This window comes from Carassius auratus, unplaced genomic scaffold (assembly GCF_003368295.1).
Source record: "Carassius auratus strain Wakin unplaced genomic scaffold, ASM336829v1 scaf_tig00026110, whole genome shotgun sequence".
Lineage (NCBI taxonomy): Eukaryota > Metazoa > Chordata > Actinopteri > Cypriniformes > Cyprinidae > Carassius > Carassius auratus.
In genome coordinates this window covers 1-116,053 of record NW_020525488.1, presented here as the reverse complement: position 1 = coordinate 116,053, position 116,053 = coordinate 1, and the positions used below count along the sequence as shown (strand labels likewise).

General features: G+C 37.8%; 7 protein-coding genes across 9 annotated transcripts; 6 read left to right on the top strand and 1 right to left on the bottom strand.

Annotated features, from left to right (window-relative positions):
• Positions 1–3,427: 3,427 nt before the first annotated feature.
• Positions 3,428–9,846, top strand: LOC113078618 (transmembrane gamma-carboxyglutamic acid protein 4-like). The gene is made up of 7 exons (XM_026250941.1): positions 3,428–3,621; positions 4,044–4,150; positions 4,439–4,602; positions 4,883–4,910; positions 5,513–5,651; positions 5,753–5,938; positions 9,059–9,846. The coding sequence occupies exons 2-7, from the start codon at positions 4,054–4,056 to the stop codon at positions 9,084–9,086; spliced, it is 642 nt and encodes a 213-aa protein (XP_026106726.1). The 5' UTR covers positions 3,428–3,621; positions 4,044–4,053; the 3' UTR covers positions 9,087–9,846.
• Positions 9,847–11,500: 1,654 nt separating this feature from the next.
• Positions 11,501–26,534, top strand: LOC113078617 (glutamine and serine-rich protein 1-like). Its single transcript, XM_026250940.1, has 13 exons — positions 11,501–11,925; positions 14,090–14,193; positions 14,277–14,432; positions 15,243–18,725; positions 18,933–19,189; positions 20,940–21,056; positions 21,162–21,295; positions 22,085–22,305; positions 22,856–22,993; positions 23,094–23,191; positions 24,098–24,244; positions 24,388–24,483; positions 25,547–26,534. The coding sequence occupies exons 1-13, from the start codon at positions 11,840–11,842 to the stop codon at positions 25,685–25,687; spliced, it is 5,178 nt and encodes a 1,725-aa protein (XP_026106725.1). The 5' UTR covers positions 11,501–11,839; the 3' UTR covers positions 25,688–26,534.
• A 5,304-nt stretch (positions 26,535–31,838) lies between these two features.
• On the top strand, positions 31,839–44,490 carry LOC113078613 (DEP domain-containing protein 7-like). Of its 2 annotated transcripts, none has more exons than XM_026250934.1 (9): positions 31,839–32,152; positions 38,063–38,456; positions 39,350–39,480; positions 39,620–39,812; positions 40,746–40,966; positions 42,278–42,420; positions 42,810–42,935; positions 43,420–43,498; positions 43,613–44,490. In XM_026250934.1, the coding sequence occupies exons 2-9, from the start codon at positions 38,071–38,073 to the stop codon at positions 43,825–43,827; spliced, it is 1,494 nt and encodes a 497-aa protein (XP_026106719.1). In that variant the 5' UTR covers positions 31,839–32,152; positions 38,063–38,070; the 3' UTR covers positions 43,828–44,490. The 2 variants fall into 2 exon arrangements, with proteins under 2 accessions (XP_026106719.1, XP_026106718.1); XM_026250933.1 differs by lacking the exon at positions 31,839–32,152 and adding an exon at positions 34,334–34,451.
• Positions 44,491–45,440: 950 nt separating this feature from the next.
• On the bottom strand, positions 45,441–63,500 carry LOC113078612 (cleavage stimulation factor subunit 3-like). The gene is made up of 21 exons (XM_026250932.1): positions 63,297–63,500; positions 62,475–62,576; positions 62,220–62,315; positions 55,544–55,576; positions 54,854–54,951; positions 54,410–54,476; positions 54,301–54,335; positions 54,091–54,217; positions 53,884–53,961; positions 53,624–53,786; positions 53,172–53,281; positions 52,922–53,038; positions 52,191–52,265; positions 51,839–51,982; positions 51,631–51,733; positions 51,225–51,294; positions 49,506–49,701; positions 49,125–49,275; positions 46,771–46,865; positions 46,576–46,636; positions 45,441–45,958 (listed from the first exon to the last, which is right to left on the bottom strand). Exons 1-21 carry the CDS (start codon positions 63,321–63,323, stop codon positions 45,756–45,758), a joined length of 2,151 nt encoding a protein of 716 aa, XP_026106717.1. The 5' UTR covers positions 63,324–63,500; the 3' UTR covers positions 45,441–45,755.
• A 702-nt stretch (positions 63,501–64,202) lies between these two features.
• On the top strand, positions 64,203–67,177 carry LOC113078614 (uncharacterized). Its single transcript, XM_026250936.1, has 5 exons — positions 64,203–64,368; positions 64,699–64,735; positions 65,542–66,837; positions 66,921–67,042; positions 67,114–67,177. Exons 1-5 carry the CDS (start codon positions 64,223–64,225, stop codon positions 67,175–67,177), a joined length of 1,665 nt encoding a protein of 554 aa, XP_026106721.1. The 5' UTR covers positions 64,203–64,222.
• A 1,321-nt stretch (positions 67,178–68,498) lies between these two features.
• Positions 68,499–70,781, top strand: LOC113078615 (60S ribosomal protein L35a-like). Its single transcript, XM_026250937.1, has 5 exons — positions 68,499–68,610; positions 69,041–69,079; positions 69,497–69,649; positions 70,003–70,147; positions 70,731–70,781. The coding sequence occupies exons 2-5, from the start codon at positions 69,069–69,071 to the stop codon at positions 70,752–70,754; spliced, it is 333 nt and encodes a 110-aa protein (XP_026106722.1). The 5' UTR covers positions 68,499–68,610; positions 69,041–69,068; the 3' UTR covers positions 70,755–70,781.
• A 1,244-nt stretch (positions 70,782–72,025) lies between these two features.
• Positions 72,026–111,016, top strand: LOC113078616 (multidrug resistance-associated protein 5-like). Of its 2 annotated transcripts, XM_026250938.1 has the most exons (29): positions 72,026–72,140; positions 74,004–74,198; positions 81,230–81,378; positions 82,338–82,493; positions 82,680–82,824; positions 86,431–86,664; positions 86,875–87,048; positions 87,124–87,271; positions 87,939–88,087; positions 88,180–88,287; positions 92,975–93,328; positions 93,418–93,489; positions 93,614–93,738; positions 95,258–95,330; positions 96,159–96,362; positions 96,454–96,597; positions 97,152–97,245; positions 97,342–97,526; positions 98,705–98,851; positions 98,952–99,081; positions 100,015–100,297; positions 100,387–100,573; positions 103,161–103,250; positions 103,384–103,573; positions 107,568–107,727; positions 108,211–108,289; positions 108,506–108,619; positions 108,714–108,878; positions 110,411–111,016. In XM_026250938.1, exons 2-29 carry the CDS (start codon positions 74,079–74,081, stop codon positions 110,510–110,512), a joined length of 4,281 nt encoding a protein of 1,426 aa, XP_026106723.1. In that variant the 5' UTR covers positions 72,026–72,140; positions 74,004–74,078; the 3' UTR covers positions 110,513–111,016. The 2 variants fall into 2 exon arrangements, with proteins under 2 accessions (XP_026106723.1, XP_026106724.1); XM_026250939.1 differs by lacking the exons at positions 72,026–72,140; positions 74,004–74,198; positions 81,230–81,378; positions 82,338–82,493; positions 82,680–82,824 and adding an exon at positions 84,980–86,142.
• Positions 111,017–116,053: the final 5,037 nt, after the last annotated feature.

Here is a 116,053-nt window from a genome sequence, read left to right as displayed (position 1 = left end):
TTTGAGGGAGGTTCCATACCTAAAATATATATTTACAGTTACTGTTATGCATATTGATCATAAACACAATAGGATGCAGACATCCTTGTTGATCTTGGAACAACATTCCAATCAACCAATCAGAATCAAGGGATAACTTTTCAGCAAATTTCAGTTTTAGGCTTATTTTAGGTCAGGGTTGGGTGCTTCTATACTCTTGTTAATCAGATATCATTTCCCACTGATTTTAGGAATAAATTATGGGGACGGTTAGGTTTAGGGGTAGGGATTGGGTTAAGTCTGAATTTTGGACATTAATGTTGATGCAGGAGCAACAAAAGATATGGATCCAGGAACATGTCTTACTTGGAAAAAATCACCCGGACCCCGCCTGGGACCAGTATGGGTTTGGGTGTTTTAAATGGTCAGTCGGGTCCCGGTCTGTTTAACATTGTGTGTACCCGAGTCAATCAGAGAACACCGCACCTGCCATTGATCAGTGTCAGTCAGCACTTTGCATATGTTTTATACTGTTTTCTTTTACTGAAGAAGAGACGCACCTGTTATTGAACACCCACACAGTAAAGTGTAACGCACTTCTGTTCTGTGCGCTTTTTGTTAAAAATTATTGTTCCTAGTCGTTTATTATGACCAACAAAAAGTATTGTTATTGTAGTTCAAAAGGGTAAATGCAACAGTAAGTTGATGGAAATGGGAGGGCAAGGGGGGTTATCAATGACAACAGTGTATAAGTAGCCATTTTCCATGGGGAAAAAAAGCAGGCTTGACAACCCTGCATCCAACACTAACTGCTGGAGTCAACTTTGACTGTTCATGGGTGGAGAGTAAGGAGAGGTGAAGAACATTTTGAGTGATTTGGAATTTGCATTTTATAAGTCCAAAAAGAGGAAATGTCTTGGAAAAAAGTGGAATTTATGGTCACCCTGATTTATTTCTTAAAATGTATAGAATCTATTCTCATGCTACTAGTAAGCCCACTCATTTTTAGCCACTAGCATTGAAGAAGTCATACTGGAACATTAAAAATCTGATAGATAGATAGCTTCACAAGAGTCTCTTCAACTACACAATATTATAATCTATCACTCATTCATATTATCACAGAAATACTGGGATGAAAGTCAGATATAAACATTGACGTCTATGGTTGCGATCAAAATAGAGCAAATCGCCTTTTGAAAGTAACTGGCACTTCAAATAATGTTTGATTTTGTCGATTACATCGTTTCTCCAGTATGTGAAGACAAGTGACTGTTAAAAAATGTATTTGTCACTGAATCATTTATTCAAGAGATTCATTTTGTTGATTTTGTCTGTAATTGATAGAACAGTAGTTAGACAGAAAGTGAAGTTGGATAGCTTTAAAATAGATACTAGTAGGTTTCGGATTAAATGTTAAAACAGCTTGCCATAGTTATGCTGCTGCAACAGAGTCCAGACCCCTGCTGAAATAATGCAGTCTATTACTGTTCAATTAGCACCAGTCTCCAGGAGGAGCAAAAATACATCACTGCTGTTAAACTGGGGACTTTCCTGGCTGGAGATCATCTGGGTGAGGCAGAGGAGGAGTTGCTTTCCCCAGAAAGCATAGATATGAGGCAATCAGGTTATAAAGTGATGAGGTTTGTCTGTGCTGTTTGATATGTTCAAGATTTTTATACAAATGTAATTATTTTTTGCGGTCTCCATGGAGCATAAAGTAATCTTATCAGCTGCATGGTAATGCACTGAGAGCCTTGTTAATGTTTCATAGATGACATGAACATACATGTGGTTCTGGTAGATGTTTTTTTATATATAGTTAAAGACGTGCTTCTGTACATTTAACAATGCTCTTGGGAATTGTCTGGACCAGAAATAACTGAGGTTAATTACAAGCATGCAGTCTGTAATCATACACTGGACTCCTCAAGGGTCAGAGACAGTGCTTTAGTCTCCAGTTTACAGTCTGAATTTTAAATGTCTGAAGACTGGAAATTGTTATTTTTCTCAGTGTACATAAGTTTTTTATTTTTGTGCTAGTGGTGTTCTCTACTGGTGTTGACTGTAAATAAATGCATACATACATACGTACATATTTATTTATGTAATTGAGCTAGTTGAAAAATAATAACATAGCCAAACTAAACTAAAATAACTACAAATAACTCAAATTGACAAAATTAGTAAAACGTCAAATTAAAATGAAAACCAAAAATACATTAAAAAACAATCATTTAAAAGTTGGTCAAAAGTTGTTTTCAGGAAATGATTAATGGTTAAAATGTTGCTTATCACATTTTTTTAAAATATATTTTGTGTTACTATTTCCATTTCGTTTTAGAGAATGTTTTGATTCACATGATTATGAAAATTAAATTTAACATTTGCTCATTTGCTGTGGACAGCAAGTTTTCATTGCCATCTAGTGGTTCCTGAAAGTGACATCCACCTGTGGCTGGATAAAAAAGAAACAATAAAAAACCAATATAAGAAATAAAAAGATAAGGAAAAAAAAAGAAAATTATTTACTCAGACTCAAGCTATTCCAATCCTGTATGAATTTATTTCTTCCACAGAACACAAAATAATATATATTTATAATTGTATTGTTCCTTAATTGCAAATATGAAATTTGGTTAACAAACTAAAAGGTTAATGTGCCGGAGATCCTTGTCTCTTCTGCTTTTATAAAATATAGGCTAATGATGTCTTCATAGTGGTGGAAACATATTTACTAAAGTTAAAATAAAAATTGCATTTACATTTAGATTTGGTCATTAAACATTCGCTTTTATCCAAAGTGACTTACAAATGAGAACAATGGAAGCAATCACAAACAACAAAAGTGCAATGATACACAAGTGCTATAACCAGTCTCAGTTAGCTTAACAGTTAACACAGTACACGTAGCAAGGGCTTTTAAATAATATAATAAATAAAAAGAAAACAGATAGAATAGAAAAAAATAGAGCTAAAGTTAGAGGGTCAAATAAAGATGAAAATTAAAATAAAGAAAATCAAGAAAATAAAATTAAAATCAAAACTTCAGCATTACAAAAATGACAAACATCACGAATGTAAGCTTGTTTAGCACTGACAGGATAGATGTGAAATGTTAAAGTAAACCTCATTTACCTCTGTAATAGAGTATATATGAAAGCAACCATGCAGTTTCTTGTGGGAATAAATTAAGAATCATACGAATGATAATATTCTTTGACGTGTTATGAGAACATACAGTGACGTGTTTTTTTTTTTTTTCAGTTACATAAATGTGAAAATTTTGAGAATTCGCTGACAACGTCTGAGCCAGTAGGCGTTCTGCGCGAACGTCATGTAACGTAATAAATATTCATGAGCTAATCCTTCGCCATAGTATGTGTCGGTGAACTCGGGATTTGTTCTCGATTGATTACTCAGGTCTGAGCAGGTGTTTCCCAGTTCAGCCTTTTTTTTTTTTTTTTTTGTCCTTTTCTGTGTGTGTGTTCGTGTGTTGCAAACGGAAACTGTAACGTTAATTTCCTGAAACACAACGAGTTACATTTCGTCCAAACCATGAATGTCTTCAGGTGCTCATTGGAAATGTATTAAAGTCGAACGCTTGCTTTATTCTCTGGAAATATAAACTAACGCTGAAAGGTAAGTAGTTACTTTTATAACTTCCTTCACATTCTTTCGATTTCGACCATTAAAGCTGAGGCCTTTTTCATATTCAGATCCAACTGGAATTTCAGCTTCTGAACTAACACAATATGGGTGTGTGTGTTTCCCTTACGAAAATTAACCATGTTGTTTTATTATAGTAAAACTGTAGTAAACTTTTTTTTTTTTTTTTTTTTTTTTTTTTTTTGGGCATATTGAATAAGTTTGTATAACCACAGTTTTACTTCAAATGCCATGGTTAAACTATGATTACCGCTGCAAAACCAGTCAATATTTGTAAACTATAGTAACCAGTGTTTTTATTAAAAAAAAATTGTATTTTTTTGTAGTAATACCATGGTTAATTTTCCTAAGCTTTGTAGTATTAAGTCCCGATTTTTGTCTTTTTTTCCCTGCAGTTGACCAGAAATGCTGATATTTGTCCTCCTGCTGTGTCACTTCACTTTATGTGGACACTGTGTGTGTGTTAGAAAAACCCTACAAACACCAGATCAAGACAGTAAAGGTGTGCAATGCTTTTAAACATTACCATTTAGTTTTTCAACAAAATAATGATCGCATATACTCTAATTAAAATCCTAGCATGATCTAAGATAGGATAAGATATGATATGTTTAGGTTTATGAGACTAAGCCTATTATAAAGTGACGATAATGATATCCATAACTTCATTTCAGTATATTTTTCTGCATAAGTTCAGATTAACTTTATATCTCTATCAAAGTTTCAATATATGTAACATTACTTTTGATTATTGCATGACACTGTGTTTTATTTGACACATTCTGTGTAGTGTTTGTTGTGGACCAGGAGGCCAACACATTTTTAGGACGTCGCCTGTTGTTGAACCGCTTCGACTTTGAGATCCTGACCCCAGGTAATCTAGAACGAGAGTGCTACGAGGAGGTGTGCAGTTACGAGGAGGCTCGGGAAGTCTTTGAGAATATCCCTGATACAGCTGAGTAATCCCACTATTGTTATTCTTGGCTAATTAATTTTATTCATTACACATGCTGTGACAAGCACTCCTAGTTAAACGACATTGTCATGTGTACGTGCCCATGGGTTGGATTTGGGCAGACAGCTCATTTTTAGGCAGTACAAATAAAGATGATGATTAAAACGTGATGCCAGAGTGTGTTTGGAGTGACACACTCCCTTCACATTAACAAACACCCATTTGTTATTTTCATACCGGACATGATTTTTAATTTGCATTAAATTTTTGATTTGACAGGATGACTTTTGGAAGAAATATAAAAAGGGTGAGTTTTTGTCATGCATACACCCCTTAACAGAAATTGCAAAAATCGAAACACTGAAATCTTTTCATCTTCTCAGTCAAGTGTTTATCTTTTCTGAAAGAAACCAGTTCATCCAGAGTTCTTTGCATGTTATTTTAATTTTCCCAGTTCACTAAAGTTCCACTTCTTTTTAAACCACTTCTTCATTCATTCTTCATTGCTTTCCGTATATGTGCAATCCTTCACATGTACGCTGCCAGTAAAATGTTTGGAATTATTAAGATTATTTGAATGTTTCTAAAAAGAAGACTCTGAAGCTTAAACCAAGATTGCATTGTATTTGCATGTATTTAATCAAAAATACAGTAAGAATAGGTATATTGTGAAACATTATATAAAACGACTTTATATTTTGTAACTTATTCATGTAATGCTAAGCTAAATTTACATTACTCCAGTCTTCAGCGTCACAGGATCCTTTTGACCAGTAGTGTATGTAATAACTTCCATTATTTCAAAGAATTCATGCACAAAGCACTGTCATATATAAACAATAATGTCATCAAATAAAATCTGCATTTTATTATTAGATTTTTGATAGCTATGTCCACCTGTATTTGTAGATCAGGGTGAATCCCAATCAAAAGTTGATGTGACGGCACTGCTGGTGGGCATCATCACAGCTGGAGTCTTTATTGTTATAGTTGGCCTCCTGACCTGGTACTTCTGCCAGGGGAGGAATAAAGACTATGGCTTCCGAGGGTAAGGCTTTACAATAACACATTGTCTGTGTTGAGAATTATGCTAAGAGTTTGTCATTATCTGTAGAGACTGATTGCAATGTTTTTGCCTTTTAAATTAAGTTCATTCCGACGTCGATCCAACCGAAGCAATGCCTCGGTGATCATCCGGAGACTGGAGGAGGTCTCTCTGCACCCTATTCCTCACACAGACACCGATGCCAGCCCAGATGCTCACGGTTTACCTTCTTATGAACAAGCCATCGCCATCAATGGACCACATGATGCCCCGCCTCCGCCGTATCCTGGGTACACACACACCTTTTCAATTATTCTATACCTGAAGTCTTTTTCAGTTTATTATTATGTCATTTAGTTGCATATGACCAACAATTTGACGTTTCTTCACAGTTATCTGTTTCTAAATGCTAAAGGAAAAAAAAAATCTAATTTACTGAGACTTTGCTCATCCTCAGGCCACCCAAGATGCAGATGAGTTTGATTCTTGATTTGGAGAAGTGTAGCTTTATGTCACTCCCTCACCTATGGATCCTCTGCAGTGAATGGGTGCCGTCAGAGTGAGAGACCAAACAGCTGATTAAAATCATCACAAGTAGTGGAGGATGTCCATCCATTGTTGTTCTTTTCCACCAAAATCTACCAACATATTTGTTTAGAACTATTTTGGACTGTAAACAGTTCTTGATCAGTGCAGATTTCTCTCTTGATCCAGAAGAGGTACTTTTTGACTGGAGAAAGCAATATTATGGATAGAGGATTTGTATTTTTTGAAGTTTAAATCTTAAGACATTAACTGATGGACTGGAGTGGTGTAAACTACTTGTGATGATTTTAATAAACTGTTTGGATTCCCATTCTGACGGCACCCATTCACTGCAGAACATCCATTGGTGAGCAAGTAATTGAAAGCTACACTACTACAAATCTGATGAAGAAACAAACTCCTCTGCATCTTGGATGGACTGAGAGAGAGTAAAAGTTAAAAAAACTGATGAATGTTGCTGCCTGTTTTTAAATATGTGACCCTGGAGAACAAAATCAGTCTTAAGTCACTGGGGTACATTTGTAGCAATAGCCAAAAATACACTGTATGTGTCAAAATTACAGATTTTTATTTCATGCCAAAAATCATTAGGATTAGGGGTGCTCCAATCACGATCGGCCGATGCGCATTAACGATCGGCCGATCGTGATCGGAGCACCTCTAATTAGGATGTTAAAGGGTTGGTTCACCCAAAAATGAAAATTATGTCATTAATAACTCACCCTCATGTCGTTCCAAACCAGTAAGAACTCTGTTCATCTTTGGAAAACCGTTTAAGATATTTTAGATTTAGTCCGAGAGCTCTAAGTCCCTCCATTGAAGCTGTGTGTACGGTATACTGTCCATGTCCAGAAAGGTAAGAAAAACATCATCAAAGTAGTCCATGTGACATCAGAGGGTCAGTTAGAATATTTTGAAGAATTGAAAATACATTTTGGTCCAAAAATGGCAAAAACTACGACTTTATTCAGCATTGTCTTCTCTTCCATGTCTGTTGTGAGAGAGAGTTCAAATCAAAGCAGTTTGTCATATCCGGTTCACGAACGAATCATTCGATGTAACGTAGGGGTGTAACGGTACATGTATTGGTACCGGACCGTTCGGTACGGGCTTTCGGTACGGTGCACGTGTGTACCGAATGACCGAATGCAATATTTTGTGTGCGGAACATAGGTACATTTTTGTGTTTCCACACGAACATATTAAGTGGCAGAAGTCTCCGCGTTCATTGGTAATCCCGCCCTGCAGCTGATTCTAAGGCTGGTGACACACTGGCTGCATGGCGTTTCTGCTGCGTGTCAGTTGCGAGATGGCTGCTTCGCATTTTCTGTGTCTTTACACATCAGAATCGTGCCTGACGCGGCGCTGGCACACTGCTGCTCCTGTTGGTGACATAGAGGGAGACCGCCGACAGACCAGGATCTTGTCTTCACGACAACAATATCTATATTTCATGTTGAGCATAAATATAAAGCCTACTGATAAAGGACACCGTCAACAGTATTGATGGCAAATGTCAGGTGCAATATGCCAGTGTGTCACCGGCCTAATATTTTCAAAAGGCATCACGCGAATGTGAACATCACTACAACTAGGAAAAAAACGATTGTAATTCAAACACAGCTCCCGTCGGCATTTAAACAGACCTTTGCTCTTAATTCCGATCGTTCCAACGCAATAACGAAATCTGAGCAGGTCTGAAAACTGAAACTGTTGATGCTGCTCTTTACACTTTGGAAAAGTTATATATATATATTTTTTTAAATAAGAGCAGGCCTACAAGCTGGGATTGGTAATGCTGCATTGTAATCATAGTTATTTATTTATATTTTATTATATGATATTGGTTTTTGAGACTGAGAGTATTTTATTTAGTGGAGAACTTTGCAGCAGTATTTTATTTCTTATTCTTTTTATTTTATATATATTTTATTAAAAAGTATTTTTAAAAAGTGTAAACAAATTGTTAAAAAAGTTTATAGTAATAAACAACCTGCAGTTTAAGGTTTGCATTTCTTTCCCTTACTGTACCGAAAATGAACCAAACCGTGACTTTAAAACCGAGGTACGTACCGAACCGTGATTTTTTGCGTACCGTTACACCCCTAATGTAACCGGATCTTTTTGAACCAGTTCACCAAATCGAACTGAATCGTTTTAAACTGTTCGTGTCTCCAATACGCATTAATCCACAAATGACTTAAGCTGTGAACTTCTTTTTTAATGTGGCTGACACTTCCTCTAAGTTCAAACAAACCAATATCCCGGAGTAATTCATGTACTCACACAGTACACTGACTGAACTGCTGTGGAGAGAGAACTGAAGATGAACACCAAGCCGAGCCAGATAATGACTCGTTCACACTCGTTACTAAATCTAAAATATCTTAAACTCTGTTCTGAAGATAAATGGAGGTCTTACTGGTTTGGAACGACATGACGGTGAATTTTTAATAACATAATCATGATTTTGGGGTGAACTATCCCTTTAAGTAAAGATCATGTTCCATGAAGATATTTTGTAAATCTCCTACCGTAGATGCACCAAAACTTACTTTTTGGTTAGTAATATGCATTGCTAAGAACTTCATCTGGACAACTTTAAAGGTGATTTTCTCAATATTTAGATATTTTTGCACTCTCAGATTCCAGATTTTCAAATAGTTGCATCTCTGCCAAATATTGTCCTCATAACAAACCAGACATCAATGGAAAGCTCATTTATTCAGATGATGTATAAATCTCTATTTCGACTGGTTTTATGGTCCAGGGTCACATATATTATACACAACCAACGATCTATTGTGTAATTCTTGTTATAATGGTTACATATCTAATTCCTCACGTCTAATATCTGTCCACAGTTCCAGGCCAGGCAGCATCCGACGATAACCATATCATCATTTTCCGAAATGAATCCGGATGGACTAAACCACTTTTTCTTGACTATGAACTGAAAATGTGTTAAACCAAAGGCATTTGGATTTATTACACTGGAATAAACCACTAATATTAAGCTGCATTGCAGCGTTTGGTCTTATTAGGAAATAATTATAATCACTGAACATTTCTAGATAGTGTAGATCGTTAGAGCTACCTAGAAAGATAACCTTTAAACCTAATCGCCATTTTTATTCTTTCAAGTGTTTATTTAAAACTATAACCAGTTTTATATTAATAACTGTTACAATAAAAGACAGATCATAGTGTTTTATATAATATGGTGGGCTTTTATGAAGGGCAAATCATTTTATCCTTTTTCAGTATGCTATAGTCCATTGTAACGATCTAGTAGGGTGTGACTTAGATTTGTGTAGTTACTGGATCAGTATTTGGTGTACATTCTGTGATCAGCTCACCAAAAACCAGATTACCTCCTCTAACGTCATGACACTTCTGTCAGGCTGTGTTGTTTGCACTTTACCTTCTGCATGTAGATAAACCAATTCTGTTACTTTCGTCTTCTTTAGGGATTTCAGTTCATTCTACTGGCATGAACATCAGCTTTAAAGTGTTTTTTCCCAAGCGGCTGGAACTGTACAGGTTTCTGAAGCATCTCTTTGATGCCTTTTAAATGATAATGGCTGGGCTCTAGTGTTATCATCATAGGGTTATTAATAGACTTTATAATAAACTTTCTAATTTGTCTGAATATTTTTGTATATTAGTGTTGTCTTGTTACATTTTGGTGGATGATGAGAATGCTTGGCGTAATTATCTCTAAAGCCGTTACACCGACATAACTTTTAGGTTCAATGATGATACAATTTCAAGTTGTATGGAGAGTCAGATATTGTTTATTAATGTTAAGCAGGTTAATGTGTGTAGGAAAGTTTTGGTTAACTTACATTTTACATTTTAGAATAAGGAGCACTTATTCAGTATTAACTATGACTTTTCCTTGAGTAAATTCCTAATGTGCTTCTTATTAATAATAAGTAAAGTAGTGGTTAAATTTAGGTTTTCGGGTAGAATTAAGGATGTAGAATAAGGTTGTGTAGAATGAGGTATTAATATCTGCTTAATTACTACTAATAAATGGCTAATATTCTAGTAATATGCATGCTAGTTAGTTAGTTAAGATAGACTAAAATAAAGTATTACTCTTACATAAGTCATACTTAAAATCCCAAACAAGTACAGTAGTTTTCAATCTTGATATGTTTCAAGATTCTTTGATGCATTTATTTAAAATATGAATGTTTTGAAATATTACAGTCACTTTTGATCAAGCAGGCATGCTTACTACATGTAAGTACTAATTTCTTTCTCTTTTTTTTTATACATTTTACCCAAAACTTTTGAATGGTAGAGTATCAGTTTCACAAAAATATTAAAACGCAACATCTTCGACCTTCATGTTTCTTGAGCAGCTAATCAGCATATTAGAATGATTTCTGAAGGATCGTGTGACTGTAGACTTGAGTAATTATGCTAAAAATACAGCTCTGATATCATAGAAACATAATACATTTTGCAATATATTCAGATCTAAAATAGTTACTTTAAAGTTGTAATCATTACAGTTTTTCATCAAGTAAATGATGAGCATAAGACTCTTTAGCCACACTTAAAAATATGAATGTCAATTACACAAATTTTCAAACATTTATTTTACAGGAGATATAGCACAAGTGTACTTTTCAAGCATGACAAAGATGTTTAGTTTTGAAATGACTAGATGATGCACTTAACCAGGTACAGTCAAAAATATTGTGACAGTTTGTGGTTGTCTGTGGTTCTCAGACTTTGTCAGATTGTAGACCACTTCAATATTGAACAAAAACTGTGGACCACATCAAACCATCAGTCATCAGTCTCAGAAAATAAATAAAAAACAATCATACTATTGTTTATACCCTACCCTCATAAGCTTGTTTATGCATCCTGTGAATAGATGTTTCATGTACAACTAAATGCTGCATTATATAGTTTTTACTGTATTTGCTAATCCGCATGAAACCCACTGTATTAGAAAACCTGTCTGAACTTGAAGGAAACTGTCTTAAAAGTTAGTTCTAAGACACAAATATAAAATTAATTTGATATTTTATTAGCTAATTCCATGGCATTAAGATGTGTGCGTGCATGTCTGAGGTTCACAGTTCTCTACATCTCAGAAGAATAAGAAAGTTAATATATTGGCCAAGAAATAATATAAGAACGAATGGAGAAGTCTTTCATAATAATAACGGGTTATGATTACAATGTAAAAGTGTATTTTGGATTAAGACTATGGAGAGGGAGATGGTATAATAACAGTATTAATTTAGTAAAAGTCTTCACAGGGATGCATGCTGCGCGCGCGCACGTTTGTGTGAAGAGAGAGAGAAAGCAAACGAGTAAGAGACAGAGGAGGGGGGGAGAAAAGCAAAAAAAAACTTTTGCACATCTAAAGTTTGTCGGAAGTGAATGTTAGGGAGAAAACGCCAATATGGGGACTTGAGGCAGCAGCGCTTCTGTCTCTGTGTGATTCTGTTTGGGGGCCACGAGCAGCTAGTATCGCCCTGCGCTTAAACCACAGCACAAATCATCCGTCTGGAGCACTGCAGGACACACGGCGTTTGAGGAATATGTGATTTTCTCACGCTCGGTTGAATGTGTAGCTGTATCGGGGGACGCGCGTCATTCCCGATCCAAGGCGGATGATGGAGAGGAATTACCCGAGCCCCAGCTTCACAGAGACGGGCAGCGCGGCGGCGCAGAGCGCGGGCTGGGCCTACAAACCCAGGTACGAGAGGGCGGGTCGCCTCCCGAAGAAAACTCCGGTGATGGAGGCCTAGCGAAAAACACACACATACACACACACCTAAAAGTGTCAAGACGCATGCAAAGCTAGTTTTAAAGGAGTTAATGCGTTTATAGCTGCAGTCTCTCGCGTAGTTACACACCGTGATGATGTTTGCTCATCTACTCAAATCACTGATCACCTTTAAAACCGCACTGCACTTAAACATTAATGCATTCTTATTCATGTAGGTGTATGTGTTGCCTATGAATCATCCAAAAGTGCTGGATAAGGACTGTGTCAGCTTGTTGGCGCATATATAAACTTGTTCAGCAGTCAGAGTGTCTTTGCGGACATCGAGGAGGTTTGTAAACAATTGATCGATCAGTGTTGCAGAAGGGCCACGTGTCTGCAACTTTACACAAAGTGTCTCATTTAGTTAAGTCTTTCACTGGTTTTCCTTAAAGGTCCACACTTGTGGCATTAGTGCATCGTGTTTAAATGCATAAATTGCCAGTTTTTTAGCATGCAGCGATGTCAAATGTAGTAATTTAGAATTATTTATTCAGTAGAGCATATTAACATTGCATTTAAGTGCAACAGCTTTTAAGACAGTGCATGTGTCTGATTGTGGACAGGTAACAGACTTCTGGTAGACACGTTATAACTGACCCACTTGGATAGCTGGGCAACATTATTTTAGGAAATTCCCATGAAGTGTGCACTGCATAGGGCCTTTCACAAGTCCTAATAATGCACATTGTGGTCATCTGTATTTTTGCCTGAATCTTTCTAATACGTCATAACGCATAACATGACACTGCAGCCTGGAAACTATTAAAGATTAAAATGTAGTGTATTGTAACTATTGTTGTGATTATGATGTCTTATTAGCTGTGTTATAATGCATTAGGAATGCATTTATAATGCAGCTCGTTATGATGTTGTATGATAAACCTGCTAGTATTGTGTGTTTTAAGCACCAGGTGGTTTGCCGGTCCGAACAAGGGATGGTTAGTTTATTACACTGTATTAGTATGCAAATAATTGCACAGGTAGTTCTGTTCACTCATTTGCAAAAATCAGAGTTCCCATATTTTAGCTTAGGGTTTTTGAATGCTTTGGTTGAAATTTACATTGACACCAAATTGAAGAAATCAGTCGTGTTAATTTACTTTTATAGCTAGGGAGCAGGAATGAGAATTTGCAATGTACAAAAAAAAGAATATATATATATATATATATATATATATATATATATATATAAGAAGGAATAAACAAAGAATGTATAACACCGTAACAAATGGACACACATTTAAGTTCCAGTAGGTTGAGGTTCATTAGGTTGTTCAGCATTCATAGTGGGACTTTTAGTCTGTTTTGTACTGGTAGTTGCAATTAGGCTGCGTTTAAAAAAAAAAAATAATAATAATTTTATTAAAATGATCACTGTCACTAAAAGTTTAATAATTTGTTGGCTCTGCTACTAACTGAAATAGAGCAGCTACTAGCTGATGGATATTCACTCTGTTAGTTTATACAATATGCATCCACACTGAAACCATCAAAAACAGCCAGGAAACAAACCCAAAGGAATCTCCCCAGCTGTGACATTTACTTACACAGATGTTTATTTGGAAAAAATATATAGTGCAGACTTCCTCTATTTAGCAGGAGATGTGGCATTGCTAAAATCATAACAGACAAACTAACCAACTAAAATAGTTTCCATATGTTTCCTCTGACATCTGTCTATTGTCTTTGTAGTTCATTTTTCTCATTGGCTATGAAGTATAGCCTACATATTACATTTAAAATGTTGATATGTTATGACAGAAAACTTGTATAAATATGCACATACAACTAACCAATCTATGCAAATATTACTAGCCTATTACATACACTTCTACTACCAAACAAGTCTGCATCACAGGGAACTTGTGTAATATCTGCTATGTCATGTCTGAAATAGTTTGTTTTTGTTATACAAAATAGTTTAGAGTTATGCAAATGTTTGGCGTAAACACTTCTAGAATGTTATGTGCGAAGATACTGTATGAAAATTTAATCCTAACTGAATGTTAAGGATCTTTGCGTGAGCTCAAGTTTGTGTTGGATTTTTAAAAGTACAAAAAATATCTAAAGGTGACTTTTTTTTGCTTTATAGTTCTAGTTATGGTTCTACACAGTTGGACACTGAGCTCCTCCAACGGCAGACCTTTGCCTCTAGTCACCAGCCTACGTTTACCACCACCACCCACCATCCCACAGGTGAGCAACAGATTCAGGCTGGAACGAGGTAAAGCTAGTGCTTAAAGTCATTGACAGTCTGTTGTCTGATATCTCTCTGCTAGGAGTGTTTGACTCAAATCAGCACAGCACAGCCAGTAGCAACACTACTGAATCATCGGTCATGAATTTCCTCTCCGGTATTGAATCTAGAAGCCTTCAGGCTGGACCTGCTGGCTCGACTCTTCTCCCTTCATTTAGAAGTCCATCCTGGCAAACTGGTAAATATACATTAGGTCTGTTATTTAGAGAAACCACTGATGTTTTTGCTGCACCATCTTATCAGCGATAATTGGACTCACAGTTTCTCAGTTGCCAGTTGCCAGGGTTATATGAAATAAACTAGCTGATGGAAGGAAAAAAATTAAATCTGGTTTTGTTTCCCCTATATCCCATGTATTAATAGATCATCATTTAGTATTTAATGAACATTTTCCACCCTCCTTTGTTTTTTAAGGCTCTTTCATAAACTCCTTCATTGCATGTTAAATTAATTAAGCACATTGCTGCATTATCACATAGGTTGCAGTTTTGTTGTTGTGTCCATTGTAGTTTGCACTGTTTCATCCTCTAATAACAAACTTTGCATTACAGCGTGACAAGTTCACAAATCCATTCTGACTGAAATGCATCACTAAAACTGTTATAGTCCGATAGAAAGAATCGGGTTTGTTATTTTCTCTAACTCTTTGCATTAGATCTTCAGGTGTTTAATAATAATATCATCAATCCTGTGTTCTCATTTTCATCTCACTGTAATTCGCCATGTTTCCAAACACTGAAACAGCTGAATGAATAGGTACAGAATGAGACATTTTTGGAGCTTTAGAATTTCAATAGATGGATTGTTTGGGTTTAAATGGGAAAGTTATGGTTTAAATGGCACAATTAACTTTTCCGCATTATATGAGCCCCTTAATTGTTGTGGCATCAGAAAGTGACATTTTAATGCAATAGAAAATTGGTTTCGAGATGACGTGCAATTTAAATGCCACTTGCAGTATGTCAAACCTAAATTTTTTCTGCTGTAGGTGCAAACTCTTCAACAGAACTATATCTCACCGGAGCCCTGCATCCTTCAGGAACGTTCCCGACGCCTTCTGCGCTCACATCCTACCAGCACCCTAGTGCCTTTCCTAGCAGAAGTTTCACCACTACATCAGCATCTGCAGTTCAGGACAGCACTTTCAGCTCTTCAAATGGTCTGCTATCCCCTAACGACCCTCTGCTGCAGCTCAAATCCCCCCAGTACACTGTGCCAACTGCACTTGCTTTTGGTGGTACGTCTCTAGGGGCTGGCTTGCCACCCCAGTCCTCCACCTATCGCTCAGCACAAGAGTCAGCCCCTCACCTCCTCCAGCCTCAGTTCAGCCTGCTGTCCGCATCCTTGGGCAGCTCCCAGCAAGCCCCTCAGCCTTACGGTGGCCCGATTTTCTCAGGCTCCATTGAACGAGCACTTCAGCGTGAATGTAGTGTGATCAAGCACCACCAGCGGCCTTCTAGCACCCAGCCAGTTCAGGAGCAGCTGGCTAGCGGTGATCAGCACTCCTTACAGGGTTACCTGCATGACGAGAGTGATGTTTCATATCAACAGGACCCTTCCCCGCACACACCCTTACCCTGCAGTCCTGTGGGCGACCCTTCGCCCCTAAACAGCACCACACAACAGAAGACAGCTTCTCAGGCAGCACTGCAGCAAACTCAGGCCTACGTTTCTTCGGCCCCCTCCCCTGGGTTTTGCAGCTCATCTGGAGTAAAGGTTAAAGACGGTTCTTCCAAAATAGTTCAACATCCCAGTGAGAACACAGACACTCAAGCCCAGGCAAGCTCTCCAGGCATGCAGCCGCAGAGCTACTCCTCCCCAGCCCAGAAACAAAGCTCAGTGATCGCTAGCCAGTCACAACCGTACACATCCACGCAGCTTCCAGGCCTGGTCTCCGTTAGTGCCTCGCACTCTTATATCACATGTCAAAGCCTGTTGAGCAACCTCAGCCAAACACGAGCCTTCTCGTCTAGCTTGCCTGAGAAGCTTCCTTCAATTTACAAGACTTTCCCATCATTTGCTAGTCAATCTGAAGCTGAGACATCTGTGAGCCAGTCTCTTATTTATTCCTCGAGTCAGCCACAGGATTTGCCGCCTGCAGGTAACAGGGAAGGGTATGAGACACAGGTGCAAACTCTTTGCATGGGAAGTCCTTCTCAAAGTTATTCTTCCAGCCACCCTCAGGGCCTGCCAACCATTAGTTTCTATACCCAGGGGCTGGTATCTGCAAGCATACCTTCGCAGAACTATGTGTCAAGTCAATCCCTAACCCCCATCCCTTCCTTCTCACCCAGTCGTGCCAGAAGTTTATCATCCACTAACCCAGGACAGGACTATATCTTAATGCAGTCTCCACCTGGTTTCAAGACAGACAGCGCTCTTTTACAGCAGAAGTACTTGTCATCTGTCCAGTCATCAAGCTCCTCCCCTGCCACTCACACCCAAGCCTTACCAAACAGCCAGCCCTCAGTCGAGTTAAAACCACATCAGCAAGATGAACGAATGTTTCTTTCCTCGAAAGAGGGCTCTGAAGAGCTTCCTCTTGAGGATGTGCAGGCGTTACAGAAAGGCTCTATGTTGACCTCCTCTCAAACCCTTTCAGCCAATGAAGTCGGAGCACAGAACAGCACAAAAGATGATGTTTATGTAGTTTCGAAAATGGAAGACAGGCACAACACCCAAAGTGTAATTCGTAGTAACTCCAGAACAGAGGAGCAGATCCTTACACATTTGGAAACCTCGAAGGAGCTCACTAACAGTGCCAATACTCCCTCCGACGCCAAGAGTAACCCTTTGTTGATGCACTCCACCCATGCACCCTTGAGTGCAGACCAGCTGAAACAGCATACTCTACTTCTGAAAGGCTCCAGTTCTCAGCAGCAGAACCTTCAGGGTCAGATTATCAGAGTTCAACCGACAGATCCCAGACACCTGTCTGAGGACCAAACACAGTTCATTAGAGTTCCCAGTGCCCAATTTCTCCTTGATCCCGCTCACATGATTGTTCTGCAACAGCCTGTACTCACCTCAGGCCAGAATCAGACCAAGCAGACTATGTACATGCAGTCCGTACCAGTCCAGTATCTCCAAATGAACAGCGACACTGTTAATTTGACAGTTAATGGGCGTCAGAACCAGCAAGTTGTCTCTCACCAAGTGCCCAACTCAACAGAGTCCACTAAACAGGACCCAACACAAAAAGACAACTTCAACCAGTTAAATCCTCATGACGCAAAGCAGAACTTTACTCTCAGTTCTGTATGCTTTCCTGACTCGATGCTGTTGGCAGATGAGAGGAACATCCTGTCAAATGTGGATGACATCCTTGCTGCTACCGCAGCCGCCTGTGGCGTCACACCACAGGACTTTGTCAAATCCACGTCATCTGATGCCAACTTGTCATTGGTAGCCAACCCTGTAGTTTCCAAGTGCAATTTTCAATCAGCTGAGAACAGACTCGATAGTTTCCCATCTCAGCATATGATAATCACTAATTCGCAAGCCATGACTATAATTGGTGCTCAAACGACATACTCCAAAGATGAAACGGAGGGACACCAAGTGTTTACGCTCTCAAACTCTAATAACCAACATGACATGAGAAACAACTCTGCACAAGAAATATCTGACAAAGTAGCAAACATTAATGAGAAAAATAATGTCTCACCCAAAGGACATTTTGTAAACTCTAGCCATGGCTCTGTTTTGAATGCTAATGGACAAGTTATTAGTAATACGACCTCCTCTGACTTTCAGTTGTCTGGCCAGGAGCAAAGTCAGCCAGGAAATCAAAATACTGAAAAGACATCAAATAATATAAGCCAGACGAAGGGATTGAACAGCTTTAAAACCGATGATAATCCAAGTGGACATCCTACAGATGGCCTTCCAAAAAAACGACCCAGATCAAAGGGTTCTTCAAAGCAATCTGTTGAAGATGAAAATGGTCAACCCAAATCTCAGAAGAAAAGCACACAAGTTAAGCGTCAGAATTCACGCACCAGTGAGGCAAGTTCAACTTCCACCTCGGACGTCTCAAATGAAAGCTACCAGCAGCAGGAGAGAATGCGTCAGAAGTTACGAGAGGTTGAAGAAAAACAGCCAGAGGTTAAAACTGGATTCTTGGGCTCCTTCCTGGACTTTCTTAAATCTGGATCCAGACAAAACCTATCATCTCCACCGATACGGTCGCCCAATCGCACCAGAAAGCCTTCAGCCTCCAAGAGACCTCCTAATCCATTACTTATTCCTTTTAAACCTCCCCCTCCTTCAACCCCATTGATATCTCCAGATCCTCAAAGTGTCATTTCTACAAAACGACTTGATGAAGAGCTCCAGAGGAACCTGGAAACACTGCCGTCATTTTCCTCCGATGAAGACGATTCAGTGGGGAAAAACCAAGATCTTCAAAAGAGCATCACCTCTGCACTGTCATCTTTAGACGAGCCCTCAGACAAAAAGCAGAAGTTGGGTATGGAAGCTCCCTTTATGTAGACCTTTTCTTTCATGATTCATTATGAACATGTCTAAATCATAATATTATAATATGTAGAAAGGCTTCAAGAACTGTAAAAACTGGTAAAGGCATGTTGCTTAATATTTGATTTTGTAAATCAATGAAATTTTGGTATTATGATAACCCTAGTTCATCTTCTCCTGTTTCAACATAAAACATCAGGTGACAATACAAAGCAACTTCAGACCTCCAGCACACAGCCTACTGATGCCAAGCCACAGGACCAACAGGCGGTTGTACAGAAGATGTCTGCGGAGGAGTTACTAAAGGATGTGCCTCCAGACAAGCTAGCTGTTCAACTGAACTCAGTTGCTATCGAGGGCCTGATGGATGAGGAGCTGTCAGATAGTGGAGCGGAGGGCATGTACCGGGAGCGTGACGAGTTTGTCGTAAGGAATGAGGATATTGAAAGGCTGGAGGTAGGCTGGGACTTTTATTAACCTGTTTAAGGCAACATTTCAAGTCAACAACATGCATTTTTAACAATTCTGATATGGAACAACCACTTGGATGATCCAGTTTAATTAAATATGCCATCTAGTTACGCTTTTTAGCGTGTATATATGACTAGCACATTGACTGTTTATTAGTATTTATAAAGCACATATTAATGCCTTGTTCTGCATAACCATATTTTATATGCCTTAATCACACCTTATATGTAAGGGATAACCCCTGACAGGCTGATCCGGAGCGGAGGAGTCTTGTGTCATCCTGAAGTAGGGGTGCACGATAAAAATTGGCCGATAATTTATGCGCATCTCGTCAGTAAAGCCGGTTCTCTAATCAGCGGTAAATTCCATCCGGTACGTGATTTCAAATAGTGCAGCTGTTACTACACAGAGCCGTTGTTAAATCCACGTTTATTATCAGCATTATCGGCTGACGAGATGCGCATGAATTATCGGCCGATATTTATCGTGCACCCCTACCCTGAAGGGGGGTATTCTGCAATAACAACCGGCTGGATGTACATTATCCCACTTATTAGATGGCTACTTGCCACATAAGTAAATAATTAGACAGAAAATATTAATTTGAGTTGAAATATCTGAACGAAAGCTTCCACGAAGATAGCAGTTGTGAGCAAGAGGCAAGTTCAAACTAGACGGTAATTTAAGGGGAAACAGTGTAGGCAAACCACGTATTATACATTTCCCCACATACATATTTAAGGAAATAAAATATTTAATACAAAAATCTTACCAGTTTGTTGAAAATCTAATAATCCATTACAGCATACAAAAAAATTGTAGCAAAATGGCAGGGCCTGCATTTGTATGAAACGAGAGCTAGTCCGCGATACCAGGACGACATTATAAATTATTGTACAACATTTTTAATCAAATATTTTATTAGCTAAACAAACACATAGCTTCCACCAAGAAAAAATAGTTCAAGCAAGAGTACAGCGCCAACTGCTGTTACCTGGATGAGCCTGTGTTATTAGCTTTTACCGGTTGTTATCCAGGGATAACATACCTCAGAATGTCACGACTGACCAATCAGAATCAAGTATTCCACAGAGCCGTGTAATTACTCAACTTAACATCTATTTACATCTTATTGACTATTAATGAACAGCAAATTAGGCATTTATTGAGGCAAGAGTTGTAGTCAATAGTGAATTGGTCCCCAAAATAAAGTGTGACCCATAATTCATAAAATGGATTCATGTTGAGTCTCAATTGTTGAAATTACATTATGTGACCATGGATCATTGTTATGCTATCATTTGTGGCTGAGCGGGTATTGACGTTTTTCACCTCCTGTCAGTTATACGAGACATAGGGAAGACTGTCTGTCTGTGTTTAAATAAACCCTTTGTCTCTTTAAACTAGTGCTGTCAAAAGATTAATCACGATTAATCACTTCCAAAATAACAGTCTTTGTTTACATAATATATCTGTGTACTGTGTACATTTATTATGTATACATAAATACACACACATGCATTTTATATTTTTAAAATATTTGCATGTGTAAATTAATATATATTTTTTAATTATATATTAATATATTTAAAATATAACACATTTTTCTTAAATATATACATAATATGCACAGTGCACACACAAACAAAAACTTTTATTTTGGATGCGATTAATTGCGATTAATCGTTTTACAGCACTGGCTTAAATCTTTGATGTGTTGTGTTTTTGTGTGTAGATCACATTGAAGGCAGGGGTCGAACCACCAGCCATCTGGAAGGTGCAGAAAGCCCTGCTACAGAAGTTCGTACCGGAGCTCAGGGACAGGAAGCGAGTCTTCTTTGCCACCAACAGTGTAAGTGCCAATACATAACAGTAGTTAATGTGACATGATAGTGTGTTTCCAGTGGATATCTTAAAACGCCATGAACAACAGGCAGTGTCTTATTCTCTTTTACAGTATTTGGGGTACTTTGGTGATGCTAAGTCCATGTACAGGAGAGTACATGTCAAATTTCTCGACACTGTCAACAAGCGGGAGTATGTTCGAGTCTGCAGCAGGAAACCACGATGCAAGCCCATGCATTCAGTGAGGTACAGACCGTATGTGTCTTACTATATTAGTATTCATTTAGCTAATGAAGAAAATGCTTGTACTTGCAGTGAAATGTCATTACCAATATGGCTTAAAGTCACCCTGAGATGAAAATCCACCTCAACTGTTTTCTAAATGTGCATTACAGATCTTACTTTCAATAGTTCATCCATGCACTTTCATTTTTAACATTTCTTGTCCTTGTAATGTGTAATGAAAATGTAATTACTGGATCTGAGAAAACGTCAGACTTCTCTCTGGTGATATATGCAGGTTTTTTCCAATCATTTAGTCACTTAAGCTCCTCCCCTGCAAGAACGCATTCAGTCCGTTCACACGCACTCTCTTAATGCGATCATAATGAGACTTTGGCAATTTTGCGATTAAACTTTACCTGATGTAACCACAATACTTCAATCTAAATAATGCGCTCAAGTTCATAATCGCAGCAACATACTCGTATGAGGTGGTGTTCACCTAAATGTAAAACTGAACCACATGCAGATGAGTTTTTGCTATTCTTTACTAAAATGTCAAGCTGAGCCACAGCCCTCTATTGTGCAATCCCACCCAGCCAAATATTTTTCCATGGAACATCAATCTCCTGCCAGTGTGTTTGAAATCTTCAACATCAGACTGATCCCACACATTACTCTGCTCCAAACAGCTAGCACGAACTTCACAGTATTTCACTTTCCATCAGAACCGCTCCCTTGTTGACTACGCTATTGATGATCTACATGTTATACTCCATAAATAACATTCATTTATTTATTTGTTGTTCCCAGAGGATCTCAGGCCAAAGCTCTTCTGGCCCAACGATTCACTGCGGCGTCTGTGTCGGACTCTCCCACGCCGAAAACATCACAACAGAGAGCTCTGTCCAAACCCAGACACAAGCAGCCCAAAGCCAAGGCTGAACCGCCGCCTAAAAAGAGAAAGAAATGGAAAGAGGAGTTCACGACATCTCCCTCCGACTCCTCACCGGAGGCTGTGAGCGAGGATGACGGTGAGACACGTGACAGCAGGGGAAGTATGACCTTGTTGTGTTCAAATGTGGATCTGTGAACATCAGTGAATATTTTCTTATTCCATATTTTCGAATGTCTATCTGGTTCAGGGTTATCATTAGCTAAAACTATTAAAACATTTTTATTAATTAATATAAAAGTTTAGAAGTTTTATACACTCATTTGTGCTTCAACTACATTTTTCCATCTAATATATATATATATATATATATATATATATATATATATATATATATATATATATATATATATATATATTAGATGAAAAATGTAGTTGATGCACAAATTAAAAGAAAAAGAAAAGATAAATATGAATAAATTAAACCTAAATAATAATTGACAAAAACTAATAAAGACTAAAGCACATAACAAATTGACAAAAAAATTAACTAAAAATGAAAACTGAAAGTACAGTAGTATATAAATAATACTGAATAACACTTGTCTGGTTGCACCATCATTTCTCATGAGTGTGTTGCTATTGTTCTACACTCATCCTTTGTCCAATCCCATAAATCCTTATCTTAGAGTTTACGCCTCCGGTTCCGTTCGCCTCACGTTTCCTGAACACCAGAACGATGAAGGAGACCTTTAAGAGCTTCGTAGAGCTGCTGATCAGCTTAGCCCTGGACGCGGACGTCATGAACGCACTAGAGCGAGAGAACGGTGAGAAGTCAGGGATCAAACGGTCTGATTTGTAACGGGAGTGTTAATGAGTGGCTGGTGGTGAAGCTGACCGGTGTGTCTGCTCTGCTCCTGCGTTCAGACGAGCTGCTGCTGCCTCACATGAAGAGGGTGGAGGGAATGATCACAGACAACAGGCGCAGGCTGCTGCCCAAACTGCGCATGGGTCAGATCTTCAAAGTGAGTCACGAGGCACCATTTTCCATTTCGCCATCACTATATCACAGTCCTGCTTCTGTTCACAATAATAATCACATTTAACACGCTGACTAATAGCTCAGTCAGAATAAAACTTTTGTATTGTTCGGGTTGAATTAAAGGAAAATATTAACTTAACCTCAGTCCATCCGAGATGTACATGAGTTTGTTTCTTCATCGGAACAGATTTTCTGAATTTCAGCATTACATCACTTGTTCATCAACGGATGCTCTGCAGTGAATGGGTGCCGTCAGAATAAGAGTCCAACAGCTGATAAAAGCATCACAATAATCCACAAGTAATCCACACCACTCCAATCCATCAGTTAATGATTGTAAACTGTTTGTAAGAAGCAAATACATCAAGACGTTTTAACTTAAAACTGTTGCTTTCACCTTAAATATTGTCCTCAATCCATAATGCTATGTTCTCCCGTTCATACATTTTTATCAGAAGCAACAGTTCAAAGTTAAAATGATGGATTTGTCTCATACAAACATGCAGCTTTTCATTTCACAAGACTGTTAATTGATAGACTGGAATCTTGTGGATTATTGAGATGTTTTGATCAGCTTTGAGGACTCTCTTTCTGACGGCACCCATTCACTGCAGGGCATCCATTGGTGAGTAAATGATGCAATGCAGAATGTCTCCAAATCTGATGAAGAAACAAACTCTTCTGCTTCTTGGATGGCCTGAGAGGGTGTACATTTTCAGCAGATTTTCATTTTTAGGTAAACCAACTAGCTGACGAGTAATTAAGACCAACAAGCTGTTGGTTTTGAAAATATGTACTTTTAAACTTGATGAAAACAAGACTGTGCATGTAAACACAGTCACTGTTGATTTCAGGAAGTGTTTTTAATGCACGTTATTTTGTCCGTCAGAATGCATTAGACAGTTTCCCTGAGCTGTCCGTGGTGACCGAGCTGAAAACAGACTGTGAGACTCCCGTTTTTAAAGTGAGGTTAAGTGGGAGGGCTTACAACAGGAAAACCATGAAGCCCTCGAAATCACCCTGCAAACTTCCTCTGGTGAGTACTGCAGTGTTTCTAACACCAGATATCAGATAGTTCAATTGTTTGACCACTAGGAGGTATACCATACTAGCTTTTAGGTCGCTGTACTCTAGATATACAGTTAAAGTCTTTATTTATTCATTTTCCACTCTTATCAGGAATACACAGTGGATCAGCAGAAAACAAAGTGGTTTTCCCTGTATCACTCTCTACAACACTACAAGTACCACACATATCTGATGTGTATGGAGGAGGTGAGGCATTAGTGTGCGTGTGTGTGTGTGTGTGTGAATGAGCTTTTGGATGGATAACCAATCTACTAGTCCTTGAAGACGAGCTCTAGGAATCTTTGAAAGCATCTTGTTTTGACTAGCATTGCTCATATCAGTGTCAGCTCTGACGTGTCTGGTTTTATCCTCAGTGGTAAAATCCTCCACCTCGCGCTGTTTGCGTAGTCGAGATAAGACCCAAGCATTTGCCTAGTGCATGAAATAATGACTTGAAGCACTCCCTGAGATATTAAATTAATATTTCACAAAAAAAACAACACATTTGCATATTCACTGTTCTCTGATGTTTAATGGTCCAATGGTAAACAGATTAAATGTATTTTATTTTATTATTTCTTCAATCTTTCATATTATTTTGCAATTAGTTTGTCATGTGAACATTTCATCTCATATTGCTTCTGCTGAAAACAACAAAACAGAAGACCTCTTTTAGGGTCTTCATTAGTTTTATTATTACTTAGTTTTAACTGTAATTTAAAATAAAGACAAATTAAAGACAAATATAGTCCTGGTTTTAATTACAGTTGTACTGCAAATAAAAAAAATAGTAAAAAATTATAACCTTCAGCACTTGAGCTGTTATCATTTTTAAATTTTCAAACTTTTATTTTTGCCGAATGTTGGTGAAATTTTTCTGTCCACGGAAATGTTTGAAATTATTTAAATGGAAGTGAACCCAACACTTATATACAATAATATATTACTCTTAATTCGTTTTTGATTTTATAATCGCACTAAAGTTTACTGCATTTTCTGAATCGTATCAATTAATTGTGCTGCCCAATTAATTTATTTGTAATTTTACATTTGAATTAATTAATTATAAGCCTTTCATCAACTAACGTTCCTTCACGTCCAGCTGTGGTGCTCATATGGGAGATTCGGGTTTGAATCTGATTGCTACTATCGAATAACAAACACAGGACACCCTAGAAAGTTCATTTCTCTCATTAGAAAATGTAAAAATGTAGTTTGTGTTTACAGTACGGTTGTACTATGTTTCGTCAGTGTGTTTCTCGCTCATCAGATTCGGTTGTTGAAGTCGCGAGGTAAAGATCTGGGGCAGGAGGAGACGGTTCAGACATGCATGGGCAACAGGACATGGGTCGAGGGCCTGTTCGATCGCTTCGGGGAGCTTCTGACACAGGTGCAGCAGGCCTGCCTTTGAACAGAAGCCTAGATTCTGCTGATAGATGAGCATATATGAGAATGAGCGTGCATAAACCTGATGAACCTGCACTGTTGAGGACAGACTTCAGTACCAAGAGACAAATGGAAATAAATAGACCAAACGGCTGCCTTTTTCTGTCATGCACAGAGACAGTGGACTGTGGTTTTACATGAAAGCCGCTTTAGCTGTAGTTGAGTGTTGTCTGTACCCAGTCAAGGTCTGCGTTCTTTCCTCTTATCAATAAGGACCAGGATTGATCTGTTATGTGATACATGTGTCTTGCTGAGAACCAGAACCTTTGGTTCAAGAGAATAATATCAGTCTGTGATTATGGTTTGGAGGGCTAGGTGATTATAAAAATAAAATTACACATTGATATACATGTAAAACATCTGAATGCCAAATTTATATAGGTTATGTTTTGTTTGTCAGAGGAATCTCATGATGTAATCTAGAACACTTAGCCGATGTGCTTTTCAAACTCTGTTGGTTAAAACAGAGTTGGTGCAATTCTAATAACGCTTTTCTGATATTATGTTGTAATAAAAAGCATTTTTTCCTGAGGTAAAAATCTCTTTATACTCTTGTCTCTTTTTTTTTTTTTTTTGCTCAAAACATTTATTTTATCTCACAGATAGATGTATTTTTCACAGAAGGAAATATTGTGCTCATATGTCATATGCACATCGTGTACAACCTAAAGGAAGTTCCTTATTTGGTGACTGTGCGAGTTCACAACGAATACTGTGCCGACAGCATTGGATTCGTTTTCCGCTTTTCAGGTGTAGCTGTGTTACACACTACTATGTTTTTGCTGACATGTGAAAATAAATTTCCTATTAAATGAGAATTTTGAGTGAGTACTTCATTTATTAATGATCATCTTTTGGTGTCTGAAAACTGGTTTCATTTTAAAGCTCTTTAGTACATTTTCATAGCAGTTTTGTCACATAATGGTTTATAAAATGAATACGATCCCTTTTCTCATTAGTGTGCGTTACATCATTACACCTTTAGGTGGCGACGTGGGGGAGTGAGTCATTAAAGGGGTCATATGATGTTGCTAAAAAGAACATTATTTGGTGTAATGCAGTGTGTTTAAACGGTTTAAGGTTCAAAAAACAGAACATGGTCATGACGAGACAAAACCAATAAAACCCATTACAAACAAGGCATTGGTTGCATCCAGTGGGGACATATTTACTGATTATAATGACTTATACTGTCTTTTTACAAGGTGCGTTGTGTATTGCATTTGTGATCAGAGAAACGACAAACAAGCGCTGCTCTACACTGCTCAAACTCACGTTTCAATCATCGGTGGCACATTCTTTAAATATGTAAACGTACTTACCGGCTGTGAGTCAGAAGCACCAGACCAAAGTTTGAACCGCCCCACTTTATAGAAACAGTCTTTGTGCCGCAGAAGGCACAAAGTGTTTGCAACTTTACAGATCTTCATTATGCACCAAGAGCCTGTAGCACTCCAAAGAGAAAAGAAAAATGGAAATCGAATCACATGACACCTTGAAATGTTCACACATGAAGAAAGGGGCTTAATGAAACAGTCATTAGTCATTAGCCCCTTTCACACTGCCATTCCGGCAAATACAGGGGTAAAGTGTTCCTGTAATTGTTCCCTGGTTGCTAGATTTGGCACTTTCACACTGCCAGTGATGACCCGGTATATGTGCGTACTTTCACACACAGCCCTTGAAGATCCCGTAACTAGGGATGCTCATTTCGATTAATTTTCCCAACCGACAACCGCCGCTCGTTAATCGATTATTAACCGTTAACTGATAAGATTATAATATTGAATTGGCATTAAATACAAATAAAATTAACGCGTATCTGTGACCCTTTAAAAAAATACAAACAATTTTTTTTTTCCATCAAAGGGTTTATTTTAACGTGCAAAGTGCAAACAGCAGCATACAGAACAGATCAACAACAGAACCTGGATTCCGTTTAAATTTCCACGCACCTGCAGCATTTCTGACAGTGAGAGAAAAATAGAATAAAATAATACAAATTAAATACAAACTAGGCCTAGACTAAATCTATATATTTTTAACTTAAATAATTAACAAATTAAGATGACAAAAAGAAAACACTGAATCCGTTTGAACGAAGCTTTCAAACCGGATTTTTTCCCGTTAGATTAAGATTTTTCGTTAAATAAAAATAGCAGCCCTACCTCAAAACCTTGTCCAATTTTTATGTAAAAAAGCAACATATCAACGTGATGTGGGGTCAGTCTGGAGCGCAACCTGTTGACAGTTAGACCCGCGGCAGAAAACACCCTCTACAATGGGACAGATGTTTCGGGAATACACAGGTAACGTCTCGCTAGAGTGGCCAGCTTCGGGAAGCGCCTTTATTTGCTTTCCACCAGTCAAGAGGATTAATATCCAGAGAAGGAGGATCGTCTCTCATGTAGATGTCAACATCTGCTTCTGGATAATCAGTGCGTCATCTCCTGAGATCGCCGTGCATCGCATCTTCTCCCTGATAACATGGAGGGCAGAGTTTGTTGCCCTTCATCACTCGAAGCTTGTGGGTGTTTGCTTCGTAAATGTTACTGCATCGTACTTGTGCTACTGCTGTATTTTAATACGGCGCCGCATAATTTACAGGTAACTTCGTCGCCCTTTCTGTTAAAATAATCCCACAAAGTGCTTCTTTTCGCTCGCTTCATTTTGCTTCCCTTGCTCAGAAAAAAAAAAATCTGCAGGCATGTGTCACGGGTGTGGTTGAGCGTGCCGACGCGCTCCGTGAGTTAATAAATAAGCTATATAGTAGCCTAGGCTATTTTATTTTCGAAACCATGCAGCAAACTAAACAAAAATTACCTTAAAAAAAAACGTCAAACCGTTTAACTGATAGTATTAATCGGTCAAAATTTTTACTTTCGGTTAACGGTTAAACGGTCAATATGAGCATCCCTACCCGTAACGACACATGACATCAGCGCGTGACGTGTAATGTACGAGTCGACAAAGCTTGGCACGTTATTCTTTAACTGAAGCAAGCAAACGATATCTGCGTCAGTGCGGAAAGTGAGGAACTAACTGATCTCTGCTTCATTACAGTTTGCACATATGTTTTCGTCGCGAATGTTGATCTTCCTTCAAAACAACCGGTAAAAAAGTCACGCGATAACTTGCATCATCACTTCGATACCGAATTAGATCTGGCTTTTGTTCACACAGCGCTCGTTCCGGATCGATTACCGCAATGTTACTATGTCCCCGACCCGGGTTCGATTCGGTAATCAATTCCGGGACGTGGTTGCTTTCACACAGAAGGCGACCAGGCAATGTTACGGGAATATTGCGGGTCCGACGTGCAGTGTGAAAGGGGCTATTGAGTCATTCACTAAACCAATTTTGTTTATAAATGTGTATCATTCTTGAAAGAACCACTGTTAGAGTGTCTTGCTGCTCTTCTGCTTTCATTTAAAATCAAACTGATTTCATTGCGGGACCAAAAAAGGGGGAAAAGGTTACTCACAGAATTGTATCTAAAATGTTAGAAATAACTTATTTATTAATTGTTGTGTAGGCCTATAAGCAGTTATTCGACAATGGTTTGAGACACAGCAATGCATTGGGGAAAATAACTGTTCGTGTTTAGGTGATGTAAACTGCATTCACCATTTCAATGTTCAAATGGACACAGACGTTTTTATCTTGAATGTGCTTCCGGTTAATTTAACTGTTCAAAACCCATCCGTTACGCTGCTTGATACTGCAAACTAGTATTTATTATCATTTTTAATTTAATTTATTATCACAATCGTAAATGCACAGGTTTATAGTGCAAATTCAGGCTTATAAATATTACATGACTAAAATCTCTACATCTATCATTTTAACCTTGAGGTCATATGTGATAGTCCAAAATCACTTGAAGTGTGCTTAAAGTTTTGAAACAGCTGTGTTGATTTAAATAGGAGGAGGAATCTCGGTGGAAGAGAAATTGTTTCTGCCACGAGTCTCAAACCCGGAGTCAAGTCTTTTTTGTCTTGTCTGTTGTCCTTGTTCCTCTTCCTGCAGTGATGGACAGTAAGCTGTGACCGGTGATTTATCTCTTAGCACACTGACATAGCTCCACTGGGAGAGGCTGGTTGATCTTTAGCCTGGTTTTACACAGCTTTACAAGATGACGTGCATTGTCTGTGTGCTCTGGGAATTTAGAGCAACCAAATCAAGAACATCACTTATAAAATCTGCAGTACTGATTTCTGATGAATGTATTAAGAAATAATGCTGACTTTTTTTCTAGATATTTTGCCTCATTACAAAAGAGGATGGTTATATATAGTCAGCAAAATTATATTTAACTCAAACTAGATTCAAATCAAATGAAGCTTTGTGTCCAAAATCAGATTAATTATAAAAGTAATTAAATAAAATATGTGTTCCTCTTGTGCTCTACAAGAGTATAATCTCTTCTCTATACTCTTTAGCAAATAATATAATTTAAAATAATGTACATAAGTGTGAACTGGATGTAATGTTTTGGAACGAATGCATGTTATTCACAAGTAAAAATGTATTATTGTTCAAATTTAAATTACATGCAATTGTCTGAACTTAAGTTGTCTTTTGAAATATGGATAAAGTGTACTGCCTAATGTACTGACAAGCATTTATGGCGACCTAAAATATGACATAACATAATTTCTATCGAAACTTTAACATTTGTAATGCAATTGAATACATTTAAAATACATGTGCTTTAGTATGATAGTCAACATCAAAATAAGTGCACTTCTTCAAAGCACTATGAAATTATTAATATGATTTAATATATATTTTGAAATAAAACTTATTTTTTGACATTATTAAAGTGCACTTTTTAAAAGTGTACTTAAGTGTGTTAAGAAACTCATGAAAGTGTCCTTTTAAGTGGCCTTTTACTTCAATAATATTATATTGTAAGAATAAATTTTTAAGTATACTCAAGATTTTAAGTGCACATTCTACTTTTTTCACGAGGGTGTCCTTGCTGCTCTGTAGTTGTCTCATGGAATAACTATTCAGTCGTGTGTCTAAAACTGTGTTACTTCAGTACGGCTGCTGAATCAAATATGATTGTCGCAAGCCACAATGCAGCAATCTCAAACATCTCTGTGGCTGGAAACAAAGACCTCAGTATCCACGAGTGGCCCGTCATGAAGGAAGCCACTGTCCAGTTCAGTCTAGTGAGGGGTGTTGGTAGATTCCAGGCTGGATATTGCAGAACTGGATGTTTGTCCAGTCCCAAACGTCTCGGACACATGAGTATGGATAGGATGGTGCTGCTGGGGCCGTGTGGGACTCTGACACACGGTCAACTCATTGTTCTGGTTTCACTGAGACTGGAATTCACTTATGGGGACAATCGATGGGCAATTGATACAATCCACCCACTAACCATCCATCCTGGAGATACTCGGTGCATCAGACAGGAGCTTCAAGACCCCAACTGGCTTCATTTTTACAAGATTAGATTTTACTAAGTCAGAATTCAAAAGTACATTGAAAGTCTGCATATCTGCCTGTTATTTCTATCACATCTCATATATATATATATATATATATATATATATATGTGTGTGTGTGTGTGTGTGTGTGTGTGTGTGTGTGTGTGTGTGTGTGTGTGTGTGTGTGTGTGTGTGTGTGTGAATGTGTGAATATTTAATTGTGAAGTATGAAATATTTTAGATAAGATAACATTTTTCGTTTTATACCAGTAGCCTAAGGACAAAATGATTTATTTTTTATGAATTAATTTATTTTTGTGCATGGCAGTAAGAAGAGTTGGGGGGAGGGGCTCATAAAAAAAAGTGAAAAAATGTCACAAAGCATGTCATAGTGCAAACACTTCCTCACAAAAAGACTTCATTGTCGAGTGCCATTGACTTCTTCGAATATTTCGATTTTATGGGAAATGTGAGCTGGTTGGTTCTTCAAGGGATTCAAACATTCCTCGAGACATTTCATACGTGTCCTGTGATGTCAAACATGACCAGACCAATGAACGTGACAACGAGTGTAACACCCTGGTCATCAGTAATCACTTATCCCACCCTGTGTTCCCATAATGCCCAGGTGATAACGCACCCAACATAAAGAGCTCAGATGGGCAGTGTAGGGGAAGGGCAGGCGGCTCTGGGTTCTTGATAAGAAAAGCAGAACAACAGCCAGGTATTCTGACCTTGCTAACAGGTTCTTCAGCATGATTTAACCCTGAGCTGTAGGAATGTGTTGACTCAAGAGTAAAAAGAAAATGCTTTAACCTGTGACACAGGACGCAGAAACGTACAGAACTAGTTCTGATGACACGCATGCGTTTTTAGTGCTTGGAAGCCTAACTTTTACCAAGAGCTTATTTTGTTTTATAGATTTTTAATTCAATGTATTTTGCATGAGGTCAACTCTGGAACTTTTCATCGTCTGTTGTTCTGAGTGGGTAAGTAAACACTTTTTATAGTATCTCTAACCTCTCAGACAAACCTGAAGAGTTTGTTATCTATGTCCTTTAAAAGTTTTTATGGACTAGTTTTCAAGACAAAATATTAGTGTTAAATCGAGGAATGTGGAAGATTGTGGATGTTCGACTGACACATGCTGTTTAAATCAGTGTTTGTGTGTATTGAAATCAAGCAAAAGGACAGTTAAAGGGATAATGACTTGGGGAAAATGAGTGAAAGAGACCCCCTGGAGAGTGTGAAAGCTAGCATTGAGAGGCAAAATCTGTCTAACAATCGTTTGGCCTGAAAACTCAGACAAAGCATCATGAGGAAGAGCCGTAGAAAATGACTTTCTAGATAAATCCCATCCCTCCCCCGTCGAACTGGTTTCTTTACCACGTTTAGCTACTATCTCAACACTGACACTTATACACTAAAAACATAGTCCAGACTGACTCTTCCTTTGGTGCTTAGGACTAGGTTTTGCTTTGCTGCTGAGCTCAGGATTTTCAAAATCTCTTATTTTGAATGTTGTACCAAAATAACACATTCTCACTTTTTTTAGCAATCTTATACGTTTCTCAAGTTGTTGTTTCCGAATTCTCCTTCTATTCTCATTATTCCACTAAAATTTTCACAAGATGGCCATAACATCCATCTGAAGGTTTTTATGGGGATGCCATTGGCAATGATTTACAAGGCGGGTGAAGTAGGACCTGCAAATGCACGCTATTAAAAATGACCTGTGGGTTTCTCATAACAGAGGCCAGTCTATGCAGCGATGCATTAAATATGCATATCAAATTACAGTTTTCTCAGCCCCTATTATCCACAGTCTGTTAATATTTCTGAGTAAATCATGGTCAGGCTAAATTCCTTGAACTAGTCATGTTTTCTAAGAACTGAATTGTCATTTAAAACCACACACCATGCTGTGAAAGCTGTCTGTTTATTTCCCGGTTATCAGACTTCTTCTTGTTCAACCAGTTGAGATTGAGATGCTGAAACAAATTATTTGTAATTGTTTATGATCTTGATAAGCATCAACATTATCTCAGGTGACACAAGACTTTCACAGAGTCTCATTTGACCTCCAGAGGCAAATATTGCACCTATACTTGCAGAACAGTTGATGATTATTATTTTTTATTTTAATTAACTTAAATATTTCATAATTTTAATAATTTTTTGACTAGCCTAATACATTTCAAGTGTTCCTGGTCAGACTGGTAGAAATAATAATAATAATAATAATAAAACATATGGAATCTCATCAAATCTAAATGTTGTTTTGTTTAAAATGAAAGATAAATTTTGGAAGAAAATGAAAGTACTTTAGCATATATCTAACACTTATGGAAAAAGCAGTTTTTTAATAATACATTTAACTAAACTGAACATGATTTTGGACACTTAATTGCATATCATTTACAATTACATTAAAATATATTTAAAATATATACACTTTTTAAAAATATATTTGTACAGTGATAATGAATTTGATGCAATTTAAAATAGATCAACTTTAAATGAAATATCATTAACGCTAAATTTGAATTTATAATCAGGTATTTTACATGTGCTTTTGTTAGTCAAATCAAATTAAATGCAGTAATAAAATGTAATGATTGAAAATGTACAGTTAAACTTTCAGTTTAGCACTATTACAAAGTGTTCTTTTTAAAAGTGTGTTAAGAAAGTCATAAAAGTATATTTTTATTTCATTATCTATCTATCTATCTATCTATCTATCTATCTATCTATCTATCTATCTATCTATCTATCTATCTATCTATCTATGTATATAAGATTTGAATACCATACAAGTGTACAGTTAATAAAATGAAACACTTCTTTTTAACAAGGGTTGCCACTATATAGAATATAGAAATGCCAATATATCTGTGGTATTTTGGGGGGAACCATGGTTAATTTCTTGTTTAGGCCTTAAATATCGATATCTCAAAAAACCATGAAAGGCCAAGATAAGTTTTTTGCTGTCTTTATAACGGAAATATTTATATTTAGTGGTGCTTGTTTAGCATTCGCAAGTTTCAGTTACTGTTTGAGTGTTAATGAACTCATTATTATGCTAATAAGCTCACGACTGCCCTCGTGACGTCACGGCGAGGGTGTGGAGAGCGCGCGGGTTCTTGGCTGTAGATGAGTTCAGTCTCAGAGCGCGCGAGTGTGAACATCAGCTACTTACAGCACGAGACCAAAGGAGATGGTTCACTTCGATACAGCAGCGGCGCGACGCAACCGGCTTTAACCCCAACTACATGCACGGACCTCCAGGTAGATCTCTGCGTGTACGACTGACTGTTTTGATTTTATTTCGTGTTTGCACCTATGAAATATGAATGCATAAGCTACTTCGTTTTTAACTAAAATGTAAATGCTAAATAGCTTAAATAAAATAAAAATATGCATATTACTGCATTTTTATGTCGGAAAGGATGTTTTTTGGTCCTTACATATAAGATTTGTCTTGTAATTGTTGTCTGTAATTGGTAAAATAATAAAAAATAAATAATGCATTTCTGATGTGTATTCTATATATATATATATATACACATACATATATATATAGAGAGAGAGAGAGAGATACATTCATACATTTTCATTCAGACGCGGTTTTGCATTTACAGTAGCCAGAGGGTAAAAGCATTTGGCGTGTCTGTGCATGACAAACTAGAGAGCTCTTAGTTCTCATAACTCTTATACACTTAGGACAAATTAGCAGAGTTTGTCCTAAGTTGTTTTCAACATGATTCTGTGTTATAACAATAGCCTGGTGTATTTGTGTCATCATGAGGTGCTCTCCCTCTGCGGTTATTTATCTGAGTGTTGGGCAAACACATCAATGTGTGCTGGCCATCAGGAGAGGAGTGATTGCAGCAGATGCTCTCTGTCCATGGGGACAAACACCATAGGTATTCTGCAGATACTGGATTCACATTTGATTGTTACACCGGTATTATTCATGCACACTAACAAATCAACAACAAAAATGTCAACAAAAATTTTTTTTTTCAGACATTTTTCATGATGCAGGCTTGTACCCACAGCTGTGGCAGGCAGCTGTGGCCTAATGGTTAGAGAGCTGGTCTAGTCACCAGAAGGTCGTTGGTTTGAGTCTTGGTGCTGGCAGGAGTTGTAGGTGAGGGGGAGTTAATGAACAGCGCTCTCTTCCACTCTGAATACCCAGGGCTCAAGTGCCTTTGAGCAAGGCACTGCACCCCCAGTTGCTCCCAGGGTGCTGGATATAGCTGCCCACTGCTCCAGGTGTGTGTTCACAGTGTGTTCACTTTTCACTGCTGTGTGTGTGCACTTGAATGGGTTAAATGCAGAGCACCAAGTCTGAGTATGGGCTACCATACTCGACAAATGTCACAACTTTTGTCTTTCATAATTCTGTTGGGGCATCATATTTTAATTTTAACTACGTCATTCCATTCCTGTAGTACACTAGCATCATACTTGTTTGTAAGGTTCAGTTACTTTTATATGAAATAAATTATTTCAAATAGTTAACACTTAACACCAAAATCTCAGCAAGTAGGCTACTAATACAGTTTTTCAACCAGTGGTATGCAAATGAACTAAAGCCTACATGATGTGAACATAACAAGGACGTTTTCCTTATCAACTAGTTATCAGATGGAGGCATGAATCTGACGAGTCTAGTCAAATCTAGCCATTTGGAAAGAAACTAAATTTATTTTTGTTTTTTAGTTTCTGCCTTGATAAATAAAGCTTTTCCAGATTTGCTCATTTGTAAAAACAGTGATTAAATATAAATTTTTTATAACATCTAACGCACTTTGTAAAAAAGTGCTTTGTAATAGTCAAAATAATTTTTTTCTCTAAGTACATTTTAAAGCAATCTTTTGTCGTGGTTTAAATGCACTAAATTTGATGTTATCTAAAGCGTAAAGCCTAATTGATATTTCTTTAAATACAGATAAAATTTTTATCTGATGTTACTTTAGTGGTTGACCGATATATCGGCCGATATTTGGCATTTTTCAAATATCTGCATCTGCCGAAAAGTTTTTCTGCTTGGCCGATGTGTTCGAGGTGGGACTTTTATTTTGGCACACAGTGCTCAAACTCTCTCTTGTTCATCGTCGTCGTTAACAGTTCCGTCTAATACGAATTGAAGTCTGTCTAATAATCAGATAAAACAGTTAAACAAAGGAATTAATGTATACAAAAAATATTATAACGATTGCTTTTATATTACTAGTAATAGAAAGGCAAAAATTATAATACTTTCTTGTTTGCCATCAGAATTAAGTAAATACGCATTTATATTATTTAAACAAATCTTTGAATGACTAATGAACATTTAATCTGTGATATCTTGTGAAGTGTGCCTTTTTATCCAGCATGATTGCGTGTTCTCTGTGTGATGGTCAGCCTGTGCTTTAAACTTTAAACGTGATTTCAAATTATGCTGCACTTTATGCATTCGCCCACTGTCATATTCATGTAATTGTCTCTATGCTGTATGTAAAATAAGTGTTATCATGGCTTTATTTGAAAACGATTTCCAATGCACACAAACTTCCCAGAATACTGAGTGCCCTGTTGGGTACAGCAGTTACTTCCTTTTTAATGATATTTGTATAAAATGTATTTGTGAAAATACTTGTCAGCTAAAGTATCAGTATGTTTATTTTACACATTTATTTTTTAATCCATTGTAAAATGATTTCAAATATCTTAAAAATATATATTTTTTAAATGATATCGGCTTTATATCGGCCTCTGCTTTTCAATATATCGACATCGGCTGTCAAAAAACAATATCGGTCGACCACTAGTTACTTTTAAAGTTAATATATTTGAAATGTACTAAATCACAAATTATTATAAATATGTTTAAAAAACATGTGGCATACAAGTTTCAATAGAAATTACATTAAAGTATGTTTTAGTTTTTCATAAATAGTTGCCGGTACATTCTGCAAAAAAATTTATCAGTACAAGAAATTATGAAATGACATATTAAGATGTACATACGTTCTATTTAAGTGGCTCAAACGCTTATGTTAAACAAATTCAATTCAACTTTAAACTATAATACATTTCATTTAATTGCAAATTACTTATATTCTAGTCTATTTCTGTAATTACAAGAACTCTTTTCAAAAACATGCTAAAAAGTACTTGTTTTTTAGAGGGGCAAACAATGACTATATTGTATATTCACACAGCTAGCATTAATCTACTGTTCGCTGCATCTCAGATTTCCCAGAAAAACTCTTGAACCACAGTCTAGAGAGAATCTTTTGTATTGAAGCCAGCTGTTGTCCACTTGACGCAGAGCCTTCATATTGAAGACTAGGGGTGCGTCTCTATGACATCACAACATTCATAGCCACCCCTAGTAAATATCCTGATCCCTGATGGGTCATAATCATTACTTCAGAGCTGCACATAAAATTCAGCAGGAAACACTTCTTTCGAGAAATGATCAGAGAGTGTCTTTTATAAGGCTTATGAGGTACAGTATTGTTCTTGGAAGCGGATGCTCTTTGTGTTGGAAGTAGGATCTGTAAAAGCTTTCTTTAGTCCAGCGTTACAGCCATGAGAGCAAAACATGGGAAACTTCATGTTCTAGAAACTGTCAAGATGATGATAATGATAAAGAGCTGAAATTAAATAGCTGAAACCTCTTGGTCCAGTTTCAGAAGTCTGAAGAAGCTTCATTTTGTAGACTCGTTCCAGTATTAATAACAGAAAGTGCCAAATTCAATTTCTTTTTAAAGCCTGACTAAACGTATTAAATGCATCTCCTTTCAGTCAAAAGCTATCGATTTATTGAATGTGTGGGAAACACATGAATGCAGGCTGAGATCATTATTCTGGCGTTTCTCATCCAGTCCATCTCTCGACAGAGACAGGGATGGCTGGGAAACCATTCCGAGCCACGTACATCTGGACGAACATCATCAACAACCTTCAGACGCAGGTGGAGGTGAAGAGGAGACGCCACAATCTGAAGATCTACCATGACTGCTTTCTGGGCTCCGAGGCCGTGGATGTGGTTCTGGCTCACATCATTCAGAGCAAGATCTGCGGAGACGAGGAGGTGCCTCGTTCCAAAGCGGTCCGCCTCTGCCAGGCCCTCATGGAGGCCAGAGTCTTCGAGGCGGTGGACACGAAGGTGTTTGGGAAAGAAAAGAGGCAAGCCAAGTTTGAGGACAGCAGCTGTAGTCTGTACAGGTTTCTAAACAGGCCGACCCCAAGCGCATCAAGCTCAGAGAATATAGATAGTGAATGTGACAAAAGGTAGGTCAAATCACCTTCGTTCAGTGAATCTGTATTCTGTATAATCAGAAAATATAAGAAACTTGTAGAGGTTGTAGACCTTCCTCCTAATGCTTTCTCTAAAAGACTGTGGCCTGAAATGAATCAATGTCATTCCAGACCTGTAGGACCTTTTTTTATCTGTGAAACATAAAAGGAGAAATTTTGAAGACTGTGCTGGCTGCTCTTTTCCATGCTATTACAGTGAATGGGGAATGAGGATTTCAAGCTTCTAAAAGGAGGCAAAAACACAATAAAAGTGGTCCATATACAATTCCAAGTGTTTTTTAAAGTTATATTTTAAAATCGAAGTCATTTGTGTGAGGAATCAAAAATGAAAAGTCGTTATTCATTGATAATAAATCAGCCAAATCAAATCAGTCGGGTTTGTGTTAGAATCACTCATGAACGTGATAATTTGAATTCATGATAAGATTTGACATATAATGATTGTGCATCATTACTTCTCTCATTATAACTGAATGTTCATTTTTGGGAGAAAAAGCAGTGGCAGATAACAAAATGTGTGGAAAACATGCAGAAAAGTTCATTGTGTTTCCATTTACAGTAGATACAAGTGCTGGTAAAACCTTTTAGTTGCACAGAGATCTCACAGAATGCTTGGTATTTTCTCTGAATTGTTTTTTCTTTGAGATTTTATTTTTTGAAATGGGTCAACTCGACTGAGGTTGCTATTAAAAGCCAATCCTCAATAAATGCCCATGAAATGTCAACATCACAGTGAACCATGGACTTAAAATCCTTATTTGGTGATTCCTATGAGAATGCATGAAACTCGTTCAGCTTGATCCTTCATTGGAAACTGTTTTAGACATATGACATACTCACGACTATTGTCTGATTATTATCTTCAGGAAAGAAGATTCTGAGTATTCAAACAACTCGCCTGTCAAGACGGAAAAGTCTCTAGAGGATGTTTTGGGAAATCTGAACATGAACACAACCATCACACCACAGATGATGAATCTGGGGTTATCACAGGAGTGTATGTTTTCTTTGGAAATATATGCATGCTTTGTATAATGTCATGAAACATGATGTTTTTTGACTGTTTGACAAAATTGTCATAAAATCTGTCCTAAAAGTTTTAAAGCTGACATGTGTCATGACTGTGTCTGTATCAGTGATGGATGAAATATGGCGACAGCAGACGATACTGAGGCTCCTGAAGCTGATTGAGCTGCCTCTTCTGGAGAACCTGTTGGAGGGCAACGAGAGCCCTCGCCCGCCCCTCCACAGCATGGACAGCGACCCAGACCTCCTCTACACCAGCAGCTACCTCGACCGTGAGATCCTCAAGGCCTTCAGTGAGGCTCAGTATGCTGATCATTTCCATATCATGCTCCTTCTCTGTTTGTTTAACTCTCTTTTTGGTTCTGGGGTGTTTTAGAGTTGCGCTGACAAAAGCTAGAGTTTTACATTTTGTTCAAGAAATATATTACACAATGCAAAAGTGCTGAGATAAAAAACATCCTTGTGTTATAATCTTATACTTGCATTGACTCAACGCAAAATATAAAGTATTTAAGTCTCTGTAATAGTCACACTATGTAACTTATAGCCCCCTAGCGGTTAAAAAACAAAACGTGGAAGAGTATTTTTTTTTTTTGGTTAATGAGTAATGATAATCTTTACATTTCGTCATTTCATCATTTCATAAAACAGGTTTACCAAATAAGCCAGGTTTATTTAAGTTATGTCTGACTTATTGTGAGTTGATTTGGTAATCAAATAAGTAAGACTAACTGAAATAAGCCTGGTTTATATGGAAACACGCCGCTGGAGTTTCTTTGATGTGACACACACTTTCTGCGAAATCCGTCTAGACAAAAATGTAAATTATTATAATAGATTTTGTTTGATGTGTTTGGGTAAAAACATTTATTATTATTATTATTATTATTATTATTATTATTATTATTATTATTATTATTATTATTATTATTATTATTATTTGAAATGCACGGTAATCTGCACTAAATGTGTTCAGTCCAGTGTCAGCTGGTCATTATGTAATAGATCTGTATGAATCCAAACCGTGGAGCATGTTGGTTTCTCCCACTCATGTACAAGAAACTCCCTATTTGTCCACATACATTCTGGTGAAGGAAATCTCTTAGTAAACTTGCATCTTCTCATTCATTGATTCTGTCCTTGCATTTTAAGTGTTGTGTATTTTTAGATGGCTGTGCTTTTAATCGATTCTGTTATCTTTGCATCATTTTCTTTCCTTTTCCGTCTCATTAACAGAGCAGACAGCTGGTTGTCGGCGGCTGTGGACTGTCTGGAGTTTCTTCCTGATCAGCTGGTGGTGGAGGTGAGCCGAGGACTGGCCAGGTGTGCGGAGGAGACGTCCCAGTACAAGCAGCTCCTCTACGGGACCCTCGTCCAGCACTACGGCCAGCCGGACTACCCACCGCTGCTCAGCAACCACGTCTTTGACATCCACTCAGGCGTCTGCGAGCTGCTTGGTGAGAGATCACGCCAATATATGTTAGCTTGACCTGACTTTTATAGAAAATTAAACTTATTAGCTTATTAGCCGCCCCTGTTAAGATGAAGTACTTGTTATTATGTAATAATTTACATTAAAAGAATATATTTGCATGAACTGAATGTAATGTTTTTGGACACTTAGTTGCAATAACTAAATGCAACTAATTTATATTAAATGCAATTAGCAGTTAGTAGAACATAAGAGTGCAACATTAGCCGGCCTGACCGTAGCTTTGTGGAATTATATTGCATGAAATCTGCATGAAATAAAAACAAGCAGACGTGCTGAGTGAGAACGCATGTTCACACACTGACAGCAGGTGGCGCTTATGAAGCAGCAGTGAAACAGCGTTTCATTTACTACTGCTGTAAACATTAATATGCATTATAAGGAGGTGAGAAAAAAGAAAATAAAGTTCATACAGTTCATATACTGTCATTCCTCACCCCCAATTCAGTTTATTCCCCCAATATTTTGTGTATCATAAACAGTGAGTTTGCTCTGCCTGCTACAGTATTTCCTCCTCTTTGTGTTCGTCTTCAGTGTCTCCGACTGAAGTTTTAGTTGTGTGTTATTAATCCTACTATAACCATTAGTCAGAAGTGTATGCAGTTAACAAGTATCTCCTCTCTATTCATGGCTGTTTACGTTGCTTAGCCAGTTGTACCAGTATATCAGTTTCTTTTTTTAGAAATCATACCGTGTGCATAATTCAAACCTGTTTATTAACATCACCCACCATTATTAACAACCATTCAAAACATCCTAGCAATGTTCTACAGGCGGTGTTGGGAAGGTTACTTGGTTATAGATTACAAGTTACTCTATTTAAAATGTAACAAGTAGTGTCCACACACAGCCGCCACAAAATCAGACTTTAGCTTCGTGTTTTACTTTGAGATCGTTCAGAGGTTAAATACTGATTTAAAATCAAATCTTTGCAGCTCTGACAGGAAACACTGATATCTAGCAAAACAAAGTTAATCTAAAAAAATTAAGAATATACACAAACCTAAATAGGAACTAAAAGAGTTATCAAATAAGCATGTGTCTGTGTGCTAAACTCCTGAAACACTGGTGTCTCATGTTTCGTCTGTTTGTGTGTGAAAATATTTTTTAACTGTGGTAACTGTAATTTAATGACACATTTTTTGCAGTAACTGTAACAGATTACATGTAACCGTCACATGTAACTAGTGACTGTCCAACACTGAGTATACAGGCCACTGGAATGCTGTTTCAGATTGCTCAGAGATGAATGTATTATATTGTTCTGTGTGTGCAGTGAACGGGAAGCAGGAGCAGGCTCTGGAGTCTCTTCAGCTCTGTCTGAAGCTGCAGGATTCACGCAGTAGAGAGGAGCTCCGCAGGTTACTGCGCTTCATGGCCCTCGCCGCCGGCCCTCAGGAGACCAGACTTCACAAAGAGGTAGGTACCAATCATCTGACGTCTAGTGGAGACTGAGAAATACTGTTTGAGTGTGTGTTTTTATGCTCAAGTCAGTCAGTTATCTGTAAAACAAATAAAGGATGATACGGAGTGCAGGTGTATTTTTAAATGACATAGTGTTTAGAGATCATTTGTGAAATGGATACAGTATCTGCACTGAAACTGATGCAGATCTTTCAGTATGTTTCTAGCTAAATAAAACACTAATACAGTGTTTCTTTCACACAAAAGTGTCATTGTTAAAAGCAGAAACTAAAGAGAGCTTTGCGGTGGCCGTGCTTGTGAAAACCATTTATTCCACCCACAGAAATGCCCTTTCTACATCCCTACAGAAACCTGACCAGCTGATTGTTTGTTTTGTTCTGTAGATAGAGAACAGAATGGCTGTGAAGAGGGCGTTCTCCAATGCTATTGTGTATGGGACTAAACTAGCCAAGGGGAAGGTGGATCTTCTGGTTCTTTTCATGACGGACAACCACCACGACCTCTTCAAGGTGAGCCTACTATCAGTGACATACAATCAGACATATACTGTACAATGTGCTCGACTGTGCGAAGGTCTGGGGTCTGGAACAAATGCTGTTCTACTGAACTTTATATTCATCAAAGAATCCTGAAACAAACATTAAGCAGCGAAAAACGTTGTCATCTGTTGGTAATAATCAGCAAATCAGCATATTAGAATGATTTCTGAAGATCGTGTGACACTGAAGACTGGAGGAATGATGCTGAAAACTCACAGGAATGCATTATATTGTAAAATGTATTTTAAACTGTTATAAATATATGACTTGTATTTTGATCATATAAATGCAGTCTTGTTGAGCAAAGCATCAGCATATGTAATAATCGCAACAGTCCTTGTGTTTTAATATGAGAGCCTTGTTGTGAATAACTCAGCTCGTGGTTCTCTCATGAAATTGTGTTTTATGAACTGTTGACAGCTTTTGTAATCATCTGTCTGTGTTTTTGCTCTAGATTCCCGTCACTCTGCACAAACTTGTTAGTGATAAACTGGCCAGTGTCATTAAAGGAACAGATCCCGATCTCATCACAGGTAAATCTACAAATATACCTCAGATTGTACATTCACTAATATATTTGTAAATAAGCCACGGCTTATGATCGTTGATTTTCTAAGAAAACCCATTGAGAATCTCCACTCTCTTAGGAACAACGTACTGTCGCCGTCTGACCGGAAAAGATTACCTGGAAACGGTTCAGAAGACCACCAGAGAGGAGCTGTGGACCTTACTGCAAACGATTCACGAGAACTCGAATCTGTGTCTGAAAGAGAAGCGCCGTCTGCTCGGACAGTTCTACAGAGGACATCCCGAGATATTCGTGCAATACTTCGGCAACAGGATATCCAATGTTTATATTTAAAGATCTTCAGTTAATTTTATATGTATGATATGTAAAAAGTATTGTAAATATGTATCTATTTAAATTTGTATTGATAGAGAATGAGATTTGTTGGACAGTTAACACATCTGATGATCACTGATGGACTTGATGATATTATTTTACCACTTACTGCCCAAAAAACCACATTCAACTTAATCCTACAAAAAAGTGAACAAAGAGTCCTAACTGCTCGGAGTTGAACACGTTCAGAATATAAAGACAGGAAGTAGGTGGGTTGGTGATTACAGACAGATGCTGAAGGCTGTGAATCTTCTTCAGTTTCTGGTCTCAGATAGTAGTAGATCGATTTAAAGACAGATGAGAACGCTTTCTTGGCCAAAGTCTTAAAGAAGCTTCTTTAAACTTGGAGGAGGAAAACTACAAAGACTGTTTCAGTTGTTTTTGATATATTAAATGCAATAAGGGAGGCATAAAATGTACAGCAGTCACTTGGAGATTTACAGTCGAACTGAACCAGCACATGAATATTTTATGTGGCCTTTTAACACGTAATGTCGCTGAACATCAGTTTTGTGCTGACTGGAGGTGACCAAGCCACTAATGTCTGTTTTAACACTGTGGAAACTTATATTGGCTTAAAAAGCTACATTTGGAGATGAAATAAACCTGTCACAGAAAACAGTTATTAATATTTTACTGATTCTTACAATAGTCACGTGTGTTTTTTGTTTGTTTGTTGTAGCCTGATCCAGAAACATTCACTCTTATTCAGATCAGGATTATTATCATTAGCTAAAACTAACATATGTGTGTGTGTGTGTGTGCACGCATTTCAGCTTTCATTCAGATACTTGATGTACTAAAATAAACTGAAAGTTATATAATATATATATATATATATATATATATATATATATATATATATATATATATATATACACACACACACACACATCTAACACACCTAAAATATGACAGAACTTTTAGGAATATATTTACTGAGAAAAATATTAAGAAGCGTTTATATTTATTTGACCTGCTGTGTGTGTGTGCATATATATATATATATATATATATATAACATTTTACTGAATTGCTGAAAATGTGTAATTGTTGTGGAACAAAGTGTCATAATTCACAATAATTATGTGAATTATGACACTTTGTTCCACAACAATTACACATTTTCAGCACATTTACAGTAAAAAAAATTAGATTTTAATTGTTCATTGACATGCTTGTCCTGAAATAATATATATATATATATATATATATACATATACATATACATATATATATAATTGATATAACAAATTTAATTGTAAATATATACCATCTATTTCTTTTCAGTCAGACTGAAAAGAGGTCAAGAGTTCAATCAAGTGAAATTTTAATCAGATTGGAAGGAGCGGTGTGAACCTGAAATAATCCGGCCGCTAGGAAAAAATGAAGCAAGATAATTTTTTGTGTGAAAATCACTTTGTCCTTACTTCCTGTAGTGAAGAGATCCACTGCACTATAGTGCATCCTAGTGGTGAGCACAGATACCCTGACATGTTTCAGAGATCACACATTTATTCATCTGACTCTAAAACTACCAGACAGTGAAGTAACACACGCGACACGAGCACTTTTATCATTTTGTTTTATTGGAAGGAAGTTGTGTGTGATCCTCAGTTCACTACAAAATGAATTCAACTCTTCCATCACCAGCAACTACACATGACAAGTTCAGGACTATGAGGCAAAACAAGAATAAAAACTTTATACAGTATAAACCACCCAGTTTTTAAAAATAAAACTGTTAAAAAGAAACTCAAAGCACTGAACCAGATGGAGATGAGCGATGACTTCTGAAGGCTGTGGGGGTGCAGGCTTCACAGTAAACAGGGAGGAAGCTGGATGGGGCTTTAATCGTCTCTGTGTTGTGTGTGTGTTTGGGCGGCTCATCGGATCCTCTTCTGCTGTCGCGCTCGGTAGATGTCGTGGATGGGAGGTGCGATCGATCCTTTGTCTTCCTCCTCGTCTGAGTCGGCGTTAGGCCTCTTCAAGGACTTGTTAGCCACAGCGTGGTTCTCCACAGGTCCGTTTCCTTCGCTGCTCATCTCCAGCTGCTTCCCCGTGATCAACTCTACAGCAGCATCAACCGCTGGAGAGAGAAGCAGAGCGTGAGCATCACCTTCACATTATGTTACTGACATGCCCAACACATTTATTAAAGAGTGAAGCGGGTAATTATTCCATTGTTCTTTTTAAATAATAATAGCTTTAATATTTTTTTACTAATAATGAGAATTTATCAAAAGTAATAAGAACCATATTATATTACCTTTATTAGTTGTTAAATAAGCCACTTTCTATTCTCATTACTATAATTCCAAAATCTATTTTTAGTATATAATAATATTATATAACCACTGTTCAAAATATCTTATTGGTAAGATTTTTCAATGTTTTCAAAAAGCCTTCGGCTCATCAAGACTGCAAAAAATGTTATTACAATTTAAAATAACTAGTTTCTATTCTCATATTTTAAAAAGCTATTTAGTTCAGTGATGCAAAGCATTATTACTCCAGTCTTCAGTATCACATGATCATTCAGAAATCATTCTAATATGATTTGCTGCTCAAAAAACATTCAATTTAATGCGTCACTGCTGGTTAAAAATAGTCATTTCCTTCAACAACGACAAATCTTACTGAAGAATATCATTTTAATTTGAAACAGTTATAACTCTAAATGTGATGATATTCTGTGATACTTACTGTCTGGTAATACACATCTTCTGAGAGACTCCATCAGCTCATCGACCTGCACAAAGGGACCCTGAAAACACACACACACACACACACACATGATCACACTGCCTTGAAGTCTATGTTTAAATATCTTAAGGATATCTTATCTGACATGCAACGGTTTAGTCAACAGCATGTAAAAGAAGAAGGTGTTGAACTGACTGTAAAGCAGCCGGGAGGAGGCAGCAGCTTCATGAGGATGACAGCAGTCGTAGGGACAGGAAACACTCCTCCAGGAACAGGATGCAGACCGGGAGCTGTCAGGAGGACACGTCACCAAACTTAGCAATGCACGCAACACAATCACCTCAGAGTAAGAACTGCACAACTGGGAATTATTTAATGACATGTAATTTTCCTCTCACAATTATGACTTTTTATGATTGAGACAAACTCAGAACTGAGATACAGTATTGTTCAAAATAATAGCAGTACAATGTGACTAACCAGAATAATCAAGGTTTTTAGTATATTTTTTATTGCTACGTGGCAAACAAGTTACCAGTAGGTTCAGTAGATTGTCAGAAAACAAACAAGACCCAGCATTCATGATATGCACGCTCTTAAGGCTGTGCAATTGGGCAATTAGTTGAAAGGGGTGTGTTCAAAAAAATAGCAGTGTCTACCTTTGACTGTACAAACTCAAAACTATTTTGTACAAACATTTTTTTTTTCTGGGATTTAGCAATCCTGTGAATCACTAAACTAATATTTAGTTGTATGACCACAGTTTTTTAAAACTGCTTGACATCTGTGTGGCATGGAGTCAACCAACTTGTGGCACCTCTCAGCTGTTATTCCACTCCATGATTCTTTAACAACATTCCACAATTCATTCACATTTCTTGGTTTTGCTTCAGAAACAGCATTTTTGATATCACCCCACAAGTTCTCAATTGGATTAAGGTCTGGAGATTGGGCTGGCCACTCCATAACATTAATTTTGTTGGTTTGGAACCAAGACTTTGCCCGTTTACTAGTGTGTTTTGGGTCATTGTCTTGTTGAAACAACCATTTCAAGGGCATGTCCTCTTCAGCATAGGGCAACATGACCTCTTCAAGTATTTTAACATATGCAAACTGATCCATGATCCCTGGTATGCGATAAATAGGCCCAACACCATAGTAGGAGAAACATGCCCATATCATGATGCTTGCACCTCCATGCTTCACTGTCTTCACTGTGTACTGTGGCTTGAATTCAGAGTTTGGGGGTCGTCTCACACTGCCTGTGGCCCTTGGACCCAAAAAGAACAATTTTACTCTCATCAGTCCACAAAATGTTCCTCCATTTCTCTTTAGGCCAGTTGATGTGTTCTTTGGCAAATTGTAACCTCTTCTGCACATGCCTTTTTTTTAACAGAGGGACTTTGCGGGGGATTCTTGAAAATAGATTAGCTTCACACAGACGTCTTCTAACTGTCACAGTACTTACAGGTAACTCCAGACTGTCTTTGATCATCCTGGAGGTGATCATTGGCTGAGCCTTTGCCATTCTGGTTATTCTTCTATCCATTTTGATGGTTGTCTTCCGTTTTCTTCCACGTCTCTCTGGTTTTGCTCTCCATTTTAAGGCATTGGAGATCATTTTAGCTGAACAGCCTATCATTTTTTGCACCTCTTTATAGGTTTTCCCCTCTCTAATCAACTTTTTAATCAAAGTACGCTGTTCTTCTGAACAATGTCTTGAACGACCCATTTTCCTCAGCTTTCAAATGCATGTTCAACAAGTGTTGGCTTCATCCTTAAATAGGGGCCACCTGATTCACACCTGTTTCTTCACAAAATTGATGACCTCAGTGATTGAATGCCACACTGCTATTTTTTTGAACACACCCCTTTCAACTAAATCAACTAATTGCCCAATTGCACAGCCTTAAGAGCGTGCATATCATGAATGCTGGGTCTCATTTGTTTTCTGAGAATCTACTGAACCTACTGGTAACTTGTTTGCCACGTAGCAATAAAAAAATATACGAAAAACCTTGATTATTCTGGTTAGTCACATTGTACTGCTATTATTTTGAACAATACTGTACATAAAATCACAAATCTGAGAAGAAAAGGCCAAACTCTGAGATAAACAGTTGCCATTAATAACCTTTAAAAAAGAGAATTCAAAAAAAAAAAAAAAAAAAGAAAGAAGAATTGTGGGCTGTAAACTCAAAATTCTAAGAAAAAAAGAAAGTATATGTAAACTGTACTTGGAATTCCAAAGGTAGAAAAAAAAGTCAAAATCAAAAAAAAAAAAATATTTGGGATGAAAACTCAGAATTTTAAGAAATCCATTTAGAATTGAATATCAAGAAAACTTCTGATTGTGGGCTGTAAACTCAGAATTCTTTGAAATGTGAGAACTGTGGATGCAAATTTGGAATTCCAAGGGAAAAAAGAATTCTAAGAAAAAAAAAAAAAATTCTGAAAGGCAGAATAGTCCGATTGGGCAGAATCCAGCTTCCTCGTGATCTAGATGTCTCGGAGTTGAATGTTAATGTATGTGAGGTGCTGATACTCACGGGCCAGATGACGAGGCTGGAAGGGGATCATCTGGCTGGTGTCAGGTTTGGGATACTCAGGTTTGCGGTCGGCCTCGTCTTTCAGCGCAGGGGTGGAAGGAGTGACCACCGCCTCCGGCATCAGTGATGCGTATTTGGCACGAGACACGTCCTGCCAATCAACATGTCCAGATGATCAGAGGATTGTCATACTTTTTATGTTGATGTACATTGTACATTGTACATTGATGTACGTCATACAGTACAAACATTCATATCGTTATGGTCAGTCACTTTCTTGAATGCTGTTTTCTCTCCACTGGCATTCTTGTTTTGTGTTTATTGTGTCATTGAGCGAGAAGTGCGCAGAATGATCGTGAATGATTCAATTTCCTGTCGTACCTTGTAGCCGAGGGCTTTGAGCTCGCAGGGGGAGCAGGGATATAAATCCATGAACTTGTATCTGTCCACCAGCAGAGCAGTCTCCTTCCCTTCATACTCGTCTTTAAAGGCCATGAAACGTCTTCGCTCAACCTTCAGGATACTGGCCAAGTCTCCAATGTTACTTTCAAAGGCCAAGAAGCGCGCCCAGATTTCCCTGTCACATCAAATTCACACGTTAACATCACGAATATTCTCCTTTTCACATTACATTTAACCCTGGGTTAAAGTCACAATGAAATGGAATCAGTCAGAGACGTTTTGTTCTATATTGTGGCGTTTTTTTGTGTGTGTGTTTTTATTTTAAAGCAGGGATTGTTCTACACATTAGTTGTTGATTGGATGTTGAGATGTGGGCTGGAAGATCAAGTTAGAAGGTTTAGATTAAAAGGCAAAAAACAATATGTGATAATTAGAATATCATCAAAAAAGTTGATTTCACTAATTCCATTCAAAAAGTTAAACTTGTATATTATATTCATATTCAAATGTTTATTTCTTTTAATTTGATGATTGTAACTGACAACTATGGAAAATTCCAAATTCAGTATCTCCGAAAATTTGAATATTGTGAAAAGGTTCAATATTGAAGACACCTGGTGCCACACTCTAATCAGCTAATTAACTCAAAACACCTGCAAAGGCCTTTAAATGGTCTCTCAGACTATTTCTGTAGGCTACGCAATCATGGGGAAGACTGCTGACGACCATTGACGCCCTGCACAAGGAGGGCAAGACACAAAAGGTCATTGCAAAAGAGGCTGGCTGTTCACAGAGCTCTGAGTCCAAGCACATTAATAGAGAGGTGATGGGACGGAACATATGTGATAGAAAAAAAGTGTACAAGCAATAGGGATAACCGCACCCTGGAGAGGATTGTGAAACAAAAATGTGGGGCAGATTCACAAAGAGTGGACTGCAGCTGGAGTCAGTGCTTCAAGAACCACTTCACACAGACATATGCTAGACATGGGTTTCCACTCTTGAACAACAGACAGCGTCAGAAGCGTCTCGCTTCAAAAAGCATTGGACTGCTGCTGAGTGGTCCAAAGTTATGTTCTCTGATGAAAGTTAATTTAGCATTTCCTAAAACATACAATGTTTTTTTTTTTTGGTTATTGCTAAAAATATACCCCAGCGACTTAAGACTGGTTTTGTGGTCCAGGGTCAAATATGTAAAAATGTTTAATTTTTTCCTTTCAATTATGAAAAATTTGCACACTCTGCAAGGGGTATGTAAATTTACTATCACAACTGTATTAGTTTGCAAATCTTGTCAGTTGTAAAATGTACATAAACATTTATGTTAAAGCACTGGGCATGGTATCGCAAAATTCTCACTGTATTTTTTAATCCAATTGAGAAAAGTCAGATTCAGACATTTCCTTGCTTCATTTTTTCCTAGCAATCAGATTATTTCAGGTTCACACCACTCCCTCCAATCTGATTGAAATTTCATTCGCCGTCGACATCTCTTCAATCGGACTGAGCCATCAATTCATTCACTAACTTGTGTGAAACATTAAATGTTAATCAGTGTTAGTCGATATTATAAATTGTCAAAACCCTAGAAGATTGTTAGCAATACTCAAGAGCAAATTAAAATAAATAGATGGTATATATATATATACACATATATATATATATATATATAATGTAAAAGAATAATATCCCGCTAACCCAGATTTCTCAGAGGAAAGACTGCCGGACGTCAGGACTCTCTCAAACAGGACTCTGGTGTTGTTGTCCTCTGTGAAGGAGGGAAGGGCAAACAGCTTAATAATTCATTGTCATTTTTGAAAACGCATTCATAGCCAGGTGTTTTACTTCTCTTCTTTTTTGGTAATAGCCTAGCTACAAGATAAACACGACCGATGTTTACTGCATGGCAAACACTGTCTCCTAGCTATCTGCTAGGGCATATCAATAATATGAATCTCTCAAAGCTTGGGCTGAAATAGTTTTTCTCCAGTGTTTCACCCAATGTTTTACAGGCTGGATGAAATGTGACAGGCCAGTACAGGTGTAATAAATGTCCTAAAATTAAATGGACCAGACTTGTGGATGGAGGGAATGGGGTTCTTACCGTTTAAGTGAGAAAGGTAATCAATGTACGCCAAAATGTATTCAGGAATGTCACCGTATTTCTTCAGTCCAAGCTCAAATATCTTAAAGGCCACAGATTTGTCCTGTCGGCAGAGGAAGAGACATTCAGATACAGTTTACAGACATAAAGAGTCTTCTCAAATATTTGAATGGTGGAGTAAATACAAGAGACGTGGTGGTGAAGTTACCTTGCTGCAGTAGTACTCCATGAGAGCAGCGGTGACATACACATGATGCCGTGTGCGAGGGTCCTCTCTGGCCTTCTTAAAGATGGTGCGTCCAGACTTGATGCCTTCGGCTCTTCTGGCAAATTTCATGTACTGGATATAGACCTGAACAATTCAAGAGCACCGAAGGTCAGTCTCTCTTTACTCACCATGAAAACAAGGAAATCCACAGATATTTCTGCTCCGCTATTCAAAATCATTTCTGGAATCACTCAGAAATCAGACACTCTAGAAGATTTTACTCCAGAGCAGAAATTGTATTATTATTATTTGTCCATCGCAGGCATCTGTCTCCAAAGAGAGCTGAACTCACCAATGTAGGGTCAATATCTTCTATGGCCAGGAGGCGGTTGTAAATACTATGAACTTTCTCATGCTTCATGCGACTCTGCGAAACACAGGTACAAAATATAAATGAACAAAGGTCAGAGAACAGGAGACAGGAATTTTTTGCTCTTAGAAAATAGTTTAATAAATAGTTTAACCTCCCTCCTCAATAATAAAATCTAAGTAAGGGGGGAAAAAAAAACATAAAAAAATAATCATGACACATCTCAACCAAGGTTATTAAAATAAAAAAAATAATAAAACTACACAAAAATTAGTTTTCGTTATTTCAGATATTTTACAAATATTTTATTTCAGCTATTAGTCAAACTAAAAATAATAAAATAAAATCACTAAAAACGGCAAATATATAAAAACGATGTTTTTCAGCGATACTTATGTAACACTGGTCACAAGCATAGGTTAACATCCACATATTCAGTATTAAGAAACTGAAGTTAACCATTCTTACAAATGTAATAAAAATAACAATAAAAAACAGGTAATTTCCATTTAGAAGTCTTAAAGACAAAGTATAACCTATTTAATAGTAAAGGTACGTGGAAAACTGTGATTAAACTAAATTCGGATTCTTTTTGGTGCAAGAGACCTTGACTAACATAAGCAGACTTCATGAAAGACCTTAAAATGCAGCAAAAGTGTAGAACAGGCCCTTTTATAGATAAGACCAGCTCAGGTTATCCTGAGACCTCCTACCTCTTCATAATCTGCAAAAGAGAAATACAGCAGCATGTTCTTCTTGAGCAGAGTTCCTATGGCACGCTCGTAGATGTTAGCGGCCTCATCGCTGAACAGCTTGGCGTTGTTCATGTCCTGAATGAGGAGATCATGATTAGCATGCAGCACAACACCTAAGTGCAGCCAAAGAGAATCTATTCTGTAACCGTGTTTAATGTCCATCACCAGCGGTAAACCGGTGTTTATATAAAGTGATTTGCAAACCAACCCCTTTTTCTGCCAGCAGTTTGCTGGACTGTTCCAGGTACTGGGCAGCTTCGTACCAGATGTCCGGGTGATGGCCGAGCACCAGAAGGCACTGCTCATAGGCGAACATCACTGCAGGTGACAAATAACAAATACTTTAAAATCTCCTCCATCCATCAGCCTGAGACTTAACTCTACCAGAGAGGATCTTGCAATGCACTTCGGTCCATTTATGTTTATAAAGCTCTGTATTTAAAGATAAGCATGTTATACTTGCATAGGCTAATACATAAATGTAAACCATATTAACGTTCAGCTCTAATCTGTTCAATTCTATTAAACGGCATGAGGATATTATAAACATTAGCATCATGTTTTTCTGTAAAGCTGCTCTAATATGATAACGGTTGTTAATTAAACCAGACGTTTTACACAGGACTAAACTCATTATTTATGAATCTTCCTGCAAGTCACCTCTCTTGGTGATGAGGGTCTGATCTTCTGTACGCAGTGGGTTGCTCTTCTCCCATTGGATGTATTTCTTCCACATCTCCACCTGCTGGGCCTCCTGCGGGGAGTTCTGGGGCGGCACTGAGGGGGCGTTCCTGTCCAAACCCTTCATCACCGTCTCATACTCCTGAAGGGGTTACAATCACACCATCAGCACAGAGAAATACTACTACTACTAAAAACTGCTATTGCTGTGTCCCATCATACACCCGTGCAGAACTCACCTTGGCGACTCTCCTGGCGTTCATGTAGTCTCTGCTCCGGTCTTCAATCATCTTTTTGGCCAAGTGCACGTTTATGCCCTTTATAATGGAACAACAGGCTATTTATGGACAGCACGTGCAGATTACAACCAAGTAAATTCATGAAAAAATCAGAATTGACGCTGAGTGTCCTGAACCAGAATAACACATCCATTCCTAATTTCTCACCTCTTCATACTTGCTGTAGTCCCTCCAGAGCTGCTCGATGTTGATCATGGGGTTGACGCAGCCTCTCTGATACACGCATCTGACGGCTGTGATGCGCTGGTTCTCAGCGTATGACCCCACGGCCTCTCTAGAGACCAACACAGAGAAATGCCTCGTCTACCTCTTTAATGACCGTGAGATCAGTTTTGAAAATATAAATGGTGTACTCACACTCCTTTGAGGAAATTGATGTAATCCACCCAAATCTAAGAGAAGGAGGAGAGTTTAGAGTCGATGTCCACAAACACGTCAGGATAAAACTAAGAGTCGAAACGCTCACCTGATAGGACATGATCTCCATCCCAATCTTATCCAAGGCAAAATCATAAGCCTGTGCCATCTTTTCCCTGCAAAAGGACAGCACATTTTAAGCATTTCAAGCCTCTTTTTAAATATGTGCGACAAGAAAACAATGCACAAGAAAGTGACCAAGTGATAAAACCATCAACCAATAAGAAGGGCTAAATCAAAAAATAAATGCGTTTAACCAGTCATGATAGTTTGCATAGTCAATTTAAAGAATGGACCTATTTTCTACATCATCTCTTTTATTCTTTTCTTTAGCATTAAAATAATTTCTCTCTAGATTTTGAATCCCAGATTGAATTGTGTTCTCAGAGCCTTTTGACCTCTCTGTATATTAATGTATTCTCAATCACCTTCTTCTCTAGATAGTCACTTGATCACTAGTTTAAAGCCATATAAACACAACTGTGTCACATACTTGTAGCTGGGCAGTTTCCCTTTGGTTTCCCGTACATACGAGAGGTAGCACTTCCACAGGTCAATGTGCAGGACCTTCATTAAGCACCTCTGAAATAACTGAGCGAGAGAGACACAACACATAAAATTACACTACTGCCTCATGCACACACAGTTTAAATTACAGCAATCCTCCAACAAATCGTACAGACTTAGGATAGAGAGAAATACAAACACATGCCAGAGTCAACTAATTCTAGATTATGCTCCAAAATGACATCAAAAATACTGAAGTTATAATTATGATGCTCACACTGATCATTAGATGGCACTTCAATATAATCCTGGATGATTAATATTCATATATCATGGCATTTGCATGGAAAACAAACCACAGTAGCACCATGGTCTTTTTGTGTTACTGTTTTCATTAATGAAAGGGTCATGTGAGGTACGCAACTCAAAATTGATCACAGTATGATCAAAAAAGACAAGAATCATATCTGTAATCTGCTTTCCTCGTTTTATAATGTCTGATTGCTGGATTTAGAAGAGCAAACAGGGTATTTCTAGTCAAGCAGGGTGTTATTTTACTTCATTTTCATCTTGATGTTTACTTTGCTTTACTTTAAGCTCAGCTTTCATGGTCTCAGACCTGTGAATCAGAGTAATATCACAGGATCGATACATTCGACATGTGGCAAACGCTTACCTTTTCAACCTTGTCATAGTTTTTAGCCTTGATCTGTGGACACATTTGAAAACCAAGATTATTGAAAAGTGATGGTCTGTAGAAAGACTGAATTGCTCCAGACACAAACACTTTGACGTCAACAATGTGACATTCACACAACTCTGCGTTATATTGTCAGTTAACTCCATTTATTAAAAACATGTGATGCTGCATAGACGCATGATTCACTAGAGCTTGGAGAATCTCATATTAGGTGTGTGTAGACAGGCCACAGAGCAACCAATGGGAACTGGGCTTTGTGTGTTAGTAAAAATATACATTTTTGGAGTGCATAGTCCCGACAAAGCATCGACCCTATGAGCTGCATCTGAAGCTTTTACAAGCTACTGTTTTTTGCTCTGCAAGTAAGGTGAGTTGGTATCGTGTCATATGAAATATCACACTCAAATGATGACCATAACTTACAATACAGGCTTACTCAAGTTTATTTCTCTTATTCAAAATCCTCCAAGACTATTTTTTTTAAAATCATCACAGAGGTTAAAAAACGGTGTTGCCAACTAATCTTCACAGAAAGTTGCTAAAGGAAGATTAATTTGTTGCTAAAAGACGATGTGATGTCATTTCTCGATGACATCATTGCGTGATCACAACACAACACAGTCACATTAAATCTCAGCATTTTTTTTTGGTTTTATATGTTAAATTTCTTTGCAAAATATGAATAATATATTCAAATATAAATATTTAAAATACATTGCATTATTCAACAGACATTTTTGAATGATTACAATTAACAAAAATGTACAGGATCATAAAAAACTAGAAATTCAACACTTTTTCAACAATTATGCTTTAAGCGGTGTTTTAAGTGGTTAACACTCTGAGAAAAATCTGTAAAAACAGCACAGTCTACTGTTAATATGAAAGAAATTTCCATTTTTTTTTACCTACATTTTAAATTACACAGTAACTGATGAACAATAACAGGTACAAGTCACTAACAAAGGGCAAAATAAATGAACAATCATTAAATGATTATTATTATTCAATTCAACGATTGCAAATAGCAGCTAACTCAATTAATGAAATGTGTGTACTGTGTAGGCATCTTTCGTTTCCTCTTCTTTTCTGATTTTTTTTGTCTGAGTCCCTCATCAAAAGTTGCCAAATAAATAAAAAGAAATTGCTTAATTTGTTGCTAGGTTCTTTTGGAAGAAAAAGTTGCTAGGGTAGTCTGAAAAGTTGGTAAATTTAGCAACAAAATTGCTAAGTTGGCAACACTGGTTACAAATCAACATTTAATCATTTTTGTAGTAACATTTAAACCTCAAATAAATTATTTGCTTTAAATAAGAGCCGATAACAAACAGCAAAAAACGTTACATACTGTGTATAAAAAAAACACACCAAAAACCTCTTGTATCATTCCTCACCACTACTTCATACACAGAAATAAAACTTCAAGGCTCCACAATAAGGATTTATCTCTGCTGGCATGACACCAATATAATAAATAGCTTTTTATGAGTCAGAAAAAATATAATTTTTCATTCAACTGAAAGTTGCCACGAACAACTAGCCTATAAAGTCAGCTCTAAAAAGAAGCTGTTGGGATGTGATATAACAAAATAAAAAGGTAACTGCAACTGAACTCACACAATTGAACATAATGGAATTTGTAACTTTTTAAAAAAAAAATCAGAAATAAAAATAAACTTGCATGTTTGAGAAGAAAAGTCAGTATTGCAATACAAACTCACTATTGCAAGAAAAGACTTGTGAAATAAAAAGTTGAAATTATATTTTTGCAAGCTTTCTAGTAGCAGAAAAACAATTGCGAGATGTAAATTTAGAATGCAGAGGAAAGACCGATTTCTCAGTTCATATCTCGCAATAATTAATTAATATCTTGCAATTCTGACTTTTCCTTTGACTTGCTAGAAAAAAAAGTTGGAAATGCTAGAATAAAACTCTGAATTGTGAAAAAGTCAATTTTTTTTAATCCTGTGCAGAAATGGGCTTGCATGGCTATGAATTCATAAACATGCTTTACAGTGCAAACCATGTTATTTTTAGTCTTCAGTCTATTCAAAGAAATCTTTCTAAGTCTTTTGCTGGTCATTCAGACAATTTCCCCAAAAAAATCTTCACTTAAAATAATGATTTGCAACAAATGTTTAATATCAATCAAAGAAATCTAGATGTTTACATTTCCAAGGCATAAACATATCATGGCATGCATGATTTAGTAGTGAACTGATAGGGCAGGTGATTCTGGGTAACCGGCCTAAAACTCAAAGTCAGAGTCATGAACTTATTATGCAAGTTTCAGTATTCTGATAAAATCTAAATGCATTCCTAAAGACAAACAGCAAAGTGTGAAACTTCTCCCATGAACTCAAATAACAGGTTAAATGATTAGAACTGATTTTAAACATTTAGTCAAATCATTTGGAGAACTGTGGTATAAGACCAGATGAGCGAGAGCTTGCAAGAGTCAAGCAGATATATAAAGACTACCTGAAACCAGATGTTTGAAACTTAAGTCAGAGCAGATAACATGCATTGGCAATTTTCTCCAAATAATATCACTAAATGTTTCAGTGGTACGGAAACTGTAGGATTGTGTAACTATTGTGTTGAGTCATTTTTTTTTTAATTGATTACCAAAAAAGTATTGCCCATTGTCAAACAGACCAACTGAAGCATTTTCACGGCTAACAATATAAATGCAAAAGGCAGATTTCTTTTAGTTTATGTTAATTCTTATTTGTCAGTGCAGGTGTACTATACTACATTCTAGTGTAGCAACATTAGAAGAAACAAAAACTTTTGATCAAATGGTAAACATTAGATAATATGCCAGTTGTTAACCCTTAGTTGACCCAAAAATGACAACCTTTATCATTTACTCACCCTCATGCTGTAACCTTACTTTCTACTATAGAACATAAAAGTCAAAACATTAAACTGTTTTCCCTCCATACAATTGCACGTCAAACAAAAAGATCTTTTAAAATGTCTATTTTGTTCCGCAGAGGAATGTCATACATGTTCAGAATGACGTGAGATTTTTTCATTTCTGGGTTAACTAACCCAAAGGCCATTTCAGATAACCTCCATGGTCCTTCATAGCGTTCAATCGCATTAGTATCGCTGAGATCAGCTGTAAGAGGCAGCTAGCAGTGTGTCTTTGCTCCAGGGCAAAAGGTGAGAGCCTGACATACTTAACCAACCACTCAACAGCTCCAAATGAAATCAAAACTCAGCATGACTCAATGTGAAAAATACTGGTACTGAGGCAGAATGGCTCTGGGGCACGATCACTGCGGGACTGCCGTCTCCACGCCTCGGATAGATGCACGCATGCACACACACTCACTGACACACATTACAATGCACATTACAACCACAAGCCAAACTTGTTACAGTGCGTTTTATTACAGTAGGGATAAAAAGAACAGTTTGGTCATAACCAAGCAGTTTTGACTAAGGGTGAAGAAGCTTGAAGAATAATCAAACGGCAATTATTTTCATGATTGGAAATACTCAATCATACCTAAGGTTTTCTTATCCAGATCCGTGCATAAACACCCAACTGATTTGTTCTCGATTGTTCGAATATCCACCTTATTTTTGACTTAAAGAGTTAGTCCACCCAAAAATGAAAACTAGGCTGCGTTTTACTCACCTCAGAGGCATTGTATATGTCTTTCTTCTTTCAGACGAATCCAGTCGGTGTTATATTAAAATTGTCTTTGATCTTTAAAGCTCCATCACTGCGGTCAGCGGGTGTTGCATTGCTTCAGTCCAAAAGAAGTTAAATAAAAAGCGCCCTTCCATAAAAAATAGTGCCTCACATAGCTCTGGGGGCTGAACAAAGGCCTCCTGTAGTGACTTGAGGCGTTTTGTATGAAAAATAACCATAATTATAACGTATTAATAACTTGAATCTAGCTTGCGCCAACAGTTGTACACAAAGGCAGCTCCGGGAGGATGACGTATGGAGGTCAGCTTATATCAAAATCCTGACATTCTTCTTTACAAATCCTAATTAGTGACCTTTGTTTTGTTCTCTCTGCTGTTTCTCCATTTGAATCACTTCGGAGCGGTGCGTATGCACAGCGCTGACCTCCATACGTCATCCTCCCGGAGCTGCCTTTGTTTACAACTTTTGGCGCAAGCTAGAATAGAGTGATTAATATGCTTTGAATATGGATGTTTTTCTTACAAAAACACATTGAGTCGCTACAGGAGGCCTTTGTTCACAACCCGGAGCCATGTGATGGATGAGTGCTTTTTATTTAACTTCTTTTGGACTGAAGCAATGCAACACCCGCTGACTGCGGTGATAGAGCTTGAAAGATTGACGACCATATTTATATAACTCCGACTGGAATCATCTGAAGGAGGAAAGTCTGAAAGAAGAAAGTACACATAGGATGCCTCGGGGTGAGTAAAACACAGCCTAGTTTTCATTCTTGGGTGAACTAACCCTTTAAGAGAAGCCTGGATGTGCAAGGCTTACGGTGTCCTTGCTTTCCCATTATTTTAGCTGAACAAATACAGTCGGTTATGGGTTTTTTTCACTATGACAATCATAAACACTGATCTGTAGCACTTTTACTGTTTATAGCACTTTGTTATTCTAATTGTTTAGTGTGTAGTAAATCTGAAAGCTTGCACATTTAAAGAAAAACAGCTTCACATTGCAAAAAAAGTGAGTACTACCTCCACTGTGTATAAGGAATCACATTAAATATAATTTTCAGACCCTTATAAAGTTCAACCAAGGTGATAACACCAAAAATTGGTTTATGCTTACATTGCTTAGCGGGTTGGGGAGGGGTGATTTGGGGGAAATCACAATTGGGGATCTGAAACTATGAAAACTTATGACCCTAGACCACAAAACCCATCTCAAGTCGCTGGTGTAAATTTTTAGCAATAGCCAAAAATACATTGCATAGGTCAAAAGTATTTTTTTTTTAATTCCAAAAAATCATTAGGATATTAAGTAAAGATTATGTTCCATTAAGATATTCTGTACATTTCCTACTGTAAATATCTCAAGACTTCGTAATATGAATTGGTAAGAAATCATTTGCACAAACACAAGTTTTTTTTCTCCAATATTTTTTTTTTTTTTGCACCTTTAGACTCCATATATTCAAATAGTTGCATCTCTGCCAAATATTTTCCAATTCTTATAAACCATACATAAATGGAAAGCTTATTGAAAATTGACACGTAGGACTGGTTTTGTGGTCCACACACACAGAGAGATATATATATATATAGCTATCTTTCATTTGGAGAAACTATCCACGGTGAGGTCCCTCTTTGGAGAGAAAATAAAAAGGTGTATATTCGATTGGAAATACAATCCTAACTGCCCCTTCACTAAGATCAATCCCAATTGCATTTTATCTTTTGGATGCAGTAATGATTTAAAACTGTTGAGACTGCAAATCAAAACTGATGCAAGCACTTCAACACAAAAGAGAAATATATACATTTTAAAGTGATATAATTGAACGGAGTGGTTTGAAACTTTTCTACAATGCATTCACAATATTTCTGCAAACGGTTTCAAAAACATCAAGTTAGTAACATTAATTTATCTAAAAGCAAATGTAGGTTATTTCATTGATATTATACATATTTCTTTGGGAATGAAGCCTGATTGTTTTGGATTGGAAAATGAGAAACGATGAACAGTGTTTCACAACTAATTCACCAAAAACTAATTTTTGGGGGGTAATTTCCTTCATAACTTTATATTAGGAAAGAGCAAAAGCTTATTTAAGAGAATGGTGGATGGCAACATTGGCAAAGGTGGGATAAGTCAATGTTTTAAGCTGGGGCAAAAGGTCAATGTAATGATCAACTAGGCAGAAAGAAGAAATCATTAGATCCACCAAAAATTTGTAAGAGAATTAAAAAAAAAAAAAAAGTGACATTCAGCTTTTCTTAGTGATATTACTATATTTATACCCAGAGAAAAAATATGATTTGTCAATTTAATGGGCCAAAAAAAATAATAATTTGATACAAACGTAAGTGACTGCACTAGTTAATGTAAGTTAAATGTGTGCACCTAAACGTAACATGTAAGATACTTACCATTACGAAAATTAATCGGTTCCTAAACTGCACACCTACATATTACATTTATAATGCTTTTTTCTCCATATTCCCTTAAAGAAATACCTTGAAATGTAAAAGCATGTGGCCAGGTGTTGCATTTTGTTGTGGCAAGTGTGAACTTGAAAAATAGCATATAATAAGCCTCAGGATTTAGACAATCTAGTTAATGTGAGATCTAGTGTGAATACTAGACTACGACTCGCGTGTATAAAATGGAATGAAGGACTACAGAAAACCAGACACTAATATGGACAAAATCTTGAATAATTAACCACAACAACCTCAAAGAAATGACACAGGAGGCAAGAAATTGACACAAGTAATAAAGGCTAAAGCACTCCAATACCATTAAAATTGTTTTAATGCTGTTGCAGATGAAACATGCAACAATATCACCTCATAAAACTGAAAAGTATATGGAAAAGAATGACTGGAGAAAAAACTATGAGTTTCCCTTAACTCCCTGAGATTATCTTGCATTGTTGGTGTTGTGTGAATATCACATTGTCGATCAAAAAAAATAATTAAAATAAAGTATAACCTCGGCTTCAATGTATAGCTTCCAGAATCTGCCCGAGCTGGGAAACTGGGCGACAAGTCGCTCATAAGTCTTCCTTGCTTTGTCTATGGGTTGATTCTAAAAGAAGTAAAATTCATTTACATACAGAATCATAATGATACATCCCAAAGACCGTTTACATGAAACAGCATCACATATGCTGTCAGAGACCCTCCCGTTCCCTCCCAAAGCACGTTACCCCGGGGTAGAAAGGAATGCAACCCTGTGTCACTAAACCTGTGCTTCACGAATCAGTATGCTCCAAGCGTCCAGGTCATATGGATTTTCTTCCAACTTCTTCTCTGCTTTCTTCACCTTCTCTGGGATGTACTCCGCCGCCTGTCGAAGGGAAACAGAAACATCAAATATGAATGACATGTGCAACACGTGACACAGGAGAAATCCGTGCACATATTCATATTTTGGACATATAGGTTTAACCATGAGCCGAACTGCTTTGGTAATGTTTCTCAATCTATGACCGTGAGGTAATGCAAACCTCTCACATTACGATCAAGTCTTTGGCTCTCTAGTAATTATATAAAACTGATGGTATAAACCAAGTTGGTCTAATAAAAACAAAAACATTTTAAGGACTTAAAACCATCAAAAACACGTTTAACAACGGAGCTATTAGCTGAAATACAACTGTTGCATGTCGAAAGCTGCGGTTATAAAGAACATTTTCACCCAAAAAGCCAGCTTATCTTTAAAATACTTAAAAAAAAAAAAAAAAAAAAAAAAGTCTCATTTCTCACTCAGCATGTATCTTGATATCAGTAAATAAGTAACTCTGGGTGAAAGTCACAAACAAAGACATCGTGGCGTTTCGGTCGCCATTCACCAGAGACATTACAGCATTAAGTCAACATTTATCTCTTCTACTGTGTCCACAAACACACTTATTACAGTCCTGCTGTGTAAACACTCGACGCAATCTGTGATAAACGAGATGTAAACACGTAAACATCGACACAACAGTCCTCTTCAGGCTCGACAGTTATAGGCCGCGAACACGAGCACTTGATCTCAGACACTCCACAGATGTCTTTACTTTACCTGGTCCGGGGGAGTTTCGGTGGACATGGTTGAATACGGGTGGAATACGTGTGCAATCCGAGTAAAGAAACGTCGACTGCTCAACTATCACAAACAAACTAAGCGCAGAGCGTGATTACTGCAGCATTGTTTATTTGTGCAGGCTCTTTGTGCGGCCGCTCGCCTCGCACCGCGCATTAAAATGGCAGCAGCGAGCGGAGCCGTTGAGCCACGCCCACCGGAAACGATCCACTTCAAAATAAAAGCCTCCTGAAATTTAATCAACTGGTCTTAATAATAATTATTATTATAATACATTCGAAATATGGTTAAGCATTGAAGTACCAAGACTTCTCAAAAACAAATGTATTCCTTGAAGCCACTTCTGTAGGCCTATGTGTCAAGTTTTAATCAATAGCTTGTTTGGAAGGGAAGCTGTTTAGTCTACATTTACTCTAATACACTCATGTAAACAGACAATTCTCTATAATACACATGATTAACCTTATTTACTTTTCATTGACACAATGAAAAGTATATGTTTGTTTATGTATTTTCAAAATCACTATTTTGTTATAAAATTAAAAAATATATTCCTGTAAACGGTTAAATATATTCATCTAATATGTCACTCTTCAGTCAGATATAAAGTATTCCAGTACAACCAATGTCCACTTTCACTTTATGTTTACAAATCGATTTAATATCACATTGTCAGACTATTTAATTATTATAATTTTTTATCAAAATATACAATATATGTGTATGTGCATTCTTCAAGCAGCAGTCAGCATTCCATGAACATTCCATTAGAACGTCACACTAATGACATCACACACTAATGATGTCACAGCCAGGGCACTATTATTAAAGTCCACCAGCCACATTAATGTAGAAATTGTACTTTTACTGTAATTAGTGCTGGATTATAGTGGCTTGTGATAACAATGGCTTGTGATAATAGAGTTCAGTCAGACAATTACCGAGAACTGGCTTTTGCGGCTCATCTAGCTGCACAACTTGCTGTACCACACCTGAAGGATGTCACTTTTCAGTCAGTCATCTGCAACTTTATGTGGAATTTGACAGAGCAGTATGTCTGTTTTTTATACTAGTGAAATTATATTATATTATATTATGTTTTATACTGCTCTCTTTTAATATAATGATATTATCCATTTATCCATTTTGCAATCTACCTATAGGGTCTATTCTATTTTATTACATTATATTCTATCCTATTCTATTCTATTGTAAACTGCTTCTCCTATGTAGGGTAAATTATATTATATTATATTATATTATATTATATTATATTATATTATATTATATTATATTATATTATATTATATTATATTATATTATATTATATTATATTATATTATATTATATTATATTATATTATCAATGGTCTATTTTTCAGAAATCTGGAAGTGACACAGGCAGCATTAAGCTTCCCGGTAAGTTTACTTTTCCAGATTAATTAATACGTGTACTGAATGTATGCAGATAAAGCTGGATATATTTATAGTAGTTGCAAATTGAAGTTACTGTAGTAATTCATGCTGTGATAGGGAAATCTGTAAGGTTTAAAATGTTTCATATAATCTTATAAGTTAGAACAGGAATTAAGTACATCATGCATTTGAAAGTGATAAAAGTGATAGTGATGTGACATACAACCAGGTATGGTGACCCATACTCAGAAGTCATGCTCTGTGTTTAACCCATCCAAAGTGCACACACAAAGCAGTGAACACACACACACACACACACACACACACACACACCCAGAGCAGTGGGCAGCCATTTATGCAGCGGCACCGGGGAGCAGTTGGGGGTTCAGTGCCTTGCTCAAGGGCACCTAAGTCATGGTATTGAAGGTGGAAAGAGAGCGCTGGACATTCACTCCCCCCACCTATATCCTGCCAGCCCGAGACTGGAACTCACAACCCTTGGATTGCAAGTTCAACACTTTAACCGTTAGGCTACGACTTCCCCTGAAAAAAAGTTGTGGGTATGTGTGTGTAACACCAGCTAGTCCATGGATGATTGCTTTTAGCGTTTACTCACACGTGACTTGCATAAACATATTTTGGTATAAACATTTACTTTGAAATGTAGCCCTTTGAAAGAGAACTGATTCAGGCTAATAAAAAAAGCAAATGATCTGGGATCTGAATATATACCCTAACCATAGCCTAACATTAACTTAAAGCGTAATGCGTAACAAGACCTAAAACTCATTTAGCTTTTTTCCTCACAGTTCTCCAGACAGCAAATCTATCAAATGCTGACTTCCATTGTAACATCAGCTGCCACAACTACAACTGATTTAATATCAAAACTGTCTACGATAGTAGGAATGACTCCGTCTGAAATTGTGAACTCAAACAGGCCTTCAACGTCCTCATCCACTGAGGATAATCACCTGGACACATCAGAAAGACCAGTGATCCTGAAGATGGAACAACTTCCATATGTGTATCCACTTGAATCTCTTTTTGGGATCACGGTGGATGGTCTCCTCAGCAGCGCTGACTGTGATTTCAGCGACTCTCTGGGTGAAGACAACTCGCGTTCCTCTGAGCTCGCTGGTATTGTGGTGGAGGAAGTTCTTTACCGGGTTAATGTGGTGATGCACAACAGCGTTCTGAAGATCAACGCAGCTTCGTCACCATGCTTCGTTTACTTCCGCCCTGATGATTCCTGTACTGATATTGGGGAGTTACTCATCAGTGGTGTCATCCGGAAGCTGAGTGCTTTACATTGTCACATCTCCCGCGCAGTGGCCACGACAGCCATCGGCACGGTTCTTGCAGCAATAGAAGGAAAACTCCCATGCCCTCTTAACCCGAGCCATTGGGTGGAGGTCACAAGCAATGTAATTGACTACATTGTGGAGGATGTCATTAGTGCCTGGTCGAACAATCCCTCTGCAGCATCCAGAACATGGGAAGCCGGGCATGTCCCAGTTCTGAGGCCAACTTTTGAGTCAACTGAGGGAGGAATGTCACTCATCCTGCTGGAATCAAATCATCCCTCAGGCAGTGGCAGGCCAAAGACCACCTTATTTGATTCACTGATGACCGCTCTATATATGTCGAAGTGCAGCGGTCACTTCAGCTCACAGGACAACAGTTACGCAGCTTCAGAGCGCCTGCACCAAAGATTTGCAGATTTAATGAACTGCATCTTACGATGCAAGACGAGTGTCTCGAAGGAGGTCAGAATGGCAGCTATAGACTTTCTACATTATTTTGTGGAGGAACAAGTGCAGCGGCTTTTTGTGTGCTCCACTTTCCCCCGTCCTGCGGTGCTCCCTGAAAAAACTCCAGTAATGCCCTTCATCATCAAAGAAGAGGATTTCGGTCTGACAGTGGTGGATCATCTGACAGAGCTGGTGGTCAGTCAAGTTTTCGACTTGCTGGCAAAGAGGTTTCCATCAAGTGAATCTGTCAAGACTGAACAGAAGAGTCATGATGTGTCAATACAGGAGAATCTACCAGAACTGACCTTCAGAGACAAGTTAAAGATGATGAAATCAAATGTCCTTAAAAAGGTAATTTCTCCTCGATATGAGTGTGCTACCTAATATCTGTGCTTATTTATTGAAATAAAGTCTGTTTCGTCATTTGTTTGCAGTTAAGGAATCCTTTCAGATCCAAGGACAGCAAGAACAAAGATGATGATGAGGAAACATCAGAGGAGAGCACAGATGGAAATACAACAGCTCCAGAACCCGAAAAGCAGAAGTCATTTTCAGGGTTCACAGTTTCCTTTTCCATGAAAATAAAGTATCTTACATGATTTAAGTACGCAAGTGCTTTTTGCCCAGAAAGAAAACATTGCTGCTTGAGGTTGCAACAGCAACAGGAGCCCTAGTCACTGAGATTCATTAGAGATCATTACTGCTCAAATGTCCTTAGAAATTTGCAAATGATGTAAAAGCAAGCCGTTGGGTTCATATACATAACATCTGCAGAAGTGTGTGTTGTTGCGTGTGTGTGTGTGTGTGTGTGTGTGTGTGTTGAACACAGACACCTTGGTGTACTCTCTTTCTCTGTTTATTGTAATTCATGCATTCTCTATATTTATATATAAAGGTTTATGTGCATATGTATTTTTGCACTTTGTTAACATTTAGCAATTTGTTTTAAATGTAAAAATATACGTACAAATAAAGAAATAAAGAAATAATAGAAATAATTTATGAAACCGTGATCTATATGTACATTGATCTAAATATACATTTGTTAAAATTAAAGTGAAATAAAAGAACACATATTATTATTATTATTATTATTATTATGCTGTTGGTGTTGTTGATGATGATGACGATTTAGGGGCAACTGGAAAGTGGTACAGGTGCAACTTTAAAAAATAATTGTAACTTATTTCAAAAAGTGAAACTTTTTCTAGATTCTTTGCATGTAAATTAAAACGTTGAAGTTTGATGATTAGAGCTTACAGTTCATGAAAAGTCAAAAATCCAGAATATCAAAATATTTGAATATTCATAAGATTAATAATAATTATAAAAAAAGGATTTGCAAAACAGAAAAGAACAAGTTCTTTCAGGTATGTATATATATATGTGTATGTGTGTGTGTGTGTGTGTGTGTGTATTTTTACTTATTCACGACATCCAAATTTAAAATCAGAAAAACGCTTTCATTTTAGTCAGGCACATTATCAGACACCGCTGCTAACACTTTCCCAGCGTACAAGTTCCTCTAAGCAAGTCTGAAATTAAGGTTTTAATCTGGAAAAATGTTATTGCAGAATGGCAAATAAAGTGGGACAACAACGAAAAGGGTAGATTTCTCTACAATTTAATTAACAAAGTAAGTAAAAAAATAAGACATATTGGTAAAACAAGGAAAGAAGAGGTTGTATATAATAGAATATTGCTGGGACATTCCAATCTCAATAGTACACTCAGAATATTAGGGAAGCATCCAAATGGACTATGTGAAGAATGCAAAGTAGAAGAAACAGTAACTCATGCAATTCTTGAATGTAAGAAATATGAGGAAGAAAGAAGTAGTATGATAGTTGAAATCAAGAAGAATGGAATTCAGGTGGTACATTTTAAATCTTTAATAAAATGGGCAAGTAAAATAAATAGTAAAGCTTTCTTTGAATTTCTTAAAAGGACAGGATTAATGAGTAGAATGTTACGCTCTGTTCCACACTCCGGAGCAGAAGGTGGCGGTAATGCACCTAATGATGCTGGTTGCCAGCTGCCGTTAAAAACCAAGAAGAAGAAGAAGAAGACTTTCCCAGCGTTCCTTGCGAGCGGCCTTTTCCTCCATTTTTGAGACTGAATCAGGTGAGCGTCGTAGAGCTCGACTTTTAAAATGTGACATTTTTAGCCTAATGTGAAGTAAACTAAAGCACAATATCTTCCAGTATGAATAAAAACAGACCTGAAGTCCACAATCCGCAGAGTTCTGCCTCGTGAAGCGTAAGATGCTTCAGATTCTGAACGGATTGCGGGATGAAAGTTAGCTCAGGCTAAACTCATCCGCAGCTCATTCTCAGCGCTGTCTAAACATGATCAATTTAGTTGAGTTCTACTCTGATAAACTTGTTTTGAAGACATATTTACAACTATGAGCTACGGATAACTTTGTATAAGACTATAGAGTGGAGTATAAACACGCAGTAATGTTGTGGAGCTGTTGCTAATGTCTAGAAACAACACGAGACTATTCATTCATCCTCAGACTTAAGGTTGTTATATTTTTTTGTCATTCTAGGTTTATTTGACCTGGTCAAAGCATCATCATGCCAGGAAGGTAAGACATGAAAGCTGTCACAAATATACATTTATTATTTTAAAGCCATTAATTCTGTGCAGAAACAGCAATTGTGCAAATATTTTCTCATCTAATTGATAGTTTATATGTTTTAGCAGTCAAAGGAATTTTAGTGTGATTGTTTTAGTTTGTGCCTTTAGTTAAAGTAACCATTAACTGAATCTTTAGACGAAAGAAAAATGTTCAATCCTTGTTTGCTTTAATCCTAGTTGATACATCAGCATTTGTGGTTCAAAGAAAGATATAGTAAGAATATCAAGCGGGGGAAAATACAGCTTAAAAAGAAAACAAATTAGGTGTTTGACTTATGTGTTAGACATTACAGGGTTAAATGTTGCTTGGCTCGTGCATAAAGCTGAGGCCAAATGAATGGTTTTATCCCTGTGTGTGTTGTAGGCTGTGGAGCAAGGCCATCTTCGCGGGCTACAAGCGTGGCCTGAGGAACCAGCGAGAGCACACCGCTCTGCTCAAGCTCGAGGGAGTCTACAACCGTGACGAGGTCGACTTCTACCTGGGCAAACGCTGTGCCTACGTCTACAAGGCAAAAAAGCAAGTGATGCTCAGTGAAGTCTTTGTGTGTGTGTGAGGAAAGACTTGAGCTTGTGCTGCTGTCAGAAATATGTCTGTCATGTTTGTGATGTTATGACACCACATTGAGCTTCTTTGCTAAACTTCTTGATGCATTTTTTTAAATAGTTTAACCTACATAAACTACTCATTGAATGTCATGTTTCATATTGGATTTTGGATGTAACATGGGTTGTCAATAGCTTTGGTGTTGACAGTTTGGATGTAATTGTGAAACGTATTTTGACATTTGGATGGAGAAGCGTTTCATCGTTTCTGTCGACGCTCTATAGTGGTCAATGTTATTTATTGTGAGTTTTGTGTGTTGTCTGAAGGAACACTGCAACACCCGGCGGTAAACCCAACAAGACGCGTGTCATCTGGGGCAAAGTCACTCGGGCTCATGGAAGCAGTGGAATGGTTCGTGCCAAGTTCAAGAGCAACCTTCCAGCGAAGGCCATCGGACACAGGATTCGTGTGGTAAGGGTCTTAGTTTCTTTCAGATATCAGTGTCTGTGTCTGCCACTGTGTTTTGTCCATTTTCATTTGTCCAGCACATGCATGCTTAATTTGGCAGTGACAAAGACCCTTGAGGTCTTAATGGGGTTTTGTAGTTCTCTGTAACATACCTGATGAGAGATTTTGGTAGATCCTGTCTTATTTGATCTATGCTAGGGGTGTCCAAACTCTGTCTCGGAGGGCCACTGTCCTGCAGAGTTCAGCTCGCCTCAGCACACCTGCCTGGAAGTGTCTTGTGTGCCTACTAAAACCTTGATTAGCTTGATCAGGTGTTAAATTAATAGCTTGCAGGACAGTGTCCCTCTATGTGATAACCCTGATGTAGGATGTTGGGGCACAAATACATTCCCTTGTACTTTACAATCTGCTTCAAGTTTAAAAAAAAAAAGAGTATAAGGGTGTAGTTATTGGTGCATGATGATGTAAATGTATTTAAGTACTTCAGTGAGTAGGCTGAGCCATGTTGACTGTCAGTGTGTTTGTGGCAAGTTATATGAAATGCAAGTATTCAACAATTAACTAATTGTTTGCTTTTGTTTTTCAGATGCTGTACCCATCTCACGTGTAACCTGCTTTTGTGTACAGACAATAAAAAAAAAAAAACTGGTCCAAAAAGTTGCCTGTCTGATCTTCTTTCAGTACATGAAGCATAGTTGAAATCTTTCTAGCTTTTGCTATTTTACGCCCAGCTTTAAGTAGAGCAGCATCTGAGAGTTGTAGTCTTTGTATCAGGCCAGGATTAGCAGAGGAACTGATGCTCGAGTTAAACCAGCTGTAGAAGAACTGAAAAGAGCAAAATTAAGGGAAATTACAGGTTTCATCATTAACACTTCCTTTACTCAACCCTGGAGCACTTACGAGAACTGTTTGTCTGGCTTTAGTGTACATCTGGAGGAAAGACATTTCACTTAATGGTATTTATATAGCAATGGCTGAGCTATGAGAAACCCCATTCAGTGACATGTACTTCATTTGACTAGAGTGAGTGAGTTTTATACATTGAGTGTTCAGTGCTTGAGATTAATCTAGTGACACTGTCAAGGCTAATTACACACACACACACATATATATAATGATCTCCTGTGATTTTGGGCAGACAAATGTGTCATGATTCTAATGTTAACACTTATATCTAGAAAATAAAATTGCTTTTTTAAAGTGAAGCTGGTAAGTGACGTTAATAAAAAAAATCTTTTTACACTTAAGTTATTGTAATTCCAGCTACTTACCTGTTGTGTATGTATTTATATTTAATAGACTAGTGGCTGGTATTCGATTAATTGATTTGTCTAAAGTATACGTGTGTGTGTGTGTGTGTGTGTGTATATATACATATATATATATATATATATATATATATATATATGCTTTATGCAATGACTTGAATCAACAATGATTTGAATTAATTTATAGTTGAACGTTTTATCATGACTTGCAGCTAATGTATAAATATGGATAATAAACTTATTTAATATAAACCGATATTTTAAATAATTTGTGGCTGCATGTAGAGAGGAAATCCATGGACAGGTTTTCGTGTTGCATTTTGGATGTAATTACCGATGAAACAGTGAAACGTGAGGAACAATGTCCACATATTTTGCAGAATCATCATCGCACTGTACTTTGTGGAACTGTAAAATTCCACTCCAGAGTCTTGCGCTTATTACCAGACTGCAATACTAGCGCTGGACTGCAGAGGCTGCGCGTCGCCTTCAGTCGCGCAGTAAGCCCCGCCCACAAACAGAGCTCTGACTCATTCACGGAGAAGGGAATTGTGGGTAGCGTAGTTCCACCAAATCGGCACTTTTAACGATTGTGAACGTGTAGCGAACGCTAGTTACACTACATTTCCCATAACGGCGTCCATCAGAGTCCTTCAAATATCTTGTTTATAACGAAGTTGTTTTGCTCCATCCGCTGTAGAAGACCCGCAGACCAACCAGACAAACAGGTAATGTGTCTGCAGCAGTGGACGCTTTTATCTTTTATTCGATGTGTAAAATAAGATTTATTGCTGTGTAATTTGCATGCTACATATTTGTAATTCTGACACCATCATTTAATTTTTTTTTAACGGTTTCTGATTTTAGCATCATTTGACATGTCATGGTAAATTATTACACTGACTTTTAAGAACATTGAACAAATAACCAAAACGCATATTTCACGTGAATATGCGCTAACGTTAAGGTTACTGCGACGGACGTCGTGTTTCTTGGTGTGTTATATCCTGATGTAAGTGACATCTATTGTCTCTGTAACGTTACAAGTCTATCTAGACGGGACTGAAACGCATTTGTGCTACTCGTATTATTTTTTATTTAATTATAATTCAGATCAGGATACATATATGCTACGGAATTAAGTGGGGAATAAGTATAAAAATAGAAAAAGGCATCATTATAACAATAAGAATGGGATTAAGCCAAGATGTGCTCTTTGCCATAAAACACAGATCCGTTTGGCCAATATATAGAGGGTTTGTTTAATCTAAAAAACAAAAGGCTGTAGATGTCCCTGAATGAAACCCGTGTGGTTTGTTGTTTTCAATCGTCTTTTTAGGAACTGGTTGTTCTCCTCTGGTTAGAGATATGGGGCCTATTGCACTCAAATAAACACGAGAAAGACTTCCAGCGCAATCCAGTGTCATCTAATGTAGATTCAGTTTCTGTTTTTATTCTGTCTTCCGAGATTGTAACGTTAGCTGTTAGTAAGCGTGTAATACTGTATTCGCCAGATAACTGCTGCTCTTTCGCTACACAGATCAATATAATAATGTGTATATTCATTCATATTAGTCCGGTAATATCAAAATACTGGCCGTGTGTCAAAAGCTTGTGAGTACAGTCAATATCAGTATTGCACTATTAGTTGCAACATTTTTTGGTCAATGAAGGCGTGAACCCAGATAAGAACATGCTCGGGCAAATCGCATAAAATAAATAAATAAACAACTCTATTTTGCCTAAAGTAACTTAAGTAAGTAAATGAAAGTCCACAGATGTTTTGCACAGTGCTGTCAAACGATTAATCGCGATTAATCGCTTCCAAAATAAAAGTTTTTGTTTGCATCGCGATTAATCGTTTGACAGCACTATATATATATATATATATATATATATATATATATATATAATGTGTGCGTGTATATATATATTTTCCCCCTCACTTTCATTACCCTAAGCAATAAAAGCTCATTCTCATTACTAAAAGTAAGTATAAATATGTAAATAAATACTATAAGGCTTACTATAATATATTTATTTTCTGTAGTGCAGTAAAAATGGCTAAAACAATTTGTTAAACATATAGTAATGATATTTTTAAGAGAAAATTTAAATTTTTATACAAAAGGATAGTATTAGTTGTATTGCCTCTCATCCATGCTAATGTAAAATAAAGAAACTATGCTGTTTTAATTAATATATTTATCTCAACACTGTTAAAATGGCTAAAGGGAATTGCAAAATGTTTGGATGCATTAGTCATGATAATGTGGGTTGAAAATTTTGTAAGTTGTCATGAAATTACTATATCTTTATGGTCCTTTTCAATTGATTTTATGATCATTATGATTTGATTTATCTTAAGAAGCTCACTAGGTTTTGAGACAACTGAAAGTGCTTACTAAAAAGTCTGTCCATGCAATCTATATATTTCCACTATTAATCACAACAATACCATCTTGTCAGACTTCAAAGCTAGGCTCAAATGGGCTAAAGTGGGATTTGCGCATATAATGTGCTCAATCGATGCTGACTAAATAAGAATAACATGTCCATTCATGTTGTTAACCCATCTTTTCTCTCATCAGTTCAGATTTGGAGACTTTGACAGGATCAAGCTCAGAGAAGAAGCAACAAAGGCGCTCTTATGTTGGTAAAAGAAGATGAAAGGACATGATTTGGGAAAGGACTGTCTGGCATCTGGTTCTGCGTACAGGGCCGTATCGTCCAGAGAGACGCTCCCCGGACCAGAAGCGGACCATTACGAGCTGTCTAAAGTGCAGGTTAGTCCACCGTATACGCAGCATGTCCTTTCAGATTTGTGTTTAGACATCGTTCTGCTTCTTGTTGAGTATCCTCTCATACTAATAAACACCCTTCAAATACTCAACTCTTAAACTCTCACAAATGGGAATCCTTTGTAATGGACCGTTCAAGCCAAGGATGGTAAAGATAAAGTTGTAATAATCGCTTTAATTCTCTGAGAACAGGCAAGTTCACACCAGAACGTTTTTTCCCATTGAAATTAAAACATTGAAAACAATGAACAATGAAAACCTTGACAGCCAATCAGAATCTATCCAACTTTAAAGAACTTGATCATTTAAAGTGGCAGACAACAAAACTGCACCGTGCTTATAATAAACAGAGCTTTATCATACTGTTATAGTTGTCATTATTGGTGTGAATGGGCCTTTTTTATTTTTTATTTTTATAAATCATTCTATTTACAAAAATGCTGTAACTGAATGGTTTTCATGACGTTTTTATTATTGCTTCATGAACCTCAGCATAATTTTTTATTTTTTTTTGTGGACGTGGACAAAACTCTGTATTACAATACTTTGACATTATTACATGTGCTGCTCTTTGCCTTAGTGAGAAGTATTAAAGGGATAGTTCACCTAAAGATGGTAATTCTTTCATTAATAACTCATCCTCATGGACAAATTAAGATATTTTTGATGAAATCTGAGAGCTCTCTGACCCTCTGTAGACAGCAATGATATTACCATTATCAGTGCACAGAAACATAGCAAGGAGATCAGTAAAATAGTCCATGTTACATCAGGGGTTCAACCGTAATTTTACGAAGCTACGAAAACAATAATAATTTATCCAGAGTTCTTCTCCCTGAGTTACTGTCTTCCGCCGATTTACAGAGCACCCCAGAACATAATTAAAGTAATCAGTGTTGTTTATGTTCAGGATGTGCGCACTGTCTACTAACGTAAACAACGCTGATTACGTTCAGGGAAAGCGCGCGAATGCAGAGCGTAAACATTGTTTATTACGTAGTGGGGTACTCTCCAAAATTGCAGAAGACAGTAACTCAGGGAGAAGAACTCGGAATAAATTATGTTATAATTATCTTTGTGCACAAAAAAGTATTCTCGTAGCTTTGTAAAATTACAGTTAAATTCAGTCATCATTTAATCAATCCAGACCTGTATGACTATTTTTGTCTTATGTGCTAAACAAAAGAACAACTCTGAGCTACACTGACTTTCATTGTATGGGGAAAAAAACTTTAAAGCATGCATAAAGTCATACAGCTTTGGAACGACATGAAGGTGAGTATATGATGGCAGAAATTTAATTTCTGGCTGGACTAGCTCATTAACATTAAAATGCTGCAGCTGTTGTTTGTGCTCATAAAGGTAGTCGAACCCTTTGTGATGTCATTTTTATTGTCCGTTACACTCCTGCCGTCAGCATTTTTTCGGCATGTTAAGAGAGGGTCCTGTGCTGCCCAGAGTTTTCTTTGTCTTTTCCTATAACGCTACCTTTCTCTCTCTCTCTGTATCTCTCAGCCACTCAGTTCAGGACTAGTGATGCCGTGTGTGCAGGCAGTGCTTGTGATTGGCTGCTCAGCCTGTATTTAGAAGCTGGATCTGTTTACATAATCTAGTCCCGCCTTATTTGACACGACAGCCAATTGTGATCCTGGGTTCCGGTGATGCGTCCAGCAGCCTTGCCTGCTGATAGGCCGATGCCCCACTCAGTGCTCAGGGAAGCTGTATGTTTGTGCAACGTGAGAGCATTAGAGGGACACGGAGAGTGGTGAGGACGTCCTGCACGTGCTGAGGAGCATTGCAGAACGCTTCACGACAGCCTTCTCTCTTCTCCCATTCATCTAATCCAGCCAGACATGTCAGATTCACTTTTTTTTGTAGCGCAAGGCAGACTTACCTCGAGGCACTTTAACATGAGTGTTATGTAAATAATGTGATGCATTTCACTGTTGTGTTTGTAACGTATTTAAAAGTGCTGTTATACAGTTCGTTTCTTCAGTTTCTGTTTCTTTGAAGCTGAGCTGTCGTTCTCAGTGTGTCTTTGGTTTCTAGATCGTTCTGTTCCCTGCATTCTGATCAGTCCCAGATAAGGCTTTTTTCGAGCATGTTTCCCATGAGAGCTTGTGACAGAGTTGCTAAAGCTGTGGCTGACAGAAGAAAACTAGCTTTGTGTATTTGTGTGCGTGTGAAATGTCCTCAGATCTTTTCATTCAGAAAAGACTGGGTGCTATGATTTGCAGAATCCAGTCTTGAAAATTAAATTTAGTGTTTAATGGGGAATGCCACAGAATCTTGCACATTTTTAAGAAAAGTTGGCAGAAATATATTACTGTTGTACAGTAGAATATAATAACTGATACAAAGAAAGTAATATTAATACAAGTTATTGAAACATAATTTGAAGTAATATCACACAATTGAATGCAGCATTTGGCTGTGGAAAAAATAACCGACATTTAACAAAAATGTACAAAATGTTGATTGTTATCAGTCCATGAGTTCGCCTACCATTTCCCTCTAAACCAAACTAACATTACTAGCAAATCAGAATGTTTTGCTCTTATAAACACAAGAGGTGCATAATAGTATCGAGTTGCAAAGTTGCAGCTCTGATGAATCAAGGCGCAGTGGTCAAAGATGTAAATCTAATGCATATTTACATAGAAAAGCTAATTATAAAGCCGCGGAGCTTTGTAAACAGCTCAGACTAATCATGGCATCTCCATAAGAACGATAATTAACATAAATTAGTTATCGATAATGAAGATAAAAACGATAATTAATAAATTAACGTGATTTTTGAAAATGTCCTGTTCACACATGATCTATTAATGGTAACTTACGGGTACTTTACCAGTACTGTATGTGTGAATACACTTGAGGCGTATGTATTATCTCACTAGATTTGTAACGTAACTCATTTATAAACCTTTCCAACACAGGAGGACATGTATTTTACATCGTGATTTCAAAATAAACATTTCTGCCCGTGACCAAATATTAAAATGTAATGGATTTAAAGGTGCTGTAGGGAACTTTTGTTAAAAAATATTTTTAACATATTTATTAAACCTGTCATTATGTCCTGACAGTATAATATGAGACAGATAATCTGTGTAAAAATCAAGCTCCTCTGGCTCCTCCCAGTGCTCCTATTGCCATTTGCAGAAACTCCATCGCTCCCGGTAAAAAATAACCAATCAGAGCTGCGGCCCGTAACTTTGTTTGTGTTCAAAATGTAGAAAAATTTATATAATAAGCAAGTACACCATGAATCCATTTTCCAAACCGTGTTTTTAGCTTGTCCTGAATCACTAGGGTGCACCTATAATAAGTGTTTATATTCTGACTATTTTAGATTGCTTCGGGGATACCGCGGCGGAGTAACCCAGTACCTTTGTGATTCTTCGTAGACATAAACAGAGAGAAGTAGTTCCGGCTACGATGTTCTTCCGCAAGACGCAAGCAGTTCTGTTTATTAACCGCTAGAGCATCAAAAGTTCCCTTTTGTTGAAGCAAATTTTCAAATTGACATTATCTTTATTAACAAACCGCAAATTTGAAGTCCAAACAAGTACATTCTTGCCTAAAAATAACTTCTAAAACTACAATCCGTGACACAACAACAGTAGTATTTCTAAAATGGTTGTGGATTTGGGCATCTGCCATGACACTCGTTGTGAGAAATACTGTTAAGTGGAGTGACACAAATGTTGAAGTGGTTGGAGTTCTGTTATCACTGGAATATCGCACCACTGGAAAAGGCTCTTAGCCAATAAGATTCAAGAACCAGAAGGAACACACAGTTGTGTCTGTTCCTTGAATCTATGATACATTGCAATATTAGTCTGGCGACAAGAAAAAAATTACAAGCCAATGGCAGTTCAATTGCCAAGATGGGCATAGAGGGTTGTTCATGTAAATGTTAACTAATGTTAACTAATGTTAATAAATGGATGCTTGTTGTTACCATATTAAGAACCCGAGCGCCAATGGTGTGGAGACCCTTTGAGAAATTCCTTTTATTTCTCATGATGGGAGATAGTAGATGAGAGACTGACTTCAGTGGAGTGTAGTTTGTTTGATTAGCATCACTAGCAGTGTTTGAAGATGCCCATCCTGCCTATTAACTGAGAGGCTATAAAATACATGCGGTTCCCTTTAGTGAGCTAATCCAGCTGGCTTTTTCTGCCTCCATGGGCTTTAAAACATGTTGGAGTCTGCCTTTGCTTACACACACATATACGCAGACGCACTCAGACAGCACTTAGCCTGAATGTCAGCAGAATACGCCACAGCCTTTGTCACCCAGGGCAGTGGCTCATATAATCGACTGTTGTCTCGGCTGGATGCGGGCAGCATAAACTTTATTGTTGTCTAACCTGTTATAAAATATTTTGTTTGTTAGAGTAGTCTTTGGCTCACGTCACAGTGTGTAGCTGCAGGTGGGGTCAAGTATATTTGTATTATTATTTTATTATATATATATAAAATATGTAATTATTAAATTATTTGTATTATCATTTGTAAGTTGCTTTTTTAATTCCCTTTAAACCAAATCAGTCTCACTTGGCAAGCCATTTGCATTGGGCCAGGCCATGATGGTTGATTGACAGCCCTGCATTGCTATAGTTTCCTCCCTCCGTGTTGTATGCTGTTCACCATTTTTGCCGCTCTTGAGCAGCTGTAATCTCAAAAATGTATCGTAAGCAATCCAGGTGTTCTGTGTTTAGATGTAGGACTGAACATAAGAGTTTTTGTTTTCTCCCAACATCTGAGCCACTGAAAACTTGGTGGATTACTTTAGTTTTTCATGGTAATGTGCCTCAAAATCTACCTAAATACATTTATGTCTGTGTAAACTCCATTGTGAAAGTCATGTCGTTGTATTGCTTAGCGTTTTAACTGTATTTGTGTGCATATGTTATTTAAGTATTTTAATTTAGATTAGTTTGTGCCACTGTTCCTTCGGTAGCACAGTTGCATGGTTCGGTCCTTTGAGCCGCACGGTGCGAGCTCTGTAACACCACGCTGTTTCGTCCCACTTTCAGTTCATTTGGCTTCCCATATGTATGGCTGAACACTGGTTCTCTCGCTCTTTCATGTTAAGGGCTGCCACTAATGACTATTTTTACATTGTTTAATCCACCAACGAATTAATCAATTAATCTGATTAATTTCCCACAAAAAAATCAACAATTTTACGCTCTGTTCCTTCGGTTTGCTCCCTTTTTTACCAAGCATCATTTAATTCAAATGTCCACTTAATCTTTAATATTTGGCTATTTCTTTACATCAGAAATGCTAAAGCCATGGTAATTTAATGAATATGTGAATACATTTCTTTTTGCACCTTCACGTTTTGAATCCCAAGAGTGGAAACACTGTGGAATTTACACACTGCCGGGAAAACACGGCTAAACGGTATGCAATGTAACATAACTTTTTTATTTTTTTTATTTCATAAAGTATTTTACTATTCATTTTGTTAAACATTTGACTATTATATTCATGTGCAAGTTCAGGGTTTTGGTACTTTAACATATACGTATGTGTATGCTCCTGAAATAAACGTTCAGAAAGATGTGACGTATTGTTTTTGTTAATATGACTCATCATATACAGTCTCTTTAAGGGTATGATCAAGTATTTTTCCGTCGTCTAGTCTTTAATAAGCAAGAAAAAAATCATAATAAATTATGCCACACAAGTATCGGGATAGCATTGAATCGACAGATTAGCATATCATCTCAGCCCTACTGACCAATCAGAGCAGAGTAGGCTCACAGTAAGAAGGGGTTTAGAGAGACTGAACCTTAGAACTGCTTTGAACCAATCATTTGAAAATCTTTGGAAAATTAGTTGATATTCAATGTATATTTTGAGAAAACAAAAGTGTATTTTTTTTTTTTTTACCTTGAGTGCATGTAAACCTATTGTAGGAGACTCCCAAAACAATATTAGAAACCTTAAAAATGGCATGATGGGGCACTTTAAAACTCTGTCAACAAATTAAATAATTTTTAACGTAGCTTTATCCAGTGTGCATACAGTGTTTAATTAGATAATGCCTCATTTCCAAAATTAAACACAACTTTAATGATGTAATAAACTCGGGAAAGTAAAATTTTTTTTTTTTTTTTTTGCCCAATTCAGGCTGTGTACATTAAACAGTGTTAATTTTAAAACGCTCTCCATCCACACAAGCATTTTCAAACGTTTTCTAAAAGTTTCACATGAAGATTTTCACTTTACTGGACATGCGTAAAACCTCATAAAAGCTCACTGAGATGATACAGACAAATTCTCACAATATTCTTCTTCAACTGCCTTCATGTTTTACTGCAGGACAGCACTTGCGAGTAAATTTTCTGCCGTCTTTGCTGGACTGTGATATGTAGAGTGTACAAAGTAACTTATCTTTAGCAACAGTGTGAAAGTGAATAGCACATAACAGGCACAATACAGGTATAAACATAGATAACTTTTAATACAGTTTATGCGTCACGAAACCTGCGTCATTGTTTTTACAGTCCACACTACAATGAAAAATAGTTTTCACAGGTATCCACTTTATTAAAGCTTTGTCTTTAGTGACAAAAATTCAGGTTTAGTGTGAACAGAAGGCTATTAAACTATTTACTGATTACTATTAAGAATTTTGCCTGACACATGACTTGAACATGTGTGCGTAATTTAGTTATTGGCTTTATCAGCTGTCTGTGTTTAAGGCCATGTGCAGCACAAGACTTGCATGATGCAGTGGTTTTTCCCCAAGGCATTATGGGTTGCATGGTTTTAGGAGTCTGACTGGTTTCCTTCCTGTTTTTTTTCGCTGATGATATTTTTCCTGGCCCAAATCATGCTGATGAACATGTCTTCTTTCACTTCCTGTTAACAATTTTTTTTTTTTTTTTTTTTTTTTGCATAGTCACATTTTTCCATTTAAAAATGCTGATATGCCATGCTCAAAAACAAACCTGGCAGCTGAACACCTGATCTGCTGATGTTTCTCCCAGGATGCTTTTGAAACGGCAGCAAGAGCTGAGGGTGGCCTCTCATTGGATGGGAGCAATGCCGCTGACGCAAAAGAGATGGAGGACGAAGTCGGGAGAAGCAAATACCACCACAGTGTCTGTGTACTCAAGCCCATCCGCTCCACCAGCAAGTACGTACTAAAGTTACTGATCAGTGTGCCTTTCAGTTATTTCAGTTAGCCAATCACGATGAGTAACACTGTGTCCATTTTCAGATGTCTACATGCTTGTGAAGGTCAGGATCTCAAATGTCAATGACTCAATAGACCTGAGATGCCAATAGAATAATTTTCTGAAACAACTGGGGACAAACTGAACTATTTGAATAGATAACAGTGTCAGCTATTGAGTGGTTAATTACAGTCTTAAAGGAACAGATCACTCAAAAGGAAAATTTGCTGAAAATGTAGTTTGATTTAGCTTTTAGCTTTTATCACATGGTCACCAATGGATCCTCTGCAGTGAATGGGTGCCACTGCCATCAGAATGAGAGTCTAAACAGCTGATAAAAACATCACAATAATCCACACCACTCCAGTCCATCAATTAATGTCTTGAGTAAATGGTGAAAGAATTTGGGATTTAGACATTGAAAGACGACGACACGGGAGACAAGAATATACTTACGAACTAAATCTGGATACGGATACTAATTTCAAGATTCAATTTTAATTAAATTATTGGATGGGAGGCATGCTATAAATAATGTTTTATAAAGCGCTGTTCATGAATCAACTGAAAACAGTCTAGACTAAAATATAGATTCTTGGGGTTATTTAAGAATCTATGACGAAGAGTCGATTCAAATAGAGAAATTACTTTGGTCAACCTGGCCCTAGTACAAACATCTTTGTTGAATTTTAACAAAAGCCACATTTTGGTAAAATTACAACCCTATTAAAATGTCATGGTGCAGTGATTAAACTCAAATGACACAGTTTTACGAGACATACACTGTGTCCCTGAGAAAAGCACGTGTGACTCAGGCTGGGTGGCCCTAATAAAATAAACCAAATTGGAGCGAATGAAAATGCTGCAGCTTAGAGACTAATCCAAATCTCCTGTCCTGTTTTTCACTCTGTCACCACAGGTATCAGCATCCAGTCGACAACGCTGGCCTCTTCTCCTTTATGACATTTAACTGGTTGACCTCACTGGTGTTGTTGGCCCATAAAAAGGGTCAGCTGTTTCTGGAGGATATATGGGCTGTGTCGCAGTTTGAGAGTTGTGAGGTCAATCATCGCCGGTCAGTACTGATATATGACTTCTTATCACAGCACTCTTCCAACTAAAATATATGTAATTCAGGCCTGGCCGGTGCAACTCTCGCATATAGAACTATGTGGTGTTACAGTGGTACTTCTTGGACCTGGAGCCAGGCCTGATGTCATTGCTAGATGCATTGCATGATAACAAAACATCATTTCCACAGGCTGGCCGGGCTGTGGGATGAAGAAGTCAGGTCACGAGGGGAAGGGGCATCTCTTCGTCGTGTGGTCTGGCTTTTTTGCCGCACACGTCTGCTGCTGTCCATCCTCTGCCTTATGGTTACTCAACTCGCAGGCTTCAGTGGCCCAGTAAGTAACACCATCTCAGCTCTGTTGTGTCTTTATGGTGTCTTTTCCTTCTATCTGTCTCTCTCTCTCGCTCTTGCTCTCTCTGTGTATTATGAGCTTAGACCCACCTATCAAATCCTCCCCCCTGAAATTTCCAGGTGAGTGTTCAGATGGGGAATGAGCGTTGTTTTACATTGTCACTGGGCCTCAGAAGTGATCTGTTTGACCTCTGTGGTGTTTCCAGTGTGGCTCCCAAAACCAATTCATTTAACCATTAGTGCTATTTATAAAGTGCCTTAATAATGACTTGTGCCAACACCAAAAGAGTATTTCAGTTTGTCTGCTGCATTTTGCAGAATAGTCTGACTTTATCATCAAAAATAAGGGGGAACTTTATTCCTTTAGATGTTATATCTGCGCCACTAACGGCACCATATGAAAACGTAAGCCATTTGAGCTGTTGTTGTTGTGTCAACAACATTAACTCAAACTAGAGTGCATTAGGGTGAATCACAACATTGCAAACTTTAAGCAAAGTGAAGCAAAACATATTTGCAAATCATACAAAAGTACAAAAACTGTGTATTGGTGGGGGAAGGAATTACAATCCCATGAAGCATTGCATAAAATGAATAAAAAATATAATATATATCGATTAAAATGTAACTGGTGCTGTCAAACGATTAATCGTGATTAATTGCATACAAATTAAAGTTTTTGCTTGCATAATATATGTGTGTTTTGTTTGTATATATAAGTACACACACACATACAGTATATATTTAGAAAATGTCTATATTTATATTAATATAATTTAAATTATAAATAAATATATTTAATATCTAAACAAGATATATTTCTGAAATATGTACATAAATGTTTGTGTGTATTTATTTATTAATTATAAATATACACAAATATATACAAATATGCACACGTATTATGTAAAAAAAAAACTTTTATTTGGGATGCGATTAATCCCGTTTAATCGTTTGACGACACTAAATATAACACAATTCATTTTATCTAAAGAAACAAAATATGGTAAGTTATACACACACAAATATATAAGTATTATAATAGCATAGCGAGACCATTTCATTTGTTATATGCTGTGCCTTATGGGAGGCATTCTCTGATTGGAGATTTTTTGCACAGCTTTATGGGTAATGTAGTTTTTCCCAATTAAAAAAAAAAAGTATTCTTTAAAGGTGAAATAATGCAAACTGATGCTTTCAACAAAACCATCGATTACCAAGCTTGTAGCTCACAGTAGGACTGCCTTTAAAGGTTTATAAGTTATTGTTAAAAATCTATTCTCCTCTGGAGAAAATTAATGGAGTTTTTACTTCCTCAACCTGATTTGTCCCCGTTTGCCGTGAGTTCAGGGTGGGAATCGGTTCTGTTTGGTGCTGCCAGTTATGTAGCTATAATATATTTTATTTTAAAACATTTCTGTTAGTTATGGCAAAATGTTATTAATCATAAACATCCTGTAGTTTTAATAAACCTAAAGATAAAGGACTTGAAACTTAGTCATCAGTTCCAAAAACAGAAACAAATGTATCACACCTGTCAAAAAAAAAAAACTGCTGCTCTATGATTGTACAAGTTTCTATGTGTCTCTTGCTTCCCAGGTACCAGGTGTTTTATATCTGTGGTGTTATTATCAGGTAGAAAAAAAATCTTCTTACGGTCCACTATGAAATGGTAGATTTGGGGGACAACTTTGAGAGTTTAGGGGCATTGCATGTAGCACAAGCGTAGCCTAAAGAGAAGTCTCCTTAGATCGCGAGGATAGGCTAACATTTTCTTCAAGGAGAGCTTCTGTCACTGTCCCACCCTGGGCGACACAGCAAGGCTCTGTCTCCCTCAGGCTTCTGGAGAAAATCAGGCTTCAATCAAAAGATTCTGTTTAATCATCAACTGCCTTTCTCTCCCTGTTGTCTATATTTAGCAACTCCCTGTAGAACATCTCCTTGAAGAGATACCTGTCCTTGCTCTGATGACTGAGGTCAAGGGTGGTTTGTAAAGGAAGGTGGGTGTCTGGGGGGGGGGTTTCAGATTGGAGTTAGGGGTCAGAGGTCGCTGGGTCCCCATGTGTGTGACATGTGACAGAGGCTATTCTTTAGACTCCACAGGGTGTCCGTTTAACCTGCGGGGAGAGCACACGGCAGGCAGAGCCGGTGAGGATTCCTGGGAGGTAAGGGCATGTTTCTTATGCAGGGCTGGATCAAGAGTTAATGCTGTTTGCTGCCCGTCTCTCTCTCTCTCTCTCTCTCTCTTGCATTCTCTCTCCTTTTTGTTTCGCTTCTCTTATTTGATCTCTGTAATAATTCCCATCTCATGTGTATTGAAATGATCCAGCAAGATATGTCTGAAAGGTTGGGTAACTGGTGGGCAAATGATTGCGCAATGTATATCCGATGACGGATGTGGGCAAGATTTTCCGCTGATGGACAATTGATTCAGACTTTTCCAGATAAATACCAGCGAACGGAAAACGGACTTGCGGGGGTTTTATATTGCCGGGGTTTTGGACTGAAACGCTCTCATGTTCTGACAGATTCACGAGCGTACAGGTCGTGTTCAGACCCGCACCTCTTGTCCTCAATATGTTGCTGGATTTTTGACCAATTTCATGGACACCTTTTTGGGCCGCTGCAGTGTAAATGGGTCATTCAGGGAGGGTGATCGCTGCCCCACTAACCTTGATTAAAAATAAAATGGGACCGCTTTTAAGTGATGACAACTCGCAGATGGACTCTCAAAGACCTTATTTTGTGCAACAATGTCTTTTGTTTTTCCTCTCACAACAAAGTATTGATTTGCCTGATCCATGTTTTTCCACTTTGTACATTTATTTATTTATTTCACAAACTGCTGATGTTTTAAGTTTCAAGGTTACATATTCAAGGTTTCCTTAATAAAATCTAGCAGCTGTGTTCAACCACATGGGTCTGCCCTTGTTCCCAGTTTATGTCTGCATATCCTTGACTGTGTATGTGCATGGGATTTGAGAACGGCGTGTGTGCGCGAATGTGTGTGCTTGGATGACTTTCGTTGAACTGTTTTTCTGTGTTTTGTGCTCCCGCACACTCTGCTACTAATTTAATTGATATTAATTTTCAGGTGTTTAAATCAAAAGTACGTCTCCATCCTGTACCTCAACCTGATGTGACTGTAGGTAAAAAAAAAAAGCATTTGAATGCACAAACAAGGGGCATTATGTCCATGATTATATCACATTGCTTTGTCTCCCGCACAGATGGTACTGTCGGTACTGTTTGATTGTCTCTCTTGTTCTTTCCCGAAGGCTAGAGAAAAGGGCCGCATAAGGTAACGAACTATTAGAACAAAGGCAGACATTCTCTCTCTCAGTAGACGTTGCCGCTCCCTCACTGTCTCCAATGATTACAAGCCGTGCATTTTCTGACGAAGCCCCACACGTAGCATACAATGATCTGCATCCCTTTACCCTTCTCTGACCAACGCTGTAATAAGATGTTTTATGATGTGGAAGGTTATGAAGTGTAAATGTTGCAGTGCTGGTGCACAGCTGTGTTTGTATCCTCAGTCACGCCTGCTGTGTCCTGTCGCCCCCTTGCTCGTCCTCCCTCTCCGCAGGCGTTTGTGGTGAGGCGGTTGCTGGAGTATACGCAGAATAGCGAACCCGACCTGCCCTACGGCCTGCTGCTGGTGCTGGGCCTCTTGGCCACCGAGCTGATTCGCTCCTGGTCCCTCGCCCTCACCTGGGCGCTCAACTACCGCACCGGCACCCGTCTGCGAGGAGCCATCCTGACCATGGCCTTCCACAAGATACTGCGTCTGCGCAGCCTTCGGGAGAAGTCCATGGGAGAGGTACGGTGTTGAGATTGGGAGGGTGAGGAGTTTTGGATTAATGAAATGGACATTTAGGAAGGTTAGGTGCAGATATCCTAGGGTGTTGAATGGTGAAGAGATGAAGAGTGAAGCAAAATATCTAAAGAAGGTGATGTCCGAATATATTTAATGGCAGTCTACGATATGTCTCGGGGAGTTTGCTCATGTATGTGTCACTTGTGTCTTTAGCTGATCAATATGTGTTCGAGTGACGGGCAGCGCATGTTTGAAGCCGCTGCTATGGGCAGCCTGTTGGCTGGAGGTCCCCTGGTGGCCGTGCTGGGAATGGCATACAACTTATCCGTATTGGGGCCGACATCTCTGCTGGGATCTGCTGTATTCATCCTCTTCTACCCCACTATGGTGAGCTTTTCATTCAGGCTTTGTTTTGTTTTCCCATTTGGAGTTTCCGTTGTAACTCCGATGTTTCTCCTGTAGATGTTTAGCTCCAGACTGACGGCGTACTTCAGGAGGAAGGGAGTAGCTGTGACTGACCAGCGTGTTCAAAAGATGAATGAGATTCTGAACTACATCAAGTTTATTAAGATGTATGCCTGGGTGAAGGCCTTCTCTCAAGCTGTACGAAGTAAGTTGTTTTTTTTTTAACGTGTGTTTGGCTTGGTGTTATTTTTTTTTAGGATTACTGATAAACTAATGTAGTTTGATTTGTAAATGTTATCCATTTTAATTTAAGTTAGTAATCTTTGTAGTTTAATTTATGGTAGTAATGTATTTAGTTTTATTTTTAAGTTTTTTTTTGTTGATTTAATTTGTTATTTTATTTCAGTTAATGTTTATTTCAATATTATTATATTCATCTAATTTTTATTTTATACATACACATGTAGTTGTTTTGGCGTTTGGCTTAGTGTCCTGTTACAATCATTGTTAGCACATTATACCTTTTGTTAATATTTTGAATTGATTTTAGCTTTGTTTTTTGGTTTTCATTTAAATGTTAAGTTTCGAAATGGTTGCATGCATTTTTCATTTTTATTAAATTAGTTTTTTAAATGTGTATAGTATTTATAAAATTTGAGCTTTTAGTTTTGGATCAGTTTTAGTGGTTTTAATACAAAAATTCTACTAAAACTTGATGAAAATGAGAAATGTTGTTTGGCGAATAACTAAAATTAAATCTTTTTTTAAAGAAATGAATTTTTTTTGTAGGATTTTAGTTTTAGTTAATGGTAGTAGCCTGCTTTGGCCTATTTCCATGCAAATGTTTTTGCTTATTTTGTTCAATCTAACAGGAATTAGAGATGAGGAGCGTAAGATTCTGCAACAAACAGGATATTTTCAGAGCATTACAGTTGGTGTGGCACCGATTGTTGTGGTGATTGCCAGTGTGGCCACATTCTCCACCCACATGTTGCTAGGTTATGACCTTACTGCTGCACAGGTAGGGTTACATTGCTTGTTTGGAGGTGTAGGTATCACCACAGTGTTAATTTACTCATGCACTGACTCTTTACTTCATTTCTTTTTTTTCAGGCATTTACTGTCGTCACTGTTTTCAATGCCATGACCTTTGCCTTAAAGGTCACCCCATTTTCTGTCAAATCTCTATCAGAGGCATCTGTCGCCATTGATAGGTTTAAGGTGAGCTTTCTCTCCTTCTTTCTCCAGATAGTTACTTCTACCTTTGTCAAGTCTGGCAGTGTGTATTTAGCATGTTGTTCTCATAGCAAGTGTAATCATTTAGGTGTGTTTGATATAAGATGGAATGGGGCTATTCTTGGTGCCATATCGAAAAGCTCCAGTTGCCATCTAGCTCACTTCTGTCTTTCACTTAATCCTGCAGATTATATGTTAATTTCTTCTGGTTCTGGTTTAAGTGGCAGATACAAAAAAAAAAAAACACATAAAGTCCCTTTTACATGTCTTGCATCATGCTTCAATGAACTTGCACATCAAAAGTGTTGGAGATACCATCATAAAAGGGCAATTTTAGGAAGATGTTAAAATATCAAAATGGAAGTGGACTTGACAATGGGTAAAACATGGTAATAGCAAGAGAACTAGAGTTTTATTTGATCTTAGAACTGAAGAAAAGTCTCTTTAAGACTTCTTGAACAAGGGTTCACATTTAAGGTTGCTCAGCTTCATACATCTGGACCAGAAACTCTTCCATCTTGTTTAGTTTTTTTGTGCCAACATCATGTTACTGTAGAGTGCTGCATTAAAGATGACTTTTCTCCTTTTCTCCTTTAAAAAAAAAAACAATTGGATGTAAATCCCGTGGCAAAACAGAGAAACAAATAGAGACATAATTAGCGTAGCTGCTGTTCCAACCAAGTAAATTAATTAGTTTAACCCAAGCTATAGAATAATAATGCACATTTGATCAGATATAACTGCAGTCCAAAATTGAGATGCATTATTTGAATGCTTGGTGAAAGAGATGTGTTTTTAATCTAGATTTACACAGAGAGAATGTGTCTGAACCCTGACCATTATCAGGAAGGCTATTCCAGAGTTTGGGAGCCAAATGTGAAAAAGCTCTACCTCCTTTAATGGACTTTGCTATCCTAGGAACTACCAAAAGTCCAGTGTTTTGTGACCTTAGGGAGCGTGATGGATTGTAGCATGGTAGAAGACTAGTTAGGTACGCAGGAGCTAAACCATTAAGGGCCTTATAGGTAAGTAATAATATTTTGTAACTGATACGGAACTTAATAGGTAGCCAGTGCAGAGACTGTAGAATTGGTGTAATATGATCATATTTTCTTGACCTGGTAAGGACTCTAGCCACTGCATTTTGGACTACCTGTAGCTTGTTTATTGAAGATGCAGGACAAACCACCTAGAAGTGCATTACAATAGTCCAGTCTAGAGGTCATGAATGCATGAACTAGCTTTTCTGCTTCAGAAACAGATAACATGTTTCGTAACTTGGCAATGTTTCTAAGATGGAACATAACACCCAGATTTCTGACTGTAGAGGAAGTAACAGTGCATCCGTTTTTTGGTCTAATAAGTAATATCTCTGTCTTATCCGAATTTATTACTAGAAAATTATTGGTCATCCAATCTTTAACATTTTTAACACACTCTGTTAGCTTAGATAATTTAGATGTTTCATCTGGTCCCGTTGAGATATATAGTTGAGTATCATCAGCATAACAGTGGAAACTAATCCCATATTTTCTAATAATATTACCAATGGGCAACATGTAAATAAAATTATTAGAGGACCTAGGACAGATCCTTGTGGCACTCCATATTTTACTGGTGATAAGTGAGATGACTCCCCATTTAAATAAACAAAATAGTAGTGTTTGGACAGGTAGGATCTAGACCATCTTAGAGCCTGCCCTTGAATACCTGTATAGTTTTGTAATCGATCCATGAGTATGTCATTATATATGGTGTTGAACGCAGCACTAAGATCAAGTAAAACTAGCAATGAGATGCAGCCTTGATCTGATGCAAGAAACAAATCATTTGTAAATTCTGTGCTATGGTGGGGCCTGAAACCTGACTGAAATTCTTCATAAAGATCCATATTTTTTTTAATCATAAATGGGCCTATACTTTGCTAGTTCACTAGGATCTAGTTGTGGTTTCTTGGTTTCTTAATAAGAGGCTTAATAACCGCCAGCTTGAATGGTTTTGGGACATGACCTAAGGATAACGATGAGATGATAATACTGAGAAGCAGGTTTATTCGGCTACAGGTAACAGCTCTTTCAGTAATTTAGTGGGTACAAGATCTAATAAACATGTTGTTGGTTTAGATAAAGTGATAAGTTTATTTAGCTCTTCCTGTCCTATAGTTGTAAAGCTTTGCAGTTTATCTTTGGGTGCGATGGATGAAACTCAAGTGTTAGACGCTGTAGAATCTATATTTGTTACTGTCAATCTAATGTTATCTATTTTATCAGTTAAGAAATTCATAAAGTCATTACTATTAAACGTTTACTATTAAATATTTAAATCGGGTGGCATCTGGTTATTTGTTAATCTAGCCCCTGTGCTAAATAAAAACCTTGAATTGTTTTGGTTATTTTCAATGAGTTTGTGGATATGCTCAGCCCTGGCAGTTTTTAGGGCCTGTCTATAGCTGGACATACTGTTTTTCCACACAATTCTAAAAACTTCCAAGTTTTTCTCCATTTGTGCTCAAGACTATGAGTTTATTTCTTGAGAGAGTGACTAATACTGTTATACCATGGCACAGTATGCTTTTCTCTAACCTTTTTCAAGTTGATGGGGGCAACAACTTCTAATGTATTAGAGAAAATATTGCTGCTGTGTAATGCTGAGCCATATAGTTAATATCAGTGATACACAGCACTAGGGCTGCAACAAACAATTATTTTGATAATCGATTAATCTAACGATTATTGGGTCAATTAATCAACCAATCATCAATTATTTAGCTGATTAATCAGTAGAAATGTATTGATTATTCAGCTTTTGCAATTAATTAAAATACTGAGTTATACATATTCTGATAAATAAAGGTAATCACTTCAGCTTTTAAAAAGTCATATTATGTAATTAGTTATACAATTAATTTATACAAATAAATATATTTGGCACACAAAATTATCTGTCAGAGAAACTCTCCTATTCAACCATTTAATAATTTAATTACATTAAATATATTTTTGTGGGTCGTATGGATAAAAAACAAAATAAAGGTTAAGTGATAAGACATTTTATTTTTTGGATAATCTAATATTCACAACACAATCTCTCTTAAAATACTTTATAGGGTTATGATAATCAAAACAGTCCTGAGCTGGATCAAGCTTTGATCTCTGAAAACCAAACTGTACCTTTAAAGTGCTACAGCGCCACACTGGTCAAAGCGCGTTATTGCAGGCTCTTATATTAGATCATATGACTTTAACGACTACTTGACAACAAAAATATTTGTAGACAATTTTTTATTGTCGACGTTGTCGATAATGTCAACTAATCGTTTCCATGCAATATAATTAAATCTAGTGTATGATTTAAAATGATGAGTGGGCCCGGTGACATTTTGCTTGACTCCAAAAGAGTTTATTAGGTCAGTAAATGCAAACCTAATGCATCATTTGTATTATAAATGTGTAATTTAAAGCAAAAAGTCTACTGAACCTTTCGTGTCCTCGTCGATACGTGGGGAGTGGTCCTGATACAGTGATCGTCGCCGCGGGCGCCATGCTGTGCTCCGTATTGATCAGGCTCCGGAAGTCCCTCTTCAGCATCTTCGTCTGCCACAGTGTGGTGTCATTAACCCCGGTGTGAAGCACGACTGCTCTGGGGCTCTCGTCAGCCTTCAGGATCGCGGGTATCTGTGCAGAAACATCGAGAACAGGAGCACCAAGGAAACAGTGAGTGTGCAATTCACATTCGGCTAATGTAGCACGGACGTGTCGGACGATGGAATCTCCGTCTCGTGGAGGGGAACAAGGCCGCTCCGGGTGGAGATCTCGAAGAACGGAGGAGGAAAAGATCATCTTCCGGGGCCTGGCTTGTGTCCTCCGCTGTGGATGCACCCAGGGTCCGTGGTGTCCCAGCGCCGGAGTGAAGGAAATCTGGGAAGATCAGGTCCTGGGTTCACCTGGCCTGTGCAGAGAAACACACTGAGTAGAGGTGGTGGGTTATCCCGGACTTGTGAGCATCAGGTTCTCCCAACTGGGTCGTGAATCTGCTTCTCCATGGTCTCCAACGTGTCCACACCTGCACTCAAAGCCAAGGTAGACATATACCGCCATTAAAGCAAGTTACATTGAGTAAAGCAATGGTAATGTGTGTGAATAGAGTTTCAGCAATGCAAGCGGGATTAGCGGTAACCACACTGGCGATGCTAAATAGCGGATTCGGGAAGTCAAAATAAAACTAGTGATAACAAGGCGTTCCGATTGTTTTTGTTGTAGAATACGATAGAGGATGTATTCACATGTTATAGAAATGAAAATTATGGTGTGTAAAATAGATTTTTAAGATACATGGCAGCAACAAACAAAACGTAAAAATCACACATAAAAAAACTTGTGTTTGTTAAACACAGACCATATTTCAGGCATTTAAGCAAAAACTCATTGACAATTGAACCAGAAATGCTAAAATGCTCACTCATCTCCAGGATTTGGCCTACACAAATACATCATTTCTGCAGCACTCTTCAGTCATGCATAAAATGAACATGCAGACATTCTAAGACAAATGAAATGATTGAATAGCTAGGAAAAAGACAAGGAACATCTGTGCACTCTGTTAAATTCAAAACTTGTAAATTGGGAGGCAAGTTCCTTTAATCTGTTTTCTCTTTTTTTTCATTGTCCTTCAGAGTTTGCTAGTGATGGCCGAGGTAAAGATGATCCGTGAACTGCCGAGGAATCCTTCCGCTGCGATCGAGATGACCAGTGCCAGTTTGGCTTGGGAGACAGGCGGACACAGTGCCCAGCCTTCGCCCCGTGGTACACCCTATGTAGGCCACGGCATGAGAGGCTGTCGCAAGAAACGCCAGCAGCGTGGCGACCCAAAACATCACGGGATCCTGGAAGAGGAAACGCATGGCCAGCTGTTGAAAGATGTGTCTGTAGACATGGCATCCAGTCCTGAAGATCAAACACTTCAAGTGCCGACCATCAGCCAACGGCTGCAGAGAACTCTTCACTGCATCGATCTCTCTATACAAAAGGTCTTTGCCTTTCTCAATCCTAATTTGGTAATGGTAGAGATACCAAAGAATAATCATGCTAATGATCATTTATGTGTTTGGATCTTCAGGGGAAGCTGGTTGGTGTCTGTGGCAGCGTGGGAAGTGGCAAAACCTCTCTCATCTCTGCCATTCTTGGCCAGGTGATTGTCTAATTTTAAGCATAAAACAGAGCACCTGTCCTTTGTCTATGTTGAAGGCTACATCAATTCTATGTGGTCAGAAATCATCTAATCTGTTGTAACACCTGTTCTGTGTGTGTCCCAGATGACTCTTTTAGAAGGGACTGTTGCTGTAAATGGAGATTTTGCATATGTGGCGCAACAGGCCTGGATTCTCAATGCATCCTTCCGTGACAATATCCTGTTTGGCAAAGAAATGGAGGAAGAGAGGTGAGTGCCAAATAAAAGGAAGGTGTTGAGGCCCTGATATACTCACAGCAAAGTTATTTTTCGTTATTCCCTAAAAAAGTTCAAAGTACTTGAACAACAGTGTACTGTTATTGAACATCCATTTCTGTCTGTTCTACTGAGAGTGGCATTTAGATGAATATGTAAATATGTGCTGCATGATTTCCTCTCAATGACAAAATAAGCACACCGTAGAAATGACAATAGTGAGAAAACAGCAGTTAAGAAAGCATATGATCATAGTGCTGTGGATATGTTTGCACCAGTTCTGCTATTCAGAACTCCATTCAAGTGACGTCACGTTTGTTTAGCATAGCATTGAAACAATAGATTGCTTTAAAGCAGCTTTACAGTATTAACTCTTTCCCCGCCAGTAATTAAAACAACGCAGCATTTTTTTATCATTTTCACAAAAGTTTATGAATATAAACTGTTGTATGAATATCTGAACATGCCATATGCCAAAAAACAAAGAAACAAAGAACAGCCTCTGCTTTTAAACAAAAAAACTTTTATTCTATATTCATGGTATGTGGGCACGGTTCATAAAAAAATGGTCATTAATGACTCACCCTCATGTCGTTCCAAACCCGTAAGATCTCCGTTCATCTTTGCAACACAGTTTAAGATATTTTAGATTTAGTACGAGAGCTCTTAGTCCCTCCATTGAAACTGTGTGCATGGTAGTCATAATTTTTTGTTATTTTTGGACCAAAATGTATTTTTGATGCTTCAACAAATTGTAACTGACCCTCTGATGTCACATGGGCTACTTTGATGATGTTTTTATTACCTTTCTGGAAATGGACAGTATACCATACACAAATTTTCAGTGGAGGGACTGAGAGCTCTCGGACTAAATCTAAAATATTTTAAACTGTGTTCCGAAGATGAACTGAGGTCTCACGGGTTTGGAACGACATGAGGGTGAGTTATTAATGACATCATTTTCATTTTGGGGTGAACTAACCCTTTAATAACAAGTGCTCTCTTCAACCTTCAATACCACGACTGAAGTGAGCACGACTTATAAAATAGGTCTGTGTTCACATTGTGTGTGTGTTCACTACTGTGTGTGTTCACTTGAATGGGTCAAATGCAGACCACAGATACCCAGTATACTGTAGGTCACCATACTTGGCCACACATCACTTCAGTATCTATGGGCCTCAATACTGGACAGCTCAGTACTTTTTTTGGTTTGCCAAATGGTTGCGCTACATCAGTGTAATGAGTAATGTGTTTGAGTATGTGTGAAAGAGACTAAAGGGCTGAGCAAGTGAATCAGGGCTGCAGGTGGATTGGTGAATGTGACTCGGCACAAAGATAAAATGAGCAAACATGACCTTGAACGCTTGTGCTTAGTCATTGAATAGCCTCCACCTCTTGATATATTTAGAACTGTAATGACACCTTGATATTTTACCATTAAGAGTAAGCATTTTTGGTTTTAATGCAGGACATTTTATTCTCCTGTATTTATTTTTTTTGTCTCCTGCAGGTATCAGGCAATTCTGAGTGTTTGCTGCTTGAGACTAGACTTGGCCATCCTCCCTAATGCTGACCTGACTGAGGTAACATGTTCTCTACAAAAATCAGCAGATACTCATAAGCCCTGTTATGCATTGCACAGCTTTACACACACTGAACACGACATTCTGTTCTAGCAATCTAAGGTTCAAAACATCAGTCCAAAAAGTAAGTCTCATAGGGATGTGACAAGATCTTGTGGCGCGAGATCTCACAAGATCTGTTGAGAACGTGATGATATCCTCACAAAACAATTTGCAGTGTTTACATTAGAGCTGCAAGAGTAATCGTTTGAAGATGGCGATCTCAATTTAAACACCCACACGAATTATTCCTGAATGACAACGATTCAGTTATGTCTATTATGACTGTTTCAAATCGCGAGTGTCAGTGGAGTGTGAGAAGCGTTAGCGTTAGCAAACTCTTGAGCAGCAACAACAGTACCATGTTTTCCGCCATTGCTGTGCATGTTTGTTAGCATTTGCCTTTAAAATCGGCATGTACTGCGATTGTCTAAATACCTAACGTACTACACATGTGCATGACGTAATCATTTTCAAAGATTCCCATACTGGGTGTTTAAATGGAAATGAAAACGGTGGCGTTTTCAAAAACGTGCACTTTGAAACGTTCAAAATTATTAAGTCCCCAAAACGCCATTGTCGTGTAAACGAACAGGCAAAATGCAAAAAGTTTACAGTTTTTGGCTGAAAACGTGTTATGTAAATGGCCCCTTAGATTGGCAAAATTGTGGCCAAAATTGTACAATGTGCACTGGGCTGCAGACCTGAGCTACCAATACAATAATAATGCTTTGATCAAACAATAAATGAAGGTATGTTTTAAATACATTGCGGGATTCACTCTGTCAGATTGGAGAACGTGGTGCCAACCTGAGCGGCGGGCAGCGTCAGCGGATAAGCCTGGCTCGAGCTTTATACAGCAACAGGGATATTTACATTCTCGATGACCCTTTAAGTGCTCTGGATGCCCATGTTGGAAATCACATCTTTAACAATGCCATTAGAAAACATCTGCGTGGCAAGACCATCATCTTTGTCACTCATCAGCTACAGGTAATATAGTGTTGTGGCCGGTCATGTGAAAAGTACTGTATATGTATTTTTAATTCAGCTTCCAAAAACCCTGTCCTATTTCTGTTGATAGTATCTGGTGGACTGTGATGAAGTGATCGTCATGCGTGATGGCAGCATCACAGAGCAGGGCAGCCACGAGGACCTGATGAATCTGAATGGAGACTATGCCGCCATGTTTAACAACCTTCAGCTGGGAGAAACACCTATGATTGAGGTCAGAAAACTTCACCCTTATGTCAGGATGAACTTCAAACATCATTGTATTTGGTCCAGAACCAATGGGTTTTGACTATTGTTGAAATATGAGGTTCATGGAAAAAAATGTTAACCTGTTCCTTCAAACCAGTTGTGTTGCTTCAGAAGACTTGGATTATACATAATGGTTTAGAAAAATAATGTAACTTTTATAATACGGACAAAACATCTAAAACTTTCTTCAGAATATCTTCTTTTGTGGTCTGCAAAATAAAGAAAGGTGTTGAGTAACACAAGGGTTTGTAAATGGGTGAATTATCCCTTAATTGCATGTGTTTTGTCTCTAAACGCATGAAATCGGGAAGATGGTGAAAACAGTTCAGAGACAGTTCACCCAAAAACTATCATCATCATTTCCTCATGTTGTTTCAAAACCGCATGACTTTATTGCTCCTGCGAAATACAAAAGCAGAAGTTTTGAATGTCTACACCTGTTCTTGCACATCATTGTGTGTTTCTTCCATATTGAAGCTGTGGTGGAGCTTTCAAATTTGTCGTTTTGTTTCATCTCAGGTTCCGAATAAGAACTCTGGGAGTTCCCTAAAGAAACCCTTAGAGAACAAGAAGGCAGGATCTGTCAAAAAAGAAAAATTAGCCAAGGATGATGGTAAATAAGATTATGCTAAACATTAAATCACACTGTTCTCACATTGAATAATGCTTTACCTGCTGATTTACCTCACTGCTGTCGGTTTTCTCTCAGGTCAGCTGATGCAGGTGGAGGAGAAGAGAAAAGGCTCAGTGCCCTGGGAGGTGTACAGAGTGTACATCCAGGCTTTAGGAGGGTGGCCCGTCTTCCTCTTCATCCTCACCCTCTTTGTTCTCAATGTGGGCAGCACAGCCTTCAGCAACTGGTGGCTCAGCTACTGGATCAAACAGGGCAGCGGGGTAAGAGACCATGGGCGGATCGGAGAGGCAGAAAGACTTCAGTTCTGTGAGACCAGAGTAGAAGTGTTTAAATATTTAATGTGCTTCTGACCTTTACCAGTGTTTTTTTACCCTCTTTACTTTCTAGACCTGTTAACCGTTAGTGGAAATTACAAATTATATTATTAATTATATTATTTTTTTTCTTTTCTTATCGCAGTATATATATATATATATATATATATATATATATATATATATATATATATATATATATATATATATATAGCAGAAAAACAAAACATCGCAATGTGAGTTTTTTCCAATATCGTGCAGCCCTACTAAAGAGAGTGAAATGTCTACTTTCAAATTTAAACCAATTTAAATGGAAAACAATATTCTCAGATTAGATAATCCATGTGAAACATGCTTAAAGGGATACTCCACCCCAAAATGAACATTTTAGCATTAGTCACTTACCCCCATGTCGTTCCAAAGCTTTGTTTGTCTTCGGAACACAATTTAAGATATTTTGGATGAAAACCAGGAGGCTTGGAACTGTCCCATAGACTGCCAAGTAAATAACAGTGTCAACATCCAGAAAACCATTGTTAGAACAGTCCATCTGCCAATGAAATTACGCTTTAATTTGAAAGAAAACAGCACATCCTTGAAGTATTCTTGTCGCTTCACACTGATGGCAGATGGACTATTCTGACGATGTCTTTCATACTTTTCTGGACCTTGACTGTGTAACTTCTTTGGCAGTCTATGGGACAGTCACAAGACTCCTGGTTTTCATCCAAAATATATAAAATTGTGTTCCGAAGACGAACAAAGCTTTTACCGGTTTGGAACTACATGGGGGTAAGTGATTATTGACAAAAATGTTCATTTTGGGGTGGAGTGTCCCTTTAAAGGCACATCCACTACTGTGGAAATGACGAGGCAGTGTCGCCGACGTCATCTCTTAAACTGAAAACAAAATAAAGCACTAGTTTATCAAAGAATTGTTAAGACATTAATTCAGCCTCACTGTTTTTACTGGACACATTCATAATCATTACTTCTGCAGGCATCCCATGGCAAATATTTAGTTAAGGGTAGCCTTAATAAATACACACACACACACACAAATGTTCATTCATTACCATGTTTAAGTGCATAATGCAGTGTGTGTGTGATGTCTTGCTCAACAGAACACGACGGTGCAGGTGGGGAACAGTTCAGTACTGAGTGAGAGTATGCGTGATAACCCTCAGATGCAACACTATGCTGCGGTCTACACCATGTCTATGGGAATCATGCTCCTTCTCAAACTACTGAGAGGCATTGTGTTTGTAAAGGTGAGATTTTATTGTTACTTACAGTTTAGCATGATGGACTTGCTGTGTCAGAGAATGAGCTCAATGTTTCAGCAAGTGATTTTTTGTATTTTTTTTTAAGGGTACTCTGCGTGCCTCCTCCAGGCTCCATGAGGAACTTTTTCAGAAGATTCTTCGTAGTCCCATGAAATTTTTTGACACGACGCCCACGGCTCGCATTCTCAACCGGTTCTCCAAAGACATGGATGAAGGTGGGACCTGATGGAGGGAGATGTAATTAGACTAACTGCTAGTTTATAGTGATTGTTTTTGTTCTGGTATCTAGTATACATCTGTTGTGGACAGTTGACCCAGCTTTTCATATTTGCCTTTTTTTAGTTTTTTCTTCTAACCTTATTAATGCATGCATCATCTTGTCAAACTCTTATATTTAATCAATAAATGTAATTAGAATAACAAGACACTATAGGTTGTTTCCAGCCAAATTAAATCAACAAAACCTACTTTTGCACTGCAGAAGTGGTAGAGAAGCTGCATCTGAAGTGCCATGAGATGTGTTTACATTGCAATTACGATTGCATGAATAATATTATGAATATTAAAAAAGTTTATTTTAATTTTTTCTTATGAAATGCTTATTTGAATATGAAATTAAAACCACCTGCAGGTGGCTGCAAGTCTGAGTAAGTCACGGAGTCATCCGCTCAACTGATTCATTCTAATGAATCATTCAGTGAATAACTGCATCCCAAATTACACACTATACACTATGCACTTTTACACTACGTATATATGTACATGATGTTTTGTCTTTAATAATCAGAGTCTGATAGCCCCTTCCCTTTATAAGTAGATAAGGTAGACATACAAAATGTCCAGGACTAGGGGTCCTCCAGGACCTCTAATTTAAGTGCATCATCTGGGTATTTAAAGTGCTCTTTTATCTTTTTGGAACGCACTACTCACTCTATTTATACTACAAAACGTCATAAAATAGTGCATAAGTACATGATTTGGGACGCATCGGTCTTTGTGGATGAATCAATAAATCATTGATTTGTTAAAAAATGCTGTTTTTACACTGCAAATTACAAAATGTAATTCCGCATGAATAACTTCTTGTTTCTGTTGTACAAAAGCAATATCGCATATGCAATCATTTGTTCTCACATTTCTTCTCTCAGTGGACACACGTCTGCCGTTCCAGGCTGAGATGTTCATTCAGAACATGCTTCTGGTGCTCTTCTGCTTGGGTGTGATCTCCAGCGTGTTCCCGTGGTTCCTGTTGGCAGTAGGCCCGCTGGTCCTCCTCTTTATAGTGCTGCACGTGGTTTCTCGGGTCTTCATTCGAGAACTCAAACGATTGGACAACATCACACAGTCACCTTTCCTGTCCCACATTGCCTCCAGCATTCAGGGCCTGACCACAGTGCATGCTTATGGGAAAGAGGACGAATTCCTTCAAAGGTAAATGCTGGGATATCACTTTCTTTTTAAACTTCTCCTTAGACCTGCAGTGAGCTTGGTTGATGGATTGTCTGTGTGTTTTCTCCCAGGTATCAGGAGCTGCTGGATCAGAACCAGGCTCCCTTCTATCTGTTCAGCTGCGCTATGCGCTGGCTAGCTGTGCGTCTGGATGTGATTAGCGTGGCTCTCATTAGCATCACGGCTTTGATGATCGTCCTCATGCACGGCCAGATTCCTCCTGCATACTCAGGCTTGGCCATTTCTTATGCCGTGCAGGTGAGGGGAAATTGTGTAAATGTTGTTTTTCTCTTTTAAATGGATGGTTCGCCCAGAAATGTTACTCAGCCTTGTGCCATTCCAAACCCATTAACCCTGGATCATACTACAGGAGTTTTAGCATGATTTCAAAAATCTTGTCAAGCGCCTGATCGGTCCCGTAGTTTAGTGCATATAATTTGGTAATGTGAGCTGTTCACAGATTAAATCTTGCAGTTCCCGATCTACTTGCTCATATCAAATATGTTTGAAACTTCGGATTTAAATCGGAATGATGAGGGCTATATGATAACGTCAGTACTTTCACAACAGCCAATGCATGGCCACAAAACAGCTGCTGTATGCATCTGTTGGAGATGGAGGAAACTGCTTTTTTGTATTTATAAAGATATTTTCATTCTTAAGCTTTTGGGGTAGGCCATTTTGGTGTAAAAATTATTTTTTTGAGGCTTTGAAATTCTCGAACACTGCTGGGGAAAGTTACTTTATAAAATAATACATTGCAATATTGCATTACTCCTTAAAAAAGTAACTAATTACGTTATTTAGTTACTTTATATGTCAAGTAATGCGTTACATTACTTTCACGTTACTTTTTAAATATGAGCAGGGCTTGAATGTTTTTAATATAAGAAGTTCTATTTCTATCAATGTAAAAGGCCTTTCACACCAAAAAGTGTGATGAATAAACCTCAGGCTGAAGGAAAAGTAAATTCACGTCTGTACAGCAGAACACAGGAGAGGAAGGTTCAACACTCTTCAGCAATAAAAAAACAATGAAGCACAAATGTTAGTTTATCTTAAGTCATTTTTTATTATTAGCGTGGCTGAACTGGATCATCAGAAGTCAGCAGCAAAGACATTAGTTAATGAAATGGGATTAGATACATTTGTGTTGTTTAACATATTTCATTATTGCAGGTTTGTGTCATATTCTAAGGTTTGCATTTCACTGTTTTATTAATTTTGATGAATACGAAATCTGTTTTTTTGCGAATGGGATGAAATTATCAACATTCACAACACTTCTCTACTTCAGATTTCTCCCAATATGGGACTTGACTCTATTTGCATTAAATCGGAAAACAAAGTAAATGGTTTTTTACTTTTTTGAAAAAGTAACTCAGATATTTTCTTGTAAATGAAAAAGTAATGCGTTACTTTACTAGTTACTTGAACAAAGTAATCTGATTACGTAAAATGTTTGAAAACAAGCTTGGGATATGGTTCATGTAAAAGTTTGCAGTAGTAATAAGAGCAACACAGCCTATTTTCCAGAAGTAAACCACAACTGATGATGTCAAGCGGGACTGATGCCCTGCAGGTAGAATAGGAAATGGATCACTGCTTAGAAAAACCCACATAATTTGCATCTGTGGCAGACTGATGCACATGCCATTCTGTGCATGTTATGCCTTTTGTCTGATTGGGCTTCTGCCAAAATGTGAAGTGAGAAAAATGCTTTCCATTTCAGCACCTTTTTCCCTCCTGAGTCATCATTACCTGGTTATACTGGTAAAGAGGGGGTATTCAATTGATGACGCAAATGCACTGTGGTTTACAGCCAAATCATACGATGTGAAAATAAACCCACGGTGAAATAGTGAGGGAATCAAACTCAGGACCGAACAAACAAAACAAGTGTGATAACAAAAATAAGTGTAGGATGCATATATTTCCTTCAAATGAGATTTGCGTAAGGTCAAATTGCCAGTTGACATTTGCTCACTCAATGGAAACTATTGTATTGTTTGAAGGGAGCAGATTGAACCAGGGTTATTTAACTGAAACTATTAAAAACATGTTTGTTACTTAAACATTAAAATAAATATTAACTAAAAAAAAATATATATATATATATATGTGTGTGTGTGTGTGTGTGTGTGTGTATGTTTGTGTGAACCTGGACCACAAAACCAGTCTTAAGTGTCAATTCTTTGAAATTGAGATGTATGGTTTGTTAGAAGGACAATATTTGGCTGAGATACAACTATTTGAAAGTCTGGAATCTGAGGGCGCAAAAAATCTAAATATTTAGAAAATTGCCTTTTAAAGTAGTCCAAATGAATTCTTAATAATGAATATTACTAATCAAAAATTAAGTTTAGATACATTTACGGTAGGAAATTTACAAAATATCTTCATGGAACATGATCTTTACTTTAATATCTTAATAATTTTTGGCATAAAAGAAAAATACATAATTTTGATCTATACAATGTTTTTTGGCTATTGCTAAAAATATACCCCAGAGACTTAAGACTGTGGTCCAGGGTCACACATATATATAACAAACTTGTCACCTTTGCTAATTGAACTTTTAATTTAGTCTAACTTAAAGTACTTAACTGAAGCAAATACCATATTTTCCAGACTATAATGTTTTCTCTTGGTTCTTGGTTCTAAATAAATGCAACTTCTAGTCCAGTGCGACTTATGTTTTTTTCCTCGTCATGACGTATTTTTGGACTGATGCGACTTATACTTAGGTGCGACTTATAGTTAGAAAAATACGGTAAACAAATGAATAAGAATGAATTGTAACTATATAGATATTGCATCTTAACATCTCTTTCGTCTCCCACAGCTCACAGGGTTATTCCAGTTTACTGTTCGCTTGGCCTCTGAGACTGAAGCTCGGTTCACCTCAGTAGAGAGAATCCACCATTACATCAAGGTACTAGTCCTGCATCATTTCAACTTGACATTAAAAGCTTCTCTTCCAGATCTGAGGTCTGTTGTAACTCTTTTACGATGAATTCAGAAAGGATGAAGTTCTACCTTTGCTTAGTCACCTCTGTCTATCTTAGACTCTGTCTCTGGAGGCTCCTGCGAGGGTGAAAAACAAGGCTCCTCCATCTGACTGGCCCCAGGAGGGTGAGATCGTGTTTGATGAAACGGAGATGAGGTACAGAGACAATCTCCCAATGATACTGAAGAAAGTTTCCTGCACCATTCGACCGAAAGAAAAGGTCGGGATCGTGGGACGAACGGGCTCAGGTCAGTCTCTCCTTGTTATGTCTGTTCTCTTTAAGTATGATATTTAATTTATTATTCTGATTTTTTTATTTTTTTTTTGAATGCATTTTAAAAATATTTTCCTGATCACAATCCACAACACCGCTGTATGCTGCGTCCGTAGACTGTAAAAATACATGGACGTAGTGTTCATAACATGACCTGTAGATTTCTGAAGAGCGTTTTTGAAGCTCAAAGTGGGCGGAGCCTGTCGTCACCATCTTGGTAGTGCGTTGCTCCCGGATAATCAAAAATAGGCAAAAGAGGCAGGAGGAGGTTGCTGAAACCACGCCCACCTAGCTCGACAGCGGTGACAGCAGTGGAAATCTGCTTGTCACTCAAGTGGCCACGCCCTTAATTATGCAGAACTTAAAGGCTTAATATAATTTAAACTGATGAGCAACTTCAGTGTTGATTTCACGAGAGAGAGCGGGAAACACAGATGAGAATTGCATGGCGGAGAGTGTGAAAGACACTCTGGATGAAAACGCACATAACTCAGCAGATGGCGCTGAACAGCAGAAATGCAGCCGTTACCCCAGAAACTCTCTAAATAAAACAGCTGCAATAGTTTAAATAGCCGTTCAGATCACAGCACCAAATACAATAGGCTGTTTATTGTAAAATAAGATTCTACAACATGCCCTAGATATTGTTTGAAAATGTTTTGATTCTTTATTGTTTGGTCACACTTTAAATTAAGGCTCCGTAAATTAACATTAGTTAATTCATTAGCAAACAATGTCAATGCAAAATTATTCTAAACGTTCATTAATCTTAGATAATTTCAATATTTAATATTAAAAATAAAAAGTTGCAACTGTTATTTAATGAACTAATAACTTCTGTAAATGTGCAAATGTAGCTATTGCTCATTATTAATGTTAATGCGTTAACTAATGAGATCTTATTGTAATGTGTTACTTATTGGTCTTGAGAATTCTTTGGCACTTTCACTTGTGAATTTTTTTACTTGATACTTTTTTGTGTATTTTATTGTATGTAATTGTTCAGTTATTTTTGTTAAAGGAAACGAGTTATTAAACCTGTTATACTTTATACTTTATACTTTGTTATAAAACTCTACCCACACTCAAGGCCACACACTGGACCTTGTGTTATCTTATGGCATTGATGTCACTGATATTGTTATCTCTGAATTTCCTCTCTCTGATCACAAGCCTATTTTATTTTCACTGTCTCTTCTGGAGCTTTCTCAACCCACTACTGATCCTGTTATGTCACGGTTCTATTCTCCTCAGTTCAACACAAACTTCGACTTGTGCTTTACTGAGCTATGCTCTCACTGGCACTTGGACCAACCTTTATCTGACCTGGATGCATATCAGCATCTTAGCCTTTTAAATTCTGCCTGGCTTAAAGTAGCTAACGTGACTGCTCCTCTTAAGCCTCACAAACCCAAACCAAAATCAGATATGTGGCAAAATTCTGCAACTCGTCTCCAAAGACAAATATGTAGAAAGGCCGAACGCAAATGGAAACGGGACAGGCTAAGTGTCTCCTTCCGCATGTTCAAAGACTCACTTACAGCTTATCAGAACACTGCTAAATCAGCTAAAGCCGCATACTTCTCAAACTTAATTGAATCCAATCACTCTAACCCTAAGGTCTTGTTTTCTGTTATTCATTCTGTTTTAAACCCATCTGCTAAATTGTCTGTTGCCTCAGATGCTCTATGTGAAGACTTCCAGAGATTTTTTATTAACAAAATCACTACATTAAGGACCAGTATCTGCCCTAAATTAACTCTCCCCCCTATTATGCCGCGTACCTCCTGTGTTTGGGAGGCTTTTGTTCCCATTAACCTCCAGACACTGAAGGATGTGGAGGCTAAGCTCAAACCTTCATTCTGCCCAAATGATATCATTCACCCGAGATTTTTAAAATTAATCACAAACACGGTGGGTCCAGGTATGGTATCCCTTATTAACAAGTGTCTAAGCACTGGATCTGTTCCGGCCAATCTTAAAGTGGCTACGGTCACTCCTTTGCTCAAGAAGCCTTCACTGGATCCTTCTGTTTTAAAAAATTACCGGCCCATCTCTGTCCTACCTTTCATTTCCAAGTTATTAGAGAAAATCGTGTTGGATCAGTTCCAACACTTTTTGTCAAATAACTGTATATATGAGGTCTTTCAATCTGGGTTTAGGACTGCCCACAGCACTGAGTCCGCTCTCCTGCGAGTGCTAAACGACATTTATCTCTCCACTGACCGTGGAGACACTGTGGTTCTAGTTCTCCTAGATCTGTCGGCGGCTTTTGACACCGTTGACCAGCCTACCCTGTTAGCTAGACTGGAGACGTGGGTGGGGCATAAAAGGCTCTGTCCTGTCATGGTTCCAGTCCTACCTTACTGACAGGAAATTTTTAGTAAAAATGGGAAACTTTTCCAGCTCCATGGCACCCCTGAGATGTGGTCTTCCACAGGGCTCTATTTTGGCTCCCTCTCTATTTTCTCTTTACATGCTACCGCTGGGCACAATTTTTAGGAAACACTGTGTATCTTTTCACTTTTATGCAGACGACACCCAAATTTACATTCCTATCAAGCGCAATAATCCTGCAGCACTAAACTCTCTTCATCTATGCTTAGAGGAGGTGAAGGCATGGCTAGCTCAAAATTTCCTATCCCTTAATGATGATAAGACCGAGGTCATTGTTTTCAGTCCCAGTGCACATGCCCAGACTTGGGAGGTCTATCTCCCTTTAAATCTACAGAAGTGCGGAACTTAGGTGTTCTTGTTGACCAGTCTTTAAAGTTTGATAAACACATCTCATCTGTAGTCAGTTCTGGTTTCTACCAACTTCGCTTACTATCTAAAATCAAAGGCTTTCTCACTCCAATAACTCTGGAAATGGCGGTTCATGCTTTCATCACGTGTCAACTGGATTATTGCAACTCACTATATTGCGGTATATCAGATTCTCAAATCTCCCGTCTTCAGTTAGTCCAAAATGCGGCGGCCAGACTCATCCATAATTGTCGCAAATATGACCATATCTCTCCCATTCTCAGATCTTTACATTGGTTACCAGTCCGGCAGAGAATAGATTTCAAAATTCTTCTCTTTGTCTTCAAATCTTTACACAACCTAGCACCAGTTTATCTCTCTGAACTTATTCATCCGTACATTCCGTCCAGAAGTCTCAGATCCCACGACCAGGCGTTGCTGGTAGTCCCTCGTGTCAGACTTAAGCGTAGAGGGGAGCGTGCTTTTGCGGTGGCAGGGCCTTGTCTGTGGAACACCATGCCTCTAGAGATCAGAACTGCTCCCAACCTCTCTGTTTTTAAGTCTCTGGTCAAAACTTATCTATTCTCGTTAGGATATTGATTACTTATCTTAGACTGTTCTTATTATTTTACATTTGCTTCTTGATTTTATAATAAATCTTAGCTTAGTTGTTCTCTATGTGCTTAAGTGTGTCTTGCTGCTTTTATTTTTATATGCTTGTTCTGTAAAGCACTTTGGTCTGTCTAGTGTGGCTGTTTAAATGTGCTATATAAATAAATGAACTTGAACTTACTTTGACAACACTTTTTTGTAACTAAATTTCAATACCATGATAACACCGTATACAGTGATTAAAAACAATAGCAATTAATCGCACCATGAAAATTTGATACTGCCATACTACCCACAGAACAAGTTTTGACTGCATATAACTAAAAATAAATAAATATAATTAATAATAATAAAAAAATGTACATTTGGCACATTTACATATATAATAATAATAAAAATATATTTTTTATGGTTTTAAATACCTTAATAATGTATAAAATGCCTATTAACAGATGGTAATAATAAAAGTTTATCAAGACATCATTAACTTTTAAAATAAATTATAGTGCAAATCAGATATTCAATTTAAGGTAACTTTTATAATCAGGGTTTTTTTTTCTAAATCACTTTCATGGGGAATCTAGATAAATGTGTAATAAATCTGCCCTCAGGGAAGTCGTCTCTGGGAGTGGTTCTGTACCGGCTGGTTGAACCGTGCGGTGGCTCCATCAAGATTGATGGTGTCAACATCTGCGACATTGGCCTTGCTGATTTGCGCAGCAAACTGTCAATCATTCCACAGGAGCCAGTGCTTTTCAGTGGTACTGTCAGGTAGGCGGGACCTCCTCTGACTTGTGCTGTATCCAACAGACCATTTCACACATACAGTCAAACAAAGTTATTCAGACACCTTCAACATTTCTCACATTATCACAGTTTATTCGTTATAGTTTAGAAAATGGTAATAAAAAATGACTGCATCTTGATAATGTCAGATAACTTTGATAGAAAGATATGTTCTGAATTATGTCGAATAGCTGTCAGCTGTTAAATTTGAGTACGGTACACAATTAGATCATACCGATTACCAAGCAATGCTTCATTTTGTTCATTCTGTGATGTAAAAAGGCTGCATTAGCAATTAAAGAAAAAAAACATTTAAGAAAACATGATCAGGTCAAAGTGTCTGAAGAATTTTTGGTCACAAATTTGTATCAGTTTTACTGGTAGTGCGCTGTAAGAAGAATTTCTGGGTATATGTCACCGTTTATTTTATTTTGCTATCCTCAATCGTTTTGTATTCTTTATGAACAGATCCAACTTGGATCCTTTTAGCCTGTATTCAGAGGAGCAAATCTGGGATGCCCTGCACAGGACACATATGAAAGAATGTGTAAGCTACAGAAAACCCTTCACAAGTGACACACATCGTGTATAACATTTACAGGTTGCCCACTTTCACATAGCAGCTTTCTCAGTTTGTCACGTATGAAATCTCACTCTCCCATGACTTCTTGTTGCTCTTCTCTTCATCTTAGTGTTTCTTTCAGTTTTCCCACGGCTTTGAATCTTTGTGATTGATGTCTTGCATCTCCTCTCTGTTGTTCAGGTGTCTCAGCTGCCTTTAAAGCTGGAGTCCGAGGTGGTGGAAAACGGGGAGAACTTCTCCGTGGGTGAGCGGCAGCTGCTGTGTGTGGCCCGAGTTCTTCTGAGACAGTGCAAGGTGAGTTAACATTTACTGGAATCTGCTGATCATGCAGAACAGACTGTGTCTCATTTAACCGGCTCGTCCGATTTGTTTGCCTCCTGATTTTTAGATCTTGATTCTGGACGAGGCCACAGCGGCGATGGACACAGAGACTGACAATCTGATTCAGGAAACGATTCGTAATGCGTTCCAGGACTGCACCACGCTGACCATTGCACACAGATTGCACACGGTGCTCAACTGTGACCGTATCATGGTGCTCAATCAGGGCCAGGTATGGTGTAACGGTCTAATGACTGGTTTGGATAAAAAACCTTTTCATTAAGGGGCAATATTTGCCCCTGGTATTTATTTTGTGGGTATTGTTTTTTTGTTTTTTTTATCATTGTAGGGACAGTGTCTATATTTACTTGTATTAAATGTCAAATACTTACTTTACATCCAATTAGGGCTCTTTACTGACGAGATGCGCATGACAGTCGCATGCGATTAATTGCACAGCCCTACATCAAATACTTACATACGATATAGACCAATCAAGTTTTATCAGCATCACCAAAAGCCGTCTTTATTTCAAAGCAGTGTTAATTTCGTTAACAAAATAATTTTTTTTCTGTGACTAGGATGAGACGTTGACGAGCTACAAAAATATATCTGATGACGAAATTATGACAAAATTTATGCCGCGTCTTCGTTAACTAGACAAGACTGGACTATAATGTTATCTGAGGACTACCAGACATTCAAAATACATCCTGTAGGCTATTGTCCTTAAAAATGTGTGTCCCTGTCATTGGATTGCAATCGGATAAGGGCCGTTAGATAATACCTATCTGTCATTAATGTTACCCAACAAAAGATGTTAAATAAATGTATACATGTTAAGTAAAACCTACAGTATCTGAAAAATGAGTTTAATTTGTATCTATTATATTTGTATTATTGTGCTTCTTAAAAAAAAAAAATGTATATAAATGTATAATATTTTTATAAGTTGCTCCTTTTTCTCTACTGTTAAAGGGATAGTTCTCCCAATTAAAAATTGTCATAATATATTTAAGATTTTCCAAATTCAGTCCTTGATTCATATTTGTCATAAGCTTAATTGATTTGGTCTAAAGAGAGAAGAATTCATGATTATTTTAATTAGAAAACTACATATAAAATAGCTACCAAAATAAATTTTGGTTACTACAGTTTGGCTAAAACCATTGACTAAAAGTAATAACTAAAAAACTAAAATTGACAAAAATGCAATGACTTTGTCGACTAAAACTATGAAAGACTCTGACTAAAATGTGACCAAGACCGTTAAGCATTCAAAAAAAAAAAAAAAATTAACACTGCTGCAAAGGTGGAACAGAAGAACTGTTTATGAATTTGTCTATTGCTTTTTAAGCATTAGAAGTAAAAGTGTTCAAATTGGTTATGCAGTGAACAAAACATGCATTATTAGCGGAATAACTCTGATTGGCCATTGGGTTGATAAGCTCATTAGAAATGCGTGTGATTGGTTTTAATGCTTAATGCTGCAAAAACTGAACAGAAGATATGATGCAATGTGAGAAGGCATAACAGATGTAGTTTACTTGTGCAGGGGCAATTTTCTCCTACTTGTCTTGAGTTTGGATATCATTTTTGTTCACTTTGGTGGCATTTTTGCCCCAAGACCCTGGTGGGACGTAATCCAATGCTCCACGGTTCCTTCAAACGTATTTGATGAAAGAAGCCCCTTTTTTTGTTGTTCTTCTATTTACCGACTCACAGCCTTTTTCTTTTCTCTCCTTTTCTTTTTTTTGGACCCAGTTGGTGGAATTTGACGAGCCGTCCAAGCTCTTGGCGAATGAAAACTCACGCTTCTGTGCGATGCTGGCAGCGGTGGAGAACAAAATCTCTGTAAGAGGCTAAAGGGTGTCCGAGCCAAGGTTTCACTCCCGAGGACCGGAGGGAACATTCTCCATTAATATTCCAGACATTGCTGCTTCAATGTTGCTCCCTCCTGCAAACCTATAGGGAACTGGGGAGGGAGAGTATTGTATTTCCATGAAACTCATGGGCTGTCATTAGGGGCATGCCTGTTAAGATGTACTACTTGTGAGCTTAAATGCTTAGGTCAGGAAACACTGATATTAACATAACGAAGTGAGGAAATCAGTTTCAATTCATGCAAACTGGTATGCTTTACAGAGAACATATCTCTGTTTATATGTATTTACAAGGTGGTTGCAGAGTGCTTTTGTATTGATTCTGCTGGTCTGTGTACAGTATGTAATATGTACATATATTCAGATGTATCATCTTTCATTACAGTTTAATATTTTTGACAACTTGACGGTCATCAGTACATGTGTTAATGTTGTCTTGTGACTTGAACCCTAAACTTTGGCACAGGTGACGTTGTCCACAGGATGTTGAAGCACTGAGTAAGCGGGACTCTTTAAGAGAAACAGTGCTGCTTATTTACTGTCTCCTTGTTCAGCACACCAAGGATTCAGTCTTAGCTAAGATGCCTTTGTATATTTATAGCCTATTTCCACTGTTAACATTTTTACCTGTTCCTTTTATTTTTTTCTCTTATGTGGTATTTTTTGTTGCTCTTTTACGTATGAAAGCATTTTTCATTTGGGCTTGTTTTTGCACTTTGTATTCACCTCTGTAGGAGGTCACAGACGTTGTTTTGACTCTGTCCCAAAAAATCTTAGCTGGCCAAATTTGCTAGAATGGGCCTTTTTGTTTTTTTTATTTGTTTTTGTGTGTGTGTGTGTTAGGTTGTCTATCACAGCACTGGCACAAAGATATCGCTCTGAATGGACTCTCTGAATCAGGTTGTGATGGTCGTTTGTGGTCTGCAGGAAAGGGAATCTGATTTCCAAGACCCCTCATCAGACCCTGCAAAAATGTCACGTCATTTCCATTTTTTCCAAAGCCTTAGCATGATTTTTTTTTTATTGCCTTGTGAAAAGGGTGGAAGGAGAGTAGGAGAGCGTACAGTCTCTCCACTGTCTCAATAATTTATTTTAGGTTTACCCTTTCTGTGTCTATGTTTCTGGATTACTCAGTTAGGATTTTACAGTAATAAAAATGTGATACCAGAGTGAAATGCTTATAGAAGAAGACGAGACGTTCATTTTAGTCATGATACACTATAATTCATGTGGCTTTTTCACAGATTCAATTTCTGTTATGCATCCTGTTATTCTGCCATTTCCTCATAATAATACCTCCCATTTATTTAGACTTCTGTTCACCTTAGATGGCGCATTCATTTATGGCAATGCTAAGAAAAGAACATTACAATTTCTGAGGGAGACATAGCCCCAAAGAAAAGTGATATACTTGAGAATATAATAGATCTTCCATTCGTTCTTTCTGCTGATGAGAAATATAATTACTTTGGGAGAAAGTACATAAACTATGAACCGCGTCCAGTCCACAAACACATCTGGCCAATGAAAGAAAGCAGGACGGTGTCCAGGATGACGAGGGAAACGAGCACAAACGGACCTGAGCAGCAAATACATTATCATATGCTTATTTAGGATGGCTCTTTTCAGAATGATATCAAGGTTCCTGACTTCATTTTTAGTTTTTTGAAGTCAAGCACTCACCTTTGATATTTCATCTTTATTGCCAAATATATTTACCACTCCTTTGTCTTAAGTAAATTCAACCTGGAATAGCCAGCTGTAAATGTTATTATGCCCTGGCACAGGTAGACTATATTTCTTGGAAATAGATCAAGGTAGATCTGGCTGTCCTTTGCAGCTGTGATAAGCAATGTTCTCAATTATATGGCCTATGGGAGCGTATGCAAATGTAATAGTTCAGGTTCAAGGATTGAAACTTAAGGAACTCTGTGTATCCTGGCAGCCCAGTTTTGTAAATGTTCAAACATTTTGTCCCTGAACCAGTATTTAAAGGGACAGTTCAGCCAAAAATGTTAATTCTGTCATCTTTTACTCCTTCTTAAGTTGTTCCATACATGTATGAGTTTATTTCTTCTTTTAAACATGGATGTTCTTCAGAATATCTTCTAAGCAGTTACTGGGGTCCTTTCCACACTATAGAAGTCAATGAGTAAATGTTCATTTCTGGGGTGAGCTATCTCTTTAAGTGAATATCTTATTCAGTGCTGCCTATGTGTCATTTAGAAACATTGCATCAGCACCATTTTAGATGATATTACAGATTTTTGTTTGTCATTATAGTAGGTTGATGATTTTGGTGATGTGATTGTGCATGCTTGTTTCTCCAATTTTACATTTACAATACATTTGCCTCATCTGATGCTCCCTTAAATTTAATCATGACAAACATAACTATTTTAATAACAGTAGCGTATGTTCATTTTAATACTTTAATGACGTAGCATCCTAAATGGCTGATTTTAGTATTTTATTATTAACTTATTTGCAGAAATGTTTCTGGTTTTTGGCCATAACATGAAATAAGTGTTTTGTTATAAGATACGGATGCATTACTAGTCCAGTCCTTTTAATCCCAGTCAGACAACACCATCTGATGTGACATTAACTGGTCTATTACCAATACTAACTGGGGCACTTTATATAAACTACATTGTAATCTATGACAAATATAACCCTGTCCAGTTGTTCCCAGGTTAAATAAAGTACACTTCCTGATAATGTACTACTTCAAGTGCTTTATTTCCACGCACTATTTATTTTGTACTTAGTATACTAAAAACTATTCTTTAGTACTTTTAAAATGCGCTTTTAACATAGTAGCATCTCTGTTTAAAAAAGGTATACCACTTGAACCCTTCTTTTATAGTAGCCTACACTCAAGTGCACTACAAGTGGTGACTTATTTTTTTTAATTAAGAGATAGTATGTTTAAAGCACATTTTAGTTAACATGTCCTAAAATAGCACATTAACTTAGCTCATCTTAAGAAGTATCAAATCTTTTTTAGTATATGAAGCATAAAAATAGAGCGCTTTAAGTAGGCTGCATTATGGAAGTGTACTTAGTTTTTTTAACCTGTGTTTTGAAGACGCTTGTCCGCTGCTGGACCGTGTTTTGCGGTTGATCGCGAGCTCCGCAGCGCCCCCCCTGCAGCTCGAAAACTTTCCCGTCTCGAAGTGATTTCCTCCCCTGTTTTTACTTCCTGTTTTCTAAGGGAGTCACTTAACTCATATCGTTTCTGTTCATCGGGGTTTCGCTATGCGTCTCTTCTTCTGCCGGTAGTTTTTACCGATCTTTCCGTAGGGATCTCATGACGGACTGGGACATCCGCATCTATATTCTGCTTTAGATGGAGGTCGGAGGACTGAAGTCAGTCGTTTCTGCGGCTCTAATGGATTTTACGTAGACTTGTGTTTTGTTTTAATGCCTTTTACTGCCTTCCTGCTCGTTTTATTACCATTACTTTAACTCGGTTTCCTCCTCCACGGAGTGTCCAGCCCCTTTAACTCCAGCAACAATGTATTAACTCGATCTGTCGCTCATCTCTCTTCCGCCGAGCTCCACTCCGAGGACCGCAGCTCGCGACCGCCGCTTTTAAACTTAGACGCTGTTATCGTGTGTTTAATCGCCGAACTTCGCGATGGCCGAGCTGCAGCGGCCGACGCTGTGCTGCTGTCCGGAAGTGCTGTCCGTGGCCGGTAATAAGTCCTGCGAGGGCGGCCGGAGTCTGGCGCACTGTCGCCTGGGTGGACGTCGCGTCGGCGTCCAACTTCACAGCTTTTAAAACTCCGACATTTCCACCTGGACCTCCACCTGAACTTTCGCCATCAAGAGGATGACGGGATGGCAGGTTCTGGAGCTCACGCCCGTCCAGCCCGGCGTCCAGTCGCTCATTCTGGACACGCATCCTTCATTATTAATTCATTCCGTGGACTGCAAGGTGCCCGGCGCGTCCGGTGCTCCCGACGTGTTTTTGTCGCTCACCTACCGAATAGAACCATTCACCGATTACGGCTCGTCTCTGAACATCAGCCTCCCGGCCGCGGTGATCCGGCCGCACCGGGCTTTCCGTGTCACCATCCGCTTACACTTCCACAGACGGCCCTGCGGTAAGGTCAACGCGGTGACAGCTGGCGAGCCGCCTCTCATACACGCTAATAATAACTTTGTTGCACAGGAGTATTGTACACAGAGTCACATCCACTCAAAATATCCCAGCAGCCGAGCCTTAATGTGATAACCAGTCTGCCACGTTAGCTTTTACGCGAGATTAAAGGGGTCCTGTGGCGCGGCGTCACGCGGGACTGTAAACATTGGGTGTGGAATCACCCGTTTATTTATTAGACACAGGCCAGGATAACAACAGTGAGTGTACTGGAGCGTCTGAGCTATACTGATAAGAATGACCTCAGTGTAGTGACATGTCCCTGTAAGTAGATAACTAGAGTTATCCAGGTCATGATTATGAGTGCACGAGCTCATTACTGGGAGGTGGGCTTTCAATTACAGATGGCTGGAAAAAATAAGTCGATTACGAAAAACTTTTTAGTGTTATTTGCACTGTAACCTGTCTTGCACAAAGGGGTTGCACTTAAGCGTACCTTATATACTCCCTTGACTGCTATTTTTTAAAGTAGTTTTTTAGTAGCATTATGTGTTAGTTTAGTTAATTAGTTTTCTTAATTACAAAAAGAATACAATTTGCTGTATTAGCCAGAAACTATGCAGCTACATCAACATTGACAACAGTTTCTTGGAAGTATTTTTCAACCCAAAACATCATTCTCACTGATGCTTCCAAAACCTCATCTTTAATCGCCAGCTAGATAATAACATTACCTTGACAAGCACTTGACATTGGCAGAATTCATAACAAATTAAACAACAAACCTCACAGAGAGCCAAGTATACGAGTTTTGCAATGCATAAAAACATTACGACAGCTCTTTGCAAGCTGGTCCAAAACTGGGTCCAGGCTAGAAGGTCATTGTTACCGCTGAGTCCTGCTTACACTGTGCTATTTTAGGGGCGTAATATACACACAAAACAAGCAGTTAGCTGCTCACCTATATAGGGGTAGTTGTCTGTTGTTTCTGCAACTTCATCAAGAACTTAATTTGACGTTTGGATTCACAACTTCTTCACCTGCATGAAATAAATGAAATTACAATGCTATTAACCATGCAACCTAAACCTGGTTACGTAAATCTGTAGTGAATCATTTGCATGCTCAGAGCTATTCTCTAGAATGGTTATTTGCCAAAGGTACTCCCTTACTTCATTCTTCCCTGGTTCCTTCATCAGATTTGGTGGCTGGATGCCGAGCTGACATGCGGACAAACGCGTCCGTTGGTCTTCACTCAGGGTCACTCAGTCTGCAACCGCTCATTTTTTCCCTGTTTTGACACCCCAGCCGTCAAAAGCACCTACTCTGCCACTGTTAGGGTGAGTCTAAGCTGGTCAGATCCACCCAAACATCTCTGTGGGAATTCAGTGTTTGTTGTCTGGTTTTAGATCATGT

What these genes read in the sequence shown, in the direction of transcription:
- LOC113078618 (XM_026250941.1), top strand. Translation starts at nt 4,054, where the DNA reads ATGCTGATATTTGTCCTCCTGCTGTGTCACTTCACTTTATGTGGACAC. An exon ending in AAAGACTATGGCTTCCGAGG is followed by an intron (nt 5,652 to 5,752) that starts GTAAGGCTTTAC and finishes TTTTAAATTAAG; the next exon opens with TTCATTCCGACGTCGATCCA. An exon ending in CCGCCTCCGCCGTATCCTGG is followed by an intron (nt 5,939 to 9,058) that starts GTACACACACAC and finishes ATCTGTCCACAG; the next exon opens with TTCCAGGCCAGGCAGCATCC.
- LOC113078617 (XM_026250940.1), top strand. Translation starts at nt 11,840, where the DNA reads ATGATGGAGAGGAATTACCCGAGCCCCAGCTTCACAGAGACGGGCAGC. An exon ending in CACCACCCACCATCCCACAG is followed by an intron (nt 14,194 to 14,276) that starts GTGAGCAACAGA and finishes TCTCTCTGCTAG; the next exon opens with GAGTGTTTGACTCAAATCAG. An exon ending in AAGCCCATGCATTCAGTGAG is followed by an intron (nt 21,296 to 22,084) that starts GTACAGACCGTA and finishes TGTTGTTCCCAG; the next exon opens with AGGATCTCAGGCCAAAGCTC.
- LOC113078613 (XM_026250933.1), top strand. An exon ending in GATAGTGAATGTGACAAAAG is followed by an intron (nt 38,457 to 39,349) that starts GTAGGTCAAATC and finishes TATTATCTTCAG; the next exon opens with GAAAGAAGATTCTGAGTATT. An exon ending in TCTGGGGTTATCACAGGAGT is followed by an intron (nt 39,481 to 39,619) that starts GTATGTTTTCTT and finishes TGTCTGTATCAG; the next exon opens with TGATGGATGAAATATGGCGA.
- LOC113078612 (XM_026250932.1), bottom strand. Translation starts at nt 63,323, where the DNA reads ATGTCCACCGAAACTCCCCCGGACCAG. An exon ending in AGCTATACATTGAAGCCGAG is followed by an intron (nt 55,577 to 62,219) that starts GTTATACTTTAT and finishes ATGTGTCCACAG; the next exon opens with ATCAAGGCTAAAAACTATGA. An exon ending in GGGAAACTGCCCAGCTACAA is followed by an intron (nt 54,477 to 54,853) that starts GTATGTGACACA and finishes GTCCTTTTGCAG; the next exon opens with GGAAAAGATGGCACAGGCTT.
- LOC113078614 (XM_026250936.1), top strand. Translation starts at nt 64,223, where the DNA reads ATGGCTTGTGATAATAGAGTTCAGTCAGACAATTACCGAGAACTGGCT. An exon ending in ATGTGGAATTTGACAGAGCA is followed by an intron (nt 64,369 to 64,698) that starts GTATGTCTGTTT and finishes TCTATTTTTCAG; the next exon opens with AAATCTGGAAGTGACACAGG. An exon ending in AAGCAGAAGTCATTTTCAGG is followed by an intron (nt 67,043 to 67,113) that starts GTTCACAGTTTC and finishes CTTTTTGCCCAG; the next exon opens with AAAGAAAACATTGCTGCTTG.
- LOC113078615 (XM_026250937.1), top strand. An exon ending in TACGTCTACAAGGCAAAAAA is followed by an intron (nt 69,650 to 70,002) that starts GCAAGTGATGCT and finishes TGTTGTCTGAAG; the next exon opens with GAACACTGCAACACCCGGCG. An exon ending in TCGGACACAGGATTCGTGTG is followed by an intron (nt 70,148 to 70,730) that starts GTAAGGGTCTTA and finishes TTTGTTTTTCAG; the next exon opens with ATGCTGTACCCATCTCACGT.
- LOC113078616 (XM_026250938.1), top strand. Translation starts at nt 74,079, where the DNA reads ATGAAAGGACATGATTTGGGAAAGGACTGTCTGGCATCTGGTTCTGCG. An exon ending in TCGCAGGCTTCAGTGGCCCA is followed by an intron (nt 82,825 to 86,430) that starts GTAAGTAACACC and finishes CCCTCTCCGCAG; the next exon opens with GCGTTTGTGGTGAGGCGGTT. An exon ending in GAGAAACACCTATGATTGAG is followed by an intron (nt 96,598 to 97,151) that starts GTCAGAAAACTT and finishes GTTTCATCTCAG; the next exon opens with GTTCCGAATAAGAACTCTGG.